Genomic DNA, 144,179 nt, shown 5'->3' with positions numbered 1-144,179 from the left:
GATGATTCAATGATGGAGCTGTTAGGGAAAGTCTGAGTGTTGGAAATTATAATTATCATTTACTGATGGAGTTGATGGAAAAAGGCAGAAGTGAAAAGATTGTAATAAATGGACATTCTGGAATTCTTTCAGTTGGATGGTCTGGCCAGTAAAGTACAAAAATAGGAGAATTAGAGATTTTTTGGAAACGATATACTGTTCTGCAATTGGTGGGGGTCATCCATGAAGGAATTATGAGGATGCACTGCAATCCTTATGTTTCACCTGAAATTTTCTGAAAATAAATAAAACAGATATATCATTGTGTTTTAGTACATTTTAATTAATGCTTAAAAAATACCATCATGTTAATTTCTTAAAATGCATTTTCTAATATCACGAAAATATAACGGTTTTATTTATGAGTACTCAGTAGCGAAACAACATAGCTAAAGCTAGAGTAATTAATAAACAGTGTTAAGCAATTTAAAGACAAATATTTTAACAAAATTAGTTCTGACAAATGGTTACAAAATTACCACTGTGAAATCAACCAAACATTACATGACTGTGTTAGTATTCAAAACGGTCCCAGGTAAAGATTCTGTAGACATTTTTCCAGTTTTACTATGCAACCACTAAAGCCACTTATGTAACCAAAGTTTATTTCCAACATCCATCTATGGCCTTAAAAATATTAATAGATTTTGTCGCTTATATGAAGTTTATTAAACTAACATATCATTTAGCTGAAAAATCCAAATAAAACTATTTCAACAGCAATGCTAATAATTTTAATTTTAAAGAGGGATATAACAGTTTCACGAGTAAATATATAATGGACCTAATCGTCCTGTAGCCGAGAGCATATTTTAATTATATAAGCACATAACCTGATTTTTATTGATTGAGAAATTTTACCTAAGAAAGAAATTAATCGTCAACCGTGCTTATTTTGGTGGAGGTCGAAAAGAAAGAGCATCAAAAAGGTTAAAATTACTAAATGATTTTCCCCCCAGTTATTATGTTTGTTTATATTGATACATCAACTATGAAGTACACAAATTAATGTAAAATTCAGCGTCAACTAATTATATACAGACCCTTAAAGTTACGAATTTCAGTATCTTTATCTAGTTGTCTGACTCACAATGATTATTATTTATTTATTTGTCTAGGAAAAAATATAATGTGAATCATATATTAAAGCCTATCTACAACTTTCCATTTCAACCTCTAACGAAACTAGTGTCACACATAACGTAGCTATGGAAGGAGGAGTTGATTCAATTGAATTCAGTTCACATTCCTTTTATTGCATCGTCTTGTATCTAACACTGTCTCAGACTTGACTCCTGGAATCTGGAGTCATTTTCATCTGAAGATATCAAAAGAAAGTCGAAGAAAAAGAAGCCCAAAACGAAACATTTACATCGTTTCGACATCAGAGACACCTAGAGATAGGTGAAGTTGTAGTCTCATTGTCTCATCAGGTCAACCCTGATTGCACAATGTCAATTATGACATTATGATTATCTCAATTGTGTAATTGAGTGCAGTACGATGTGATAGACACGATCTTTAAGAACGATTTCGACACATAACGTAGCTATGGTAGGAAGCCTTGATTCAATTTATGTCTCTGATGTCGAAACGATGTAAATCGTTTTGAGCTTCTTCGTCGTTGACTTCCTTTGGATCTCCTCAGACGAACATGACTGCAGGAGTCAAGTTTGAGACAGTGTCAGATACAAGACGCTGCAATAAAAGGAAGGTGGACTTGTGCTAAATTCAAAACTAGTTTTGTTATCATTTGTTTTTAAGAGGATCCGATCTCCTTTGAAACCTTACCCTCTCCGTCCTCATAGGCCACTGGCCTGTGCGAGGATCTTATCAAACAGAATAAGAGGGAGAGTCGATACAGTACAAGCTCGATGGTACTGATAAAAAGTGCAAGGGTCACAGACAGGATTTGCACCTGCGCTATCTCTAACTCAGACTCAAAGCCCAACGTCTTAGACCGCTCGGCCATCGGCACTCCCAATCAGTGGCTTCTTAGATTTCTCTATAGATTTCAGGAAAACCCCAGGTCGTGTGCCTATACGATGAAAATTAGCTCTCAACACCTGGACGAGGTATCTGTTTAGAAGGGATATGAGTGTGTTAATGAGTGTCGCATAGCAGATAGGCAACAGACGGTACAGAACCTTGCGGCGGGAGAGAGCGCATTTATTGAAATGAATGGAGCCATAAATTGACAAAAAAGCTAATAAAATTAAAAGGCTGGCCATTTAAACCGTCTGGCGGAGGCGAGTGGTGATGTGGGGGAGTGTACGCCGCACCTGGCCGAGGATGAGTCACGAGAGAGGCCGACAGCTGGGCTCGACCCTGCGGCACTTGGCGACCTCGTGTCTAGTATCGATTGCGACTGATAGCCTACTCACGCATCAGCACCCCGTTTGTGGAGGGCATGAGCTCAACACTACAAACAATTATGTACCACTGAGTTCAGTCATACTGAAGTTTTTACAAAATTATCTTCTACTGTTCAAGTACAGTAGTACGTTTTTACAATACTAGCAGTTACCCGCGGCTTCGCACACAATTTCGCAGGTTTTACACCTGTATGAGTATTTCTGGTTCGAGTGAATTATTTTTCCGACGCCAATTTTGAGTTTGCCTTCTTCTCACGATCAAGTAAATGCGTTTAAAAGTGTATATTTTATGGTCATAGTAATTTATTCCGATCTTGGTATTTTTTGTTTTGTAGCTGATTTGGCCTCTTTCCCAATCTAGAAAAAAAACATATATATATATATATATATATATATATATATATATATATATATATATATATACGAGTATATAAAATATACACATACACAGCTCTGAGAATCCTACTTTCAAAAACAATTCAAGTCAAAAAAAACAATTAATTTAGGTTTCATACAAGTTTTTAAAGGTGTAGTAAAAGTTTGACTACGTTTTCTCTTATATCTGCACTGCTAGCAGTTACTCGCTGCTTTGCACGCAATTTAGTAGGTGTTCTCTATACTTCCTACACCTAAACTATCGTAGATTTGGAAAGCCGCTTTAATTTTTTCGTAAGAATCTCAAATTGTTGTTTGTGTTCAACAATGAACTGCAGTTCACAAAGCATCGCACACAAATACTTATATGGTTATTGTATAGAAGACTAGCAGTTACCCGCGGCTTCGCACACAGTTCCTAGGATTCACACGTGTATGAGTACTTCTGGTTCGAGTGCATTCTATTTCCGACGCCAATGATGAATTTGCTTTGTTGCCACAATCAAAAAATGCGTTTAAAAGTGCATATTTATGGTCATTGTACTTTTTTCCGATCTTAGTATTTTTTTCATAGCTGGTTTCGCCTCTTTCCTTATCTAGAATATATATATATGTACCTCAATTAGTTGGGTTTTTTACAAAAGTAAGATTCTTTCTAAGAAGCCTGGGGCATACTTTTATTTAAAAAAAAAAAAACAACTAATTTTGGTTTCATAAAAGTCATTAAATGTGTTGTAAAAGTGAGACTACGTTGTCTTTTATACTGTATATGAACTCCTAGCGATTACACGCTGCTTTGCACGCAATTTAGTACGCGTAACATGTGTAGTATGGCCATGGCTGGTTCGAGTGAATTATATTTCCGACGCCAATGTTGAGTTTGTTTCTTCCCACGATCTAGAAAATATGTCAAAAAGTTTATATTTATGGTTTATATTTATGACCTTCACTTAATTTACTTCGTCCTTAGTGTTTTGTTCCATACTTGATTTTGCTTTGTTTCGCAACTTTGAAACTTTTATATCTAATTCTTAATATGTTTTGAACATGCACAGTTTACAATGCTATTAACAATGACACTGCGTGTTTGTTTCTATAGAAACAGTCTTAGTAAATTAGAACATTTAGAGTTAGATAGAATTCTTTGTTTGAAGTTTATTTTTGACGATGGAAGGATTGTGAAGGAAACATGAATTTTTCCGGACATTCGCCATCGTTAACAGTGATGTTACTGATTACTTGTTTCACTGAACGATGGCAAATAACCGGAAAAAATCCTGTTTGGTATAATTGGTAATCACAGTCCAGCCAACTTTCATCTAGCATTCTTCTTGCCGACTGCTTCAGGGGGAGTCTTCGGAGTCAAATTCTGACCATCTTATGTTTTTGAAAATGTTATAAGGTAAATAAGTACTAAATCAATCACTGAAATCTAAAAACCTCGTGAAAACTAATGATTACTCCTTAAAGAATTTGCACGCTATAAATATAATCAAATTGGAGATACTGTAGTGGTTAAATTACGAGTAATCAAACGTATGGTTGTGCTGTCATAAAACAATGTTTACACAGAACTGTTGATTACATTTGGCAGACTCTTTCAATTAATATTACACAACTTTAGAGACCAAGATGGATTTTTCGCTACCTTAAAGAACAGTGATGCGTAACCCAGAGGGATTTTCTAAGTAAGAATAGGCCTAAGCTCATACCAGGGACTTTGCAATCTTGTAACTTTATAACCTTTCAATTTTGTATAATTACATTGTATAATTACAATCATCAGTCTACACAAAATTTTGCAGTATGAAAATGATCGTCACAGAAAACTGAGAATTTGCTTTTATGATTAATATTCATTAAATCATTTGTTGGTCTGCACAGATCTTCATTGAGAATTCCGTTAATCTGCAATTAATCTTTAAAGAGGTGCGTCAGTATAAACACTATTCTCCTTCAGATGATTGTACACACAGATTTTACAGAGGCACTTGTTGGTCTGAAAGTGGTTGTCACTGTAAACTCGGATATTTTGCAATAACGAGTAATTACATTGAATCATTTGTTAACGTACACGAATCTTTACTAATAATTCTGGAATAGGATCCTCTCAGAACATTCTGTTTGCCTGCACATGATCCTCTCAAAAGTCTCTGTCAGTCTGCACTCTGTACGGTATCATCTAACAAGACTCAGCCAGACTGCATACGATCATATCAGAAGATGACGCTAGTTCCCAGAGGATTCTCTCAGAAGATTATGTTAGCCTACAAGTGATACTCTAGGAAGACTGCAGAAGTCTACAGATGATAAGAAGACTCTATCGCCTGTAAGTGATCATATCAGAAGACTTTGTCAGTCTCCACGTAATCCTCTCAGAAGACTATCAGTCTACATGTGATCCTCTAGGAAACTGTCAGTCTGCGCGTGATCTCATCAGAAGACTTTTCCAGTCTGCACATGATCCTTTAAGAAAACTCTTTCAGTCTGCACGTGATTCTTACAGACAAATCTGTCTCTCTACAAGTGATCCTCTCAAAAGACTTTCAGTCCAAACATAGAAGATTCTGTTAACCTCCTTACTATCGCTTCAGAAGACTCTGGTTAGTCTGCACATTATCCTCTCAGAAGATTCTGTTAACCTCCTTACTATCCTTTCAGAAGACTCTGTCAGTCTGCACATGATCCTCTCAGAAGATTCTGTTAACCTCCTTACTATCCTTTCAGAAGAATCTTCCAGTTTGCACATGACTGTACAGAGGCGGTATACTGTTAAACAAAACAATATATTGAAAGAGCATTTTTTCATATCTTTACTTTTTGTTGTCACGATAAAGAGTAAAATAATATGTGGAGCATATAACTAACCCAGATATACACATTTTATAAACTTTGGTTTTATGCCCTCTTCGACAGTTTCCCGTGAATTTAAAACGTAATCAACTCTCCTTTGCGAAGCTCACCTTATACCCGTAAACTCGGACTTTTGTGTTCTTTCTGTTTTGAAGTCTGTACCGATGTTATAAAAAACCGAATGTAATGTCAAATTAGTCAGTACTCAAGAGTTCACAAATGGATACTGAGTGTGTAAAATAGTTCTTAACTCTTAAACAACAATTTTTAAATATTAGTGAGGAATTGTTTCTTTAGTGATTCACTGCATCCCAATACAGGCCCCCTTATACGCTCGGGAATTCCACTATGTTGTTAATGACTATTGATTGGGTTGCACCTCAAGCATGTTTCGATCATATCCACCAAGTTCACTATTCGAATTCAGAACCAATACACAACTTTGCAATTGAAACCGGAATAACAAATTGTTGGAATTTGTTATTTAGGAATGCAAAGCACTTAAACATGTAACGTATTTAGTGTTTTACGAATTCCCCTCTTAAAATCGTTAACAATCGTGTTCTCCCACGTGCCCCAGCCCGGACTGTGGGAACACACCTCCTGTTCCACGCCAGCGACCCGGAACCAATCTGCACTCTGCACAAGACACCCACTAAACGCCTCAAGACCTCCGGAAGTGGCGATGATTGCGACAAACGGTCGCTGCTCAACAGCCGATGTCTGCTCTAACGAACTGGAGTAACTGACTGATTGTTCCGGATAGCCTTGGCTCTCACGGTCAGATCTAATAAGTTTGTCGAAAATAAAGAAAGACACTAGAACCGTCTTCCGTTGCAACTTGTAGTTCCAGGTAAAAAAGTGTAATTCCTTTACAAGCATATTCTTCCTACAACTATACAACAACACTATAGGTTGGAGCTCTGAATTCTGAAGAAAATGTCTCAATTCCACGGAAATTGGCGTACATCCAGACTTTGATAAAGGGGTGGCACGAACAGTGCAGGAGATGGGAATCAAGTTTGGAGAACGAAAGGAAATGTATTACTGATTTCCTTGCAGTGTTGCAAAGCACTGAAAACTTCAGAAAACGTTAGAATTTTCGCTACTTATGTATTAACGCCACAGTACGAAAAATTTAGTACCTTATGGCCTCCGGAAACCAAAGTACCATTATTAGTTTTCTACATATAAAAACATAACTGAACTATAACTTAAAATACTTACAACGTTATTCGGTTTGACATTTTGATTTCGTATTATTCGGGAGTTTATATAGTCATTATGTATTAACGCCACAGCTGCCAATGCGCTGATAAAGAGTAATCTTGTTGTTTGTTTATAGCAACCTCTTTGTTTTTACACAGAAAGCTTGTTCATTTGGTTTTCTTGTTACCTTGTTGTTTGCTGATTTTTAACCCCATTTTTAATGCTACCAAAATGCGCGTTTGGGATTTGCCAAAAACAGGACGAGATGCAATTCTATTTTTTCAGGAGCGAAATATCTTACCTAAAACACGAAAATGTACCAATTCTCATGTCATGAAACTTTATTTTCGTAAACAAATAAATACAATTTTATTGATCCTGATACAGGAGTTCATACAAAAACATTTGAGAGAATGTGGGGCAGTGCTAAATGGAAAAATAAGATACATAGGGGGACAGCGAGACATATTTGGACTCTCATTTATCAGAGTTCGTACGGCGACATCATCAGTTAAAAGAAAATAAAGACTAAATTATAATGACTCAATGTAGCGGGTACGGCGGTTATTGCAAGATAGCCGAATCAAGCAACGTCGAGCGTGGCTGCTGCTTGGATGGGTGACCGCTGAACGATCTTGTCCTTGCAAGCAATCCGCCTGACCGGCCATTGGTGGTGGTTCGGAAATCACCTTTAAACCGTTGGTCCCCAGGTTTAGTGTTAGAGAGGACTTCTAGTCCTAACTTCTTGTGTCGGCTGAAAAGACGGTGAAAACTTAATCGCTTCGTCTTGGCGTTTTGCAACATTGTATGATGAAGATCTAATGTGAAAGCAAATTTTAAATTCTGCAAGACCCAGGCAAAATAAATTATTTCATACAAGTAAAATATCACAAGGTGCTTCCTTTTAAAATAGTCGATTGACAGGTACTTGAGAATATGTAACTTTGTAACCAAAGAATTTAAATTCTGTTCTGTTACATTAGTATGGATGTTTGTCTAGAAAGTATCTGCCCCTGGGATATAAGGCTCGTGCAACATTAATAATGTAACTTAGTAGTAACTACCAGTGTTGTTAGGCCGTGATTGATTGCACTTTTAGAAATTTCTTGTTTCTTTACTACTATTTTCGGATTTTAGTTCACCCTTCTAAATTCATAGTCTGGATTAATTCAGGAGGTGTGGATGATTATTTTGAGTACAAATTATACATATTTTTGTTTTTCATATGTTTTACGTTTGGTGAATGCTAAAAACTCGTGCTAAAGATGATGGAAGATGATTTAATATCATGTGTCGAAAATATAGTCAATTTATAACCATAACCACTTACAATAAATGTTAATTAAGTCGTGTACCTAATATTCGCCAGGCTGATGTTGAAAGAAAATGCGTGGGTATTAACTATTGCATATTAAACGAAAAAACAAACAGGTCTAAGATTACACGACTTCACATTCATTTTGATTATGAAAGTGTTGGGTCTTGCAGAAAGTTAACAAGCTGTCATCGAAGGGCCCAAATGATTATTTTCAATGGTCATGGAGAAGAACGGCAATAACGGAAATTTAACTTATTCTGTCACACACGGGGAGGGAAAATTCGAAGATACTATTTAAGGCAAGCATAATTTCTCATCAAGTAAAAGTTGCGACCGATTTCCCTTCTTTAATTACACCTATATGAAGGTTCTTTGTTTGAAGTTTATTTTTTGGCGATGGAAGGATTGTGAAGGAATCAGGATTTTTAGCGGACATTTGCCATCGTTCAGTAAAACAAAAAATCAGTAACACTACGTTTCGAGATCTGCAATCTGATCTCTTCTTCAGGTGGCAACTGCGATATACTCCGCACTAAAGATAATACTACAACAACAGAGACGGATTCAAAAGTTATTGCTGGGTCAGAGGAAAGAAGTCAAGCCAGTGATAATTGGCAATGATGAGATTCATTGGTCTTTTTGATTTTTCATGTTCCAGCCAACTGCCCATCAATGTGAATATTGAGTTTAGCTCCAGTTAATCATCCTCTTAGTGCTTCGTCTGCAATATGACGCTAAGTTACGTGTAGAAAACTTAGTTGCTCCACCGTGTTTAGAGATCGTGTCTAAAACATCGTAGTAGTGCACTAAATTATGCACCTGTTGAAACGATTGAGAATACCTATTCGCCTATATTACACTACTGTATATTGTGTAGTCTAGGTGTTTGTTTTGTCGAAACGATGCAAAGAGTTCACCCGTTGCAGACTTTGTTTGGATCACTTCTGACGAACATACCTCCAAATTCCAGGAGTCAAGTCTGTGACAGCGCCAGATTCCAGACGCTGCACTCAAATCAAATCAGTTTTATTGTCGTATGGCAGTTACATGCAGTGACAAAGTCAAATTTCAGTCAAATGCCTCGTCAAAGAACTATTAATAAGTATTAATAACATATATTAAAATAATTTTAAGAAGTGGCAATCATTAAATAACATAGTAGAAGTGTGATCCTTGTGGTTCTGTAGATTAGTTTGGTTAAAATAGTAACTTTAAAACTTAAAACATAAATATACCTAATATTATAAAATACTCAATATAAAAATAATTAATATAAAACAGTAACGAGAGCAATATTGCTGGCAGTATTTAACAATCAAATTAATTAAAACAACATATAAATAACAACAATAAAAATTAACGAATAAATTAACGTTGAAAGAGGCTAATGAATAAATATGGCTCATAGATAACAATGCTGGCAGGCATGAATCTAGCAAAGTAATAAAAAGATAATGTTTTAATTAAATAACAAAACAATAACAAACTATTAATATTAAAAGGATATATCTTGACATGTAAGGAAGTCATTCAAAGAATAAAATGGGTCCCTCAGGAGCCAGGCAATTCACTTATTTTTAAATGTCTGTATGTTATACTAATTAATTAGTTTACTAAATTGAACTCAACAATCACATTGAATGCACCCTTCTCAATGATATATCACCATAACAGGTAATAGAACAAGAAAAGCTTCATTGCATTGGAGACATTCAACATGGTTTCGAAGAGATAGGCTATCAAAGTTTTGTTAGAGTATGTTGATTAAAAAGGACAACATTTAATTCCTTTCCGAGATTTAGAGAGTCTAAGCCTAAGCTATCAAGGTTACTTATGTACCATCATAGATCAACCCTACACCCAACATTCAAGACGGAAGTAGGCCTACCTCCCTTTATGTCAGTAGCTTCGCGATAATGCTCTTATACAGTGTAACATCGAGTGCAGCAATGGCTAATGTAACAGTGAGACCCACAAGAAATGGGGTAGGAAAATAATTGCTGGATATTTGCGACCAGTAGCATCCGAGAGTCCTTCTGGACAGTCTTCCTTCTTCCTGTCTTGGCTTGAATTTGCAAATACTAGAATATATTGAAAACTATGAGCCAAAGAAGATGTTTAAAAATCTCAGGAATTGGTACTCTCAACATTATAATTATTGCTTATACTTGTGCATTATTATTACAAAACTCTAGAGGACTACATAAAGGAATAATAATTTGTAACTTTTTGATGTTACTGCAAATCTATTTATTTCTTTCTATAGACTATATTGCATGAGCTTTACACTAAAAGGGACTTTTAACCCTTATAATGAAATGTCCTGTCAAGACAGAGTCTGATGACTACCAATATCACCCCCCCCCCCCCCCCCACCACACTATACGAGAACGGAAAAAGGTTGAAATCATTACGAATTACCTCTTATTCCTTTGATAGGTATCAAAGATAATTGAGTAATTTGTTAACCCCAAATTCTGAAAAACAAAAATACGTAGGATAGTTCTGTTTAACATTTAATATTAATAATTTTGTACTTCCAAATGTTTGCACTAGACTTTATTGTTCCCGAGAAAAATGTAAAAGTCTGTAGACCATTTTGCCCTTCGTACTAAGAAATCAAATAGTTTATGTTGTACATTTTCCCTTTTTTCTTTAAGGGCATTACAGGGTAGAGATGTTTTATATTAGGATTAGTCCATAACTTTAATAGATGTATTATTAATTTGTAGTCTATTAAATTTTGTTGACATATTAATAATCACAAGGTAATATTTTAATTTTAACAATATCTAAAAGAAATATATCTAATTTGTGCCAGCGATTCCATATAAAGGTTAATAGGATAAAAGGTTCCATTAGAAATAGTCCTTTTGTTATACTTGTCATACTGTACAATTTAAAGACATGGTTTGTCAAAGTAAAGTTCTGGATAGTTAAAAAAATGAAATATTAATTTCTTTAAGGCTTCTGATATTATATGCAATACAAGGTGAACTGAAACTGAAAACACCAACACTTGATGCAGCGAAAATACGCATTTCCGCTTTATTGAAGCGCCTTGCGTTATAAAATACTACCCGCGCAACTAAAGTTCATGCGGGTTGCATCACTTTTCAACAGGCGCTTATTACTAGTTGAAATGTTTTGTACCTGAACGAATAAAGATGCAGATACAATTCTTTATATAGAGTAACACAGAATTAGCCAGTAATTAAGATTTTGTAAATTAAAATAAAACATCGTTACTGAAAAATAATTAATTGTTTTTAGCCCTATTTTATCCTTACTTCAGTCAGCATTCTTCTTACCAAGAAGTATTTCAGTTGGAAAAATGCATACGAATAAATAAATACCTATTAATGGATTTTCTATGCAAGTAAATGTAAAGACCTTCCAATGAAACATGTACATTCAAAGCATAGTATATGGGTAGGCATCACATGAATATAAGAGCTAATTTTTAAAACGAGGAACGAAAACTCAAACTAATGAGTAAATAGAAATATCTATCACTTACAACTGAAAGGCTTCTCAGAGTGAAGTTCTAATCCTGTTCACATAATGTGATGGAAAGAAATTGATAATGTCCAACTACAGTCAAATCGCTTTTGTGCCAGTTGTTCTAAATTTTATTTAAGGATGAAATTCTGGTTATAATCGTTATGGTTGAACATTAACCAGGGACGGATGGTTTTGAATTCATTTCAGTTGACTTGCAGACGATAGGGTAATTTTTGGTTCCTGAATTTCATGATGGTTTCCAATGTGACTTTTTCTTGGTGCAAACTGAAACACCTGGAGAGAACATACAGCTACATTTCAAAGTCGATACCAAAAAATAACAACTTTTCATTATTGCTGTTGCATTCGAACGTTCTTTCCCGCCGGACAAATTATGAAACACCGGTGGGCGGTGGAGACCTTTCAGATTTCTCGACACGAAATAAAAAGGAACGTCGAGACTTGGGCCTGCATCGTTACTTTGGCGCGGCAGTCGCATCGGCAAACAAATAGAAAAAGCGAAGTTGGTTTATTTTCAATGTTTATTTGGTTCGATTGAAGGTCGGAAGCGAAGGACGCGTTGGAAGTCCGATGCCGGCTTGTGATTGGTCGAGACGAGCTAGGGCTGCTGCCATTGGCTGTGCAGGAGTGGAGGGGGGCAGGGAGGGGAGTATTCAAAAAACTGGGCGCGTAACCGCCTTGTCGCTCTAGTCCTCAGTCGTAGTGAAACCTCCGTTGGAAGAACTTTCAGCGTCGCAGACCACGATGACGAGCGGAGATCTGTGCGTAGCGGCACCGGCCAGGCCGGTCACCTGTGAGGAGAAGGTCTACCCTGGAGTCGTCTGGCGGAGGGCGCAGCCCCGATGCCTCTTCGGCCCACCGGATCCAGTCGAGACCGAGAAACTCCTCCAGGAGCAGACGAGGATCGAGCTGGAGCGGTTTCAAAGACGATGGGACGTGGATCTGGAGCTGCTGGAGGCTGCCATACAGGAGAGACTTCAACCCTCGCCCTCTCAGGACAAACCTGTCGCGAACCCCGGCAGCACCCTCAGGCCCACGGTCGACAGACCCAAGAGGTTACAGCCTGGAGGCCTAAAACGTCAGACTTACCTTACAGGTAAACAATGCTCTTCCATCATTTATGTGCTAGAAAGTCAACTAACCCATAAGGTTTTAGGTTTCTCTGTTTAATGTAAATACTAGATTAGCCTACTGTTTATACCTTACACTATCTCCCCATAGCACAATACGTGAACATACAGTATTTAAAACACAAGTGAACATTTATGTTTTACAGTAACCCCCACTTTGACAGCGCATTCTAGTGGTAAAAATAGCGAAAGAAGGTTCTTTAAGTATGTGTTTCGAAAATGCTCCGTTAAGTAGCCATTTATAGCTAGCGGGACACCTGTATGATTCTTGAGCAAGGAGTGAAGCCAAACTGAACTTAAGGAAAGTTAAATTAACAGGCTTATGTATTTTGACGTGGAAAGACTAATAATCTTTGGCCTATTAATTTTTTATACATTATAAAAAACATGCATACCGTTGATACAACCCAAATAATTCTCTTAAAATATTATTATAAATAAAATAAAGTTATTTTTAATTATTTCAGTTTTACCTTTGACTTCCTTTATATTAGTTTTTACAGAATTAAATTTTCTACGAAGATTTCATGCATCTATTGCCCATTTAACGTAGTTATTGTACACAAAACGTAAAAATCGGGGTTTTGTGCCCCAATCTCTTGCATGTAACCCGAATATCTAAAAAACTACAGAATTTAAAATTCTGAAAACAACTTTTATCAGTTCTTACAAATCAAAATGCATAAGAAACCAAGAAAATTTACAACTTCATTTACCTTTTCAAAAGTTCAGTATGGATTTTATTTCATTCTTTGTTCAGTAATCGTACCAAAATCTGTTGCTTGCTTGGCATTCACTAACGAAGCGTTTTCGGACCTAAGTCTATATTCCTTTTTTCATTATTTTACCACTATAATGTACGTTAGAAGTGGGGGGGAGAATTTCCTGAACCTTCGTATAAACATCGGCGGTAAACAACTGAAAGAACAGAATTGGAGGGTGTAGCCTAAAATTCAATAGTTATTACTTTGAAATCAATGAATCAGTAGAAATTGTTATTTTATTTTATATAGAATTATTTATATGTTGCTTAAAATAATAGACATTTACAGATCATTTGCGTTCAAAATTATTCGCAACCATTCTTTGTACCGTTCTTTCAGCGTACTTCTCTGTATATTGCACTATTCACCTATATTAAAGAAGATTACAAACATAAATGGTATTTGAAAATGTTATAGGCTACACGGTTAACACTTTAATTTCGGATGATAAGTGTATTAAAACATTAATTTTGACGCTAAGTTTAAACCATACCTATTGTATTATAAATTGACTTAAATACAGAAACTTTATTATCAGGCTTTAGTTCTATATTTACATTCTTTTTTTTATAAAATATGAAAAACTGTTTTATGTCGATTTTTACTGCTAATGTGTGTTACTGTTTTTATTATTTTTTTTTTATTTATAATACTAAAACCGCCGCAGTTTTAAACTATGTAGCCTAAAGTTTCTTTTATTTTCTGCAACACGCCAACTGCAACCAATATGAATACGTTATCGTTGTAACCAGATTAGCTTTTACCTTTTGAGATAACGAATTTTGAACAAAGAACGAACGAGAATGAATATATTTGATTCAATTCAACATTTTTTTATTGTAAACTATTTCTTATGAATTAGAAAAATGCCCCCTTTGAAAAATGAAGATGTTAACTACCTTATAGCATAATGTTGTGATAAATTAGGCCACTAAATATTTTTCATTACAACTATTTTAGATTTTTACTCGTGGAGTAAATACTAGATAGTTTCGACAAAATATCTTAGGCTGTAAATTTATATATCTGCGACTTGCTAATTGAAATAACAACAAACATCTATATTTATTTAATTCCGTCAGTGAATCTGTCCCTACGAATTTTCTCGATCTGTAAATAAAATAAAATAGCTTTACGGAATCAATTTTAACGCTTGAGTGCAAAGAACGGCGGGAAAAATATCAGATATGAAAAAAATTATCCGGGCTTCCGCCCTACTGGCTTCTAAAGTTGAAGATATCTCCGAAGAAATACACTGGCGAATAAAAAATCTGAATTTTAGACACACACTGATGGAAACCTTTGCACCAATATTTACAGTGGTTTTATTAATAATATACTTTATATATACCAGCAGGAGTGAACAAAAGGTGTTCGATGTAAACATTGCGTATATTAGTGTTCGGTTTCATACAATGCGAGTTCTTGTTTTATTAGTATACAAACAATATATTTTTAGAAATAAATGTTTGTTTTGTCTATCCTGTGACTTTAGGTTATGTATTTAAATTTACCGTAGGTAAATAGTAAACCTTTAATATATATTTTTAATGTTCATTTCCTGTTTTCAATGAGGAAGCAATATAGAATGTTACTGTGCAAATTTTGAATGAGCGGAAGCCATATTGAAACCGGTGGAAGATCTGAAGATCCTTGAGACGTTTCATTATAGAAAACACCAAATGTCTAAACAGTTCTCTATACTTCCTACACCTGAACTATCGTAGATTTGGAAAGCCGCTTTAATTTTTTCGTAAGAATCTCAAATTGTTGTTTTTGTTCAACAATGAATTACAGTTCACAAAGCATCGCACACAAATACTTATATGGCTATTGTATACAAAACTAGTAGTTACCCGCAGCTTCGCACGCAATTTAGAAGGCTTTACACGTGAATGAGCACTTCTGGTTCGAGTGAGTTATATTTCCGACGCCAATTTTGAGTTCGCCTTGTTGCCGCGATCAAGAAAATACCTTACGTCAAAAAGTGTAGGTACGTCTATGGCCATTGTAATTTACTCTTTCAATTAATAAGATTTTCGCAACTAGAGACCAGTGGGGCGTAGTACGAAGGGATTTTCAGAATAAGAATAGGCCTATAGCCAGGATTAACTAGGGACCCTAAGAACGCCCTTGTCAAATTTCAGTACAATTGGTTCAGTAGGTTTTACGTGATTAACTAATACACATAAAGATACATACAAACACCATTCGATTAGTATACAATACAACTAGTATACAATACGACTAGTATACACTGTGAAGAATAACGCTGTCTAAGACTCATCCACACATAACCTACGTGGTGTAACCTCTAAGTTAAAACCGCCGTACTAAACGTAAATTGTAATGAGGTTATACACATTATAACACTACTGAATTGAACCTTCGAACAATAACATTATAGAACACTTTCAAGTCTATATCTGATGACATGACTACATACTTAGGCCTCTGATTATTGCAGCAAATTACAACTTTAGGCGCAGTACACTTTGGAAACTGACTTATATAAATAGGGTATAAGTTATTTTATTATAGTATTTCATATATTTAAACACAAATTATAAAAATGCTCTTATGGTTTTAAGAACTATATACAAAGGTCAAATGTGTTATATAAAGACCGTTCAAATTTGTAATTAGTTCTGGATTTTGTTTATGTCGCCTGTAAGTTAATACTTGACTAGGTCTAGAAAAACATTATAAAACAAAACTAGTGTGTTATTTCTAATATATTATAATGGCATCTCTGCTAAGCGGTTATAGGTCAGGTTCATATTTTTACTCACGCATCCAATTTTGCAAAGCCTATTTGCAACTAGGCCTACCTATGTGGTATTAAACAAAGAATATTATAGAAATACGATTAAATACATTGGCTTACATCTTAATACCATGTTAATTTCCAATTATTTGCTCGAACCGCTACTGTTGAAAATTATGAATTTATAATAAAGTTATCTATGAAATTTTATATTATCTCCCAATCTTCCCAAAATTCTACCTTACGAACTTCTAGAAATGTACATTTAAAGTCCTAGTGTATGAAAGAAAATTACTTTCCTGTATTAAAAAACCTGTAAGTAGGCTAATTAAAATCTCTAAACATCAAATATCATTAAACAATGGAGCCTAGTAAGGATAAAAACAACCAGTTTGCGGCATTAGGCTTGTTTTATCGTTACGTTTTGTTCGTTACCTTTCCCATTATGTAAAAAGTGGCAAATCATTTTTATTAGCTTCCTCCTCTATTTTGAAAATTTTGAGTTGGCTTCTTCCCCAAATTTGACTATGCTGAAAGGTAAAATCGTATAATATGCGTATTTTCCAAGAGTACTTGTATCGCTTAAAAATCAGTAAGCGAACTTCATGATTACTCTAAACACAGCAAAAACAAGACCTGATTTAAGGAATAATTTCGTGGCTGATTTCTAATCAGGCAAAGCTGGAAATGAAGACGTTCAGAAATAAAAATTCAATTGTTGAAGCAGCTGCGAGCTATTGTACACTCCGAAATGGTGCAATCTAAAGAACCGCATCCTGTTTTCGTAGTAGGTCGCTAGTTCCGCGATACGTAGGTCGTGGTGTGGGTTACTCATAATAGAGGGAACGGGCGGCCACAGAACTACGCACTATTTATCTACACGCGCACACGCACACGCACTTGCACACTTTGGCTTGACCTAATACCAGTTCTCAACCTTGAGAAACCGTGTCAGCTGGCCGCAGTTCGCCATGTGTTCCCGCCATTTCCACCGCGGTGTCTATTGCACAGTCCACAGTTCCGGGTTCCAGTTCCACTGCATCATGTTTGATTTAGGAACGTTTCATTGCATTCCTAACCTCAAAACATTACAATACGTTGTAATCCTCTCGTCGAGACAGAATTTGGATCTTAATTATCCGAGAAATGTTATTTTATTCCAAAATTATAAGTAATTTTTCATGTGTATTGTTTATAGAAATGGTTCACATATTTTCTGTGACCCCATTATAAGATACTATACATAATTTGAATAAAACCGTTTCTTTGAAGTGCCATAAAGTTTCGTGGTGGTTGGTTTATTGGTTAGGGGATATTACTTGATTAATACTAGACATTTAATGGTGTATAGTGGGCAAAACAGGCAGAATTCAAATTTAAAATCAATTCTAGTTCTAAAACTCATATCTTACATTTTTGTCCAAATTATTTTTAGTACAGTACCTTGAATGAAAATGTTCGGCAGTCCAATTGATTAATTTAGGAATGACAGGAATAATTTAGGAATGTTATGGTTAGACAAGATATCAAAATACAATTATGATAAACTTGTATTTTCCTTGTCTTTATAGAAAATAAATTTGATGTAAAAACTATAGCGTATCAAAAAAGCATCGACAAAAGTATTTTATTTTCGAAGTAAGACAACAGAAAATGTAATCTTCACGTAAAGGTTTGTAGGTTGTGGTATTACTATTACATATTGATATTGTAACTCTGAATCAGTATCAATAACAAGCGTAGTCTGTTACACTCCACTATAATAGATTAGGCTATAAAGCAAACGCATAGATAAACCAAAATATTGAATTAATAAAAATGTAACATCTGTTGTATTGATCGAAAGACGAAAAGTACGTTATGAACAGCTGATCACAATTCCCTCCACCTGCTCCTCTCACCCCCCCCCCCCTCCGACTGGTGACAGATAACGGTCGTTCCCAGGCTCGGACTGTAGCCCGGGGGGGGGGGGGTAAGTCTGTCCCTTTAAGCTTTAAACCAGGGGAGGGATGGGAACACCCTCACAATACACCCCCGTTTCGTCATTGTATAAAAGCTAATTATTGTAAACAATGCATCTAATTTACAATGGCTTTTACTTGCTTGGAGATAAATAAGATTAATTGCGGTGCGTTATCTATCTCGATCAACATTTGGAACAAATTCTAATTTCTACTTCTGTTTCATTTGTTTTTACTAAACACCAATCCAAAATTGAGTGCTTTTATTAATATATATTGATTATGGCATCCTCATATGCTCATGCGTGTTGCAGAGAGGACCATACACATTGACAATATTCACGCTAGTAAAATAATATTATTTTATTTATAAATAACATAATTTGTCTTCCTAACTTTTCGCAAATTATAGAATAGACCACTGAATTAGTTTCATTACGGTACCGTATGTTCAAATAGCCTACGTGAAACAGGTTTAAAATGCCAAAATTAACAATGTAATGCAACTTCGTATCTTAAAAAGCACTTAGTGTGCCCTTTGATATACTAAACTTGAAATATTGCCTTTGTAATGACACATAATGTAAGCAAGAATAAAAAAAATATTATTACAGCAGATGTTCAACATTTCTTCTGTTTGTGTCGATGCAAAACTGAACTATTCGTAAAATCGACTGTCTGACATTTTGAAACAGTTGGGGGTTTTCTCCCACTTCTACTGCTTAACAATATTTTTTATATTTTTGTTTGCATTTGGAATTAAGTAAAAAAAAAACACACTAGTTTCAGTAGCTTTGAGGTTTTGAACACTACGTGTTGCCTACAAGGAGGCGTTTCACAAATTCTCAATTTTCTCGGAAACGAAACGTTCGCGACCCCATGTGCATTGGACAAAAATGTTTGTATATCCTCTATTAAGTCTGAAAAAATGCGCAATTTTATCGCAATCACCCAGTTTTTATTGTTGAACTGAAGGAACGGACAAACACTTTCGATAGCAATATATTTTTTTTTATTATAAAATATTACTACGCTACTACAAAGCACTGTTGTCTCATTATAAATTTTATTTCAGTGTAATTATTTTTATACTTTACTATATGTTTTATATAACTTGAGGAGCCCTTCATAACAGTGAATACGACTGACGGAACGGAGGATGTTAACCAATTGAGTCCATCTCAACTGGTCTGTTGACCACGTGACCGGGAGGACAGTATGTAGGCCACGATGGACGCGCGCGGGCGCGGGAACGTAGCACGATGCGTAGTTGTATCTCCCGCCAACTCGACTCGAACTGGTTCTATTTTTGGAAGTAAAAAACAGTTAGACCAGTCAAGAGTGAATGGCGTGGAATGTTGAGCGCCAAATGCTGGCAAGGCTGTGGAAGGGGAGGGGGAATCTCCCGCCAACGCGGGCCTTGGGACCACGTGGTCGACTTCAAGGTTGTAAACAAACTTGTGTCAATTTGCCAACAAGGAAATTTGCATCCGATGTTTTCTCGGAATCGGTAGTGGCATTTCCAAAAAGTCGATTTTAGATTCCATCTGTGATTTACTGTCGGAGGACGTAAATCATAATTTTTCAACCATAATTTTTCAACGTCCTTTTTTTAATATTTATTTTTTATAAGCATTCAGAACATTTTAAATCTGTTATATTTTATTTCAGTACGAAAGTTGACAAGCCATGGTTAGTGTGATAAATGTGTATGATGCATTTAAAAATGTTTCAAAAAAGAATAAAGCTTACAAAATATTGATATAAACTATCAAGAACCTTTAAATCGTCTAGAAAACTAATCGGAAAACTGGTTTCAGTTATGGAATAAATTATAAAAACTAATATAATGTACAAACGTAGTATATTTTGTTGCCACATTTCTGACAGGATGATTTTGTTTAGAAATAGTTCCATATGTGACTGAAATAACGTAATTTAAGTATTTGCCATATTAATATCTGAGGTCCAAGTGACAATCACTGTCAGACCATAAGTGAATATTGCGTAAACACACGCGGTTGTGTGTTATCAATGTCAAGGTCACGTTATCGCCAGTTTGCTTTGTCGCAGCCTCGCTGTTGCCATATCTTATGCTAATTACTTAGTATTTTTGGAGACAATTATACCGTATGCGTCGTTCATTTTCAATCTGGGGACATTGGTATTCAGCGTTGTTTACTTTTTCACATTTTTAAATGTCGTATGATTGTACTTGGTTGGTTACAAATTTCTTTGTTGTATTATTATTTTCGTTGCCATTATGGTTACCTATGTAAAAATGTTCGCTAACGCTCAGCCAAATCCTTGGAGTGGCATGCACCATCATCGAACTCGAATTTTCTTATAAAAATATGAAGCTTCCCGCAAAATGTCAAGCCTGTAGGTCATTTGTTTTCGAGATACCGTGTGAACAGACCGACAGAAATTAAGTGTTCCTTCGCTAACGCTCAGGAAATAACTATTTTATCGATGAATGAGATAAAATTACATATAGTTAAAATAATAGTACCAATGTGTATATTTCCAAAAGCTGTTCAAAATTAATGTAAGGAGAAAGACGGGCGTAGTGTTCAATTTTTTCGTGTATTGAACGTTTATGTGAGCCAATACCGAAGACCATGTACGAAAGATTAACGATAATTGACTTAACGTGTATTTTATATTGTATAAGTGTTTTATCTATGCTCGTTAGTAATAAATGTCCACAATGTATTTTTTTTTTTATTTCTCAGTAATCTTTTAAATATGCTAATATTGCATAGATTTGTCGGCCTTATTTTACAATATTTTAAATTCCTAAAGTTAAATATCGGAAAGACTAATTTTTAGAACGCAAATTTGGCTTATCTCTCTCTGGTATCTTCCGGCTTGAGCTGTGTAGTAGAGCTTATCTCGAACTCGGTTCGATGCATAAATCTAGTAAACAATCATCAGTGACACTGTAAAATGATAACCTCCAAACCTCAATCCAAAAACTTGAAGGACACTGATTTTCAAAGCACTGTATCAGTTTTTTTTCTTATCAGTTAGTTATATTTGAAGCAAGTTTGGCAGGAAGTCGCAAAAAGATTTATCAGTTGTTTTTAAACGCTTTAATTCTCAAGGCTTCGTTGATAAAATGTATTTTTCGTTTCAGAAGAATAAGTAAAGAAATATCACAAATTGAGCCAACACACTGGATAATTTTTTATGTGAACAGTGAACTATCAAGTTTAAAAAAGTTCAAGAAACTAAAACTACACTTTTATTAGCATAATATGAATTTTAACAATAAAAATCCATCAGGGAAAAGAAATCAAGAAGCTTCCGTGTTTGTTTCTTGAGAAAAACACTTCCCGCTCTCACTCCAACGTTTTGGCGCCAATTCGCAGACAAGTGGTCAATATTGACCGAGTATCGATCGATAAACAAAGCAATATACGATGTTGTTTATTATAGTGTACCATATTGTTTGTTTATGTGCCGCTATCTCTTTCGAGTCCCGATAGTACCCAGCCGTGATTTATTGTAAAAGGGCGAATCTTTGATACGTTCTCGATTTACTGTGTCAAAACATTAAGTAGCGAAACATAGAGTATTCCGTGGACCACTGCAGAGTTTGAGGTTATGTTACATTGCTATTGGGTTTTCTACGTGACCTGATGTTCGCGCTAACCACATTTAGTGATATGGGTCTTTCCAAAGATGTTCAGATCATCACATTTTGAGGTTAGGTCGTGTTGGAATCGTGTTATTGTTTCACATAACGTGCATGTTAATATATTCCATAGCATACAAATTGAACTAATTTATTTCGTACTTTTGCTGTTAGGAAATGTTTATCTGTATTTTCACACATTTTGAGTTGACAAATTATTATGTCGAAGTTATTTATTAGTTGACAGAAAGAAACTCAAATTACTGTGATAGGTTATTAAACGTATTAATTGCTAAAGGTTAAAGATCTTTGATTAAAAATTCTATTAATTTACATTGTAGTCTGGGTACTGCAAGAGGCTATGTATCAGTTGTACATATTGAAGTACAGTACATCTGGTACTTGTTCATTAACATTTGCAACTATTGAATCATGGCCGTGTCCAAGGTCTGCATGGCACTACGGGGGTCCCTGTCTGAACAATAGTCAATTAACCAATGTAATATGTTCTCATTGTTGTCTCCTGTCTCCAAGGCCTTGTCCAGCACTAGCTACAGAAGCACGCCGCGCAGCCGCGTCGTAGAAATCTACCTCCAAGCAGATTTATAACTGCATTGATCATCTAACTCAATATTTCAAATTTAGTCATTCATTAGTCATCCAAAAAGAAATGTGTACATTGCGATCTTTTTAAATCTATACAATAGAATTTGAAGACCTTTCTAACTTTTTTCTGGTAATAATAACCATTGGCCCTGACGAAATATCTCTAAATCTCTGTCTTCCTTGATGTTACAGAATTCTGGAGATCCAGGAGATCACTGACCTTAGTCTTCGGGAAGAGCAAGAACAAGATGCGAGCCTCCGTCAGCCTCCAGACTCCAAGCCTGGAGTGACTCCAGCGTTCCAGCCTTCCAGCTTCATCCTCTAGTCCAGCAACTCCGTCATCCTTAGTTGTAGACCCCTTGTTGTCTTTGTGTATATTATCGTAGAATTTTGATTTTGGAGACCACCATTGCATCACGCTTTCGTCTTATGGATCAAAAACATTCAGGACAGTATTAACATTTTTTCCCTATTACAAGTATCGTCTTCTTTGCATCCCAGATTTAATCCTTTACTTTATTACTGTAATCAAACAACACTCTCTTTCCAATGAAAAGTAGAGATGAAAGCTTTTCCAATGGTGGTTTCCTAATTTATATATGTTGTTGAAAGTTGGTTAGAGCAGCACAGTATCCATGTTACACTTACCGCCAGTTTGTACGATACAGAATAAAAATATAGATTTAAAAAATGCCTCGAAACTGAACAGAACTCTTATCAAGTTCTGTTTTGTTTTGATGCTTTACTGTAATACTTAGGCGACACCACGACTGTGGATAATCTCGTGTCGCCTCTGTAATACAATATATTTGTCTCTTAATTACATCGCTGGTTTGTGTATTGTTGATAGTATTACAGTTTAGTTTTGAAGTATGTAAAAATTTCAGTAGTCTCTATGGCAAATATTATTGTAAATAACATTACCGTAAGGAATGCAATGTTCCAATTAACTAAAATTTACTTTCAGGTTAACAACCAGATGGAATAAAAAGATTTATGTGTGGATAAATTATTTTATAGTTTTGTAAAGCTAACTCAGGTTTCAGCTGACTTCACATCAATCCGTGAGTCAGTTCCGGTATGATTCATTGACTCATTCACTCTCCACCAAGCTTTCGTGAGTCAGTTCCTATGACTCACTCGGTCTTTTGTTTCAAAATAAAACATCGAAAACCTGTTTGGTATGAGCAATCCTGTGATGTTTTATATCTAAATAACAGTACACAACAAAGGTAGCCTACCCAAAAATAATAAATTTCCAAAATAACTACTGATCCTGCACTCCACCCAATTATGAAGGTCAATAATATATATTTTATACGGTACGTTACTTTTTTTATCTTAATAAAAATAAGTTGTTTTTTTTTCGGAACATATTATATACATGATTCCCGGTAGAATGTTCCTTTAAACTTGTAAAATAACTATTTTTTAGGTATTTTTATATAAAAATAGATCGCGTTCCGAAGCACTTTAATTCCCCAGTGTTTTATTAACCGTTGCAAGTAAGTTCTAGGATCTACTCTGAGTTTGTGCGAGTGAGTGAGTCAGTGATCACGTACTATACTGAATGTACTGTACTGTTATAGTGTAATGTACCATAGTGTAGTGTAGATGCTCTAGTCCAAGGTCAGATCTCACTGTATAGCCTAACGCTTCCTTTATATAACAACGTTGGATATACGTTATACCCTATATGTAATGTATGTACATTGTAATTAAATGAGATTAATGTAATAAATATTTACTATATTTTCACCAAATGTTGTTTCAACATTATTTCAACCCCGAACTCTATATATGGTTTGTATATATGTAAACCATATACCAATAAAAGAAAAATTGTTTTCTTTGGGTTTTGTTGTAAATTTCACGTTGAGGTGTGTCTACCTCAATTAAGTTTTTTTTATGGTTTATGTTCATAAATCATAATAACAATGCAATTAATTAGAAACTGTTACACCCATTAGATTAGTTAGGAGTCATACACAACAACATTGGTTAATTTTACTAAAAAGCCGTCAAATTTAAAAATATCCCTCCTTAGCTACACTAACATAATTTACCTAACAAAAAGTTTTTTTTATTTTCTTCAATAGAAAAGTTATAGTTTAATCATTAAAACAACATTTACGTCTGTTTATTAATAAAAATATTATATCGTAACAATACAAATTGATTTTATATACTGGATATTGAAAATCCATAAAATATAGCACAACGTTTCGAGAATTGAATTCTACCCTCTTCTTCAGGCGTCCAACACACTTATAATAAGGTTAAGCAACCACAGAAAATGAATCAAAGAAGTAGTGTTCCATGTTTGTTAGAAATAATTATGGAAAATCTCCGCAATCCTGTTATCCTTTTAATAATAATAATATCGTTATTTGCTAAATAAAATACTCATATAATTTTGTCAGAATAGTGAGAGTTTAATTTTATTATTCAAAGACAATCTAGTCAATAATGTTTACACCCTTATCTATTAATGCATCACTCTCATAGTTTAGCATGTATGTGTTTTTACATACTCAGAAGAAATGTATTATTGAAAAAAGAATGACAACATAATATAAGCATATTGCGTGGCGCCTGCATTAAATGTAATACCATTTGCAATTCACAGAGCCCTGGAAATTGAAGTCAGACAGCTGTAGGAGCTAGCAGCAGACGATAAATCAACTAAAACACCTGGTGGAAGGTACCTTTTATCCTACATACGGTAGTAGCAGTGACGTAAATAATATACCTATAACACCAACTCAACTTGTTTTAAGTACAACAGGTAAACGATTTATTTAGAATTAGGCCACTATGATATTTATATTTAGATTCATTAAGATTTATACAATACCCCCCGGAGTTGCGTACTCTTCAATCAACCTCACCCCCCCCTCTCAAAAAAGTCAAGTCTTACGCTACTGGAGAGCAGAATATACTATAAACACTGTAAAAATCTGGTCATTAACCTTACTCTGGCTACTGATCCATGTAGTTTAGTCTAGAAACGAATTTCGTACCATAAACTTTGATGTCTTTACCACCTCATGTTTTTCTCCAATTTGTAAGCGTTTTCGTGACATTTTTTTCCGTTTATATGCATGAAAAAACCATGTAAAGCATTCAGTTCTAATGTACTGTGTGCTACAACAAGGATACGAAAAATCATAAATCATATAATGCATCAAATACCAGAATTTAGTTACAAAACCAAATGTGCAACAGGATTCGATAAAATAGTTAGAAACTGTTTTAAACCCTGCAGAAATTCCATACTATTATCAAAGGGAAATAAGAGAAATAATAAAAAAAGGCAGCGCCAGATTATCAAAAACCTGGCAGCATGTGACGAAGAAGCCATTTTTATCGCTGATTGGTTAAACTTGAGCCAATCACGATAAGGCTCGTCCGCTTTAATCCCCTGCGGATATTTATTACTGGTCCTGTTAGTTTTGGTATAACACTTTTTAGCTTAAGATGGTTATTTACAGCGAGATTGATTGTGTTACCAAGTTTTCAACGTAATGTGAACCAGAACTTACATAGTCATAACCCAGCCGCGTAAAACTAAGCCAATATAGGGTATAGGGGAAGAACGATCAAACTCACAAAAAGTAAATTTTTTTCAGAACATTTTTACATAACTACTGCACTAACTCAAATTTTTCTTCTGAACTATTTTGCACATATTTCCTTTGAAGGATCGCTTATAAATTAAACTAAAAAGACCAACACAAATATTGGGTGTAATAAAAAAAATTATGGCCGGACTTTGATTGTTGTCCCCTCCCCTGCCACCCATGTTTTTTTGGAAACCACAAAATAATACACCGCTGCTTTTTTACTTACATTATCTTTAATTGCAGAATCAACTAAATACCACACGAAATAATTCTCCTATATGGGAAAAAAGGTTAAGGAGTGAAATGTGTAACGTATTAAATATTGAAAAACCTATATGGATGAAATGGTAATAATAGAAGTTCGTTTGTTAAAAAATGGCTTGCCCAAATCCAGTTTTAAGGCCACCGATAAGCATCTCTTTGATGGTTGGGTCCGTCTTGTTTTTAATCATCTGCCTGAAATCATCACTGAATCTTGTTATAAATGTGCCTTTATATTGGGAAAGTGCATGTTAAATGAGTAATAATCTCGTTAAGATAAAAACATAACCTATCTGCATAAATAACGTTAAATGTAAACAGCCAGTAATTATAACGCCACTTTACCTTCATTTGTTATCCTTCGTCAGAAATTGGGTATTCTGTGAAGGAAACAGGATTTTCTGAACAATTGATATCGTTCAGTGATAAAAAAAATCACTAACACTACGTTCGAGATCTGCAATCTGATCTCTTCTTCAGGTAAATACACTGAAATAAATGTACCTGAAGAAGAGATCAGATTGCAAATCGCGAAACGTCATGTTACTGATTTTTTTGTATCACTGAACGATGGAAAAAAATCCTGTTTCCTTCACAATCCTTTCATCGTCAAAAACAAACTTCAAACAAAGAATTGGGAACTCTGTTTCACCATCAGCATGTGAATGACTAGTAGAATTTTTAAGAATCTGAGTTGCAATACCACCTGAGTACTTGCTGATCTTGTTATTTAGCTACAGGAACAGGAATGGACTAAGTGTAGTTTATCTTCAGCTTTATTTATTTTATTTTATTTTATTTTCCAACGGCAGCAGCCAATTTACAAAGACAAGCATAGATAGTAGAATACAGCGGAAAATAAAATTAATATAATCAGATGAAAAATCTACATAAGGTAACAAAATAGGTATCATACAAAATTTGATAATAAATAATAAGTATTCAAAGATATAACAAGTTATAAATATCCAAAACATAACAAAAAATAAAAATAAAGATTAACAAACAACAATAATTATTCAAGTATGGAGGCAACTCAGAAAATTGATTTAGATAAATTGTATTTTACTTAAAAAACAATAAAAAAACAACTAAAGTATAGGTAGACAACAACAAAAGTAGAATAATAAATAATTACGTAAAGGAAAAAATATGTATAAAAACTCTTTGTGCAACAGGAACAAGCAATCAACTAGCTAACGATATTATAAGATTGATAAGAGCGAACATAAATAAATTGTGCTAATAAATTAAAATATAATATATAAAATTTAACAAATAACAGTAGAAATTAAATAAATACAACATATAATACAATGAACATGCACTTAACACAGATTAAAGCTAACTAGGTCTTAATTTCTAGTCCTTCACAAAAAGAAGAGAGAAGGAGAAATCCTTCAGCTCAAGGATTTCTGTTTGTGGTACTAACTTACAAGACTGCTTCTTTTTTTGTTTTACGGGAATTAATAATGTTGTTGTGAAAAGTGAGTTTTTAGGGTGTCAATTTTGCTCTGTGCTATTCTTACTTAGGTCTGATAGCATTTTTGAGTCTTTTGTGTAGTCTCTGGACAGAAAACTTCCTCTTTGTTTAAAGGTGTCTCTCTCAAAGTTCATGGCATTAAAGGGCCTTGGTTTAGCAAGAGTTATAACTCTCTATAATCTTTACGGGTTTCAGTATCTGAGTGTCCCGGTAAAAGGCACAGTTTTTATTGAGAGTGACTCCTTTTTAGAAATGGTATTATAATGGAGGTGTCTAAACATCGTAAAGTTATTTTACCCGCTGTGTGAGTCACAGAAGATCGTTAACTATTTTTACAGAAGTGTAAAGGTTAGTCCTATTAAAATGACCAAGAATGGACATAAGTGTAGAACAGACACATTCCATTAGCCAGTAGGTACATGTATATTAAACCGGTATAAAGATATCCCTCTTTAGATGTGTCTGGAAGGTCAACGTTTATTTCCAAAATCCATTTCAAAGGCCTCTTTTGTTATTGATTTTCTTCTTTTGATCTTGCACTTCTTTTCTTTAGAGAAACCCACTATGTAATTCATTTTGTTTTGAATATCCTTTAGTTTATTATCTAACATTTCAGGATTATTAACCGAAGAATGCCCTAAGGAAATTAAGAAGACGATAAAGAAAAAAGGAAATAAAAACACGAAGAAAAAACACATATTTTGTTGTCTTTTTAAAAAATGAAATGACAGTATCTTCACCCTCCTCAAATTTCACGCGTGTAGGTCCGTGGATAACCAAATCATGTAATAATTTCTTTAAAACGCCTGTAAAATTTTCGTGAGAAATTTTAATGCCTGGATTCTTGAGTAAGAATACTTCCATGAACCTTTTTATATTCCGACGGTTTGGTAAATATATGCTTTCTAGAATTATGTAGGCTATAGTAAACTTTTGGACTTTTCAACGAGCTGAAAAATAATTCATCCAGGCTTGTCCAGTTTCATGAGGTATTGTTTTGTGTCTGCCTATTTTATACATTTGTAACTTTTCTGTTGAGGGAGGAGATATTTTGTAGTTTTTATTCACCGGTTAGTGATAGGAAAAATCACAAACGTGATACGAAAGCTTTGGTACAAACTTTGATTACAACACCTTTTTGATTACGAAACACTCGGACTTTACATTTGTAAGAAAAAACTATGAGTTGAGCTTCTTCTAAACTATTTATGAACGAAGCATTCCTGTTATACAGGTAATAGTACAGTCAATCTGTAACTTTTTTTTGGGGCGACTTACCTAAGAGCTGTTTTTTGCGGAAATGGATAGAAAGGCATCCCAAAGCTTAATTCCAAAAAACTCGGGATGGTTTGTCAAGACGATTTTGAGAAAACTCAAAAGTTTTTGGATTTGAAATATCTCGGAAATGGTTGGTTTTTTCGGAAAATTGTTGAGGACAAAAAAAAATGTTGGTGGCAATATTATCTACAACTTTTCTCATTGGGTCGATATGCTGCGGTGAAAAGTACAATTAATAGATGGCGCTAAAGTACCAAAAAAGCGTTTTTTATATTTTTGACAAGAGAAAAAAAATTTTTAACGCACAACTGTCAATGAGAAAGTTGTTCATCTAAAAAAAAAAACTATAAAATTGATACATACATTTTTATTTTCCGACTTAACCGTTTAGAAGGTTATAGCGTGGACAAACCTGTCACGCCGTAGATTTCCCAGTGCTTCCGACGAGAGCAATGTCAGCGTGTGTAAACCGGTTTTTGTCTCGCCACCTTTGCACACTTGCCTGCAAAGGGGGCCTTTGTGCCTATGCATACCTGGTTAGTCGAAACTCGTACGTCGAATTGAAAACTCCAATGTTTACGATCTAAAAATGTATCTATGTTTCAAGTGCAAAAAAAGTGTTGCGAATAATGTGCCCCCTGTCGGACCGATAGGTCGAAAATCGTTGCTTGAGGCATCGACAATTCGAACGGATGTTGAGATGCAGAATTTTTTTAAAGATAACTCAATCATCAACGCACACCCCCAAATGCTACAAAGCATATAGTGATACACGATCAGCTGAGGCAGCTGCACGACGAAAATCCAAAGAGTTGGAAAGGTAATATTGCATTTCCATTTGCAGTACTTTTTGAAGAGTGTCTTGAGTGTAAATTATTCTTGAAAATTTAATGTTCACTAAATTTTTATTCATAGCAATTTCTTTTTTTACGTGTTATTTCATTAATTTGTTATCAATGAAACACAGAGATAAAGTAATAGTTCTGTAAAATCTCTTGCTGAAAATGGAATTTTTATAAAAAAATTTCTGCTGAAATATAATTAGTAACGATTTATTCGCAATTTTATTATTTTTATTCTTAAATAATGATGTATTATATTTATGAAAGTTTTATTCTAGATCGTCTATTTTCAAAGGTTGCACTTAACATTTTATAGCAGTTTAATTTACATTTAATAAAGCGGAAATTGTGTTTTGTTGCAAGTAACATGTTCTTATTTATTTAATAACAATTTTTTGTTTATATATATGAAATTATGTTATATTGTTTAATAAAGTGTTTAAACCAATTATACCTTTCCAATAAGACAAATTAATTAGACGAAAATTTTTGCATGATATTGAAAGAGTATAATAAAAATTTTTTTTTATAATACATGAAGATTAAAAAGGAATAACAATAATAATAATAAATAAAAATAATAAATAAAAATAATAACAGTAGCAATGTGCAATAAAATTAAATACTGTCTTTTACTGATTCACACAGGATTATATCCGCCCCTATAATTAATATGTATGCATTTCATCTTTGACACCATAACGTGCTTCACGCCTTCAGCGGGTGCGATACCACTTCCGCCCCCTTATTTTCAAGGAAAAATAAAATTGGTGGAATTGTTCAACATAAGCCCTAGTCTGCAAACAACTGCCAAAATTTTCTACGATCCATTTAGCCGTACTGTAGGGAATTTATAGCATGACCGGTGACTTCGAGATGCGCCGTAGGCAAAGACGGAACTAAAGTGGTGGGGGGTGGTAGCGGCTCAGTCTGTTGCCGTATTCAGCCTTGTGAACTTCGGTCACCATCTTCCTATACGTGCCGCCCTAAAAAACATTCGCTTGTGCCAATTCACGAGTTTGTAATACAATTTGTGAATTAATTTCGTTGTGCTCAATACGTTTTAAGTAAAGATTTTATGATGGATCGTAATGTAAAAAGTAAAATTGGAGGTAGAAAGGTTATACACAGCCAAACAAGAGAAGTGATTGCAAATGTTTACCATTTTATGAAACGGGAAGCAGAAACCAACACACTTATAAATTTGAAGAAAAAAGAAAGTTCAACAGCGTGTCGTAGAGGCAACTGGAATTTCAGAAAGCACGCTGAGACGAATTTTGAAGGAGGAAAAAAAATAAGTCCAATTGGCAATTATTTTAGTACTCCCAACAAAGTAAGAAAAACGCAAACATACTAAAAGTGATCTGGACAATTTTGATTTGGGTGTAGTTCGAAGAACAATAAATAATTTTCATCGACAACAAGGCGAACGGCCTACATTTAAATCATTATTAAATGTGTTAAGGGAAAAAATAGATTTTAAGGGAAGTAAGTGGGCGCTTACAAAAATATTGAAGAAGTTGGGATTCCGCTGGAAAAAAGCTACTAACAACAGAAATATTTTAACCGAACGTTTCGACATCCGTGAATTACGTATTAAGTATTTAAAACGTTTAGCCGAGTATAGAAATAAAAAAAAGGCCAATAGTGTACATGGATGAAACATATATTCACTCAACACACACCAAAACCAATGGTTGGACAGATGGTACCCACTTCGGGACTGAAGACATCTCTAAGTAAAAGGACAACGACTTATAATTGTCCACGCAGGCGGGGAAGGTGGATTTTATTAACAATGCTCTATTTACGTTTCAAATCAGGGAAGAAGTCAGGGAACTATCACGATGACATGAACTACGAGAATTATGAAAGATGGGTAAACACTAAATTAATTCCAAATTTGAAAGATAATTCTGTTGTTGTGATAGATAACGCCCCCCTATCACAACAAACAAGACGATCCTGCACCAACAACATCAAGCAGAAAGGCCGAAATGATTAAATGGCTTTCCCGAGCGTAACATTTGTTCACTCAAAGCACTATGTTCAAACCCGAATTGTATAATCTTATACAAGCCTACAAGCCCACATACAAAAAGTACAAAATTGATGAAATATTTTTTCTAAAAGTGGACACACTGTTTTGCGCCTGCCACCCTACCATCCAGATTTAAATCCAATTGAACTAATTTGGAGCCTACTTAAAGAAAGAGTAGCGAAGAAAAATGTGACATTTAATAATAAATACGGTGGAACAATTGGTGAAGGAAACGTGTGATTCGATCACTCAAGAAGATTGGAGGAAAAGGTGTGATTCATACGATATCTGTGGAACAAACTTATATGGAACTCGAACGTCAAATCGACGAAATGACAGAACGGATTGTTTGTGAGACTCGGCGAGGACTCCGATAGTGACGAATGGGATGAAGAAAGTGGCAGTGACGAAGACAGGGAACCTATCGTTGACAATAGTGACAGTGGTGATGATGACTTAACGGGAATTGTGCCCTTTGAGTGTTATTAAGCGCAGCGAAATTCAAGAGTAGTTTCTGTCAACAGTGCATGTACAAGGTAAGAACATAATAACAATTAGTAATATGTTTCATTTATGTTGTAAGGCGATGATTCCAATATTTTAAATTTTTTTTAAATACAGTGATTATCGCAATGGGGTTTTGTTGTGTTAACTATTGCGTGTGGATCGTTGGCGTTATTGTTATTTTAAGTATACATCATTAAATTAACTTGATACAAGTTGGTAGATAAAACTGAGATTTTTCTTATTCTACTGTGTATATTGATAAATTAGTTTAACCAGTTTTATATTAATTTTTAAATTTAACAGCTAGGCTATGTCAGTTGAAAAATTTTGTAGTGTATAATTGTATCTACTATCGTAAATCCTGAAGCTTTACACGGTTAGTATATGATAAATTGAATTTTAATGGCTAACAAAAGCTTAACAATTACAATTCTGAACTGTTGTCGCCGTTGGAAATCAAGAATAATATAAATTCCTACCCTTTTTCCCAATTTATGAGAACCCTTTCTTACCACCAGGTATCTCTACTGCGAGCTCATTAAGAAGGGTGAGCCTATGAACACAATTTCGCAGAACATAGTCATTGTTAAGAATCACGTACATCCGGTCCCAATATTTCCAAGATTTCCTGTATTGAATTCCCCCATCATAAAAGTCCGTCGCCGTAACTTCAAAAGAGTCTAGAAATGTTCAAATATTCTCAAGGTCTCCTATACTAAATTGCTCATCATAAAAGACCACCGTGGTAAGAACATAAGGGTCTAGAAATGTTGGCAAACACTACAATATTCGGCTCCTCCCGCCCCCACTATGAGCCGGGAGCCGAAAACTCTCAGTAGGGTTAGTAGCACCGTATTCCACTCCCCTTACTTTAGATTGTGCCCCCACGCGCTCAACTCCTCCACTCCTCACAGCGCATCCCACCGGTCATGCTATAACTTCCCTAGAGTACTGAACCCATCGATACAGCAGGCCGGGGATACTTTCACAGCTTTGTATGGTGGAGTTAAATGCACCGACTCACTTGCCACCCTTCGATTCAAAAAAATTTACACAATGTGCGGCTAAAACAAAAGTGAATCTTTCTTGCCTACCGCCATCTCCACAAAGCGGCTAATTTTCACAGTCGACGGGTTTACCACCAAGTTCAAGCTTGGCTTGGCAAAGACATGGAGCCTACTGAGTGGGGATTGAAGAATACTGATCGTGGCTTGATACCATTGGAAACAGACCTTGACCCAGCTCCAGAAAACCTTTTGAAGCTCATAACATGCAGTTGTAAGACTAATAATTGGTGGAGCATCTTGCGGGTGCAGGAAGGCAGGCCTCACGTGTTCAGTTGCTTGCAAGCATTGTGGCGGCGAAAATTGCAGCAATGTCCCCATTATCGACCTTGAAACTGATTTACTTGAAGACATTGATCTGGATTTCCCATCTTCAAGTTGTTCACTGGGCCTTCAAATGAAATGGACAATAGCACAGTTGGTGGTTCAACAACTGATTCATCAACGACATCGAGTGAGACGGAAACTCATCCCAATGAACCACAAAAAAGCAGAGTCGGGCCAAAAAAAAGTAAATAATACTATGTGATTTTGGATATTGAAATTTTTGATAGTGGAAAATGTCATTGATATTGTCAAACAATTACTGGGTTTTTGTAATAAAATAAACATGCACACGAAGGAAGCATTTTTTTCTTTTTCCCAGCCACGATTCTATAAACAATTTTCAAGCATTTTTTATGTTGCAACGCTCAACAACAATTATCAGCACATTTTTGGAAGAAAGTAATAGTAATAAATATTAATTTATAATAAAAATTCACTACTTACAAAAATATTATTTGTTCAGTTTAGAGTAATGATTTATTATGTACCCGAACTAACATCGCTCTCGTCGGAAGCAATGGGAAATCTACGACGTGACAGGTTTTGTCACGCTATAACTTCTAAACGGTAAGTCGGAAAATAAAAATGTATGTATCAATTTTATAGGTTTTTTTGAGATGAACAACTTTCTCATTGACAGTTGTGCGTTAAAAAAATTTTTTCTCTGTCAAAAATAAAAAACACGCTTTTTTGTACTTTAGCGCCATCTATTAATTGTAATTTTCATCGCAGCATATCGACCCAATGAGAAAATTTGTAGATAATATTGCCCCTAACATTTTTTGTCCTCAACAATTTTCCGAAAAAACCAACCATTTCCAAGATATTTCAAATCCAAAAACTTTTTGAGTTTTCTCAAAATCGTCTTGACAAACCATCCCGAGTTTTTGGAGTTAAGCTTTTGGGATGCCTTTCTATCCATTTCCGCAAAAAACAGCTCTTAGGTAAGTCGCCCCAAATACAGACCTTTTTTCGTGACAGATTTACTGTACTATAAGGAGTTTGGTTGTTGCAACGTGTTGTTCCCCAGAAGGCGTCAGAGTTTGATCGCTGTTCCTCAGAACGCGTCAGAGTTTGGTCGATCTTCCCCAGAACGTCGGAGATGGTCGTTGTTCCCCAGAATACGTCGTATTTTAGCCGTTGATCTCCAGATCGCGTCGGAATTTGGTCGTTGTTCCCCAGAACGCGTCGGAGTTGGTTGGTGTTCCCCAGAACGCGTCGGAGTTGGTCGTTGTTCCCCAGAACGTCGGAGATGGTCGTTGTTCCCCAGAACACGTCGGAGTTGGTCGTTGTTCCCCAGATCACGTCGGAGTTGGTCGTTGTTCCCCAGATCACGTCGGAGATGGTCGTTGTTCCCCAGAACACATCGGAGTTGGTCGTTGTTCCCCAAATCACGTCGGAGTTGGTCGTTGTTCCCCAGATCACGTCGGAGATTGGTCGTTGTTCCCCCAGAACACATCGGAGTTGATCTATTGTTCCCCAGAACACGTCGGAGTTGGTCGTTGTTCCCCAGAACACGTCGGAGATGGTCGTTGTTCCCCAGAACACATCGGAGTTGATCTTTGTTCCCCAGAACACGTCGGAGTTTGATCGTTGTTCCCCATAACACATCGGAGATGGTCGTTGTTCCCCAGAACACGTCGGAGATGGTCGTTGTTCCCCAGAACACGTCGGAGTTGGTCGTTGTTCCCCAGATCACGTCGGAGATGGTCGTTGTTCCCCAGAACACGTCGGAGTTGATCTTTGTTCCCCAGAACACGTCGGAGTTTGATCGTTGTTCCCCATAACACGTCGGAGATGGTCGTTGTTCCCCAGAACACGTGGGAGTTGGTTGTCGTTCCCCAGAACACATCGGAGTTGATCGTTGTTCCCCAGAACACGTCGGAGTTTGATCGTTGTTCCCCATAACACGTCGTAGTTTGATCGTTGTTCCCCAGAACACGTCGGAGTTTGATTGTTGTTCCCCAGAACGTGTCGGAGTTTGATCGATGTTCCCCAGAACACGTCGGAGTTGATCGTTGTTTCCCAGAACGTGTCCGAGCTTGATCGTTCTCTTGCACCCTTCAATTGGTTTTACTAAATTTTATTTACTAATATTATGAGTTTACATAACTGTAGAAGTGGTCAGAAAATATTATTTTTATAACGGTAGTGCACGAAATCTACATCAACAACGAATATTTTGTGTTTTTCAATGATGTTTCGAAGACAAAGCGAATTTTATGAGGGTCGTGTTTTGTCATTCTCTCAAATTTCCCCTCTCAATTTTCCAGTTGAATTATAAGAAAATCTCGTATATAAAATCATTTCCATTATACGTATAGATCTTTGTTTGAAGTTTGTTATGAACAATGAATGATCTAAAAGGAATTCGGGCATTTGTCACATTCTATATTACAAGCAGAGAACACTACGGTTGGAGGATTGGAAATCGATCCCCATATTTAAGTGTCGATAATAACTTAATACATTAGTTTAGGCATGCACAAAAAAGTAGTTTTATACTTTTAATTTCTTTAAATATCTTTGATAATACATGCCAAAAACTTTCCTGTCATTTTACCAGTCAGCGAACTGATACGAAGCAATTTAGACAGGAAGTTCGGAGATAGATTGTGAGAATTTGGTTTACACGAAGCTTTATTTCTATAATCAATGCTAAAATCGATTACGGCGTATGCCACTGCATGGGGTTTGGCTGAGCGTTAGCAAATATTTTTATATTTTCTTATTAGTAACCATGGAACAACGACAAAATAATGAAATAAATAAATTTATAAAAAACTAAATAAAACTATATGAGATTTCATTTTAGACATTTTTAACCATAGAATTTTGTAGAAAAATAGTAGACTGGAAAGTCAATGTTAAAAGTAGGTGACAAGATTTGATTTCAGGGCAACTTTGCATTGTAGTACCCTCCCTAGCTCATTGGAACTTTTATTATTTGAACATTGCTATAAAGCATAACTTAAAGAATAAAAATATGAATGTATCATGCGTTATAAAATGATTCTATCCATGGTATTTGGCTGAGCGCCATCGAAGCCTGTCACTCAGGAGGCTGACGCAATGTTTCCTTTTTTGTCGGTGAGGGGGAAAGGGAGCAGGTATAAAAGTTTCTTTCCTCTATTAATGTCTGCCTGTCTATATGTTCACAGACAATGAGACAATTCGACAGGAAACTGTGGTATTAGGAGAACATAGGTGGCAGAGCGCGCGGGAGTAATACTGGACCACTAATACACAATTTTGTCCAAGGCCGGATCAAAAGTCCATCAGCCGGCCAAGGCACTGCTTTGTCACCTGTAGGAGGCGGTTCTGCTCGGGTGGGTCTGAATTTCGTACTCAGGTCTGGCGGACAACCATTTAGTTCACATGTATAAGTTGGGAAACACATATAATTAACTAAAATCAAAACTTATGACAGGAATTAGACTTTTTTATCACTTGCGGAACATGCCCAATCCAAACTCTGTGTTGTTTATATTTTGCCTCAGTAAATAGTAGATTTTTTTATTCTCTTAGGACAAGAAGCTTATAGATTGCACTTAGTCCTGTAAGAACCTTTGCACTGCTTCCGGAGTGACAGGATATTCTGGATGTGTAAGGTTAGGAAGTAGGGGCCGCCTCCTATCGAGATCCATGAGGAGAAATTAGGGCACTAATCTCAAAGTCATGTCCCCCTGGAAGAATGGGAGGCCAGCTCTGAACCAGCCTCTCCAGTCAAAGTAGGTAGGGGGTGGCACACCCTTGTTGAAGTCAGCAAGAACCTCAGGGTAAGTTTAAGTTTCATTAATTCTGTTTGGTACGCCATAAAGAGTGTAACAATAAACGAATTTATGGATTAGTAGTTATAAATAGTCATAGTGTCTGCAACCGAAAATGAACTCTTTATCTAAATGATAAACTTATCTGATGGAATCCCTAATCAGGCTTTGCCTTTGGGACCCTATTTTCCGATTAAACCTATATTTGATTTATTATAACAGAATTTATTTTATGTTAGTATAGATTTGTAATACTTATATGATTTTGTCTTGGTACTAATATTTGTGTTTTAGGAAATTAATCATTTATTCAATTCTGTAGATTTGCGAGGAAATACGTAATATTTTACACATCAAGGCTTATCGGATGTCTATGCCATTTCTATTCGTGTAGGTTTATCAAAGGGTTTGTTATGATTTGTTATAGTCGGTTAATTTGAGAATTAATTAATTGTTCCGAAAAGCCAAGGTCTGGCAATGAATTGGTTATTTCGTATAGAGAAATTTTGCCTCAATAATGTTTTTTTACAAGAAGTGAGATTGATAGAAAATGTAAAATTGTATTAAATAGAACTAGTGTTCAAACAAACAGCGTTATGATATTGAGTTCAGGAAATGGCAAGCTTCAACGAACTTGCATGAAGTGGAGTTTTGTATTAACTATTGAAGTACAAAGTGCGACATATGCTTGCCAATATATGCCGTTGATAGACAGTAATATACTGAAGACAGGTATTTGATTAATATTTTTTTTCTTTCACAACACTAAATCTAGGAACACTCTTTAAGTGTATTTATCAAGCCTTCGTCAAAAGGAACCCATGAGTCGGACAGTGAGTCACATGGCCGGGACCGTGGACCCACTGTCCAACCACCTTAAGAAGTAGGTAAGAACATGGTTCCGACAGTTTTACGACGTGGACCTTCAGTCCGTTTACCCTAGTTTTAAGGGGGATAACAAAGCTAGGAAAGCAAAAAGGTTAAAACATTTTTATAAAAATACGATATATAAACAAATTTATTTTTCGTCGTTTATAACCCTTTTGCTACCATTCTATTTCGAACACCACATATACTAGTTCAGATAACGAATGATGCCTTTCTTACAAAAAGTTTCTTTATCGTTTTTACGAAAAAAGTGTTAGTGCTCGTACAGCACGCGAATTGCCCCTAGGCTTGCTGAGCCTTAGTAGGGGTACTTTAACTGTCCTACCCTTAAGAGGCAAATATTCCTGATGCCCGCCTCTTATGATGGGCGAAGCGGAAGTTGTCGGTGACCAATAACCTTCAAAATACTTCAATGTTTGAGATTAAGTAATAGAGAAAAATGTGTTAATCATAATTTTGTCACGTAGTAAATACAGACATGTTTCGTATAGTAGCTTATCATTCAGTACTATTTTATTCCTCTATGTTAACAACATATCGTAGTGTTAACAACATACATAGAACAATGTGAGCATCTGGTGTCAAGGTCACAAAAACGGAACTTTTATGTTTTCCTGTTGTTACAAGTACCAAGCAAAATGTGGCTTCTGCACACAAAGACGGAATTATTATGTCATCCTGTTGTTACAACTATCCAGAGAAATGTGACTTCAGAACTCAAAGACGGAACTATTATGTCATCCAGTTGTTACAACTATCAAGCAAAATGTGACTTCAGAACTCAAAGACGGAACTATTATGTCATCCAGTTGTTACAACTATCATGCAAAATGTGGCTTCTGCACACAAAGACGGAATTATTATGTCATCCTGTTGTTACAACTATCCAGAGAAATGTGACTTCAGAACTCAAAGACGGAACTATTATGTCATCCAGTTGTTACAACTATCAAGCAAAATGTGACTTCAGAACTCAAAGACGGAACTATTATGTCATCCAGTTGTTACAACTATCATGCAAAATGTGGCTTCTGCACACAAAGACGGAATTATTATGTCATCCTGTTGTTACAACTATCCAGAGAAATGTGACTTCAGAACTCAAAGACGGAACTATTATGTCATCCAGTTGTTACAACTATCAAGCAAAATGTGACTTCAGAACTCAAAGACGGAACTATTATGGCATACCGTTGTTACAACTATCCAGAGAAATGTGACTTCAGAACTCAAAGACGGAACTATTATGTCATCCAGTTGTTACAACTATCAAGCAAAATGTGACTTCAGAACTCAAAGACGGAACTATTATGTCATCCAGTTGTTACAACTATCATGCAAAATGTGGCTTCTGCACACAAAGACGGAATTATTATGTCATCCTGTTGTTACAACTATCCAGAGAAATGTGACTTCAGAACTCAAAGACGGAACTATTATGTCATCCAGTTGTTACAACTATCAAGCAAAATGTGACTTCAGAACTCAAAGACGGAACTATTATGTCATCCAGTTGTTACAACTATCAAGCAAAATGTGACTTCAGAACTCAAAGACGGAACTATTATGTCATCCAGTTGTTACAACTATCAAGCAAAATGTGACTTCAGAACTCAAAGACGGAACTATTATGTCATCCAGTTGTTACAACTATCAAGCAAAATGTGACTTCAGAACTCAAAGACGGAACTATTATGGCATACCGTTGTTACAACTACCAAGAGAAATGTCACTTCTGGTTACAAGGACGGAACTATCATGACGTCATCCAGTTGTTACAACTACCAAGCAAAATGTCACTTCTGGTTACAAGGACGGAACTATCATGACGTCATCCAGTTGTTACAACTATCAAGCAAAATGTGACTTCAGAACTCAAAGACGGAACTATCATGACGTCATCCAGTTGTTACAACTACCAAGCAAAATGTCACTTCTGGTTACAAGGACGGAACTATCATGACGTCATCCAGTTGTTACAACTACCAAGCAAAATGTCACTTCTGGTTACAAGGACGGAACTATCATGACGTCATCCAGTTGTTACAACTACCAAGCAAAATGTCACTTCTGGTTACAAGGACGGAACTATCATGACGTCATCCAGTTGTTACAACTACCAAGAGAAATGTCACTTCTGGTTACAAGGACGGAACTATCATGACGTCATCCAGTTTGTTACAACTACCAAGAGAAATGTCACTTCTGGTTACAAGGACGGAACTATCATGACGTCATCCAGTTGTTACAACTACCAAGCAAAATGTCACTTCTGGTTACAAGGACGGAACTATCATGACGTCATCCTGTTGTTACAACTATCAAGCAAAATGTGGCTTCTTCACACAAAGACGGAACTATTATGTCTTCCAGTTGTTACAAGTACCAAACACAATGTGACTTCTGCACACAAAGACGGTCCACGCGTGGGTCCCATCACGGGTCACGGGGAAGGGTGACCCTGGAACGGGAAGTTGATAGTGACAACACTTCCGGGAGGGAAGGGTCCTTACACACGTGTCTGCAGTCTGCACCGTACCGTTCCGTCGTGGCTCTCACGCGGGATAGGAGTCCCTGGAGATGCATCCATCGCCTTCTAAAAACCTGCCTCTACGATCTCATCTTTTGTAAAAAAGAGGGATACCATTTTATAAGCTATTGCAGAATTCTAACCACTTAATGATGCTAAATGTATATTAGAACACTTAATCTTTGAGTCACGCAGAGTTAGTAATCACAGTGAATAATCATTCCGCACCTTATCGTAGAAACATTCCTTATCTTTAACTGATGTTTACTGTTTGCTTATCTTGCCCCAGTCAATTATCATTTCGTAGAAAAAACAAATCCGATATCCAGCTTTAGTAGAGCAAAATTGATAAAATTGAAGAAAAGATTTAGTTACAGAATCGATTTGAATGCTCTTTCTACAAGGTAATTAATCCCTTAACAAACTTTTGAAACATTAAAAATTAACACAATCTATTTTGAGTGGAATATGGATCTAAGGCATCTTTGCGTAAAAATGTTACGCTCGTTCCTTCTTTCCAGTTATTATAATTTTGTGTTTCGTAGTTATATGTAGAAAGCTTAGCTTGTTTTGAACGTAGATTGGCTAAGCTATGGTTGCGGTTTTCATTAGAATAATGTGCCAAAAAGGATTTTCAATGCTACTGTGAATGACGAAGGGCTAGAATCTTCTTTTGGATTTCATCATATCTGGTTTGAGATTTAGTACAGGGTGAAACGTGTGCATACATTATCGTCCCTAATCTTGACAGTTGATTCCCGCTCCAAGGGGATCAAAAAAGGAATTGAAAGGGTTTGGAAAACAACTTACTCGTATACGTAGTGGGCTAAAGGATTTCTTAGTTGTAATTATGGTTTGCCTCAAGGAGATTCCGAGCACTGTATCAACTGAAAGTTGGATGGCTTTTACCTTAGAGCCCCAATTTGGAAACATTCCTCAATCAATCAAATATTTTATTGCTAGAAACATAATGCAATGTATAGTAATCGTCATTATTAACCTAAAATGTCAAAAAGACATACCACATTGAAAGCCCAGTCAAACATACAATTTTATCTATCATACTTCTTTCATTCATGCCAAATTACCCATTTCCGACGCAGGATGTCAGTCTGCTAATTGTGCGGTCACCCAGTCGTATGCCACAAACTCGTCAGCACTGTAGAATGTTTGAGACACTAAAAAGCGTTTCAAACGTGATTTTAACCCCTTGGGCGTTGTGGCATTTTTTATTGAATCAGGCCATTTGTTAATAAAGTGAACCCCTGCCAGTGAAAGCAAGCTTTCGTAAACCCCCGTCCTGTGTATCCCAGTCCGGTAGAAATATCTAAATCGTGTTTCGTACTTATTAATATCTAGACTGCTAGTCATAGCACATTTAAAAATACAGAATAATGCCGTCTCTAAGATTTAGGGACTTGGAAGAGTCAATAGTTGCAACCTTTTGAAGACTTCCTTACATGACTCTCTGAACTTTAATCATGCGATTATCCAAACCGCTTCTTTTTGAATTTTGAAAACTCTGGAGAACTGGCCGTTTGTGCTGCCAATCTGGAAGATGGACGCCAAGAAAAGGACTGCAATGGATGTAGTTTCATGGCATTCAAAGATGTCGGCGAAATTAATTTTGCTTGCTCTCAGGTACTACTGAGTAATTGTGATTTGTAAAACACCGTGGCCTGGGTTTTATCCAATGGAACTTAGATTGTAACACAGGAGCACTTTGAAACCGATGAAAAGATGACAAATCTGAGGAAAATATTCTGAAACTCGTCTGTGGCCTGAGACCCCACACGATCAGAAAAGTCACGACGGAACAAAAAAATCTAAAGAAAACGAATATTTAGAAAACATATCTCAGCCTAGACTCAAATATTCCACCTAAAGCTACCCTGAGAGTCTCGTGCCTTAATTAAATAGAAAAAGAGAATAAAATTATACTCATTTGACTCAACGGTAGTACTGATTTCGAACAAATAAAAAACTGCGGAAATCATGGATATATTATGATGTAATCCAGATTGAGATGAATATATTATATTATTAGATTCAAGAAAGTAGTACAGTGCAGGAATGCATAGTAGATTTTTCGTTACGCAGAAATGTAACTACCATTTTCTCAAATATAAAAACGGAATAATCCATATTGGGCTGAATCTATCAAGGTTAACTCTTTAGAATTAATATAGCTTTCCTAATCTTAACATCAATTATCCTGACAAAATATCCTGAGTGTTTAAAGACTTCAACAAACCAGTCAAGTAAGGGGATAGCTCAAAAATAGTATTGTTTGACTAGTGAGAAAGACAAAACAAACTCAGTTGTAATACTTAAGTTGATGCCAGCAGTAGTTTGTCTAAAACTGTAACCAAAAAGAAAATCTAATGTGACATTAGAGACTTTGTTATGACTAGTAGGATGACATTAATATCGCCATCAAACAAAATAGATTTACTATTCGTTGATTTATATTTGTGTACTTTCACTAATTATTACGATAGTTATTTACCGATCTCCATAACGTGTTTCTGTCACACTTTGTGTATGAAAACCCAAAACTAGACAGTCAAAGTAACGAAATATCGTGTTTTTAAAATAATATTTAACTTGTAGTTCTTAAATTTTTGTCTTATGTGTTTGTTCTTGTCGAGGGTCTTCCACGTGTATTCGCAATGCACGCAGTGGACGTGAACCACTCAGGGGTATGAAACACAATTACCACTTTCATGTCTCAAAATTTGTGTATTTCTATACAAGGTAAATATCCTCTATAAAATACATTTCGATTTATACCATTGAGGATGGCTTGGTGTGAAATTTAGGAACGTTTAAATGTAAAATACATATTATTTAAGTAATACAAACACAAACCCATAGATTCAAGTAAAACAAATATATCCTGGAAGCCCATTTAGAATGGAAAAATTCTAGGTAAAAGGTAGGATGTGCCTTGTAGTTCTTTAGATATAGCTATTTTCCCGAACTCTGTTATTCTCTTTAATACAGCGTAATTTTCTTAAATTTTTTTGTGCTATCGAGCGGTCCCAGAATAAATACATTTTCCCTTATTCTATAGACGTTTTAATAGAGCATACAATAATAATTATTATTATGCTCTCAGTTGGCTGTTAGACACAATTTTTAATATTATTAGCCTTTGACACATACCGGAGGGGGGGATTGTACTTAACCCAGCTTGACTGGGAGGTACGGAAAAAGTTTTAGAAGCAACCCCCCTCCCCCTCCCATTTAGATCGTCATATTAATGACAATAACAACTTACCTTCGTCAAATAGTTCAAACTGTAGTCATACACTCCTATAGTTTTGACTTTTAATGAGTCATCTTCGGTGTCGATGTCAATAAATATTATCCATCTGAAATCATAGTTTAAAATTCACGAACACAGTTTTGGGTACTTTGGGATTATACCGACCACACCAGTATGAAGAACACAAAAATATAAATTTATAGAAACAAACATGATAGAACGAAAAAACAACTCTTTAATTACAAACTTACAAGCATTTCCAGGTATTGTGATCGGTATTGTTGTCGCTGTTATCTTATCTTTCTCGAGAATCCCGATTACGGCAGGCCGCGCGGCATCACATGATTTGCACGGTACATAATTGCCTTTCCATTACAATTCAATTTATATTTCTGATCAGACCCACTAGAATTTGATATTTTACTTATAGGTACTATCTCGAGGGATGTTTTTCTTTCGTTGACATCAGCGCGGGGCAGCCGAAGCCCGCGTTGATGGCCGGAGGCACTCGCATTTTGGGTGGCGGAGTGTGATCAAGAATAAAAACAAGTTTTGAGTGTTTTTTCAATAAAGAGTTTAGTTTTAGTTTGGTAATGTTTGTTTTTATTGAATTTTTGTGTTTGGAGAAATGTAGAGGTAAAACACGGAAGTACAACAAAGGGACGCACCAGCTGAACGGGCGGCGAGACTCTGCAATCACGTTATCTACTAGACCGCTCGACTTTGACCTCTGTCTGAGGATGGGGAGGGGTTTGCGATAAGACAATTCCTGTTTTATATCGACGAAATATTGTTCTACGCTAATCTAGTAATCAGTAGAAGCAAAATGTCAAATAACGATTCATGTCTGGGTGTGGTCGGTATAATCCCAAAGTACCCAGTTTTGTAGAAACACAACGAATAAATAAATAGATAGTACGAGAAACACAACATTTGATTGGCCTATCACACGCGAATATAACATTATAGAACATCACGGCCGACAGAAGACAGGACAACTGACTCTAACTAGGTCATTCCAGTTCCCGGTGAACAGACGTTATCAGCTGATCGGTCGGTTATCGTAACGCTGTTGCGATGTTCGTGGATTTTAAACTATAACAACTCCAATATACTAGAACAAAACTATAGTAGTTTATGACTACGGTTTGTACTATTTGACGAAGGTGCGTATACAATAACTGTTATTGTTAGTAGTCAATCAATCCGCAGTTCAGGGCTATATAATATGGATATTAATAGATCATCATGGATACGCCTATTCCCAAGAAAGATGGAATACAACACCTTGTGGTCGAGTAGTCTTTCCATCTAAACGGTACAACATGTAAGATTCAGGTAAATTGAAAAGGTATCACATTATAAATGTCCTTTACTACCTGTAGTTTCCGTATGTGGTAGTGAAAGTATCAAACCCCAAGTAGTGAATAATCATATATATAGCCTAATAATATATATATGAATAATGTGTATATATATATCACTTCTTATTTAATAACAGAGAACGAACACTCAATGACATTAAATTATATCCAGTATAAAGTAGGTAAAGAGTTACAGGCCATATTTGTTCTTTAAATATTTCTCAGTAGTGCAGATAAATACAGTATAAACGCGCAAGTTCCATTTTTTTTGTACAGCCCTTGGGTTAAAATATTTCATGAAAGTGCATCTACGGTGCACCCATGCCTCACAAAAATATTTAGACATAATTAAAATTACATAAACTATAAATCTAAATAAAATGTGATGAGAAATTTCCATATCAAACTCGGTCATCTATTTAATCACATTAAAACTTGATCGGCTTTGATCAACCATTGGGAGAAATTTAACAATATTTTCAATCATGATCAAAATTAGTTGGCTGAAATGAGAGTTTTTCAGAATTGGACAGAATCTTATCAAATTGTGATACGACCTGACTAAAGATTTTTTATTTAAATGATAGTATTCTATAAATAGGTACAGTACGTAACATCTGAGTTTTGATTTCATGATGAATTCATTAGAACAATGCTAAATATTTTAAATAAAACAATAGTTTATCCTAATATTAAAAATGTGAAAATGCCTTTGTTTGTTTGGTTTTCACGTAACTAATCAACCAATTATTCTGAAACTTTACATGGACATCCTTTTTGCTGTTCCTGGGATGAATATAAGCTTATTCTTATTTCGAAACCCCCCCCCTGACTACGCCCCACTAGTCATTAACGTAGTGAAAAATCCCATCTTGATTTCTAAATTTGTGTATTATTAATTGAGCCTGTCAAATGTAATTAATTGTTCTGTGTAAACATTACTCATCGTTTTCAGTTTGTTTGTATTTATAGTGAGTACATGTTCTAATAAGTAACCTTAGCCTACTTTTTAGCTCAGTTTTAGATTTCAGCGATTAGGTAAGTAATAATCTACCCTAAAAAATATCCTAAATCGTAAGAAGGTTAGAATTTGACTGCGAAACTCTCTCTTTGAAGCAGTATTCAAGAACTATGTTAGATGGAATTTCTGAATGAAAATACTGAGACCGGTATATTTTACAATGACCATAATTTTACACTTTTTAATACATTTTCTTGATCGTGGGAAGAAAACAAGAACTGTTTTGGCGTCGGAAATACAATTCACTCAAGCCAGAAGTGCTCATCGGGTACAAAACCTACGAAATTGCGAGCGAAGCCGCGGGTAACTGCTAGTAGTTTTTATAAAAGTAAATATTAAAAGTATATATAAACATCGCTTTTCTCAATTGTATATTAGAGTAGTCGAAAGGAGAAAGATGGTATGGAGGATCAATTCACCTCGACGAAATTTTGAAATTCAAATATAGAAAATTGATTTCGTCAAGGCTTATATAGAATGTTCAAAAGTAGACGAAAGATAACTTGATAAACTGACAAAATCTCTTCAACATTCGTTGACAAGTACCCAACTTTATCAGTTCGTATGATTAAAGCTGATAAATTTTCATTTCATTCATGATAAGATAACTCGATGAACTAACAAAATCTCTCAACAAGCTCATTTCATTCATGATTGACTAAACATTCGTTGAACAGTCAAACTTTATCAGTTCGTACTGATAATTTTCATTTCATTCATGATAAGATAACTCGATGAACTAACAAAATCTCTTCAACATTCGTTAGTATGTATGATTAAAGCTGATACATTTTCATTTCATTCATGATAAGATAACTCGATGAACTAACAAAATCTCTTCAACATTCGTTGACAAGTACCCAACTTTATCAGTTCGTATGATTAAAGCTGATACATTTTCATTTTCATTCATGATAAGATAACTCGATGAACTAACAAAATCTCTTCAACATTCGTTGAACAGTATCAAACTTTATCAGTTCGTATGATTAAAGCTGATACATTTTCATTTCATTCATGATAAGATAACTCGATGAACTAACAAAATCTCTTCAACATTCGTTGACAAGTACCCAACTTTATCAGTTCGTATGATTAAAAGCTGATACATTTTCATTTCATTCATGATAAGATAACTCGATGAACTAACAAAATCTCTTCAACATTCGTTGAACAGTATCAAACTTTATCAGTTCGTATGATTAAAGCTGATACATTTTCATTTCATTCATGATAAGATAACTCGATGAACTAACAAAATCTCTTCAACATTCGTTGAAACAAGTACCCAACTTTATCAGTTCGTATGATTAAAGCTGATACATTTTCATTTCAATTCATGATAAGATAACTCGATGAACTAACAAAATCTCTTCAACATTCGTTGACAAGTACCCAACTTTATCAGTTCGTATGATTAAAGCTGATACATTTTCATTTCATTCATGATAAGATAACTCGATGAACTAACAAAATCTCTTCAACATTCGTTGACAAGTACCCAACTTTATCAGTTCGTATGATTAAAGCTGATACATTTTCATTTCATTCATGATAAGATAACTCGATGAACTAACAAAATCTCTTCAACATTCGTTGACAAGTACCCAACTTTATCAGTTCGTATGATTAAAGCTGATACATTTATATTTCATTCATGATAAGATAACTCGATGAACTAACAAAATCTCTTCAACATTCGTTGAACAGTATCAAACTTTATCAGTTCGTATGATTAAAGCTGATACATTTTCATTTCATTCATGATAAGATAACTCGATGAACTAACAAAATCTCTTCAACATTCGTTGACAAGTACCCAACTTTATCAGTTCGTATGATTAAAGCTGATACATTTTCATTTCATTCATGATAAGATAACTCGATGAACTAACAAAATCTCTTCAACATTCGTTGACAAGTACCCAACTTTATCAGTTCGTATGATTAAAGCTGATACATTTTCATTTCATTCATGATAAGATAACTCGATGAACTAACAAAATCTCTTCAACATTCGTTGAACAGTATCAAACTTTATCAGTTCGTATGATTAAAGCTGATACATTTTCATTTCATTCATGATAAGATAACTCGAGGAACTAACAAAATCTCTTCAACATTCGTTGACAAGTATCCAACTTTATCAGTTCGTATGATCAAAGCTGATACATTTTCATTTCATACATGATAAGATAACTCGATAAACTAACAAAATCTCTTCAACATTTGTTGAAAATTACAGTACCCAACTTTACCAATGCGTATGATCAAAGCTGATAAATTTTTCATTTCCTGGTGATAGTAATTGATATATGTTCAAAGTCCTGTAGTAGCAAGAGTACTCCATACTTAATTTGATTGTTCAAATAAATGATTGCGTGATTAACTATGTTATAAATATTCAGTGCTTTGGTATTATCTGGAAGCCACTCTGTCCATACCGAAGTTAATGTTGACCTTTACGAGCGCTCACATGATCTGAGTTTAAATTTTGGTACTATCTCGAAGGATGTTTTCTTTTTTTCGCCAGAAGTGCGAGAAGCATTTCCGATTGGAACTTTCCCAACCACAGATCACGTACTAGATCGTCTAATTTTTTTGACGTTAGATCACGTTGGACGATCTAGTATGTGATCTGAGGACGAGGAAGTACCGACAGGAAATACCCTTAACCATCATTATGGTCTACTGCGTCACCCCGTCCTTTGGCGAAAAAAAGGAAAACATCCTTCGAGATAGTACCAAAATTTAAGCTCAGATCACGTGAGCGCTCGGATAATACCAAAGCACCATTTATTTGTTCACGTGTATATCAAAACTGACATACTCCGTAAAACTCCAATTTGGCTAATCCTACTCCTCGAAGAAGAGAACACCGACCAGAGCCATTAGCACTGATGCACCCTGAACAGGGAACACTGACAGTGACACAAGAAGGGGACATAGTCCCAAGTAATCCGAGCCGGAAGTGACGTGCCAGGCCTGGGAGCTTCCGGGACTGATGTGACACCGGGACTCTTCGTGCCGGACCATTGCCACCGCGACTCACACACGCCCCTCCCCCTCCCCCGTTAATTGCGGATATTAAACGTGCCGTAAATCAACAACTTAACATTTGCCCAACACCTTTCTCCCACAGGTATCAATAACACAATAACATTCACACGGTGCAGGCCTAAGTGTGAGCAGATCCTGCCGTCGTCGGCGGGTGGGGGGGAGGGGTAACATGGCGTTTATCAACATTTTAAACTAAGTTTTTATTTTTAATTAAATTTAAAACTGTACTTTTTTAATCATACAAACAAAACTGGACACACAGCCATATTCCTGAAGTTTTTAAAATAATTAAGAAACCCAATCAAAATATTATGACATGAACGTAACATTTTGCACAACGAATAAGATAAATTAATAATCTAAGTGGACATCCAAAAATAAAATTCTAGATGAAAAAGTGGAATTTACAAAATTAACTGTGAAGATTGTGATAGGATTTACATTGGCCAGACTAAAAGAACCATTACAAAAGAGAACGCGAAAGATAGGCTATTATAAATACGGACAAACTGCAAAATCAGCTATTGCCAAACATGCATTAGAAGCAATTCACATTATTAAAACAGGTCCATAAACAAGAAGAACTCGACGCTTAGGAAACATTAAATATAAAAACATAAAGATAAAATATTAAACAATGATTTTGGACCGATTCAAAATTCACCATTCCTGTAAAATATAACTAAATTCTTTTAGACTCAAATTTGTATACATATATTAATATTTATTTCATTTTACTTTTAACTATGCAAATCTTGTATTAAGCTTTACTCAGCTGATAATTGTTACAAATTTTAAAATATTTATATTATTTCGAATTGCTAATCCACACCTGACGATGGCATCTTTGATGTCGAAAGGCCTCGTGTGAAAATATTCAAATTATTGGATAATTATGAGTGTTCTTTTATAAAATAATAGAAAATAGTTTTTCCAATAAGAAGAGCTCATCCTTCAACCAATCAAAACTATTTATAAAAGTTAAAACTAGAGGAAAGAGATGAAGTTTTAGTAAATTTTAATAAAGGAACCGATAGAGATAAACAATATCGAACTCTCTTGTGCCACTATGAAAAAATATCGTGTTCGGTAGAGGGCGTTCTGGCGAGTTTAAGAGAAGACAAAACAATAAACTAGTTTATCAAGTGATGTAACAAAATTGAAGTACGGAATTAAGAAATATCCATTAGGTCAGAAAAGTAATATGTGACTGAAAGAACTAAGTAGTACAATAAAACGTGAATAGGATTGATAAGAAAATAAACTAAAAGGATTATGGAATGTAGTAAACTTACGATAATCAGAATTTTTAAACCTATCTTAAAGATTCCCTATTCTTTGTTTAAAGTTTGTTATTGGCGATGGAAGGTTTGAAAGGATAACAGTATTTCGGACATTTGCCATCGTTATGGATCATAAAAGGTATAATACAACGTTTCGAGGATTTAAATCTGCCCTCTTCATCAGCAGGCATAGGTATGGGGGAGGTATACCTACAAAAATAAAGAACAGAAAGAAGTAAAGAAAGGAAAGAAAAGGGTTCAAACATATCCAAAAGTTGCTTGGAGTCCAGTCCAGGCGTTGTCACTGCACAGGATGCAAGTCCCGAGCACAAATCACAAGTACGAGGATAACAATCACACACCTCACCAGCACAGGCTACAGTGGGATACAGCTTTTGGGTATGTTTGAACCTTTTCTTTCCCTTCTTTACTTCTTTCTTTTCGTTATTTTTTAGTATTAATACCTCCCCCACCTGATGAAGAGAATAGATTCCAATCCTCGAAACGTCGTGTTATACCTTTTTTTAACCTATCACGATGGCAAATATCAGAAATCCTGTTATCCTTTCAATTATCCCAATGTTAGTGAGCACTGACTCTGTAAACATATAGCAAACCGAGTTAAGGAAATTAGATCCAGGAAATAGGTCAAGGAGAAATAAGATAGCCTATAAATTAGAAGGATTGTGTTGTACTAGCGAATAATAGCGTCATTGAGAATATGTTTAAAGCAATGAACGCAAAAGCAATAAAAAAAAAAAAACACTTTAGAAATATCAGTTAATTTAAATTATTTGACCTCGATGGATTTTTTCAGTAGTGAATGTTTTCTGGTCCAATTGTGGGTTTCGTGAAAATCTGTATCAACGTTAGTAAAATGGAAAAATATAATTATCTGTAATACTAACTGTTTATAATTCATTTGCCGAAAATAAACCCTATATTTTAAGCCGATCCAATGTTAAGCCTTATTATGCCCAACTCTAATGGGCCACTGGCCTGTGCGAGGATCTTATCAAACAGAATAAGAGGGAGAGTCGATACAGTACAAGGTCGATGGCACTGATAAAAAGTGCAACAATCACAGACAGGATTTGAACTTGCACTATTTTTAACTCGGATTCAAAGTCCAACATCTTAAACCACACAACGATCGGCGCTTTCTATTAAACTATAAAAATAATTAATTAAAGTAATAAACAATGAATTATTAACAGATAATTGTAATACGTATATACAATTCATTAGCATTGTACTGTAAGTTTACAGTGAAAAGTTTATGAATTTTAGATGAATAACACAGTTTTAAACTTTAACTTCGCTCCATGTTTAAAAGCGGGCGGGCAGTTAAATTGTTGTGACCTTTCTGTCTTTCTTCCAATATCTAGAACTTGTTCAAAGAATCAAAAAGAAAATGTGACAGTGACACTGCGCCTGTTTGTTACTTGTGAAAAATAACCCAATTCCATGGCAACTTGCTGAATAAATTGCAACTGGACGGGGAACAAATTATTGTAATAAATTCCAACATTTTTCACACTAGTCGTCAAGTATTTCTAGTCTTTTTGGCACATTCTAGGCAGTCCACTGTATTGGGTAAAATAATGGTGAATCTTTCAATACGTCAATTGTTGCACGATCTTATAATTGAACAAAACTCTTTGGAAAATACTATTTAAAATATAATTAATTAATAGTATTTATTATGATCAGCACGACTAGCTGGTACGTGCGAAAGGATTGTAGGACTGTAGGTCCACGCCTAGTTTGACGAGGGTGGCTGACGTCACTTTTCTGCAGGGTAGGACAGTTAGTCCACGCCGACACCTGTGGACTAACTGTCCTACTTTTCAAAACTGATCTGGCTGTGCATTAGTTTTTCTACCTGTACTTATTCTTTACTCTGGTCAGTGATGCTTCCACTACATTCGCACAGCGTACTGCTAAAGCAGCAAATATTAACAACAGTTTACTCAAGCTATCACATATGAAGTGGATTACTAATAGGGAATATATCTTAACGAATTCCATATAGCATTATATTACTATCTGATTAATTTGGCATTGTCCTAATGAATCATAAACATCTACAGTAAGTTTGTATTAGTTATTCCTTATATTGGACCATCGTTTGTATAATACTGTCTATACCAGTAGACACTATAATGGTTAGACATTCTTAAGTTAGAAATGGCGTAACTAACCTGACTTTATTTTATGTATATAATTTCGTTTCATTCTTTTTGCAGCTGTCTTATGTAGTGTACTGAAAATTATTTAGCAGATATAGAGTTTAGATTTCGAAACATCCATTCAAGTGCTGCAGTGTGAGTACGACGATCCCTTATCAACCCCTCGTCAAAAGAAACCCGTGAGTCGGACAGTGAGTCCCAGGCCGGTACCGTGGACCTACTGTCCACCCCTTAAGAAGTAGGTATGAAATGCTTCCGGCAGTGTTATGACGTGGACCTACAGTCCGTTTACCGGCCCTTTAACCCTCCAACTGATAATAAGAAACTCCCAGAATGATTCCATGGTTTTTGTCTTTGCGCAGTATATTTTACGGATATTTTTTTTTTAATATCTGCTAAATGCTGAATAATATCATTTTTTTTGTTAGAAACCAGAAAGAAATTTGATAATAATTCAAATATTCATTTACTGTATTGTTTTTTTTTTAATTGTCCATAAATTGAAAAATTGATGAACGTCTGTGCCGACGCGACGGTCAATTGTAACTAAGGCTTTAATGAGTAATCCTCTCGGGTCGAAGAGACCGTAGTATGGCATGTTAGCAGACTCCATACTGGAAGAAGTCAATAATTCAAAATTCGTTGGAATACACCTCGATCGAGGTTTGGCATGGAATCACGTTTGCTTATTTTTAGCCTCTGGCTTTTATGATTTAAAGTCGTTAGCCAAATAGTACAGTTGCTGGACTTTACCAGGCCTTTACATTTTGGGATCAACTTTGCATCAAATGTCTGAACTTCCTAATAGTGGTCGAGATATACATTGGTATACGTCTGGAGGCAGAGAACTTCCTGTGCGGAATAGGAGGTATAGGTGTATGAACACTTGCTCTCACAGGCAGGTGTTCATTTTATCAGGTTACCAAATTGGTAGAAATTCCACAAGTCACTTGACATTCGCCTAAAAAGCTTTTTATCGTCAGTATTTGATAACCTGAACGAGTTTTTGGCATACAACCGGATTGCACGTAGGCTAAATTGTATATTCAACTGTTCACTTTTATGTAATGCAAATGGAAAGGAACATAAATTTAAATTACACTCGATGTGTCTTTTTTAATACATAGTTTGACTGCCTAGCCTGCAAAGGAGACCAAACCATATGTTACGGGATTTAAAGTATTTCGGTTTAAAACAATTTGAAGATTTTTAGGATTCCTAATTAATTGCACTATAGGAAACAAAACAGAGCTGCACAAAATCGAATCGTTAGTGAATTTATATCTACTATTTTAACCGGCTTTCTGAAAATTTCTCAGAAATATTAATTAACAACATGGTTTGATATTTTCTCTCTTTGGCTAGACACATTTAATTTACTTATTTTCTAACTTAAGAAACACATTGGTGTTTTTGTATTTAACATGTGCTGAAATGTCGTCTGTATGCCACTAGCGCGTATTGATTAAAAAGTATTTAGTGCTTTATAACTACCAACAATCATTAATAAACAATATGGCCACAATTTCCAACAGACAGCAGTGTAACCATGGAAATAAATGAATAAAGTATCATAAGTTATAGAAAATTAAACACGTCTTATAAATGTCATAAAATTTATTTAAATATACCTTTCCCAAATCAACTCCGATGTACAAAAATTGGTGAACTGTGACTAAGAAAATACTAGTAAGAACTTTACCAACACCTGCTGAAGAACACTAAGAGAGTGACTAAATTACCACAATACAGAGATCATGAAAATCAACACAACACTCGTGGACTGGAAGACACAGAGGTATGTCACGTAGATTAATGGCCGTTTACACTAAGTTCTACCGAGGGCGCTGGTCACTTGGTACCTAAATTCGTCGAAGGACATCCACACTGTGCTCGTCCCATTTGCAAGTTCTACCGAGGGCGCTGGTCACTTGGTACAAAAATTTGTCGAAGTACATCCACACTGCTTGTCCCATTTCCAAGTTCTACCGAGGGCGCTGGTCACTTGGTACATAAATTCGTCGAAGGACATCCACACTGTGCTCGTCCCATTTGCAAGTTCTACCGAGGGCGCTGGTCACTTGGTACATAAATTCGTCGAAGGACATCCACACTGTGCTCGTTCCATTTGCAAGTTCTACCGAGGGCGCTGGTCACTTGGTACATAAATTCGTCGAAGGACATCCACACTGTGCTCAGAAGGCATCTACACCCGACATCGCCGTCCCATTTGCAAGTTCTACCGAGGGCGCTGGTCACTTGGTAAAAATTCGTCGAAGGACATCCACACTGTGCTCGTCCCATTTGCAAAGTTCTACCGAGGGCGCTGGTCACTTGGTACATAAATTCGTCGAAGGACATCCACACTGTGCTCGTCCCATTTGCAAGTTCTACCGAGGGACGCTGGTCACTTGGTACCAAAATTTGTCGAAGTACATCCACACTCCTCGTCCCATTTGCAAGTTCTACTGAGGGCGCTGGTCACTTGGTACCAAAATTCGTCGAAGGACATCCACACTGTGCTCGTCCCATTTGCAAGTTCTACCGAGGGCGCTGGTCACTTGGTACATAAATTCGTCGAAGGACATCCACACTGTGCTCGTCCCATTTGCAAGTTCTACCGAGGGCGCTGGTCACTTGGTACATAAATTCGTCGAAGGACATCCACACTGTGCTCGTCCCATTTGCAAGTTCTACCGAGGGCGCTGGTCACTTGGTACCAAAATTCGTCGAAGTACATCCACACTGTGCTCGTCCCATTTGCAAGTTCTACCGAGGACGCTGGTCACTTGGTACCAAAATTTGTCGAAGTACATCCACACTCCTCGTCCCATTTGCAAGTTCTACTGAGGGCGCTGGTCACTTGGTACATAAATTCGTCGAAGGACATCCACACTGTGCTCGTCCCATTTGCAAGTTCTACCGAGGACGCTGGTCACTTGGTACCAAAATTTGTCGAAGTACATCCACACTCCTCGTCCCATTTGCAAGTTCTACTGAGGGCGCTGGTCACTTGGTACCAAAATTCGTCGAAGGACATCCACACTGTGCTCGTCCCATTTCCAAGTTCTACCGAGGGCGCTGGTCACTTGGTACAAAAATTTGTCGAAGTACATCCACACTGCTCGTCCCATTTCCAAGTTCTACCGAGGGCGCTGGTCACTTGGTACATAAATTCGTCGAAGGACATCCACACTGTGCTCGTCCCATTTGCAAGTTCTACCGAGGGCGCTGGTCACTTGGTACATAAATTCGTCGAAGGACATCCACACTGTGCTCGTCCCATTTGCAAGTTCTACCGAGGACGCTGGTCACTTCGGTTCCAAAATCCAAGTCGATGTCCACTTATACTGTCCTCGGCCATTTCCAAGCATTTTTAAAAGCATACAATTAGTAATAACTGTGTCTTTCACCCGATGTTTGATCACTGTAATCACTTGTATTTTCGTGCAAAAATAAAGACATCTAAAATCAGGAAATTACTTTTCTAACTTTATAAATAAAATTGAGTTATAGCTAAAATTATGAATAACAAATTTGGAGTGATACATCGAAAACAATTGTTCACAGGCCTAAAGCTCAAGATTACCGTAGTTTTCAAGATTATCATTTCAATTCATAAGTGAATGAAATGTTGGATGAATTATAATTAATTCTTTAATGTGTCACGCTTCATTTGAATTTGAGGCCAATCGCACCATCTATTTGTTTATTCCTTGTCAATCCTGAATGAGTGTAGGTGACCTGTGTAGTCTTAGATACTTTATAAGGTTTACAGAGGATCATTAAATTAATAGCCCTGTAGTCAGAGAATTTAAGGACCATAAATTTGAATTGAACTTCTAACAAGCCAGGGATTGGTAAATTTGGTCTGATTGTGTTGGCCGAGAGACAAACCCGATTGTCAGTTCCTACGCTGACTCTGATTGAAATATCGCAGTCAATCTAGAGTTATTCCCTTATGTATACTGGCTGGAAAGTGGGCGCTTGGATGAATGAGCAAAGTCTGCACAGGGCAGTCTTAATCAAACCTAAAAATCTCATGCGATTCGACTCATACAATACATCAGCCATTCGACAGTGACTCAGTCTATGGACTATAAAACCCACATCTAGACGAGGAAGAGTGCTGCTCTATTAGCATCTCGATGCGAACATTTGCGCATGCCAGCAGCACCAAAAGGTCTTCCGGAAAGGTAAGGATAGCCGCAGGCCCAACGACCCAAACATTACTTTAGTTTAAAATAAGAGGGTCGTTGGCCCAACGATCAGTGGTGTAATCGGACTGATTTGTTTCATAAAGTAAAACATAACTAAAATGGGTCGTTGGCCCAACGAACCGTATTTACAATTTAAACAGTAAATTTACAATCAAGGTTCGTTGGTCCAACGATCCAAAATTTACTTACAAATACTAATAACGTATATGGTTCGTTGGGCCAACGACCCTATTGCAGTAACAAGTTAAATTGTAGAATGCAGGTTCGATTACACCACTGTTCGTTGGGCCAACGACCCGTTTTATAATTTATAGAGGTTCTATTAGTCCACTGGGTCGTTGGCCCAACGACCCGATCAAATAAAACATTGCATTTCAAATGAAAAGGGTCGATTACTCCACTGACCGATTAGTCCACTATGGACAAGGGCAGGCGGTACGGCAGCCGCTCTTCCTGCACTGTTGGAATTTTATCTTCATTATGAGCGTGAATACATTTGATGAAAATATAAATATATATAACTATAAATATTATTATAAATTATATATTAATTAAATGCAGGTATGAGGTAACTTGTACATTATTAATATTTTTGTCGGTAAAGAAAAAATTACATTGGTTAATATAAACGTATATTTTTAGTTATAATTTCTTCTACATCATTGACGTGACTAAACAAATATATGTTTATATAAAATTTGTATAAACGGCAAAATCGTGATTTAATGTTTATTTAAACTACATTAGTATCGATTTTTTATCATATACATATACATGTACAAGTAAAAGAACTGGCCAATTCTCTTAAAAAAGCCAATGTATAATGTTCTGAAGCATTTAAACATTTTCGTGTATCTGGTACATTTCTTCAGATGGATATAAACTACATTTACAGTACATATTAGAGGTAACTATCAATCATTAAAGCTTAATTGAGAATATGTTGCCAACTTTAAAATAGAAGCCTCTGAAGAAGTAATGTTGATTGTTAATGGGATGTGAGAGAAGGCATTACATTATCCTATACCGGGTATTCTATATGAGATAATCTATAAACGTAATGCACCTGTTAGACTCTTAGTTATAAGTAGAATAGTGTAATTTGTGGTAATATATTAGAAATATAATTTTATTAGTGATGTCGCAAAAAGAATTCAAATTTCACATGCAACTGTGAAAGTACAGTACTACTAGAGCTTTAATTTCCCATAAGTTCAACATTATTCTTTTGATGGGGTCTTCTTCAGTTTATTTCCAAGTTGAAACATGCAAACTTGAATTGATGTATCCGTGGACAAACCTTGTTATAATTATTAATAGTTTTAATGTGAAGTAAACGTTTTCTTTGGCGTCTTCATTGTAGCTTTGTACGCTGTGATGGCTGAGGAGAATAGTGATAACTATCGACCGTGACATGAAGTCGCAGTCATTTACATGATTTTATTAAGTTTTCATTGAGCCCTGTGGTTTACTTTTACAGTTAATTTACATAATAAAAGATGGTAAACGGATTAGGTCTTCGGTTTACACGGCCGGTGTCATAACCAACTGTTTTGGTCTAACCGTGGAAAGCTACCCTCCACCACAATATTTTTCCGGTTTAAGATCTGTTGTTTAAGATAGTTCCCCACATAAAAACCGATACATTGTAAGAATTTAAGTATCGTTTCGACGAGGTGTAAACTGCACAACACATCAAATATTATCAAATCATATAGCTCGTGTTTTAGTATTTAAGGTTATTTAACAACTATCGAGAAGTCTTCCATGAAATTTTTAAAACCTTCAAATTTGTGTACATTATTTACATTTACTCTATATCATTGTCCAGTATGACTTGGACAGTGAAGCAGTGGACCTGTACAGAAGGAGAATCAATCGTGGCCATTAGGCAAACTAGGCGGCTACCGAGGACGACAGCTTTAAGGGTGGGCTAAAAGAAAACAATTACAAGAATGTGTATAAATTACTTTACAGAAACCGAGCCAAAAAATACATAAAACAGGCTTGTGTCACTTTAAAATTCAACCTTTATCATATCAAACATTACTTAAAGTGTCAGCGTAAACCTTAGGTAAATTGAATATAGTACAATAAACCTTTGTAGTTACCCTCTAATGTGAAATTGAAGACGGCAACAGTTTTAGTGTTGAGTTCGGAGTTGGGCGTGATGTGGCCTCGAAAAGCATATTGTCGCATCGCTTCTATAACCCCATTACTACTACTTGTCTAAACCTTTACTCAAGTCGGAGGATTGATCAGTCATTAGGCTAGTTTTGAGGGTTTTTTATCGACTCTGTGTAATTTTTATTAGCGGTATCTAATGTTGCTTGATTATGCGAGCATCCCGTACGTAAGAGGACACGCTAGTGGATGCTGCCTGCTCTTCCGAGGCTCTATATTTAACATGGAGCAAAAATTCAATGGAAAATAGGTACTTGACTTGTCTCAAACTTGATTTCTCAATCTTTCATTCCACAAACAGACTTTATAGTTGAACGCCTGGGGGTTTTGACTTCGGATTACAACTACAGTGAATGCATTTATATGGTCGATGTGGTATTTTGTTTTTCAGACTATAAATTGCAATGTTTATCAAATTCTTTATCTAGGTTTTTTCATTTTTTTAAACAAATTACTATAAAAATTCATCTTTGAGCATCTAGTTTTGCTCTAAATGGTATTTTTCAAATTATATGTGAAATTTCACCTAAATAGATGTAGAGAAACATCTATTAAGAACACCACTACTCTTGGTGTGTTTTTGATTATATTTAAGGTTGTCGGGCTCTTGAAATGTAGTAAAACGTGGAGGGAAGAGCGGAGCTGCAGGTGCAAAGTACAATGGAAATATGTAATATAAAAGATAATATACATGTCGCCTTATTTTCAGATTTTAGGACTGTACGTCCACGCCTAGTTTGACGAGGGTGGCTGACGTCACTTTTCTGCAGGATAGGACAGTTAGTCCACGCTGATACCTGTGGACTAACTGTCCTTCTTTTCAAAACTGACCTGGCCGTGCATTAGTTTTTCTACCTGCACTTATTCTTTATTCTGGTCAGTGATGCTTCCACTACATTCGCACAGCGTACTGCTAAAGCAGTAAATATTAACAACAGTTTACTCAAGCTACCACATATCTTAACGGGATTATATCTTAACGAATATCCATATTTCCATTATATTACTCTCTGATTAATTTGGCATTGTCCTAATGAATCATAAACATCTACAGTAAGTTTGTATTAGTTATTCCTTATATTGGACCATCGTTTGTATAATACTGTATATACCAGTAGACACGTTACTCGTAGTACACGTTAATTGAAATGGATGGTTTATTGTTTTATTAACATTGTTAATAGTTTAAAATAACAATTTAGTTCATATCTAATATATCATTTTTTAAATTGTACCAAATTAAGTTAAATAGATACGAAGACAAAATATTTTATTACCTTAAATAGTGGCTCTTGGCATATAATCCAAACAGTAAACAAAACATCTTCCTACACAGACATACTAACTTACATAATAGTGACCTGATGTCGCTAACGATTCGTTGTAAATATCACTCAAACAGGAATTCGATGAACGGCTAAAAAATGTGTCTAGTTTCATTCAAACTTCCAATTGCTATTCATCTCTATATCCCGCTGCGAAAAAATTTAACGTTATTTCAAATAGTGATCCCGGAACGACAGGAGATAACATGTTTAATTACTAGCAGTTATAAGAACTTCGAACGCACCAAATTCTTAAATTTATTCTTAAACCCTATTAGTTTTATTCTCCTTTAAAATAAACCGTTAAGCGTTAAAAGGTTTAAAATTTGGGGTTTAGTTAATAAAAAAAGCCCTAGTTAATGTTGCTTTATTTTCTCGAACAAGGTACAAACAAACTTCTGAGAAGCCTACTTCTGTCAAAAGTCAAATAAACTATGCGTTTTATAACTATATAACAGTTATATAGTACATTCCTTTGATGTCTGCATACAGTACTCAACATGCATACTCAATATTTACTAAAGTGTACAGTTAAAAGTAGATTTGTAATAAACTTTTTAGTTTTCTTATCTAAATATTTGTCTTACTTGTGCTCAACAGTGGGTCGCAAAAAAATGTTTAAATAAGAAGTGTTGTTATTATCAAGCTTACTCTATGCTTTCACGACTAAATGTAAGGTAATTTATGATTGTGCTACTATAAAACAATGTTTACACAGGACAATTGACTAAAGTTAACAGGCTCTTATACTATTATATAAATGTCTTGTTCTCTTTACCTGATTTTTCTGTGCATTCTTACGATATTTTAATCGTTGTTCTCCTAGTCGGAGCGAAAACATATTCAATAAACCAAAGACCACTATAATCGTTACAGACATTCTTAAGTTAGAAATGGCGTAACTAACCTGACTTTATTTTATGTATATCATTTTGTTTCATTCTTTTTGCAGCTGTCTTATGTAGTGTACTGAAAACTATTTAGCAGATATAGAGTTTAAATCTCGAAACATCCATTCAGGTGCTGCAGTGTGAGTACGACGATCTTTTGTCAACCCCTCGTCAAAAGAATCCCGTGAGTCGGACAGTGGGTCCCAGGCCGGGACCGCGGACCCACTGTCCACCCCTTAAGAAGTAGGTAAGAAATGCTTCCGGCAGTTTTTATGATGTGGACCTACAGTCCGTTTACCGTGCGAAAGATTGAAGATGCATCTTAGATAAAAGACATCAGTCCAACTTGAAGAGTTGATTCCTGTTTTGACAGCCTAATGAATCTAAAATTTGACAGAGACAACTAAAACTCCGTTTGTATAAAGCTTCTAAGTTCAGAAACAATTTGAATGTTGAGTTTGGCTCCAGTTCACCTTCCTCTTACGTGCAGCATCTCAGATATGATGCTGTTGCAGACTTGACTCCTGAAATCTGAACTCATGTTTGTCTGAAGGGATCCAAAAACAGTTGGCGACGAAGAACGAAGAGGCTCAAAACGAAACCTCCTGCACCGTTTCGACTCAGAGACACCTAGACTACAAAAGGTAGTGCAATCCAGGTGAAGAGGTATTCTCATGTCTCATCTGGTGCACAATTGAGTGCACTACGATGATGATCCCAAAAACACAGTGGGGCAACCGAGACTTCAGATTTCAAGAGTCAACTCTGCAATAACATCGGATCTCAGATGCTGCACGTAAGAGGAAGGTGAATTGGAGCCAAACTCAAAATTCACAACAAATTTTATTTGCCTCTGCAAAACGACCAGCATTTTCTTATTTGCAACATTTTGTTCCTTATTTTGTAAAGAATTTTCTGGCCTTGAAACAGCTGGTGCTTTGAATGTTCGGATGTCAGCTTTTCTGAATAATTCTATAATTTTCTTAATTGCTTCACTCTTGATTACTTGGATTCCACATTGCTCAAGCTGAACTTTTGCAGAATGTACACTCAGCATCAATTCTGTCCACTTAGCGAAGCCAGGGTGTGAAGGTCAAGGTCGAGCCATTCTCTTGAAAAGCCAGTTATTTGACATTTTAAAGAAATGTTTACAATACACAAAAGGTCAAATTCATTTCAGGGGAAACCAACAAACAATGAATAGTCGAGTAACTATTACGACAGATACATTACCCTTCAATTGTAACTGTGACACAATAAATGAGCATAACAGAGACGCTAAAGTACTAGTAAGAACTTTTTTTAAATTTGTATGATCTAAATTGTGTTAAACCCTATGCCTTTTTAAAATGGGGTGTATAATGAATAATACAGAATGTACTATTTGAATGAAGCATACATTCAATGAAACAATTGATATGTTATTAACTCCACATTACAGGGTTATCTTTATAGTATATAATAATGGATGGTCAACTAAAACCTTTTTTTAAATTTGTTTATTTCCAGACACGTGTCTCGGTACTAAACCATCATCAGTGTGGATCATGGGTTCAAATCCCGGGGAGGTTCAAAAATGTAATAATAACAAAAACCAAGTGCACTTCGAGGCCATGTGTATATTTAGTTGTTTATTATTTATTTAGAGGTAAATGTTCACCATGATGATTGTTTAAAACTGAAAACGTGTCTGGAAATAAAATAATTTTAAAAAGGGTTTTAGTTGACCATGCATTATTCTGAAATAATTGATATTTGTGATACATCAATTCAACCACATCTCCTCGACTCATAAGATTAGCAACAGGTTGATTGTTAATACTTAATACTGTATCACCAATTCTCAGGACGATAAATGGAACCTATCAAGTAAGTCACTTCCTCGATGCGGCAGAACCAAGGCCAGATAGGTAATCTAGCCTGACACGCATCCTGGATTCTCGGAAGGTCCCAGACAGGCATGATGAACATGAACGGTTTACAGCGGCTGGCGAATGTAAGTACTGCGTAGAGATGGGCTAATCAGTGCGAACCTGTAACCGTTACTTCTGATACCGTTACTCGGCGATACTGAGTACAAATACTGGATACTTGAAATCAGTATTTCCGTATTGGTAACGTTTTAAATACCAGATACTGTAAATCAGTGTTTGTAACGCCTTATACTGGATACTTCAAATCAGTATTTCCGTACTTGTAACGCTTAAAACACTGTATGTATTTTTCCCTAAAAAAACACAGCTTTGTAAAATATGTATAAACACAATTTATTATTATTAAAAAGTGTATACTTTTCGAGATGTAATTAACGAATTGTACGATAAATTGAACTTACGCTTCTTTGAATAGAGTCAAATGGGCTGTTGTAATGGGTATTATTTAAGGTTATAAATATAACATTCTATTGTGTATAAGCAATTTAAATTTCTTTGGTGTATTAACACAGTTTTGTATTACCACCATTTGAATTTGAATTAAAATCGTAAAATATCTAATCATAGTTTACATAATTAAACATTTTAATTCAATGTATTGTATAAAATGTTTAGTTTGCTTTGAAAAAATATATTTATTACTCAATAACTAATTCAATAATATCTCACTGACACCGGGGTTGGTGAGTGATTTACATTGTGAAGTAGCAGTATTTTGCAGCTGGAGCGTTATGATCACGGTATTTATTTTGTATTTGTCAGCCTCATATCAGTATTTCAGTATTCGGTATCAGTGAGGATATGAGTACTTCAGGACTAGTAAAGTAATCAGTACGATAAAAAAAAAACATTATGGTTGCCTGTAAAGTCGGTTTTACGGGCGAAGATTTTACGTGACAACGTCTTTTTCTCGGTAGAATATTTATTGATATGAATATTATTAAATTGCACAATAGGAACAAGGAATTGAATGAAAATAAGAATTGCACAAATTTTAACTATAGAAATATATTTTGTTCACTAAAACATTGTACATAATTTGAAATTAATTAAAATTTGTTATTGTAAATGGTAAAGTTGAATAAAACATTTACTAAAATTGGAATTTGAAATTCTTGCTAAACACAGTTAAATTCTAACTCCGCGCGTGGTGATTGGTCGGTTTAGTTCGTTTGTTTGGTCGCACTGTTATGACAGGTTAGAGGTTATAATTTGTTTTAAATGTTTGACTAGCAATACGCGCTGTTTCTTCTCAATCGACTGAATTACGATTGATTGCAGAGTGATTTAAACTAATAATTTACTTAACACTATCAACATTTGTCAATAGTATGACATAACCTATAAACTCAGTTTCTCAACTTTTGTGTCAATCTAACAATTAATCAATCAATCATAGTTTACGATAATGAAATATCAGTGTACAATTATTTACCTTTATTGTTGTAGTTGTTGTAAATGACGAATCTAAGCACTCCACATTTTCACGAATAAACATAGTTATCTGCTTTATCCCGTGCGGCGGACCCACTGGACGGGCATCGTAACGTTACCGGGCGTTACACTTTTTCATGAGTGACTCCGAGCCGCAACCTAATTTAAGACGTTGTCACGTCAATATCTGTATCTTGTAATCATATGGAGTAATAGATACAAAGTTAGTATTTTTGGTTCTCAGTAGGCCTAACCGTTACAGATACTAGAGAAAGTAACCGTTACAAAGTACTGGTTACTGACCGTCTCACCTTTAATAACTAACGCGGTCGCGGTCTAAACACACACAAGATGACGCACGCAGAATGTACTAACGATCGCTTACAAGCAAAGATGCCGTTGTAATGAAGGATGACGCAAAGACGCGCAAGTTTAAGGCAAGTACGTAACTGCCGCGTCACAAGCAAAAGCGTACAGTAAATATTAGATACGGTGCAGACAGACAATCTCGTCACCAATGACGTAATTTAATGCGAAACACGATCGTGGCGTATAAAAAATACGTGGATTCTTATAATTCACACCATTAGACCTTCAAAACTGTAACAGGCCTCTAGAAAAAACGTGTACTTTGTATCTGTGTGACTTTCAATAAAGTAAAAACCATCAAATTTTATACTAGCCTAAACTGTCATGTTAAAAACTCCAGAGTTTAAAAAGCATTTCTTAAATGTGAATAAATATATAATTTTAATTTTAGCGTGCAAATAAAAAAGCTAATTGAATAAAAATTTTACGTAAACTTAAAATCTGAACATAAAGTCAAGTATAAATTAGAAAATTGAGGGATATTTTAAATTTTTATAATTTGCCCAGTTCTCATGTAGAATTTAAATTGGGAGAAATGTTTTTCACTATACAAAATTGATTTTATCAATATAGTTTTATTGAGGCTGTTATTTTATTAATAAGCCTAAAATATTTGTAACAACAGTCTGGAAAGTAAAAAAAGTTGTTTTATTAGTGGGTGAATGGTATGTTACTGGCTCTCTGCAAAACTCAATACTATGAGCATAATTACTTTTCTAGGTTGGCAGCACTCTCTGAAATAGATAAGTTTTACAAAGACTGTTCATACACATCACGCCAATTTCTTTCTTACAACCCATTGAAAGCATTAACTGAGAGAGAGAAAAGGATAATATAATTAAAATAAGTCATTTTTTAAACTAACTTTGAATAGCTACCGAACAGCAAAAAAAATCAAAAACATGCTTGTGTGCTCTCATTTTCTGATCCAGCATTTAGGCTTTCTTGGTGTTTGTTTGCCAATACTAATTATTTATATGTTTGGGTAAAAGGTGGATTTAACAATAGGATTAAAGATCACTGAAGAAACATCCACAAATGACATCACAATACATTTAATGTTTGAAGATAAAAGTAGATTAATTACAAGAGCTGTTGATCAAGAATTGATACTCCAAATTCAAAAATGGACAGATAAGGCAAAACATATTAAAAAAATAGTTCTGGCTGAACACATTTGCATTTTGAGGAGCTCGTAAAATTCTATAAAAAATATAATGTTATGTTATTAACTCCACTTTATAGGGTTATCTATATATATTAATATAATGAATATATTAGTACATTGATGATGATATTATTAACATGATGATGGTTAAAAACCGAAACACGTGTATGTCAATAAAAATATTTTAGTTACTTTTCATTACATTAAAATATAATGTATATTTTCTTGATGTTATTAAATTGTGGATTCCACTCAATAATGGCAGATGTCTCATTTTAAAATACAATTAAACACTTAGTTTTTTTTCAATGTTGTATATGTTATTAAGAACCAAACCTAAACATTTTTATTTTGTCATTCAAGTATTCATTTTACAAGAGAAACTCTTGAAATGTTTGATCCACATATTTTTTCCACACAATTCTATATATAGGCTAATAAACAAAATAGGGGTTTAACAAAAACTTTTTGTAAGAATGCAAAATTTCAGTTTCCAAAATATTGTAAATCTGTTAGCTTCAAATGCGAAGAAAGACAATACATAAAACTTGTATTTCTGTAGTTTTATTTTAAGTATTTGTCACTATTATGGATTGCATTCCAGATCTAGCAGAATACCTACTTCTCTTACCATCTTCTATTTATGTAAGGAGGCTGAAAACAACGGTTGAAGTCATCTCAGAGAAGTTCTTATACGTACTACGGAAGTTGAAGTTGATAAGCGAAGCACTTTCAATATTTCTGAATGATAAATTCGTTTTGTAAGCTAAATTAAAAAATTGTGGAGGCGAAGAGATGACATTGGTTCAATGAAGGTTGTAATTCAAAGAGTGTTTAACCTTGAATTTCAATAGAATAGGTACTTATTAACCTCAATCTTACCCTGTGGTACCAAGGACTAAACTTGCTGGTTATACTTGACAAAATTTCGGCCTCATGAAGAGCAGTTTTCAGACAACAGATGTTACAGCGAAAATGTTGACTAAAGATTGCTTTCCACAATGAGGCCAAAATATTTCAAGATTTCATTTATTTTATTATTTTTCTATACTTGTGATTATAGTGTAGAATACATTGCCACTAGCTGGTATGGTAACAAAAGTCTTTTTATATAGTAAATTACAAATCTTTGTCAAGGTAACATAGACTTCGTAATATATTTGCCTTACATTGCGTTTTCCACAAGTTTCTTTCTCCAACAAAATTTAAAGGTAGGTATCTTGAAATTTATGAATTATAAATATCTGAATTTGCTATGGAGCTTCAAGTGAATATACGCATAATCTATTATATTTGGAGTTGGTACTGTACAAGAGTAAATCAAAATGTAGCCATTTTACAATAATATAAATCACCAAATGTTAATAAAAAGTTAAAATCCAAAATAAATTAAAACAATATTGCTGATTTTTTTAAACTAATATTATTGGTAGTACAATTTTGACTATTTTACATACTTAAGTGTTTATTACGTTTATTTTGTTGTAATAGTTATTTAAACAAATCAGGCATTATGTAGCCTAATTTTGACTACTATTTATTACGTTTTTTTATTTGTACAAATCAGGGATTACGGTTTCCTATACTAAAAATGTATCACCTAGCAGATATGTAGATATATTACATTATATGATATTAACTCGTACATCATATAAGTCTGAAATCCATGAATTCCATTGTATAAATGTGTGAAATATGAACCAAGGATAGTCTGTGAAAAGTGAAAACTTATTTCCTACGGTATCCCATTAATTCTAACTAAACGGGAAAATTAAAATACAAGGGACAAAAATAATGAACTTTATTACCATATACAATAGGTTTGTGATTGTTTACAACCATCTGATATAAAAATAATTTGGTAGGTGAGGCTAGAAGCAGGAGGGGCGGAGGGGCAGGCACAGGTTGTAGAAGTCTCCCTTGGTCCAGAAATCCGGCTTCTTCCAGCCGACCCAGCCCTTGGAGTGAATGGTCTGGAGGTGGTCTGCGCCGGTGTAGTGAGGGTCTAACACGAGATACCGCACTTCCTCGCTCTCTTGGTTGAATGCCACTCCTATGATCGTGTGCGCCAGCACTCCCCCTCCTGTAACAACCAAGACTGTTAGTTCTGCAGGATACTGTGGGGTTGTATTTCCTTTTCTGTCCTATGGTATTACATTATGGGAAAGATGTGGGAATGCAGCTTTTCTGAGACTTTTCAGACTACAGAAAAGAGCGGTCAGAGCGGTTCTGAAATTGAAAATTACGGATTCGCGCAGGAATAAATTTAGGGAACTTGAGTTTTTGTCACTGCCCTGGTTATAAATATTTGAGACAATGACTATACTAAGACCAACATAGACTAAGATCTTACGAGAGCCTACCATCTAAGTTGGTGTAAAATTTTTGAACGAAGTTCCTGATCATATAAAGAACCAGACGAATTTTAAACAGTTACTCAAGCACTATTTAATATTAAACGAGTTTTATAGCGTGAGCGAGTTTATGGAACATAAAATTTGATCGGGCATCTACCACTGGGTGTTGACATGTCTATTCTTATGTCGACATTGTCAATTTTAGATGAAGATTATTTAGTTTTCTTTTACTAGGTGCAACAATTGTTTAAATAAAACAATTTTAAACATTAACATAATTTATTGGTAAGTCAATAGAGTTACACGTATTTATGACGATATAAACAAATTTTGTATTTGTTTTCTGGCAATAAGGAATTGTGATTGTGATTTTTTTGGCTATCACTATCCGTCCATACTGTCTTGTTTTCCGCTTCCTTTGATTGTTTGATGAATCACGGAGTGATTCATTCTGCTATTAAAACTGAGTGACATACGAGTGACATTCATTCCTTGAAATAATTTTTTGCACTGTGTCGGAATACCTGTTATTGGAGTCAACGTCAATTTTCGTCTAGCAGGGTTCTCCCACCCATGCGTGTTATTGTGTAACGTTTTTGTTTCCACGGCTTTCTGTTCTTTAGTTAACATATGAAAGTAGAAAGAGAAGACACTCATATTATAAACTTAATTATAGAACTAGACAACTGATGAGATTTAACTATGAGAGGATTCTGATATTGATGAATATTAAATATACCAGGGAATCCCCACCTGCACATTCAAGGAACCTTTATTTTTTCGATTTGCACAACAGAAAAACTGAAAGTGAACGAATCTTCAATGTGTATGAGTATGATATGTGACTAATACAACCAAAACTCATGGTCAAATAAACAAATTTTAAAGTGGAAATTCAAAAAGTGTATGTACCTCAGCGAGAGGTTAAAAAAAATGATTATGGATTGTTTTATACATTATGAAAGCATTAAAATCACACTACTGACTATGAAATGCTCTATTTGAATATTCTGTTTTGTTAATTATTCTCGGAGATGTTCAAATAGGCTGCACAATATTCTTTAAAGCACAACACTAAGAAGATGAGGTACCATAAAAGCTATTAGCTCCACTTTGAAAATAAAGTTAAAGTGAAATAGGCTAACTTCGAGTCAAAGATAAACACGACCATTGCAAACGTACCTATCATGACAGGTGTGCCATGGACGATGAAGTGGCGAGCCAGCTCGGGAGCCAGGTCTACCAACTCGGAGCCACAACTCAAGTTCAGTATACGACACGACACGCCCAGCATGGTGTCCAGACAGTAGCTGAGCTCTGTTGACCCGATCCACTGCTTGCTGCCGACGAAGCTGGCTTTCTTGTCTTTTATGTCGACCAAACACTGCTGTATCTCTTTGTGCGTGGGGATCGGCCGGTCTGTGTAACCTTGGTGACTGTGACAAAAACAAAATTCACTTACTACTTACGCTTCACACTAGTGTAGGTGTTAAACACATATGTGTCTCAGGTGGATGTCATCTCAGCTCACCGGGCCACACAGAGTGGCCGTCTGTCTTCTGCGTCACCACTTGGCGAACGTCACTTTCATTCAGATTTAAATGGCAGTATTTGACCTTCGGCTCTTAGTTACTAAGATTTTTAAACGAAATTCCCAAATAATTTTAAAGTTTATTAGTTTCAAGGTTGAAACTTTATCAACTGGTTATTTATTATCTGCTTTTAAACGAAACAATTAATATGTCATTTTTTAGTTATAGGTTGATCTGTTTAAAAAATATCTTTATTTGCCGAATGAAAATAAAATCCGTCTCAATTATGTTCCTAATATCAATAGAATATTATCTGCCGAGCTGAGGGACAGGACGTGGCCATAAATCAACCACCTGAGGCAGAGAACAGCCATGATCACCTTTGATGATATGATGATGACCACCTCTGATCAGGTGACATGACAGGCCAATCATATGAATTTAATGCCGATCCCAAAGGGTTAGTACTTACAAAAATGTATACTATTATCTATAATAATAAGAAAATGTTTACATATTTTAATAATAAAGAAGAAACAGAATTTCAACAAAGAAGACAGCATCAGATTACCAAAATGCTGGCAGTCTGTGGTAAACAAGCTATATTGAATGGTTATTGGTTGAGCTTCTGCCAATCAGGATTCAGCTCCACAAGCGTATGTACATTACTGCCTCTGTCAGTTTCAGTTTTACACTTTGACTAGAGATGGATCTAAATATCTCAAGATTTTAAAATCGTAATAGCATATTTTAATATAGTGTGAACCAGAAAACAAATGCGAAAGTCATGACACAAGCCAGATAAATTTAACAATTAAGATGAAAACTGATTGTGCCAAGCTGTTGAAGCCAACATAGTTTTTCTTTTGGTAAGAATAAACACTTACCGGAACCACGAGACGATTGTTTGGAGACTACGATATGCACATCCCCAGCCATCGTCCTGTTGGCCATCCTGCAGGTAATGGTGGTAGCTGTACCGTCCATACACCAAACTCACTTGCCCGTCTTTCACTACAACATAAAACGCAAGTATTACCGGTTTTCATCCATAATAATTCTCGTTTATGAAATATATGGAGTAATATAATGTTTTTTCCCAAAAATTAGTTACAAATTGTGTTGTAACAATGTGACATGGAATAACAATGAGAAGTAATTCTTGTTTTAAGGAATCAAAATAGGATTATGAACACAAATTTATGAGATCCCTATCCAGCTTTGCCGTAGAAACTGACCTGGACACTTCAAGGTCTCATGTGGATTGATGAGTGGAGCGTTTGCTGGAATGTCATCCCTGAACACATGAGCATTGCCTCTCCGAAACATCGGCCTGTCTTGTGGCAGGTTAAGCTCTTTGTGGACACCATCTCGAATTCTCTCTGAAACATTTTAACAATACCATTAATTTTTTAATTGAATATTCGAATGACCATTTACTTAAATTCCTAACTGTTTAAAACATTTTTTTTAACTTTTGAAATATCAATATTGGATACGTTTTCTCAACATTTTAATGTCTGAACATTAATTTTATTGTATTATAGATGACTAAAAATACAGGGTTATCAAAAAGATATCCGTGGTTCCAGCTTCACACAGATACAGTTTATGAAATGTCTACAAATGACATCTATACATATTCTATTAGCAGACAATCGAAATCCTAAGTGACATGCCTGTTGACAAAAAGTTTAATTTCAGAACTTCTTTTAACGCGATGAGCCAAAATAATGCTTAAAAAGTGGTTTCTACTTAAAGGTTTCTAGGGATTGCTTGTTTAAGCGTATCTTACATTTTATTACCAGAAAATCCAAAATCCTAAATTACATGTCTGTTCACAAAATGTTTGACGATCAATAGAAAGATTTTTAACTAAATATTTTACTTTTGAGATGTTTTAATGAATTAATAATAATAATACTAATATTTATTTCTCGTATGAACTCTCATGAGTTATTAACTAAGTCGAGAATACAGTCAGTTATACTAATCAAATAAGTTCTTAAATAAAGTTTCTAAATATATTAGTTCCTAAATTGAATAATTATTAACAAATTCCTATGTTACTGATTTTCTCTTTCACATACGCATCATTTTTGCAACAAAACACCAGATGGGTTGAACCTAAGATGATACTCTTTTCCTTTTTACAACAAAAACATTTTTAGTTCTATGTAAACATTTACAAATATTCTACACACAGCTGATTTGAATCTTGTTGTTTATGGTATTTATTTGTTAAAATTTTATTTTGGTTATGTCTTTTGTTCTTGGTTTGAATTCTGTTTATATGTTTTAATTCAGTGTCGTTCTGATGAAGGGTACGTGACTTCACCGTCACAATAAAAGTAAACTAATGGAAGGAGAGTGACAGTAGAGAGGAAGTACGAATAAACAAATGTAATGAAACAAATTCGTGTAATATAAACAATACTAGATAAATTGAATTAAATGATCACGAGAAACGTTTTAATTATATAATCGCACATTGTAATTCCAAATTATTAGGCCCGAGTGTAATTTTCATATTTAGCTCTTTTAAATTAAAACAAGCTGTTTGTTTACTGGAGATAGGATCAGCTATAACATTATTTTTTTCAAATTTGTTTTGCATTTGCGTTTTGTACGAACTTACCCAAATCTTTGTCAGTGCTATCTGCAGGGTATACGAGAGTGAAGAAGTGGCCGACGGGAGGCAGGAAGTGGAATGCTCGAGGTACGCTGACTTGCTCCCGGCCACTCAGACACCGCTCCAGAATCCTGAGCGAACGGCAGAGCGTGTCCACCAGCACGTTGTACAGTTCTGCCACCTTGCGCTCCACGTGGACCAGGGCCATGTGATCCACCGGCAACGTCAGGCTCACACAGTGTCTGGCACCTGTACATCATAATTCGGTCAGGGCAAGAACGTAGTCGGGAAAAAAATTTTGGGAGGATCAAGACATTACTTCTTTCTGTTTGTTGTTAGTATCTCCCTCACCTGATGAAGAGGATGGATTCCAATCTTCGAAAGGTTGCGTTATACTTTTGTAACCATAACGACGGTAAATGTCTGAAATCCTGTTAAACCTTCCATCGTCAATAACTTTATATGACTTTCTTCCTTTTATATTATAAGAAAGAAACCAAGACTCTTCTCTTCCTTTTTTTTATGTTCACAGGAACAGGCTGAGGTAACCTCTCATTAGAACTAAACGTAAAAGATCTTCTGCGCGGCTTCGGAGCTGACATATTTACAATGAATGGTCTACCTGGTGTATGATTGGTGCAGCTACCGTGAGGGTAGTGGATACTGTTACCCTCATCAAAGCACCTCAATAGAAGAGAAGGCTTTCTTTGTTTCCGCCTCTACCAGTCAGTAGGTTTCTCTTCATGTATGTTCTTGTAATCATCATCTATTTGCGTAGTTGTACAGTGTGTTCCATGTTTAATCTTCCATGACATAGGCCAATCATGTTGAAACTTAACACATTTTTTAATTAGAATATCAAAGATGGTGTGTAAAACTTACAATTCTTTCTTGTTTGCAGAAGCGTTATCGAAAGGAAACTTCCGGGGATAACCCAGATCATTTTTTTAAGAGCATACAAGTCATTTGTTTACCGGTGTTACCAATGTGACGCCGTGGATGGGTTTCAATTGAATAAATTGCTTTTATGATCAACTTTTCATTGGTATTTAGTTACAAAAAAGTCATAAAATTAAATTTGTAGCAATAACAGTTTATTTTGTGAGCGATGTTAATAAAATAGTTTATGCACTTGATCTTAAATATTTTTCTTTCGACCACCATTCCGCTTTGGCAAAAATGAGTGTTATAAATTTTACACACCATTCTTGATATTCTAATTGAAAAGTGTGTAAGTTTCAAAATGACCACCCAGTTAATGAGCGTGTTACGGAAGCTTAAACCACTGTATATAAAAATATCATCGGTAACAATTTACACAGGTTTACAAATCTTTTTTACTATAGGTAACAACATAAAACCTAGAAACCTATTTATAATATTTTAAATAAAGTTGGTGATAAAGAATTTGACTTTCAGTTTTTAACTCTTCGCATCCCACTAATAAATCCATTAACTTTCCCATAACGCCAAAACAAGTAAAAACTTTTGTTTCTTTAAGTTCAAAACTAATTTTCACTATAACTAAATTATAAAAGGTAAAAGCAAAAGAGTATATAACAGGGCATTTTACTTAAAATTAGTGTATTTATTGATAAAAATAAAAAAGGAACTATTTACAAAACTGTTTATTTCAAATAAATTTTAATTTTATTGTAAAATATAACTAAACTTAAAAGTTTAATTACATTTTACTATAAAACAAGATCGATATTTCAAACTAATCACAACAACACTACCACACGATGAAGAATAATAACGAGATACATAGTAGACGTGCACGATCGTGATAACCGAGAAAGCAGTGATACACACAATGGATATGTTTGGTTATGGCTCTGTAGGAGAAGCAGAACTGACGAGCAGGTGGTTGGAGTTAGACTAAGGGCGCTCCCCTCCCCCTGCTGCAGAGTGAAGGTTGTTTATAAATACTTCCTTGGCAACCGCGATAAGCATGGAGCGCGCACCAGGTATTTCGAAGGCCTTTTGTGAACTTAAAAACTCTCCAAGAGACATGATCTATAATATCAGATATAACTTTATTTAGCATTTTGGTAAAGTCTACCATTCTAATATATCCCACTACGGCGTGGGAATGGTTAAAATAATATGGCCAATTCTCTGAACACATGTAATTTACTTTAAGGATTGGTGCCTTAAATAAAAAAAGATACAATAAAAACACATTGGAACCAGCTTACATTTGAGATGATGGATGACAGGAGCTAGTCGGGTTGTGTCTTCACTGAGAGCATCTCTTGTGGCCTTCTCCAGCATTGTTACGTTTATAACGTCCTGCAACAACACGTACATACGTAATTAGTTAACGATAAACACGTCACTTGTAGGATTCCACTGCACTTGAAGACAACTTGAGGTGGGCAACTTAATGACCACATTTTGATTATTAGCAGAGTACACCGTGTCAAAGATTCTACTCACCTTGTTGATAGAGAAGAAATTTTAGAAATATACAGGACGGCTGCGGCTGTCCTAAATGGGTCACCATTGTGATCTAGCGAAATATAAATCTGAGAGCAAACATTAAATGGGAAACCATTCCTTGTTTTTAGAGACATTAAAAATATGTATATAAAACTTCTTAAAACTGCCACCATTTTCCAGTACGGAGGTCAACTTTGTTTTTTCTTATGGAACACACGGTATATTATTATTGTAGACAGAAAAAGTTATTTTAAGAGTTTTTTTCTTAGCACTTTTCTTATTTTCTCCTTGATAACAAAGATATGAGAGTTCAAATGTTAAAAATCCATAAAAAATCTCAACACTTTATTTTAATATACAAGTGTTCCATAAGAAAAACAAAGTTATCTGACACATGAATAATAGCTTTTTCAAGTACATATGTTTTTAATACTACTAAAATATAATATTTCATATTTCGTTGCCCATTTCAAGTTTGGTGTCATATTTATATTTTCCAAGATCACAATGGAGACCTATTTAAATAATGATACCCTGTATAAAATCTTGTTATGGCACTAGAAAGTTTGGAGTACAATATTTTCTGTATAATATAGTTCTATATAGCTCAATATATTTTTTACGATCTTTCCTCACATTCGTAATATAGGGTAAAATACCGTGACAGTTCAATATATCAAATATCAGTGATGAATTTATTTTAATATTCAGTAATGTAAAATTGTTATTATTTTCAAAATTAATTTAATATAAAACTTTTTAAAGATTGTGCAATGTGTTTTTAATTAATGTTTCTGTTATTTAGAGCAAGAACATTTCAGGGAGCCAACAGATTTTTATACTGTATGATATACTCATATATTTAGAGTATTATATAAACATTCATCGGTTATTTAATTTTTCTCCTTTGCTAGAAAACTATTTGAATGTAGATCATCAAATTCAATTCAGTAAGAGATTTCACAATGAAACGACTAAAACGGGCTTGAAACTCGAAAATTCTTGGACCATTTGTAACGATACCCACTGAATTCTCCAGTGATGTGCCAGGAGAAATCTTGAGAGTGTCGAGCAGCTGGCTGACGGCTGGACTGGAGTCCACCATCTCAGTGCCAAACAGGTACATCTTGGTCCTGGTTATATGGAAGGCTACATTCCCCGACGATACCTACACAACAACATAAGAGTACATCAGTCTTCCGAGACATCTTTAAAAAAAGTTAAATGTCATTGCATTCTCAGCAAAAAGCAAATCTTAAATCTCATGATCTTAAACATTTTAATATGATACATATAGACATTATGATCATTTTCTTCTCAGATAAACACTTAAGAATTGCACCAGATATTTTTTTAGTTGAATACAATTAGAGAGTAAAGTCTAGTAAAATTATTGTATTAAAGAGTGAGCTACACTAAACAGAGTCATCAGTTCTGATTTAGTAGAGATGAGTCGTTGTAACCGGAACTGCCTTGTCGCGACGCTCGTAACTGAGCGGTTACAGAACCGCGACAACAAAACAGCTTAAGGTTTTCCACTGGAACTGTCGCAAAAAACGCAACCTTTGTAACAAGTGTCTGCCTATCACGATAGCACAACCGTCGCAACTGAAAGGTTAAAGGTTCCACTGGAACGGTAGGTACAATGCAACCATTACAAAGTATTCTGGGCTGGTACTGGAACGATGATGAGGTACCCACGATGCTACTATCATTACGAGTCTAGAAAGGCCACATTTTTATTCCCTCCTTTTTTGGCCTTGCCAGGAAGGAAAAGCTGTATATCAGTGTTGTTTGAGCTCCATCCACTTATAACACAGCTCCCCTCCCACTCACCTGTATAAGCAGATATGTATTACTGGCTCTGGCTGTTTTTGCTTAAACATCTGCTTATTGAAGGTGGTTCTCCACACCAACATCAAAATATCTTTATATGTCAATCCTGATGGCATTTTTTTTAATGGGAGCTGATAAACTCTTAAATAATAATTATGACACTCGACACATACGCTTAAGAACTAATAATAAATTAGTTGATCAACCACTGTAAAACTGGGGATCCACTAATGTTTGATTTCTAGCACTGAAACGTTAAAATTGATATATTTAATCGGACTAAGTTACAATCCATGTGGGAGCTGCCGACGTTGTTGTTCGTGAGTCAGCTGGCCAGTTATTGGATGTTGCCGGTTTGCCGGTGTTTACGTTGTCTCGGTGTTGATTTTAGTGTTTGTTTTGAAAACCAACCATGTTATTACAATTGTAATTAAATGTGTAATGCGGCGTTTTGAACGTGCGTTGTGAACCAGGTCTATAGTCAGTGTTCAGTCTACACAGACATTCATGATGTGTGTTTGTTTGTTTACTGTTTATATTTATTAGGCTAAATATAATTATTTCACACTGTTCTGCTGTTGGGCTGGAACACATAAAATCAGCGATAGTAAAATTGACAGGATCATAGACGAGAACAATTCTGTTCTGCTGTTGGGCTGGAACACATAAAATCAGCGACAGTAAAATTGACAGGATCATAGACGAGAACAATTCTGTTCTGCTGTTGGGCTGGAACACATAAAATCAGCGACAGTAAAATTGACAGGATCATAGACGAGAACAATTCTGTTCTGCTGTTGGGCTGGAACACATAAAATCAGCGACAGTAAAATTGACAGGATCATAGACGAGAACAATTCTGTTCTGCTGTTGGGCTGGAACACATAAAATCAGCGACAGTAAAATTGACAGGATCATAGACGAGAACAATTCTGTTCTGCTGTTGGGCTGGAACACATAAAATCAGCGACAGTAAAATTGACAGGATCATAGACGAGAACAATTCTGTTCTGCTGTTGGGCTGGAACACATAAAATCAGCGACAGTAAAATTGACAGGATCATAGACGAGAACAATTCTGTTCTGCTGTTGGGCTGGAACACATAAAATCAGCGACAGTAAAATTGACAGGATCATAGACGAGAACAATTCTGTTCTGCTGTTGGGCTGGAACACATAAAATCAGCGACAGTAAAATTGACAGGATCATAGACGAGAACAATTCAGAAGACCCTGACAGTGAATTTGAAATAGACTTCGCTGAAGCGAGTTCCAAAATGTAGTCCTAGACGAAAATGTTGATGAAATTGATGTCACTGTTCATGAATAAGGGAATGCAATGAGGAAAAACTTATAGTTATGGAAATGACAAAAAGTATTTTGTGTGAAGAAATTTTACTTGTAAAAATAGTAAACCTTAAATATCAGAATTAATGCACAACATAAAATAAATAATACAATATACTGCAGCTAGTTAATACACGTAAGAGTGAATCCAGCCAAAATTATCAAATTAAGTTGCACAAAAGGGAGTAAATGAGGTCAAAAAAGTAATACTTCAAAGGGTTAATGAATCCTTACACTTACAGCAGGTGCTGGAAGACTTTCCCCAGGAATATGTAACATTGACGAATTTATTTTTACTTTTTGTTCATGATTTATTACATTGTTAAAAAGATATACAGGGTGCAATAAAACTTGGTACACCATTAGTGCACCAATATGTATTATTTTTGAAGTAACTAGTACCATATTTCTTTCATTTAAGGGGGATGGCCTGCAAGGAGTCAGAAGGAAATTTTATATTAGAGGATAGGTCGAGTAGTACATAAAACTAAAATAAAATTAATAATTATAAAATAATGTACATCTTAAGCTATGCTTACGTTAAATTCCCCCCTCCCCCTCCAACTCCTTGTAGACCATCCTCCACTGGATGTGAAAGAGTCACTAACTACCTTAAAAACTATTTCCTAAGTCCAGTATTCATTTACTAAGTTTAACTTTTACAACTTGTGCCAAGACAAGAATATTAAACCATGTAGTACAGGAGTTACAGTGTAAATGTTTCAAACTTTAAACCAACGTAATGTTTTAAAGAATGAAGCCTTTGAGATCAAATTTTTGGTTTTGTACTCTACTAATTTAGACTTTTAATTTTATGTACGGTACTACTCAAACTATGCTCTCATTTAAGTTTTTCTTCTGACTCGTAAAGAGCCATCCACCTGATATACCAAGTTTTATTGCTTTACCTGTAATCATTAAGAAATTATTAAGCCCGTGCAGGACTTTTTTTACACCAAAACTAACTTTTTTTTATGACTGGGGAAAAGTAACTGGGGAAGACATAAATTATTAATACACTAATTAGTGCCAATAAATTAAGATTACTAATTATTAATCTTTATTTCTAAAAAGTGTTTTGAGATATTAGTCTATCAAGAAAATAATCATACTTGGCTTTAATAAGCTCTGGAATTATTTGATGAAGAGGTGCTTCTCAGATTGAAAATGACAAACTTATTTTAATAAGTTATAAAATAAAGTTATTTTATATTATTCTTAGAATGAAATATATTACCTGTACAGCACATAAATGTTGACAACTTTGAGAATGCTATGTCTGGAGGACAGTTATTTTAATGACCACTAAATTTATAATTCATAAAAAATATTAACTGTACAACTGGCAGTCGCCTGATTATCAGTCGATATTAATGTTTCTGTAGTGGCAGTCGCCTGAAAATCAGTCGATTTGACACGTGCCGGTTTGACATCTGTTATAATCAATACACGAACTAAACTGCAATGATTCATATACCACTGGAATCAGAAATAGTTGCTGATTTGATTGATGTATTTTGTTTTGTTTTGTATGCCATGATTTAAGTATGACATATTGAAAACGAGAGTTGTTTGTAAACAGTCGGCCATTGTTGTTGTATTGTTACCCGGTCGCGCGTTATTCTTGTCCATCTAAAACGTAAGTTTATTACATGAAATAAGTGTTTTTATGTAATAAGTGTGTTTATTTATGCGTATAAATTCTCGTAGATTGTGTTTTATCAGTTTATTTTGTGATGTTATGAAGAAATATATGTGAAAAAATATATTAGTGAGATTTTGTGTTCTAGGCTATGTGCAGTGTTGTGATAGTTTTAGTTAGCTTTAGGATCATTTTCATATGCGATGATCATGATATAAAGCTTCTTTATTTATTTTTATAGGCTTACTTTTAATGTATTTTATGAATTTTTCGAGTAATAATTAAGGTTTTGATGAATTTTTGTAACACAGTCGTATCCATAGCAACGAATTTAGCCGTATTGTACTATCTTCAGATTAGAGTATTTCATAATTGTTTTCATTTAAAAAAAGTGTACTAAACTATACATTTTCTAAAACTATAAAAAATTTACAACATTTTGGGTATTTTGGAAATATTTTTTTTCACACAATATGTCTTTTATAGGTGCACCCCCACCACTTTTACATACCTTTTTTATTTTTTGAAAACAAACTTAGTAAAAAAAGTGATAAATTTCTTATATTTTTGGGTTTTTATTTCCATAAATAAAAAGTAAATTTTCTTGTGAAAACAGTGATATATAATACATATAGGTTTACAATCAAATTATATTTAAAAAAAAAATAAAAACCAATACTACTGCAAAACACCTCAAAATGGCCTGCCACTTGAGGAAATTTCAACTGCCAGCTCGAGGGTTAATCTAAAAAAAGGCACGAGTATAGCGCACCCATCATTTCAGCCTATGCTGTAACAAGTTGGCGTAGTTATTGACTGTTGTAGTGCAAATAATCAAATTTCCACTGTAACACTTCCAAAATAAATCAAATGCATTTTTTAAATAGTTTAAAAATGGTTAATTTTTAGGGTATTTTTTACATTAGTGAGGAAATGGTCGAACCCATTTGTAAAGATCCTTTTCACTACCCAAATCTTAGACAGTTAAGATTTGGGGTGACAGTGGAAATAAAATATTTGTTTCATAATAATTGTACTAATCTAAGTTAATATTGCTTAGATAATATTTTAAATATATAAGTACTCAGATGAATTGCCATAAAATAAGCAATTAAAATATTATAAAAACATTAAGTCAAATAATTTTGTATGAAATTATTCTTACATTAAACAATGTAATTTATACAACATTTTACATTAACTTTTATGTAAGTGTACAAATGTTTTTTTGCCTCTAAAAATAACGTGAATAGGTTTAATTAATCAGGTTATTATAGCTATTATAAATACAGTAATAGTTCCCACAAAGTGATAAACAAATTCTAGAGAGATCTGCACAGTTTTCATATTTTCAAAGTAATGGACTTAGTTTTTCTTGTGATATAAATGTTCCAGTTTTGATTCCTTATAACTGATTATGGTAATAATACGAGTAAATTTTGACAAGTACTTTTTCTACGATTTTGTGTTCCAGAAGAAAATATAATTCTGGAATTATTTCCAACACGAGTTATTCATCACAATAAGAAGTATTTAGCAAGAGAGCTATTTGGGATGAAGATGAGTTCAATGCAAAACACCCACGTCTAGTCATTCATTCAATTCCGTCCACAGGAATTGTTTGACTTCTTCGTTTGGGATGACGTACCTCCTGGCGTTACTGATGGCAGACTTCACTTCCGGGTCATAGGCCAAGAAGCCCTGCTCGAACATGAGCGAGTAAAACAGAGTTGTATACCACAGATGTTCCTTCGCATGAGGATCTATCAGCAGATCCCTCAATATTTTGAGTGCCTCACTGGAGAAAGACCATCTCAGTTCCATGACTACAGGACTACCTTTCAGGAGCAACTCCAGTTTCTGTCGGATATCCGGAATTTTCAGGAGGTGGTTCATGTTGGGGATGTCGCTTCCTCGAGCCCAAACGTGGTCCAACTTCTGTTTCTGAAGATACTGAAGGATTGCCCAAACATTGTGTACCGTGGTGTTGCAGATGCTGACGTAACCGCCGTAGTTGTTCTGGACGTTATCAAAGATATTGTTGTCCACTTCGATCGTGTACCTTCCCAACAGATCGAACACTTCGTCTTCCAAGAGACCATAGAATGGAACGAACTTGTGCTCATTCAGAAATTGGTATCTCTTTATGATTTTATCATTGGAGAAGTGCGATTCTTCAATTTGAGAAATCCCTGTAATGAAGAACGTGTCCACGTAAAAGTCATCCTTCTTTATGTTGAAGAGCATCTGGACTACATTCAGTACATAATTGAACACTGATCCTGGAGAGTCCGAGTCAAAGATACAATTGTAGACTGGGGAATCGTAATGGTCAACCAATATCACAACTCTCGTTCTATCAAAATGCTTGAACAAATATTTTGACAACTTTTCTAAACCAGGCATTAGAGACCCCATATCTTCCTCGACGTACTTAGCAGAACACCACAGTCGGACAAAATCTTTCTCATCGTCAAACAGTTTATTGCTATCCCCCAAGTAGCAATGTTCGGAGTAAGTTTCGTGCATGACTTCCTTGAAAAAGTCCTGGGTTTCGTTGAAGTAGAGGAACCTCACAATACTTCTTAAGTCTACATGGATTACAGGATATTTACCAAAGTGTCGTGTCATCAGGCCTGGAAAATCCTTCACCTTCAACTGACTGAAGAGTTTATAGTTTGGGGTGTCTTTGATCGGCTTGTTCTTATCCGTAATGGAAGTTATCCTGTTGCCATTTTTATCCACTTCCAGCTGCAGAAAAGCCTTTAACATGTGGAGATTTGCTGTTTTCCCGAAACCACGTGGAGCTGTTATCACGATCTTGTTGCCAAACTCCTCAGCGAGTTCCTTGATGAATAACGATTTGTCCACAAAAGTCGATTCCTTAGAGTTGAACCCAAAGTCTGAGTTGCTGATGGATTTCCCAGCTCCGGATGTAAGCGAAATCAAGTGTGAGATGACAGAAGAAAAGAGAACGATGAAATTAAACTCCATCAGAACGGAGCACATACAACTGATATGGAGGCGATATCACTGAGCTATCTCAAACTGAAAGCTTATCAGATGTATTGGTAAACAAATCACAATCTCTTATCATTCAGTAAAGAGGTGTCACTGATCTGCAACTGCTATAAGAGTAAAACATAAACTATATAACTATACGGTTTTATATGTCAGGTCAAGATTTTCTTTATGTTTTCTATAAATATATACAAGTTTTATAATTAATCAAAGAATGTTTTTAGCTCATAAAATAAACTATAGTAGTGGAAAAGTTAGGATAATAAAGTAACTATCCTTTCACTTATAACATCACTATATGGTATGATATTGATATCTTGATAACATAACAGTAGTATATCTTTTCATGCTGGTATTTATTGAAAATGATTTATAGTTTATTTTCTTAAAGTTAAAATTTGGAAAATTGTTCCCTAATGTCAATCTACACTAAGTATAGAATATATTATTTGAATTGGTGACGAATAAATGATTTTATCATTCACACAGCCTTTCTATCTATATAAATAAATTTGTTAATGAGTTAAGAGCGTAAGAGTTAGTTTCTTTATTCTAAAGAGTGGACAGAACCCACGGTAGTCTGTGGGCAGGGAGCTAAGTAGTGAATATTGTGACCTGTATTCTTTAAGCCTATTTCAATAATTAGTGTTTTGGTTTTATTAAGTGCATGTCTCGGAGATAGTGTACATGGAGTTGACACACATGATTTTTTTAATTCCCTAGTTGTGCACATCACAATGCTCTGGTATGATTTGTTTATTTTCACCTAGATTGTAATTATATTTTAGGTTAGTTATTCACCAGTTTGCAGATCTCGAAACTTAGTGTTACTGATTTTTTTTTATCACTGAACGTTGGCCAAGTCCAGAAAAATATTGTTTCCTTCACAATCCTACCATTTTCAAAAACCCACTTTAAACAAAGAATAGTTTAGTTATTCAGTCAAACTCTTTTCATTTATGGTGTAAAAAAATCTCAGGAACTCAAAAATCGAGTTAATGTATTGTAATAAATTACATTATAGTGAATTTCTGAGCTACATCCAATGAATTACATCGCTTGCAAACATTTTCAACATCTCTACACTTTTGTTCAAGAGCTTTAGTTAATTGACCATGAATGTCTATAGGTAAAGTCTCAGAGTAAATTTTGAAACTAACCAGTAACAGAAAACCAAATTTTCATCTGGACAGCTGCTTGGCCAACACTAATCACTATAGCAAGACAAGAGAGACAGGGCAGTGAAATAGGGAGGGGGGAATACTAGATATGCCCGTATTATCAAAGTTTGATTAACCCATCTCACTTTAACACAGTCCTAAAAACTAGCTCAGGGACTGATCAGTCCTGTCATTTTTTATCGTTTCCTCTTAATTTACGGTTTTTGTTGTATAGTCAACATGACTCCAAGATGCTGGCTATCTTTCTTCTTCTTTCTCTTTTCTCTTGAAGAATCATTATTCTTTTTTCCCTTCTTTCTGTTCCAGGCAAACGAAATGTGTGTGGGACACCTGGCAATTTCATGCAGTCAACAAATAATTATCCACAGGTGTAGTAACCTCGAAAAACCAAATGGCGCAGAATCAGATTGAGACTAGTTTGTCTCTCAGTATAGAACTGAAACCACTGTGTTTCCATATACACAATCCAATATTTTTTTAATGTCAAAATATTGTTATTACATATTAAAAAGATTTTAAAACAAAAACACACATCCATCAAAGTGCTTTGTTTACCTAAAGAAGAAATTGAACTGTAGATCCTAAAATGTGGTATACCTCATTTTCATTTTTGTGACTTTTTAGCCCTATAAATGTCCATAGCGATCTTACCAAATCTTCCATCAGCAAAAATAAACTTTAGAGAAAGAAAAGACCAGCATTTGTCAACTCTGACACAGTCTGTGATCAAGAACAAAAAGCAACTCACTGATTTCTGTAGATTGTTGATGGCCTCTTGCACGCTCAGTGGGTCCGGGTCGCAGACCAGAGGAACCCGCGCACGCAGGCGCACATGGGCGAACCTCTGACACAGTTCAGTCTCAGTAAGCACCTGGTATTGTGCCTCGGCCAGCCGGTCGTTGTAGTAGAAGTAGGCTCTGAGAGTCCCGGAGTTGATGGCTCTCTTCATCACCAGTGGGTTATCTGTCACCAGGACCTCCTGGACAGAGCAGAGAAGTGGTGAGGCGCACAGTGAAAGTTTAATATTTGAGGTTAAACCATTTATTTCCTGACGAAAATGAGTTATTAGTTAACTCTTTTACAAGTTATGCTAATTTTCGTGCCGGAACCTCTGAGGTTGTAAAAAGAATTCCCTATACTAGTCATGTAAAATTTCTGGGAATTTAAAATCGAGGAATATTCCCTAGGAATACTGCCAGCAATATTCTCAAAATTCATAAATTCCCGAGAAATTATGATTAATTTGTTCAAAAAGCAGAAAATAATAGTTAAAAGCAGTAACTATACCAAACTCTAGGACTGAAATATATTTTTAAATACAATTATAACTAAATATAACTTTCTGGTAATATAAAAATGTGATTATTACCTTAATAATTATAAATTATAAAGCTGAAAAACACAAAAAGCAGTAAATTTATAAAAATACATAGTTTTTAAAATATTTTAGATCTAGGATGTTTGAACATGAGTTCCAGAATTAAATTACTTCTTTAAAAAATGCTTGAGTTTTTAATAATGGTTTAGAATTAAAAAACCACTTAGTTCTATAAATTCCAAGGATATTGTCTATAAAGAACATTAATGCAAGGAATGATAAATCTTGGATTGAAATGTATGGATTCTTTTAGTTAACCTGGTTTTAAGGTTCTTTAACTGTTAAACATTCAAAATTACACATGTTCATAAATTCCCAATTTTTGGGTATCGGACCAAAGAAATATTCCCGGCAACATTCCCACTTCATAAGTCCCCTCCCCCCCACTGGCAATATTTTTTGCCCACATCACTGCCCTATACTGTTTTGTTCATTATAAGTGTTTCCCCTGAACGTATATTCTATGTAGTAGGGAACAGTAGAAACACTCTCACACAGTTTCTTTCGTTCCCAACAAAGAACACTTGTTTTTCTATTTCTTTTCAATTATAACAACTCACTGATTCACTAGCCACCTGTTTCAGAGCTGTATAATAGATCCATTGATAGACCAGAACAGAAAATTTTTGAAGTAATTAGCTCTAATTTTACATCATGATATTTTTGAATTTCCTGTAACTGTATACTCAAATAATTTGTTTAAACTAAATTTTGAAAGGTGTTATGTTTTTGTATTCTTTTACTTTCTATATTTGATCTGTTTATCCAAACCCAATATGAGATTCAATGTTTTAAGAACTCACCTTTAAGGGCAGTATTACAACAAAAACCCACTTGATCAATGTGTCTAGAGTGATTGTTGCATCAGCTGCTTCAATCCTGTTCTCCTTAAGTCGGGTATGTCAGCTGGTAGCGGAGGCATATAGACACAATCCTTTATATATCCTCAAAGACCATGTGGAACAAGCTCTGTCATTAGGATACTTGCGGACAATCCAGCAGGCGCGTACAGTGACGTTCAACCAATCGCGTTATGCCAGTGAGGCGGTGCACCATCTTGCTGCCAAATGAGGTTTTGTGGTTTATCTTCTTCCAATTGAGGAAATAGCCATAGTTCTAGAGCATCAAGATAAGAAATACCAGTTACAGTTCCTTCTCTAAAAAATGGCCCATAAACTTGCCACCTAAATATGGAACAAAAAATTCAATTTAGGACTGTCTTGCTGCAATTCTATCATCTCGTGAGGGTTTTCTGAGCCTCAGATACGCACATTGTGAGTGTTCACATGTCCACTGAGGTGAAATGTTGATTCATTACTAAAAATGACATATTCTAGAAAATCTTCATTTTCGTGTAACAACATTTTGTTTGCGCAAAATCGGTACATAAACCATAGTCTGCAGGCTTTAGAGCTAGTATTAAGTTCATAGCAATTGCGAACAAGTGTGCTACTCACATAACATCACGCATAGTTACATTGTTCCTGTTTTAGTCCAATGTCTCCCGTAATATTGCGCAAGAAGCATTTCTATAACAACCATGCCTTGCACAAGTAATTTTCTACTAGATGTCAGCAATTCCTCGATTCTCTGTCATGACTTTTGCACCTTGGTGAGTTCGCTGTAGTCGCACGGTGCAGACAACTACCGCTTGTTGTTGCACGACACCCCTCATGGAGTATTTTACGGTTTTATTTCTAGTGTTTACAACACCATGGAATTATCTGATACACAAATAGATAATTAGCTTTGTTAGCATAATCATGACACGGACATGGATAATGAAAATAACTTAGTCAATAATATGTATAAATATACAAAAAATTGAATAAAACACTGAAAATAACTTTCTTTTCATAAAAAAGTACATATCTAAACTCTACAAATTTGTCTCCGTAGAAAATGCAAAAACAAAAATTCAGCAAAAAAATACAATTTTATTTACAAAAATAAAAACGTTAAGAGGTTAATAATATTAGCAGGAAGATACACTGAATGGATTATATCTGGCAGCATTTCCTACACTGGCTACAGAATAAATTGATATGTCATATTTGTGCTATACCATAGATATCTGTAAGAGCAAATGTCGGGATATAAAGGTTTAGTAAATGATTGGTTGATAGGTCTTGTTTCCTGTACAAGCAAGGTGACCATATGTCCGGCTTTACGAGAGCACATCCTCCTTTTTAATATATGCTCTCCTGTCCTCGCGGCAACACTGCAGTTAGATATATCAGCATCCCTTGTCATAGTTTCACATCAAAATGTATCAGAAAAACGTGTTGACATATTTTGCTGATTTTTGACCATCCACAAAGGGTTAAATTTGTAACAAACCAACATGATATGGTAAAACATGATGTGTAATATGCAAAGAACAAAGATTTTTGACATATTTTTGTAGGCCTACCATTTCTTTATATTTTCAACACAAATAGTTTATATTTATGATAAATGTGAAAAATATATGGAACAATAAAAAATATTTTACGTACAACTTAACTAGAAAAACTGATACAATCAAGTACCTTTAAGGTGTCCAGCGTGGCGGGTGAGACGTGATCGTCGTCAGTATCATCGGTGAAGATGACTACTCCACAGAAGTCTACTTCGGTGGGCAGATGGGTCTGTAGTCGGGCGTACTGGTCCGCCCCAGTTCCCGCTGCCCCGACACTGAGCCCGAGGACCAGCAGACTGTTGTCGTACATGGTGCCGTACACAGCACCCTCTTGTTGTTTCCCGACATCTCCCAGCCTCTGTCACATAATCTTGACTCAACAACAACACGAGTCATCACTTAACTAACACAAAGAAAACTGCTTAGATGATTTATTCATGTTTATGATGCCTGTGAAACTTAACTGTTAACCAAATTGAATGAAATTAGATCTTGTTATGTTCTTTCTATAGATATAGCATAGAATCAATTGGGATTCTTCTGCTACTAGGCTTGAATAAAAGTCTCAATTCTTTGTTGTGTGTTTGGTTTTTTTTTACTGTTCAAGACTGAAAACATTAAAGTGCCTTACATACCCAAAAACGTAAACACCAAGGATCTCACAGCCCCATGTCACACATTAACTTTTAAACAGTTAAGAATTTTCAAATATGGTTTGGTAATATATAATAACATCAGCTAAAGATGTTTTCAATAAATTTGAAAGCTATCTTATAATGTTCCTAGATTAGGATTGGAGACAACTCAAAAATTTTAAATAGGAGTCTCATCACGTAATATCTTAATGAAACGTCTTGATTAGACAAAGCCAATGATCCTAAAAAAACCAATTTACAATAACTGCTGTCAAAAATAAGTACCATCAGAACAAAGGTAAAATTCCAACTTCATCGGTCACTACCTTGGATGGGGTCAAACTACATGCCTAATTTTCAACATTAATTTTCTTCTATCACAACCATCAAAACTGTTAAAAGCCATTTGTTTACCTACCTTGTTACATAACCTTTACACTTTTCTGGATGGTTCTTAATCAATATTTACGATTCAATTGTGTTGGTGGCCGTTTATTATACTGCAGCCGTTTTAGATTGTTATAGTTATGTGGCTAATGTAAAAATTACCTTTTTACTATAAAACATATACATCTATAAATATAAATTATATTAAGAGTTTCAATAACAGGTGTTAATATATACGTACACATCAATACTAGATGGGTAGCCTATAGTAACAGGTGTTTCTGCACAGAGATACTGATGCCTCAGTTCTTTTGGAGTAACTGATAGGTTATTGTCAACCAACCCATATGTTCTTCATATGTGACCAACTCTCTTTACTTTCTACTGAATACTGTGACACACAATATGGATGTTGTAGCTTGTATGGACACATGCCACATATTTGTATGTTTACAATTTGTGTGCTGTGTAGGTAAATGTGATGTAATAAAATAACATAAGTTAATAAAAAAAGAAGTAGAAAAAGACCAATACCAATTTCCTACACTGTAATATTTTGTATAAATTGTAAGATATAAATTAGGTTATACGCCTTACACTAACCATAGCATTAACACTTACTGACAACACGCTCTGGGATATTTGCAGTTTTGGTGTCATGGATGAGGAATTTAATTCCACTATCACGACAAGAAATCTATTATATTTGCCTCAATATGCCCACAATATCATTAATAAAAATACTACAGATTCTTTAACCTAATTACTAAACCCAAATCAAGCTGCCAGAACAGAACCAGCTGGTACTGGTACTTGTGTTGTTTTTAGATTTGCCTTTTTTCACATTTTACAACACGACACATAACAGTAAACACGACACAACCACTGACTGATCTCAGTAAGTCAGTCTTGTCGGCTGCCACACCAGTGCTGCCAATAGTGAACATCTAAAAAGATAGAGATTCTTGGAGAAATATTTTCATTTGATACCACAAGTGAGTTATAACACATTTTCGGATACTAATTTATTTAATTTTGCAAGGCCTTTCAGAATCGAGGATTCCATTGTCAGGCAACTTCATTTTGAAAGATGTTACACAATAAGCAGTAATAACCGACGAGATGGCAAGACATATACGTTAATGAAATCACATAATATGAACAAATCGATGTATAATAATGACTGGATAACTAAATCAATGTTGTGAAAGAACGTTTTTCTTACCATTTCTGAGCCGGAGCTAATAATTATGTACAATACAACAAAATATTAAGCAGAATCAATATTATAATACAGAATACTGTTTCCTTAATCTAATACAGACTATGTATGACCACAAACTATGATTTATTAGTAGAGTGTAGTCTTCTACACTGGCTAGGATTGTACTCGAACTCCAATTTCCTCCTTTTCACTCATCAAACGTAATCAATTTCCTTGCCGGTCGAGCTCCAGGAGTCCTCTTGCTCACTAAAAAGGGGGTTCTCCGTAATCTGAGTTGATATACACTCCTCAGTGTTATAATGGATTGTTTCCTACAAAAACGATGTTCCATTTAGTTGGCTGTTAAGGCATAGTAGGTACCACCTACTTCAGCTCCCTTGGGAAACCTCTGTTGAGCAAAGGAGAGGATACTCCGCAGTTTCTAAGTCAAGTTGTTTCGTCTCTTCAGACACAGATAGTCAGCAGATTTAAGCTATCACTGTGTTCAGTATACTCAGTTGAAGATCAGGAGCTTCGCTCTCTCTTCGAGCATCCTCTCAGCCCGTGTATAAGTAAACTCTACTATACTAAAACATTTCTGGCCAAAAAGATATAGGAAACTAACTACATCTTGTCTATCTCCCTATGATTTACCCTGAACGACCAAACTAATAGGCCGGATATTTTGCCCAATGCACTAATTTTGAACATTTATTTGATTTACTTACAATTCCAACAGCTTCTCTACTTTAGATATGTGCATTGAAAATGTTTAAAATCCAACATCGGACGCTGTAACAGACTTAAATAATGGAATCTGGAGTCCACGTCCGTCTGGAAAACGAACTCTTTGCATTGCTTCAGCCTCTAATAATTCAAATTTTAAGTAAAATCCTAAATTGAAAAAAAATATTAGAGCCTTTTGAAACACCCTGTTTAGCACTAATTGTAAAGAGCAAATGATATATTGCAAATTTTGAATTAAAATTTTGACTTTGTGTTGATGAAAACTGCATTGACGAATCAACATAGAATCAAATCACTGAACAGCATAGATCGGAGGTTTTTAAGATAGAATTAATTAATCGTAAATTAATTTTACAATTAATATTACACATTTCTAAAGATTTTGTATAGAATAGTTTACATTTAAAAAACAGATTTCTTTAATATAGCTGAAAAACAAAATACTATTCTAACTTAATTTCTAAAAATATTACCCTCATCTTTCGAAATGATATTTTGATAAATGTATAACAAGTGCCACAACTTGTATGAAGCAATTGCATTATTTAAGTAAATTTTATAATTGTGTACGAGCTTTTTTATATTCTTGACATGTATAATAGAACATGAACACTAAAATAGAACTGCATTTTTATCTAAAAAAAACCTAAATGTACTTTCTTCACTTCTATATCCTCCCTTAAATACAAGATTGCCATGGCTGTGTCTTCAGAAAACTAATTTTTCGTTTACAGTACAAACACTGCCTTGTTCAGTAAAAAGCTATAACATCTGAAACTCTATGTAAAGTGTAAATTAAGACGTTAATGCAAGAACCAAAATCCTGATAAATTAGTTCTTGCTCACAGTATGCTACATATCTAAGACTTTGCCAACTGTTTCAAGGTACTGCCTCATCCATAAATTAACAGTTCATAACACTTTGACGACTATGCCCGTATTAGTAGTAGGCCTAGTAATAATTTTTTCCTGTGGATTGACTTTTTTGCGTATTATCTCTTCCTAGATTATGGAACCCATGGGCATGTTGTTTTCTTCTAAGAACGTTTTTCCATACAGTCTTTATGTGGAGATCATGCCCGAAGGTAAAACGTTTTTAAACATTTACCCAGATATTAAATTAACTGCTTGAAGTATTCAAGCACAGTTTTTACAGGTTAAACCAGGTTTTACAGGTTTGTTCTTTGTGAAGCTAGGGAATTATTTTCTGTGGGGTTGGCAACATGTATGTGGTGCAGTGGCAAGAAGCCACGTTTCATTTGGCGCTTTATTGGAACGACACTACTGTTGGTACCGTTTAGTTGTATCCTTGATAATCTTCTTGGAAGGTTGTAATACGCCTCAAACATTTTATTATCACGCGAAATAAATCTAAAGCAATTGACTTATTTACTTATTTGACAGTTTTGTCTTTTAATCCAATCTATTAACCAGTACAGTTTAAAAAATAACAACGGTTTAACCCATTTTATGTAAAAATAAAATTTCGATTATGAAGTCATTTTTTAAATGTTGGTGTTACAGATTTTTTTTCATAAAAATGTAGTATTTTTCTTTATGACTATGACATGGTCATCAATCAATATTTAAGAATATTGCAATTTATATGTTAAAAAAATTAAACCCTCATTCCACAGCGGCAAGGACGTAGCCAGCAAGGGGTCTGGAACCTCCCCCAAATTTTCAAATATTTTTTAGTGAACAATTATTATTATTTAAATAATTCAGTACTTCTGACATGTAAGTTACTGCTGAAAGATTGTTATCAACATAGGAACGGCTCAAGAACGGAACAAATTATGACCTTATTTTTTGTTCACTATGGGAAAATATCAGTTGTCTTGACTCCCTCCTCAAAATTTTATTCTGGTTACGTTCTTGCACAGCGGTAAATGCATTAGTCTGGAGGGAAATTACATGTTTAAAAGTCCACAGGAGTAAATGTTGGTTACCATAAATTCTATGTAGGCTAGGTAACCAGTAGTCTATAGGGATATGCACATTCCAAAAGCTCATCTTCAAAGTTAACATAGAATTTCGATTTTGCTGATATTCCTGTTCTGAAAGTATGCTGGTTTGAATCAAACATGTTAATTCCAATTCATGTTCAAATACATTGCAATAATCAATTATCCTTACAACAGGGTAATGGATAATATTTTTTCTTGCAATAGATTATCAACTTGATCCCAACCACAGTCTAAGTTGCTACACTATGAAATAATTAAAGTGCAGCATAAAAGTTACCACACAATAGTCCAAAAGCAGAAAGATAATTTGCATTGTATAAACATGTAACCTAGTTTTTCTTGAAATTGATAGAGGAATTTTAGGTAGAGGTCGAAATGGAAGGGTAGCCTATGAAAGGGTAAAAATATGAAACGATAATTTTATGATAAAAAATAAGGATGTAAAAAAAATGTTTAAATTTAACACTGTTCTGATCGGGTAAAATTCAAGCTCATTTCACTACAACTGGCTTTTATTAAAGATTGTATATGTGAAATGCATAGTGTTTTTTTCATACCCTGTTCGTGTCATTCATTCAATACATATTTTCCGTACAGCCAACAATTTTCAAAAATTTTCTAGACGTTTACTTTAATTTTTATGTTTTAAAGAACACAATTTAAAATCATTATAGAACTATGAGAGATTTCTCATTTCAAAGATTTGATTAATAGGCACCCAAAGGTTTTTCTTGTAGAGTGTGTACTTTTTGGGTATCTAAATGATGATGTAGAAAAAAGATTGAGTTTTTTCTGAATAATCTATATTGAAATATTGAACAAACTATGAAGCTTTCGGATGCGTATAAATATTACCTTTAAAACGAGACGCCTCCCATATTTTTAGGAAAAACAGTAAAGGTCATAAATGTATTGAAGGTTAACATTGTTCTTGTGGAACTAAAATCAAGATGGCCACTAGTACAGCTGACTATCAATGCTGTAAAACTTTCACGTTGATTTTTATTTTTACAGCAACGACTCTAATGAAAATTCAGTCCAGGGAGACAATGCATCCTTACTCCCAAGGACGTAGCCAGGAAAAAGTTTTTTTTTGGGGGGGGGGCAAGACAAAGTTGGGGGTGCCTCCCCAAGAAACATTAAAATTTTTGAAACTTTTAAATTTTAGAAGCAAAATAGTGATTATTGCACAAAGTTTTTACATCTCTGAATAGGTTTTATTGACAATTGATATATTCGTAATTGTGGAGGCACTGCTTTAGTAAGCTGCGTAGGATTAATAATTAAAATTAATTAGACTGATGCAGTAATGTAATTGCAAAAAAGAGTGCTTTTATTGTCTGCAAAACTGAGTGCATAGTATACAAATCCACATTGAGAATTGATAATGTGTAAAAGTTTTTACAAACGTAAAATTCTCCTTGACTTCTCAGCCATTGTATCTAGTACTTGCTCTGGAGAAACTGATATTTTCCAGTAGTGGACAGAAAGTAAGGTAAGCACAGTCAACCACTCATTTCCCATTTTGTTCCTTAAAAAGTTCTTGACCCATTTCAATATTGAGAACGATCTTTCAACAGTACATGTCAATAATACTGAATTATTTCAATAATAATAATCTTTTAATAAAAATGATTGAAAAAATTGTAAATTTTTGGGGGTCTGGACCCCTTAGACCCCTTGCTAGCTAGCGTCCTTGCCGACTGATCCTCTCTCTCCAGCGGCAGAGCAGTCAATTTTGAGGTCATAACTTGTCTCTAGCATGAACTAAATATTGAATTGTTACTTTCCAGATACACCTTATACAATCACCTTTGGATTAAGTACATTGGCAGTTCTCAGATCAGTGCCGTAACTAAGACTTGATTTTGGGGGGATGCATCCGACTGAAAAGCGCATTACATCTGACATGTAATAAATCTAAATTTTAATAAATTTAACAGGCCTAATTCAAGTTAGGTGAAAATATTTACCTGATGTATTTCAAACAAGCTGGATTGCTGTTATATGTATATTAGTTTTTATCGCACTTGGGGGGGGGTTTCTATCCCTCTCACTCCCCCTCTAGTTACACCACTGGTTTAGATTGTAAGGCAGGCCCAGTGTCTGTTTAGGAAAACCAGTACAGAAAGTTTGTGACACTAGACGTTTGTATGATAGGGGTTGTTGTTTTGAAATAAAACTCACAATTTGATAAAATACTAACAAATATTTATTTTAAATAAAAAAATTGCAAATTATATTTAAATATAAAATAACAGTATTAGTTCAATCAAAATGCTGACTATATCAGTTTGATCAGTTAAAAAAGTAAATAACTTTTTTTATCTTCACTTGACACTCCAAATATAAATGATATTTCATCATATTTTTTTGTAATAGGATGTTATAAATCTTGTATACAGGGTAATTAAAAAGTCAGGATCTCGCCCCCAATATTTAGACAAAAATTTATGTAAGGAGATATCCTTTGGGTAGTGTGAAAAGGAAGTTTCAATAGATGATTTTGAAAATGTGTTTTTGGGGACAACTCGAACATTTCAAATGTAAACCCCTCATTTAAAACTTTTTTAGTTGCCCACCAAAATCATGCATTTTTGGGGGACACAATTATTTTTTTTTTTTAATTTTTAAATCATCAAACGAAACTTCCTTTCTAAATTACACCACTATTCAAAGGATATCTCCTTACATAAACTTTAGAAAAAAATAGCTCCTGCCTTTTTATTCAGCCTGTATTGTATTTGCATTCAATTCAAAATTGGTGAAAGTGATTAATTATTTTATATTTTTACAGAAAATACAATACAGACAGTATATTCAAGACATAAATCTATACAATAATCCAAACAACAAAATTAAGTGACCGAATTCTGCAGAATGGTGATTTACTAAGTTAAGTAATCGGTTGAAATATTAGTAATGTCCTTAATAATGTGTTATAAAAACAGGAACATGACCTTTTAGTAATTGATATCAGAGGTCTTCTTCAAGTGCTATATCTTAAAACATAAGGTTAATAAACCATGCAAAAGAGTTTCTCCTTGATTTAGAGCTGGATGCAGGTATTATTATGTTTATTGTTTTGATTGTCAATGTTTCTTTTAGCAGCTTTAATTTTTGTGTGTTCATCATTGTGTTTGAATTCTTTATTTTTTGCATGCTTAATTTAACGTTTTATGATTTCAAACATAAAGAAGAAAGCGTATACTGTATAGCCTTTCTGTTGTTGGAATGTCATGTTTCCGATCTTGTAACACATAAGGTAAATGGACATAGTCCTGTTATCGTTTAAAATCATCTATCTTCTCTAATGATCTTTAAACATAGTAAAATGTCCTTTTGATACTAGACAGTAAATCATTTTAAATTATGAAAAATTAATGGGTTATTGTTTTATTATGAAATTATGTGCTTTTTGTACAATTTGCTGAACTTTTGGCAAAGCCTATCACTTGAGAGTCTGGAAAAATTTCGTTTCTGTCTGTCTGTCCGCACAATGTCTTGAAAACAAAATTACCTACAGATTTGAAATTTTGCATGAAGCTCTATTTCTATATGAGCAACACCAGCCAGAAGTGATCCCTGTTGGGTAATGAATTAATCTTATAAATAAAAATTAATTGCTAAATGTGTTACCAAGCGCTAATCTTGAGAATGGCTGGACTAATTCGGCTAACTCTTCCGCTGAAGTCAGAAGAAGGTTTTGGTCTCTTAAGGAAAAAGAAAGAGATGGCACAATCTTTCCCTTATACTGGAAGAACACAAGTGACGAAACTAGATGATTTTTGACCAAAATGGTCTGTTGAAACTTATGTATGGATGTAATTTCTTGATCGGAGTCAAAAATCATTTATAACACCATAAACACCGAAGACCGGAAACAGACACTTTTAATGTAAGTTGGATTCAAAACCCAAAAATGTGTTTATTTTCTTGATCAGTGCAACAACAAAAACTCAACTGTGGAACCATAAGTTAGACCAAAAGTGAATTTAATCGTCAGGAACTGACTTTTTGACCACAGTGACTTTTCAGTCATATGTAAATTACTTTTCATCAGGACAAAAAGTCAAACTATGGTACTTGAAATATCTTAGACAGAAAGTGATTTTAAACACTTAAGGAAGTTGTTTATGTTTCTGAGACCTATATGTAAGCTATAGCTCATTTTATTCAAATGAGAAAAAATAAAATAGAACCAGTCAAAATTTCATTTAACTTTTGAATCTCTCAACCATGGATACTGAAATAATATCTACTTGATATCTCTAATCCACTTTGAAAAATATCACAGGGTTCCATCAAATTAATGCTTTCACTAAGAAGGTTCGGTTTTGAGTATTTTGTGTGATAAAATATGATTTTAACACATATTTCCAAATAAACTCTTTTGTAAATTTGTATGCACACAATATTATAAGCGGATTATGATGTATGTTGAAGAGTGCAACTATAGTAACATCTTCCTATCACAGTAATGTTGGTTGTATCCGGTCTCTAATTATTGGTCTTTGTTGACTTTTCTTGACCCTCTTCTGTCCTCGCCAAGAAAGCTGCATCCAAGTGAAATTGGATGGTTATCAGATTGTGATTCCAAAATCTACAAAAAAGCAGATTTCAAGAAGTCTTTAGATAAAAAAGGTCATGAATTGGCTACTTACAAGAGACCAGAAAAACTCACCTAAATGTAACACAATTAACTTAAAGTTACACACAATAAGTCACAATCACAATTACATTTTTACTTAAACAAATAACTTGTATTGAAGGAGGAGCTCTTCTTATTGGAAAACACTATTTTCTATTTTTGGATAAAAGAAAAGTCACAAATATCCAATAATTTTATTTTTGTCACACAAGACCTTTCGACATCAAAGATGTCATTTTTTTAAAAAAGAAGGGTGAATTTTCAAGCGGTCCAAAATCATTGTTTAGTATTTTATCTTTCTGTTTTTTCATATATACTGTTTCATAAGCGTCAAATTCTTCATGTTTATGGACTTGTTTTATAATGTGAATTTTTTAAAGGTGTGATTTGTTTCTAATGCATGTTTGGCAATAGCTGATTTTTGAGTTTGTCCATATTTATATATCTTTCGTGTTCTGTAAATGATGTTTTAATGGTCCTTTTTGTCTGGCCAGTGTAAATCTTATCACAATTTTCACAGTTAATATTGTACAATCCATTTTTATTTTCATCTAAAATTTTATCTTTTGGATTTCCAATTAGATTATTTATCTTATTCGTTGTGCAAAGTATAAGACGATGGCATCTTTGATGTCGAAAGGCCTTGTGTGACAAAAATAAAATTATTGGATAATTGTAACTTTTCTTTGATCAAATAAGAGAAAATAAATAACTTATAACATATTTTTGTCATGGATACCATAAAATCAGGTACAGTATGAAATTAAATGTGAAAAATGTCAGGTATTTTTCAGAGGATATTACAAAGGAAACAAAATATATTTCTAAAAATAAATATAGTAAATGTGATTCATCTGATTTCGTTACATCTATATTAAGACAAGGTACTTAATCTATACACAATAATTAAGTTATTAACAGTGGCGTAGCTAGTACTAGGACTTGGGGGAGCATAAATGTGATTAAAGAGCACACTGTATCAGTGGATATGGAATAAATTTGAATAGATAGTTAGACATAATTCAAAGTAAAACATTTAACTGCTGCATTTCCAATAATTTGTATTCCAGTTATATGAATATTATTTAATTTTTTGAGCTCTTGAGGGGGAGGTTCTACCCCCCTTGTTCCCCCTTAGTTACGCCACTGCTCCATTATCTTTATCTCTTCAGGCACCATGACTGTAAATATCAGTGGCAGCCTATGACAGTAGGTTATAGATAATTGGAGATAGGTTAGTGAGTTTATGTAAAACCAAATCATATTTTACAAAGAAACCACAATGACAAATTCTTCAAGCAAAACTTACGTCACAGACAAGTCTCCATCTCCACACAGATGGTAGGTTCAGATCTTGTGCTGGGACTAGGATGTGGCCGGTCCATGGTCACCCTTAGCCTAGTCCAGGGCCAGTGGGTCGATTCCGTCTTCACTGTAGTTGTTGCTCGGTTCTCATCTGATATCCTCACCACCACGTTCCTCTTCATCAGTGCCTACAACAGTTCCATCAACAACTGTTGCAGAAAAATATAAAATAATCCTCCCCTTTATGAAGGGGTTCACTTTAAATTTTCAAATTGCAACCCCTATCTTGTGACATGTCATTTGAAAGGTAAATTCAAAAGAAACACAATGATATGAAAAAAAAAAACATCTCTACAACAATCCTAGCAAAAGTTATGGGCAAACAACCCCCCCCCCCTTAATTTACATCTAAGGGTGTAAATTAAGTCCTTGTATACCTGGATATATTCCAAACGGATTGAGATAGCAATGTACAACCTTCACCATAATTATTAATTAAATTACTTATTTGGATTTTTTGAAGCTTTAAAAAAATGTTACCTTCCTTTTCAAAGGGAGGTAGAAGGGGATAAATTTAAATTTTTTAATCGCAACTCCTATCTTGTGACATATCATTTTAAAAGTATATTCAGTAGAAACACATTGACATGAATGTGAGATTTTTTTACCTTCAAAAAATCCAAAAAAAACTTAATTAAATAAGTATGGTGAAGGTTGTACATTGATATCTCAATCTATTGTGAACATATCAAGGCGTATCAGGTCTTAATTTACACCCTGTATAGGTACAGTTTGATTAATAAAACAAAGCTGAATAGACATGAATAAATATTTCTATCAGCAGTGGACTTAGTCCAAATCAGGACTTAGAGTAATCGAAGACAGAAAATTGTTACAAAAATTTGCCACCATTATTTTGATCAAGATAAGATAATAGTTTTAACACACTGTTGTATCTGTCGCTTTTGCCATAATATGCTTTCTTATTTGATACCTTATTGTACTGTAAATTGTATATTGTAGATTTTGTATCCGTTAGGAAAGCAGATAGCAGTTCACAGTTTTCCCTAAAATTATCAGTTGTCAACAGTAAACTGTACAAAAATTTTACGATAGTTAATGTTTTGTAAAGTCCAGCAAGTTATAACAATGTTGGTAGCCTAATTTCAAAGTAAGAAGATAGAAGAGTCAGTACCTGATCACCCCAGCCCGTGTCTGGGTCTGGCGGTCGGGTGGTGAGGCTGCCGGCACACCGAGTCTCTCCACCACTAGACGAAGAGTGGAGGCGGTGTCCTCGGCCACAGAAGGTGCGTTGGAACCCTGCCCGGTACTTTACTGACATTAGGTTGTACAGGATAGGGTTGGCAGTGGATGACAGATAGTAGAAACAACCAGCTACGTAGTACAAGTACTCATTGATCTCGTAGTAGTAAGGACTATCGAGACCATAGAGATAGTGGAGGCGCTGAGCGTGGTACGGTGCCCAGCAGAGAAAGAACGTTACTACCACTGCCGCTGCAAATGTGAACAATAGCATAAGTTTTATTTCTACTATTTTCATTACAACATTTAAAAATACTCATTATAAATAGAATATTTGGATGATAACTTAAAATAGTCATTAGCAAGACATCCACACATCGTTTTAAATAAATTTTTAAAGATGGTCTAAGAAGGGTTTTTAATGACATTTTATTTGGTTCAACTTATAAAACAGAAATATGGGCTTCAATGTATGGCCTACAATAGTGTCTATTTAATATTTGATCCCTAATGTTGTGGTGGAGATGGCTAATGACTTTCCAGTAAAAAGCTCAGACATATTTATGTATTATCTTCACAGAAAATGTTCATATAAAAATAACAATTATATGAAGAGGATAAGTCTTAAAAGAATTACGGTTGATAGAGTTTATAAAAATATTAGACTCAAAACTGTTCTGAGATTAAAACTATGTATACATTGTGGCTTCTGATTGTTATTGATAGTATTTTTCCTGTTTGTGTCAAAAAAAGTGTAAATTAGAAACATCCAATTGCGATATAGCTGTACATTTTCTTCAAATATCTCAAATGTCATGATTTGTAGCATCAAAAATGCATAGAGTCTTGATAGAGTTGTCAGTTTCTTTCAATGACTGTTGAACCGTACCCCTGACAGAATCAACAGGAAACCATTATCATGTCAAACAAAATCCATTCACAATTGAGCTATTCCAGATAGTATAACTTTTTATATTAGCATGATTTTTGTTCTCTTAGGACAAGAAGCTTATGAATTGCACTTCGTCCTATAAGAACCTTAACACTGCTTTCGGAGTGACTAGATGGTTAAGGTTAGGCGGTAGGAGCCGCCTCCTATCGAGATCCATGAGGAAAAATTAGAGCACTAATCTCAAAGTCATGTCCCTCTGAAAGAAGGGGAGGCCAGCTCTGAACCTGCTCTCCATTCAAAGCAGGCAGGGGGTTGGCACACCCTTGTTGAGGCTAGCAAGAACCTCTGAGGTTAGGGAACGAACCCCACCAACCCCAACAGTCATCTCCAGCAGTAGACTACACCTATCGAATTACCTTTGCACCCAAGAATCTCGACATTTGCGGTTAATGATGTGCCGCTCCTGAACATCCATAAGGTTGCCCAGATTTAAGTGTTACATCGGTATTTGCTGTGCCCATAGGTAGGTTCAACTGGAAGGTATAAACCAGCCAGAAGTGATCCCTCCTGGGTAGTATATTAGCATGTTAGAAACAAATGTTCTTATCTCAAAGAATCGAGTTGAACTATATACCGAGCATCCTTATGATTGACTTTCGGGACTGGAACTTCTTGGTCTCCCCATGGACCTTGCCGTCAATGTTCTTGTCGAGGGACTTGGAGCGGATGCGGAGACCGATCTTGGTGTACAGGACAAGCAGGATGCACAGAGGCAAGACGAAGAAGATGAAGAAACTGATCTCGTAGATGGGTAGGTTGTGTGGAATATTCTCCTCCAGGAGGGCACAAAATGCTGATTCTTCCAGTATCTCGTCCGAGCCTGGAGGATACGTTATGTAGTCAACCTGTGAACAAGCTCTTTGAATGAAGTGACCTGGAATTAATAAGTTCCACTATAAAAATATAAAATTCTGTAGTACAGATCTACTAGCAGTTAGTAATGTGAGTAATGTATGCAGTTCAAATTCCCTGTGAATTGGATTTGAGGTGTGTAAGACTCAAGACTAATAGACAATAGACAAACATCTTTATGTGTAATTTCATTAAGAAATACAATGGCGTCACAATAAATAATAAATAAATAATGTAATATGATTCCTAGCAGTATCAAAGAACACAGATAAAAGGCAACGTTTGACTACAGAACATTTTACCTACCACTCAGACCAAACCACTGGTTGGAATGTAAATTTTAGATATTACATTTTAATCTTCTGTCTTTTACTTCTTTAATGCTCTACCACAATAACACAATTTTGGATGGTACAATGAAAATGTTTTGCTCCAACTTGTGCTTTTTTAGTCAAGAAGCAGAGGAAACCTTTATCAGACTTGAACCTAAAAGGTATTCTGTGTGGCTTCCGGAGTGAATAGGTTTTTCCAAAGATGGGAAAGTGTGGAAAGATTGAGACTACTTCCTTCCTTGGTTGATAAGATAAGGTGTACTAGAATTTTTGTTGCATTTGGTATAAGTGAAAAAGTAAAAACGTGCAATTTGCAGAGATCTACAAAAATTCATAACTTGAGTTATAAAAGGTATATATTTATAATTCTATTACTAAAATGTTTCTAATTAAATTGTCTTTTGACATTTGATTTTAAATAGCCCAATATTGTTTTTCTCATTAGGGATTAAATATACAAAACAGTTTTTCTCTGTTTAATTTCTAAGTTTGTTTTTTTATATTATGAAAACAAACATAAACTTTGTGAGACGATGAATATATACTTTTAAAGTACACTTAAAGAACAATAATATACCAAACTATATTTGAATTGTATCAAAATGTTTAAAAAACTATAGATAAATAAGTTATTTTGGATTTTTTTTATCAAACGCAGTGTTACAATGTAACCATGATGATTGTGCTTGTTGGTTTCTATTTCATGGAAGAAAAAAATAAATGATCAGAAAAACTTAAATGATACAAAAGACACTCAAATAAAATTTTCAAGACAGTGAAAAATACAAAAATAGATGATATAGTGTCCAGTGGTGTTTTTCCACAGAAAACGGTTGGATGATGTGTCATCCATAGGTTCTCGAAGAGTAAAATGCCATAATTCAAAAAGTATTTTGAGTTTTATCATTGAACCTATCTACATTGAGCAAGTTATAATGGAAGGAATTCAATTTATGAACATTTTGTAAATATTTTCTTGGAGCTATTAATTTTTGTGTATTTAGTACCAAGAACGTGGCCAGGAAAATGTTTTTGGGGGATCAGAAAGTCCTGTAGTGGACAGAAAGTAAGGCAAGTGCAGTCAACCACTCATTTCCCATTTTGTTCCTTAAAAAGTTCTTGACCTGTTTCAATATTGAGAACAATCTCTCAGCAGTACATGTCAGTAATACTGAATTATTTGAATACTAATAGTCGTTTGGTAAAGATTAATTGAAAATTTGGGGGGGATCCAAACTCCTTACTGGCTACATCCCTGCTTAGTACTTAAGTTTTCTTTAATTCATTGTGTGGTAGTTATCATATATTATTACTCAACACAGTAGCAAGTAAACTAAGTTTCCTCTTCACCCATAATTTCCTCCTGACTCATTCTCACCTTGGTCAAGATGGCGAAAGGGAGAGCGCTGAAGAAGGAGAGTGACCAGAGGACTGTGATGATGCGGACAGCGCGGCTCAGTCCGGACATCGTGTATGACAACAGTGGGTGGCAGATGGCAAGATACCTCTCCATGGAGAACGCAACAATAGTCATCACAGAGGTGTAAGATGTCCTGGACAAATGTTTTTATTTTCATTGGATGATTGCGGATACTTTTTTGAGAATTTTTGAATGAAATAATGAATAATGTGCATATTTTAGTTTGTTTTTTATTACCTTTTTAGTTAATTCCAATTAATCTTTTTTATTGTTAATCCATGACTTGTTTTATAAATTTTGTATGGATTTCTTTTAATATACCGTACTATTTATGTAGAGGTTCACTCCTTTTTCGAGTTTCTTTTACTATGTTAGTTTTATCTTATGTGCATCCTTCATGGGGCTTTTGGCTATTGGATCACCCACGCCTCAAGAGAAAGATTACCAAGGGTTGGTGACGTCAACAGCTACACAACAAGACGGGCAAATGATATATCCCTTCCAGCGCATAGAACAACCCTTTACACCAAGAAGCCTTCCTATAGCGGTGCAAGACTCTTTAACATGCTTCCAGAAAACTTCAAAACATGTGACTCTAAAACTCTGAAGAAAAGACTGCACAGCCTGATGATAAACTCTACAATTTATAGTTTGAATGAGTTTTTTAATTCTGTTAATGCTATTATTTAAGACATGTATGTGTATGTATATGCATTCATATATTTTCTCCTCATATATATTTTATTTTACAGAAATGTTAGTTGATATCAAATTTTAAAGATATTTTCTCTTTGCATTTATAATAGTTTTAAACTAGTTTACCTACTTCTTGATGACATCAACTTTTACTGCATGTGTTGACTCTGTAACCATTCTTGATGAATGTGTGAATAAAGATATTATTGAATTGAATTGGATCTTCCAATTTATTTCACAATTATTGACTTTTGTTTTGTTTGTGTCATAAGTTCTTTTTTATTGTTAAGTTTACATTTAGTTTGTTTGAAGATTATATTATTATTTATTTATTTTTAAGTTTGTAAGTATTTCATGATTTATGTTTTTATGTTGTTTGATGTTTTTGTTTTGTATTAATCTCTTGTAAATTTTGTTAATACTGTGAAATAAAATCTGTTTGAAAAGAAATGAAATGAAAGTGTTAAATGCCACTTTATATCCAAGAATGGTTAACTTCTTACCTAAGATCTTAAGTGTACACAAAAAGTATGTCTATTTAAACTGACTCACATTTCTGACACCAGAGCACGCAGCTTGCATATCGGTTCCCCCAACTGCCAAGGGTATTGTTGCCAAAACACACTCAAGTCATTTGGCAATCCTGAAACATTGTGGCGATCCTTAAGAATAAATAAGGACTTGTAAAGTGAGCAATCGTTTACATATTAATAAAACAAGCCAGATAGATGCTTTTGTCATGAGTAACAAAATTAGTTGGGAAAAGAGAATAAGAAACATTAACTGGAGCAGAGCCTCAGGATTAAGACAATCTAAAATGTTTATCTCTTCTTATGCAAAAGGATGGGCAGCTCTCCTAGATCAGAGCAAGGAGGATATAAGACTGCTATTAGGACTGTTGACAGGACATGCCCCCTAAGGAAACATCTTGTGAAGGTGGGCCTAAGCCAGACTGAAGAATGTAGACTCTGCAGAGAAGAGGAGGAATCAGCATACTTGGTTAAATTGTCCTGCCATATCAACAATTTGGAAAAGATTCCTGGGAGCATATCTCCTCAGCCCCAAGGACATCAGAGAACAGGAGCTCTCAAATCTGATCGGCTTCTGTTAAAGTCTCAGATTCTGACAACACAAATATAAGTAAGGGAGGCGCAAAGGTCCTTTTTAGGACTAAGTCTTTTTCCCTCAGGATAAAAAAAACATAATTAGTTATGCTATTACTGGATAGGCTTTGCAGTTTAAAATGTTGAGTTCAGTGGACAACCTAGTCAACAAATCAACAACTTTAGAGGAGTATTAGTCTCTGTGTGCTTCTTTTCCAACAGTTTTTAGGTATATCCCCTGTACCACGCACTGTATTAACGGTAGAAAAGTGTAATTATAGTACACATACAAGCTCAGATTTCATTCACTTATTGCATCAAAGATTTTACTCCTGCTGATAAGTTATCACATACAAAACTAACTGTTAAGATCAGATAGATAGTAATTATTCTTAATTTTTGTCATTGACTAGAATAACAAACCATTTTAATTAGTTTGAAAACAGCAAAATAATAGTTTTTCATAGGGAAGGATGTGAAGAAACAGTTTTTTACTGGACATTTGCCATAGTTCTCTGCATACAAAAATCAATAACCCTACATTTTTAGATCTGCACTCTGATCTCTTCCTCAGGTGGATAAATACAAAGTGAGTTAAAATAAACAAACATGCCATTGCGTTGTGACAACTCCATGAACATTATATTATCTCTGAAACATTCACTTAATAAAAACAAAACACTAATCATTGAGACCGAACCAAAGAATAACGGTAATAATAGATCTGTACCGACTGACCAACCACTGAAAACTAACCAGAGGCCAACAGTAAATGGTGACTCTCAAGGCAGAAACAAGATGGTGAAAAATCAGGAAACAATACTGGGATTTTCTTTATTTTTATTATTGGTTCATTCTAAACGAACTTCTCAAAACAATACTGTGATTCAGCATTGGTTTATTAGAAATCTTTAATCTGTTTGATAGATTACGTTTCCTTGTTTGTTAATTTTTCAGAATTGGCAACCAAAGCGGCCTAATTTTGACTGATCAGGTATTTTTGAACAACCAAACTTAAGATGATGGCCTACCTAGAAGGAGTAGCGTGATGTCAGAGACGGCGAGGCTGAAGAGATAGTAGTTGGTAGCAGTGTGGAGGCTGGCGTTCGACACTATCACCAGGCAGGTGGCAAGGTTCCCGATCACTCCTGAGATGAAGATGGTGGTATAGACCACAGTGACAGGGATGACCACGGTCAGTGACAGATGCTTGGGGCCTCTCTTGTTGAGCAGGTATTCTTCCACGGTAATGTTGGTAGCATTGGGGGATAACACCTTGTCCACACCCCATACCTCGTCCACAGCCCATACTTCATTCATAGTTCACCTTCATGTCCATCAGTCTTCACTTACAAACGACGCACAACGACAAATCCTTCTTCCACTGCTCGTTGAACAATCATTATCAATTTGGTGGAGCCAAACGATAATATATCAACTACTGTGTAATAATAAAGTGCTTAATTGATTAAAGATAAGCAACCACTTGACCTTGTATCAGTCATCAGCTGATTAGGGACCTAAGACCTGCTGGGCTGATGGAGTAGGCTCAACTCTCACTTATAGATAGTGTTTATTGCTGGAATTAAATGGATAGCTTCTGTTAATTTTTCTTTGGGTAATGTATAGCTATTGTGAGATAATTCAAATTCAGTTCTGATATTAGTTTCACTAATTTCTCTCACTTGGTTTTCGCTTGTTTACTGTCTTGTAGTGTGTTCGACCATAGAGGGCCGTTATTATTTAATATTTTGCATTACTTAGTAACTCCTACTTTTTAATTGTTTATTTAAATCTCTTTATACTAATCACTGCACTATATTATTAGTACTGTGTTATATCGCATGTATTTTGCATTTTATCGTATGTATTTAATTTAATTATTTACATTGTATTTTATTACATTTAATCACTTAATTTTGCATACTATAGCAATTATTTAGTTAGTATGGTTGATCTTACCTTGTAGTTGTATCTAGCTTAGGCTTATTTATTTATACGATCCGGCCTTAAACTGATGTTATTATTGTATTAATGGTGTTTGCTGTATATAAATAAACCATTGTTACACTATGAGTTATACTTATTATTTAATATTATACGTATTTTTGCAATATTTTCATGTAAATGTTTGAATACATTTTTTTAATATTATTATTATTACACTAGAGTGTTGACCAACAAAATTTCCGGGTTACCAAATCGATACCAAGCAAAATATTTTAATTACAATAAATATGGTCATACAATAAAATAAAGCACTAAAGAAAGCTCAATATATTCCCCATGTAGCATCGTGAACATGCTGGCGTACTCCAGCTTTTACAAACATTTATATTATAAAAAGGGGTTTATCAAATGTTTTGACGAGTGATCAGAGCAAGCTGTGTTTGTATGCAGATGACTCTAATTTAATAGTTGCTGGTAAAAACTTGAATGAAATAGAAACTGTAGCTAAAACGGAGCTCATGTATATAAATAATTATTTTTGTAGTAAAGATTTATTACTAAACTTTAACAAAACTAATTTAATTTCTTTCTGCACAAAACAAAATAGGAATAAAACCATACCAAATATAACAATAGATAATGTAAAAATTTCTCAGGAAACAAAAACCAAATTTCTAGGATTACTTTTGGATGGGAACCTGACTTCCAAGTCAGCACAACATGAGCACATTTTGGCTTTGCATAAAAGATATTTTCCAGATTATTTGCTCTTAAATCCATGTCCAAATATTGCTCAATGGAAATTCAAAAAACCATTTACTATGCCCACATACATTCTCATATAACCTTAGGTGTTGCGTTGTATGGGGCCACTAGTAATAAAAATCTGCAAAGTATTCTGCAACTTCAAAATAAGGTAATTAGAATAATACTAAATTTAAAGGACCGGGATTCTGTGAAAGATTATGTTTCTAAATTGGAAATATTAACTGTTTATGGAATTTATATACTTGAAACAGTAATGATAGTCAGATCAAATGTTTACAAATGACCTCGATTAGGGTCAAGTCACGAGTACTTTACTCGAAATCAAGACCAATTGGCAGTACATAAACACTCGGAATTTCATTATAAGAAACCAAGCACCGCAGGAATTAAGTTTATAAATAAAATTCCAAAAGAATTACTCAGTATAGAAAATCATGTAGGTATTGTTAAAAAACACCTTAAAATATTTTTAACCAATAAAGTTATATATTCATTTGAAGAATTTATGAAAATAAAAATATTTTAAATAAAATATAACTGATGCTTTTATTTATTTTTATAATTTTAAATGTAACCGTACAAATTATATGAATAAAGTTGTTTTGAATTTGAAAGGTTTATTTTTTATATTATTCCTTACCATCTGAATTGTTCTTAAACTAAATTTTCTTGGTTCCACCAAATTTGCATAAATGATACTTAAGTGAATTAATAAATTGTTTATGAGTTACAGCCAATAGAGGAAATTAACTGAAGAGTTTTGAGATGCTGGATATTTGGTAAAAGGAACAGATCAGATTGATTGTCTCTGCCTTTTATCTCAGAGAATGTGAGCTTATCAGTCAATTTATCTTTTTATCCTATCTGGAGAAGAGTTTTCCTCCTTTGTTGATAAGATTTTAAACTTACAGATAATAGGACATTCATAAAACTGCTCCAATGAAAAAAATCTTGTTAAGTTTGAATTCTTTTAGTTGTGCCATTCAGTAAAAAAATTGACAACAATTATTTAGCCCTTTAGGAATCATTAGATATTTTTGTGGATAAAATACAATGAACATGTCATCTGTTAGAATCATCAAGGTATCACAAATAATGATCATGTTTGAACTCATCTAAATGCAAAATGACTTTAACTTGTTCCTAAAACTAAATGAAGTTCTGCAGTGAATATACTTCCAAAATGATAAAGTGCTAAAGCAACCAGCAACTTATAAATTCAATAATTGGATGTAGTGAGTGTAACCAATATTGAAAATCTAGTGCCTCATAATTACCTCATAAGTATCTTAGCATCCATGAACACTTATAATTTTTAATCCTTATTTATAATTTATAAATAAGGTTAAACTTAGTATTGCTTTGAAGAAAATTAGGTTTTTATATCATTCATATTAATTTTTAACTATAGCAAAATTATATTTACTTTCTTGATTATTTTTTGAAATATATAAGTGGATTACCTTTATTACGTTAAACTGATGAAAGTAAAAATTTGCATATCAACAAAATTCATTGAAACCATCATTTTGGCACAGAGATTATGAAGAGTAGATAGAAAATCTTAAGTAGTATAAGAAGAGATCAAGCTATAAGATCTAATTCCTTGCTAATTTATTAATAATAGCAGTAAAACAAAAACAACAGGCTATTCCTAATTCAGTAGAATCTATTTTTAAGTGCATTAAAATATTTCAGGGAATATGTATCAAATACTAGATGCGATGCTCCTTCACTCAACAATTTCAAACAATAATTCACACCCCATTGGGGTGTTTGTATTTTACTCGAAGCTTTAATTTTGAGAATAGATTGTTTGTAATGAGAGATCCTTATTTTCTCAGTGAGCTGTACATTTTGCAGAGCATTATTTTAATTTCCAATACTGCCATGTACAGCAGTAAGCGTGTTTATTCTACTTTAGAAAATTCAACAATACTAAATTCATACCTATGCAAAATCCAATAATGTTTATTAAGTTGTTTTCTTAAGTATATTAGTATTTTTTTTTTTTTTTTTTTTTTTTTTTTTTTTAAGGAGAGACCGATCCCCTTTTAAGTCTTATTCTGTCCGTCCTCATGGGCCACTGTCCTGTGCGAGGATCTTATCAAACAGAATAAGGGGAAGAGTCGATACAGTACGAGGTTGATGGTACTGATAAAAAGTGCAACGGTCACAGACAGGATTTGAACCTGCGCTATCTCTAACTCAAACCCAAATTCCAACGACTTAGACCGCTCGGCCATTGGCACTCCCAATTAAATATTTCTTATTCAGTAATTATTATATTATTGTTCAGTATTACTAATTATTTTTAATATCTTGGAGATACTTCCATACAGTAATTCCCACTTCCAACAATTGTAGAATTACAGTAGCATAGAAATTTTATTGTTGATGCTACCTAAATAGAGGATGGAGAATTTCATAAAATAACATTTATTTTATTGAATGGTGAGAACTGGTTAAATCCCATACTTCCTTTTGATGAAAAACTCTAGGCAAAATTGGGGATTCTTTATAAATAAGATACCATTAAAAAAAATCTAAACATAATTATAATTTTGATTATATTACCACAAGTAAGTAGTGTTTTAGAAAATTAAAAAAAAAAAAAACGGTTTACGTTGATAAACATCAATTTTAAAATGATTTAACAAGCAAATTTAATATTTATTTTTGTTTATTAATGTAAAAATAAGTATCTGCTTAGAAATATAATATAAAAAATAATTCATTTATAAGTTTTGAGCCAAGCCTAGAACATTAAGAAACTCCTATTAAAATTTAATATAAAATAAATTACTAAATCAAATAAAGCACTCTTAATAAGTTGAAAGTACAATTAATATGAGAAGTCACTTTTATATGCTTGCAAAACATCAGTATCATAGCTTTACATCGTATTAACACATGTTAACTCCTTAATTTGGTTAGTAAAGTAAGAATTAGTGGTGATATCTTGCTTGAATGGTGACATTGCAGGTCACAACACTGTCACACAATAATATAAACAACACAATTCGGCATAACTCTTGCCGAGCAACTGAAGTGTGCCGAAAATAGCGGGAAAATTTTGGCAACTAAACAACAAGGTAAGCAAATCTCTCTGGCCATTGCCTCTTTATAATGCACCTACCTGTGGTACAACATTGTTTCTGAGATTCCAAGGTCAAATTAAATATTTTTGAAACTATTCAGTTAGGCTATTAATGTATAAAATTATGGATTTGTAAAGTAAGAAATATTTTATTTGCATAGAAGTCTATTAGTGTTCCTTTATTTTTTTCAGTAATTTTGTACTATTGTTCAAAATTATAAAATGTCATAGTAACATAGTGGGGATCATACGTGTGAGTTAAAAGTATGGATACAGTCTGTTTAGTTTTTTGATTGAGGGATGGAACTTAGGACACTTTTCTAGGAAGGAGAGGTGAACTACAACTTTGCCCATTTCCCCAAGTTTCTACAACAGGCTTGGACATTGTCAAACTGTCCTGGGACAACAGTTTGGACATCTGATATAAAAAAAACACAGGTTAGCAAGTTTTCGCCGTTTTATTGCTTAATGTAATAAAAAAGCAGTTTTTTTTTTACTACTGTAACTTTACATTTAAAAATGTTAAACTGCCCCTCAAAAAGTGAATTTTGGGAAAATGGTTAGCTTTTGTTTCCTAGAGGGATGTCCTGAGTTTCATTTTTCTATCTTTGTCCATTGAAGGTTGAACAGGATCCATCAATGTTTTTAACTTAATTAATTTCAATGAGCTGCCATTTTGTACTGGGTTCAGATAGAAAGCTCTAGTTTCCACTGTTCTTCTTCTTTTATAATGACCTTTCAAATGAGGTGTCACTTCATGGGTCTTTACATTTAAAAATGTTGAGCCACCCCCCAAAATCCCATTTCGGAGAAATGGTCAAAGTTGTAAGAGTGACTAAACAGTTCACTCCTATTTCCTAGAAAGATGTCCCAAGTTCCATCCCTCCATCTTTATCCATCAAAAATTAAACAGAGTGTCTCCATACTTTTAATTCACACTGTATATTCATTACTTCGTTTACAATGGGCGACATATACATGGTGAATAAAAAGTCAGGACTCCCCTTATACTTTTTGTAAAGTTTATATAAGGAGATATCCTTTGGGCAGTGGTGCACTGTGGAAAGGAAGTTTCATTTGATGATGCTGAATATTATTTTGTCGTCTAAAATGCGGGATTTTGGGGGCAACTCAAAAATTTTAAATTTTAACTCCCCTCAAGTGACACCTCATTTTGAAGAGCATAAAAACTTAAAGAATGATGAAAACCGAAGACTGCTATCTCTTTCCCATCCAAAGTAATAACCGGTTTTATCAGAAAAATATTTTTAACAACTCAACACGTTGCAAAGTCAAATCAAATGTTCAAACTGAAGCCCTTCTAAACTCGGTCTGGTGCACTAAGTCTCAGAATTCCAATACACAGAACCATAACCTATAAACGATCCTTCACCGTCACTGCCTGTAGATTATGGAACTCCTTAACAGATTCTGTTAAACAAATTGTGAGCCAACAATTTGTGGCGGAACTGAGTCAAAGATACCTGGATGGATGATCGTGGAGGGTGGTGGGGCTACTCTATGACAATTATTCATACTACAAGCACTGTGACTGTGTGAATGGAATAGTAATTCCATAGATTATAGTTGTGTTAGTCAAGTTTTGTTAGATAAGACTTTTTTACTATTAAGATTACTGTTTGTTTCAGAGGTTAAATGTAAAAAAGGACCATGTGGTCCTAATTTCACTTCAATACAGAAGTGTTTTTATTCTACTCTTTTCTATTACTATCTTCTTCTACTATTTGGCAGTGAGCCAAGGGTAAGGTAAGCTCCTCTCTCACGTTTTAGAGTAAACGATGAAGAGGAAAGGAAAGTAATGAAGAGTAAAGACATTAAAATTAAAATTTTAAAGAACATTTCTTTAAAGACATTAAAGAATTCATTAAAATTTTGACGATGTATTATTTTGAATTGGAAAGAAATAGTGATCTCTGGTTTTCAACTTTATTTAAGTTTGTTTATGCTCTTCAAAATGAAGGGTGACTTGAGAGGGGTTAATATTTAAAATTTTTGAGTTGCCTCCAAAATCCCGCATTCGTGGGGGGGCACAAAAATGTTCAAAATTATCAAATGAAACTTCTTTTCCACATAGCACCACTACCCAAAGCATATCACCTTATATAAACTTTAGAAAAAAATAGACAGGTTGTTTTGAAATTTTATTCACCCTGTATATTAATGTTTATTTCTGCCGATGGAAGAATTGTGAAGTATCAGGATTTTTTTGTCATTGTTGAGTGATATAAAAAATCAGAAACACTAAGTTTCAAGATTGTAATTTCATCTCTTCCTCAGGTTCGATGATACTCAATGATACTCATTTATTACTGGTAAAGATTACATAAATTGTCACATTGAAAACACAACATTGTACACTTCGATGTTAAGAGCAATGCAATCCTCTAGTTTTTTTCAGATCTTTAAAACAACCAATACATTAAAAAAATAAAAAATCAATTAAAACAAATCAATTAATTAATTAAAAGATAAAAGAACTTCCTAAGGTCAACTATAATTGTTTAATTCATGATTAATCCCAAAAAACTCATCCACATCATAAAATGTGTGTCCCAAAAGGAAAAAGGTTAATAACAACTGTGTGTAACTGATTATTTGTATCAATGAATAAGTGCAAATATTTAATGAGATCCTGTTGTCTTCATAATGTAATATTCAGTGCTTGTCTACAAAAGCATGTAATACTACAGTTAAACTTTAAACTGAATCCCTTACGTTCTATTCAAAAATTTGCACGGTGAACTTAATTATCTTGATAACAGTTAAGGATGTTGTTCGCTGTGATATATCCAGAAACAATAAAATAAGTAATACACCAGCCATCATCTGTACCAGTGTCAGTCTCAACTTATCTGCACTCAAAATAGACTATAGAGAATATTCTTTACTAAACAATATCTTTGAGTTATATTACAGAGTCAGAAGTATGTTAGAATAGATGGACATCTAGTCCAGTCAAAGATTAGCTCTCTCTGGATCCTATCCCTGCCATTATCTGTAGTGCTTTCTTCTGCATAATTAGGACACAAAGTTTTTTATCCAAAGAACCACCCCAGACAGTTATACCGTAAGGTAAGTGGCTTTCAAAAAGTGCATGGTATGTAATTTTCGTGGTTTCAGGACTACTGGTCTGTTCAGTTCTCTTCAGTGCAAATTAAGCTGAGGTAAACTTAAGGCATATGTTGTGTAGGTGACTTTTCCAGCTCAGGCTCTCATGCCTAGATGTTTAACATCGTCAGCTGCTTGGAGGTATAGCACTTATAAGAGCCTTTTTACTACCAAATATTTGTTTTGTTTTATTATCATTGAGAACACGATCATTTTAAGTGTATATTTTAGGGCCAAACTGAAGACAATGTACAAGTCTGTTACTAGTTGCTTTGTATCCTTATTAGCTGTGAGTAGATAGTGGCATCCATGTACATAAGCATTTTACAATATTCTCCTACATGTCCTGGGAAGTCTTTTATGAATAAGACTTGTCCAAGGACTGAGCCTTTTGGAACCCCTCTCCTGGCTGGCATAAGTTTAGACTGAACTATAATTAATAGCCCGTTGACTGTTCCTTTAGTTCCACTGTCTGACTTTGTCCCTTGAGGTAGCTTGCAAACCACCAGAGTGCTCTTTGTTGGGTCACAATTGTGTCTAGTCAGTATGAGGTCATGACCTAGGCAGTCCAAAACCTTGCTAAGGTCGAGGAGTAGAGAAGTTACAGTGTTGCCAATTTCTATGTTGTCAATTATCAGTTTAATAAGGTTAATAATTGCAGTAGTAGTGGATTTATCAGAGACAAAACTGTGATGCTTGTCAGTTAGTAATTTGTTACTTCTTAAATACTCCGGAATTCTAGTGATAATAATGTTTTTTATGAGTTTTGAGACTGATGAGAGCAAAGAGATTGGTCTATAGTTGCTAATGTTTTGGGGGTCCCCTTGTTTGAGTTTTGGATAGATTTTACCTATTTTTTTAGTTTAGATGGGAAAATGCTTTGTTCATGGACATTTGAAATTTTAACAAGTGGGACCATTAGTTCTTCAAAAATCGTGATATGTACAGGTCACTGAAGAAATTTTAAATATGAATTAATTCTTAAGTTTTAAAATTTTAAATTACCAATCAGTTATATACAAATTTATATAAAATCTTACAAAAATTTTAATTAAATATGTTAATAAATCTTAGAGTTAGATGCGTAAATTTTGTCAGCCACTATGTCGTAGTGTCCAGTCTATTTTGACTTCTTGCTATTTTCTCCATTTGAGTTCATATCAAAATAGCACAAGCTACCATCTGTATCATTGGTGGATTTTAATCACAATATAGTCCAAAAACTGAGAGCAATTTTCATTATGCACTCAACACAGTTTTTTTATTAAATTGATAAAGGCATTTCACGTAAGGAAGAAACTAATTGGCAGCCATGCTGGTTTGGTGGGGGGACGGTATTGAAACAATCCAAGATTAATTTTTTTAATCTGGTACTATCTCGAGGGATGATTTTCGCTCTTCGGACGATGACCGGAGATTAAGCGTCTGTCTGTTTACTTCTAAATCGTGTTCAGTTAATCATAAAGACTTTTTTTTCTAATTGCTTGTTATTTCAGTAATTTAGTGGTTTAGAAAAAGGTTCAAGTTTTTGTAGCAGATAAAAGGAACTTAACCAATTTTTCCATTCCACACTGAGAATTTTAAAAAATTGGCTGCTTGGCTGTGTAACTGGTGAGTTTTAAGAGATTAGTTTAAAAACAGTTAGCTAAGTGTCATTTTCTGAACCTTAGTGATGTAATAACAAAAAGATTATGATGAACACTGATCGTGAGACTCTCACTTGTTATACTTCCATAGCTAAAGTGTTAGTAAAAGTGATTTTTGTAATAAAAATGTTTTAGATTGGGTATAAAACAAATGTAATTTTGGTACTTATATATTTAATGTTAGATTTACAGTTTAGCTAAAACATTTTAATTAAAGTTCGTTCAGTTTTAATTTACATTCCACACACAACTCAATTGCATCATAAGCACTTCAGAAATGTTGATTTTTTTTCGTTGTACGAGAACAGCCAACCTTTTCTTAATTGAAAAGGTTACAGTTGTTATTTATCTATGTTTCTGTTACTACAATACCCTAACAACCGTTTATGAGTTATGATTTTTAATTAAACATTCAGACAGACCAAGGACGTAGCAGCAAGGGGCCCAGGGTCAGTACGCCCCAGACTTTTGTTAGTAAACGATTATTATTATTTAAATAATTCAGTATTACTGACATGTAATGCTGATTGTTCTCAACAAAGAAACGGGTCAAGAACTTTTTAAGCAACAAAATGGGGCCTTACTCTCTGTCCACTACAGGAAAAATATCAGTTATACAAATTTATATAAAATCTTACAAAAATTTTAATTCAATATGTTAATAAATCTTAGAGTTAGATGCGTAAATTTTGTCAGCCACTATGTCGTAGTGTCCAGTCTATTTTGACTTCTTGCTATTTTCTCCATTTGAGTTCATATCAAAATAGCACAAGCTACCATCTGTATCATTGGTGGATTTTAATCACAATATAGTCCAAAAACTGAGAGCAATTTTCATTATGCACTCAACACAGTTTTTTATTAAATTGATAAAGGCATTTCACGTAAGGAAGAAACTAATTGGCAGCCATGCTGGTTTGGTGGGGGGACGGGATTGAAACAATCCAAGATTAATTTTTTTAATCTGGTACTATCTCGAGGGATGATTTTCGCTCTTCGGACGATGACCGGAGATTAAGCGTCTGTCTGTTTACTTCTAAATCGTGTTCAGTTAATCATAAAGACTTTTTTTTCTAATTGCTTGTTATTTCAGTAATTTAGTGGTTTAGAAAAAGGTTCAAGTTTTTGTAGCAGATAAAAGGAACTTAACCAATTTTTCCATTCCACACTGAGAATTTTAAAAAAATTGGCTGCTTGGCTGTGTAACTGGTGAGTTTTAAGAGATTAGTTTAAAAACAGTTAGCTAAGTGTCATTTTCTGAACCTTAGTGATGTAATAACAAAAAGATTATGATGAACACTGATCGTGAGACTCTCACTTATTATACTTCCATAGCTAAAGTGTTAGTAAAAGTGATTTTTTTAATAAAAATGTTTTAGATTGGGTATAAAACAAATGTAATTTTGGTACTTATACATTTAATGTTAGATTTACAGTTTAGCTAAAACATTTTAATTAAACGTTCGTTCAGTTTTAATTTACATTCCACACACAACTCAATTGCATCATAAGCACTTCAGAAATGTTGATTTTTTTTCGTTGTACGAGAACAGCCAACCTTTCTTAATTGAAAAGGTTACAGTTGTTATTTATCTATGTTTCTGTTACTACAATACCCTAACAACCGTTTATGAGTTATGATTTTTAATTAAACATTCAGACAGACCAAGGACGTAGCAGCAAGGGGCCCAGGGTCAGTACGCCCCCAGACTTTTGTTAGTAAACGATTATTATTATTTAAATAATTCAGTATTACTGACATGTAATGCTGATTGTTCTCAACAAAGAAACGGGTCAAGAACTTTTTAAGCAACAAAATGGGGCCTTACTCTCTGTCCACTACAGGAAAAATATCAGTTGTCTGGATCCCTCCCAAAATGTTTTCCTGGCTACGTTCTTGAGACAGATGCTAAATGAAACAAAACCAACCATAGTGTTAGAACAACTGTTTTGTTTATTTTCACCTATTCAACAATATCCATAAATATTTACCCACACAGTTTTAACATGCTGTATAGTGTCCAGACGGAATCAAAGATGGAAAAATAAAATTTTGAACTTAATCAATGTGAAATAACAATTAGAATAAAGATCTCTTAATTAAATAACACGGGAGGCTAACAAATCAGGCTGTGTGCCTAAAGGAAGAGGGAAACATTTTTAACACATATTCACGTTTTTGACAACAATGAATTCAAAGAAAAGTTTCAACGGTTGTATCATGACAAGAGGAAGAAATACATGAGGGAAAGTCAAGTAAGAAACTAATAACTCTGAAGTGGAGTTGTACAATTTAAAAGTGTTGGTTCAAACCAAAAATAAACACTAACCAATGTAAAAGTTTAGAAAATAGGAACTAATTCAATTGACTGTTCATTTTTTCAAATGGTATCGGTATTGCAGTAGTCACTGAGTAAGTTACTAATAAAAATGCAATATAATTATTCACAGTTTTATGTATTTTATGCATATGCTGGTTGTCATTTTGAGTCAGCTGCGATTTAATTATCGTAATTTGTCTATCCCGAACAATAAACCTAAAAAAACAAGCTATTCAAAAGTGTTCAACCAAAGACAATCCTTCCTTGATTTGGGAAATTATTTCCTTAGCTCCTTTCTTGTTGACGAGATCGAAGTCCTTGATGGTGGCGTAACATCGTGATGCCCAAGCCTGGATCTGTGGAAACTTGTCTTCCATTGGTGAAAATTCCTGCAAGTGTGGTAAGGTGATAATCACAACACTTTAAAAATCAACAATAGAACATAATAGAAAGGCCTTTAGTTTGTTTTAAGACCTGTTATAGTATTTTTAAAGTTTTGCTTTAAATCCAACAATGAAGTTCATGAGGATTTATTAAATCAATTGATTACAGAGTTTTTGAAACTCATCACAGCTCAAGTGCCGGAAAGAGAATCAGGGTTTAAATCCAATCAGAAATCCTCTGCATTTAAGTAGCAAATATATTTTCCATTGAAGACAAGCCATCTTTGATTTTTGCAATGATTTCCGCTGCACCTTTTTTGTTAACATAGTCAAAGCTTTTCATGGAAGCTTTGCAACGTGCTTCCCAAGCCTTTATGTGAGGAAATCTGTTTTCCATCGGCTGAAAAACCTGAAAATGTAGACATATAATGATAAAATGTTATTGTTTGTATAATAAATAACTATTTTTGTACACCTTAAATCACAAATATACCTAACATTTAAAACAATAGTATATTACATTTTATTTTCTCTGTGCTTAGGAAAAACTGCACAACCATCCACATTTAGTTTCAGAATGTTTATCAGAGATATTTACTGTAGTCCCCCTTAGTAGAGGAGTCCCTAGAGATGAGTTCCGGCCCTCCATCAGTTTTTCTATTTATCTAAACCTCCTTCCCTATTGGGAAAAAAAACAACACCACTATCATAACCACGTTTACCTTCAGAATGAGAGTAATGTAGCTGTTGTCTACCAAAGTAACAATGTCCCCAGCCATGAACACATGACCCTCCAGAAATTTCTCCATGATGACTTTGATCATCTAGATCTCCCATACTGGAGATGACAAACCCCCCAAAACAGTTCTAGCCATGTTTACCTCTAGAACGTCGACCAGAGTGATGTAACTATAGTCCGCCACAGTAAGGGTGTCCCCAGCCATGAACACATGACCCTCCAGAAATTTCTCCATGATGACTTTGATCATCTAGATCTCCCATACTGGAGATGACAAACCCCCCAAAACAGTTCTAGCCATGTTTACCTCTAGAACGTCGACCAGAGTGATGTAACTATAGTCCGCCACAGTAAGGGTGTCCCCAGCCATGAACTTGTGGCCCTCCAACAATTTCTCCATGTTCATTTGGATCTCTCTCACTCGGTGGATGTAATCTTCAGATAGCACTTTCAGTTGACCCAGTAATATTTTTCTCTGGAATATTTAATTTTTATTTAACTTATAGACACTATCAGTAAAATAAAGGAGATTTGGCATTTTTAATGCTAAAAAAGTGTTTAATAGAATGAGGCATGGTTAGATTTTTTTCTATATTTTCTTTGATGAGTTTGTATACAATCAGCTATGTAAAGTGCTCACTATAATTTTTTGTGTCATATGTGGTTTTTAGTTATGAGTTTTTAGTTGTGTAGTGTTTTGTGTTCTGTGCTGATTTTGTTATGTTAGTTTCTCTGTACAGTTAAACTTGTGTTTCAGGTTTATTTCTCAAGGAAGAGATGTATTGTGTTGGAAAAGTTGTTTTAGTTTAACGTTACCATTGGAAGACAAATATTAACCTTCTCAATCATTCATAAAGAGTTTTCTGTGGAAATTTTATAAAATATAATTGCAAACACCAGACAGTTAATAAAAGTACATTAACCATATTTATTGCTTGGTTTTTATCAGAAGTATTCACTTGTTAATTGCGAAATAAAAAAAAAATCGTAACAGAAATACCTTTGCCTTTAAATAGCTTTTTCTGCTTAGTTTTCCTCACACTCAGCATAGTTATTATTTATTTGCACATACAAATTTGTGTCAGTGTTTTATTATGGAAACATAATTCAAATAAGGTAAAACACCTTGAGAAAATTATTTTTTTAATGATACAATAATTTTTGATACATTTTAAATACAACTTTCATGACAACTGTTACTCAAAAATAACTAATACTCTTATACTCTTTCATACTCTTTGTATTGGATGAATTCAAAGCTGTGTGATACAAATATGTAAATTAAGTGGATTGTAAGAGACTAAAAGAAAATCTACAACTACATCACTCACCGTGATCCTCCTGAGGACATAGAAGACATCGTTGCTATAGTGAAGCCTCTGGTCTACAATAGCACGTTTCTTGAGGTCCTTTGGGTAGAGAGAATCGTCCTTACCGTACTTGGAGACCAGGTAAGTTATGATGGCATGACTGCACAACAGATACATTGTAACGTAGCTATGGAGGGAAGGGTTGTTTCAATGTGAATGTTGAGTTTATCTCAGTTGACTATCCTCTTAAATCTGAAACTATCACAAACTTGACTCCTGGAATCTGGAGTCATGTTCTTCTGAAGAAATCCAAAGTTGGCAACAAAGAAGCTCAAAATGAATCAACCCTTCGCACCATAGCTATATTAAGTGTAGAAATGTCAGTTGCTCTACCGTGCTTAGAGATTATGTATAAAATATCGTAGTGCACTCAACTGTGTACCTGATGAAACAATGAGATACCTCTTCACCTAAATCACACTATATTTTGTAGTCTAGGTGTCTCTGATGTCAAAACGATGTAAATAATTCATTTTGAGCTTCTTCGTCGCCAACTCTTTTAGGATCTCTTCAGGAACATATGACTCCAGATTCCAGGAGTCAAGTCTCTGACAGATTCAGATTCCAGAAATGTGAACTGGATCTAAATTCAACATTCACAGGTACATTCAATAGCAGAGCTGTCAAGTTTTAAAAAGCAAACCTATTTTCTACTGTAACTCTAAATATCTAAACTTTTTGTTTAGTACCATATTGTGAAAATCTAAGGAAGTTATGAGTAGATATTGGAGTATAGTTGCGTTGTCTGGACCCTGTATCAGTTAGCCACTGCGAGACCAGGCCATGCAGAGATTTCTACAGTTGTTGGGTACCAAGCTAGCGGCCACTCATAATCGGAGGCCTCCTTGAGCAACTGGAGGTGCGGTTCAATTCCCCCCTTGACTGACCAGCGTAATATGCATGACATCCTCATTTTGTACCAGAATACTCAAGTTGTGTTAAGTTAAGTGAGTCACGTGGTTGCTGTTATTTTAATTTCTAAACATAGTCTAAAAGCACAGTTCTTTACAAAAAAGTGGTATATAACACTTTATATTTAAGTTAATATTTAGGTTTATTATAAATTTTATAAGGAGCGCCTGCAAAACCTCACAAAACATGTGCGTTTCACAAAATATGATGGACGTTCTGAGGGTTAAACTAATTTCAGAAAACAGAACCGATTTCAAAGAAAATTAATTATAGATGTGCATTGTTTGATCCAACTTAAAAGAAAACTATCTTATCTCTTTAGTTTATCTCGTTTATTTTGAATTTAAGTTTTTTTTTATAGATAAAGGGTTGGATTCACTTCTAGAGCCTGTTAAATGTAAGCAGATGTTCTGTTTAAACATAGTTTTATGACAGTACATTGTTTAATTATTTAACACTAATTTTCAATTTGTTTACGTTTATTGTCTTGAAAGCATAGAGTAAGCTTGATAGTAATCTTTATCGAACTTTTCTGCAAGGGCTGTTTAGCATAGAGTAAGACGATATCGAGATAAAAAAAATTTACATTTTAATGAAAAATATACATTAAATCTACATTTTAAGTATGCAATGCTTGTTTAGTACTGTAATGTTGATATAAAAGACAAAGTTACTATCTAACTTTTAATCTACAATTAAAATCTGTTATAACCAGAAATATAAATTTGCTAAATCTGTTGTTTTGTTAAAGTCTCAATTGAAGTAAAACAGTTTTGATCAATCATATTATATTAAATCCTGCTTGACACAAAATAGAAATAATGATCAAATTATTTATTAGTAGGACATAAAGACGTTATTACCTTTCCCAGAGCACAAATCCATCATCAACAATGACAGGAATGGTATGTAGAGGATTCAACTAAAATAAGAAACAAATTGCAATTTTAAACATCAGCGTGATAGTTTTATCACAAAATCTAGGTAATGGAATAATATCACTGTCATATATGTTATAGCCACAAAGTACAGTTAAATTATTGGTGTGAGTACATTTTAATAAGTTCATTCAACGTGAGAATGGTGAGAGTATCAAAACCTCCATAACTTTGTTGCACATTTCTTCCTGCCGACGTACAGTACGTCTTTCAAGTTTTGCTAATGAAATAAATCTAAGGGGCTTAGTACCAAGGACCTTGGTGGTCAAGCTACATTTCTGTTTCAGACCAATTTTTCGGATAATTCCGTGTTTAACCATCAAAACTGATATTACTGGTTGACAAAAACTCTTTGGTTGTAGAAGAGCGTATCACCAAATTAGGTCGTCATCATTTAAATATAGTAAATAATGTAAGTATCTGAAAACAGCTTTAAAACAGGCAATTAATTTTAAACCTGCCATTGCAGGTCCAAAACCCTCATTATACATCGTCAAATACAGAATGTCCCATAATTCTCTGGACAAAAATATACCCACGTTATTGCTCAGGTCAAGAAAAACATATTTCATCATACGAACATGGCTCTCTGAGGCTTAGTTTCCCATCTGTCTGTCTCTCTGTATTTTTTTATTAGAAAATTGATATCTCAAAAACCAATAAATTGAATTATACAAAATTTGGCTTAAATGTTTACGATAACAAGGCCAGTTACCGAAAAAACTATAATGAAATCAACTTTAGTAATTTCAAAATGGCGGCCATAAAAAACGCTTTAAACTTTGAATATCTTAAAAACCAGCAGTTTTTCTCAAGAACTACATGTATTGCAGTTTTTAGAGGGTATTATCACAAATCTAAAGACACTAAATTATTTCAATCGAATAGTAAATCATTGATTTAGGGCAAATTTACGGTCACAAGACATGGCCTACGTTGATAGCTGCCGTTTATTTAGGTTTTGTATTGTTTACAAAGAATGACAACAAATTAACTCAGTACAGAACTGCTATACTTCGGCAAACTCGCATGGGACCTATTGTGACAACTGATCACGTACTCGAAAAGTCCTCTTTTCGATCCTGGCGGATTATTTTCAGAGCTATAGGAACGTATTGTTTTCTGTCTTGGCGGACGATTTCACTATTCGGCCCTAGCGGATTCGTCCTATCGGACCCACCCAAGTACCCGGTATATCAACAATATAGATACTTTACTTGTTTCCCGCCATTCCTGGTTCAAAGTATTCGGACTCGTCTCGTTTAGCGGTATGTAGCCTAGACCTGTACCATTTTAGAAATACTCTGAAACTTATGATCCTAAATCAGTACGAGGCCATTTTATACTCGGTAACTGAAAGTGCAAGAAATAGCAAGAACTAACCTCACTTTCGTAGATGCTTCTAGGCCGTGAAATTCAAATATTGGGAATTGGTTATTGGTTTTGAACAAAATTGAATTATTATATGTGCAGTGACGTGTGTTTTGTAAATTAACTAGTTATAAAGTTTGGATTATGATTAATTTCAAAGTTCCAACACAAATGAAATTTTTGTATAAAATAGACTACTAGGTGATCGATCATTTTGAAATAAAATGTTCTTAGGGGGGGGGGCAGGTCCCGTTCGTCCCCCGTTGGTACACCCCTGGTTATGTGCAGTTTATATGCTATAAACCTTGAGTTATAACCTTGAATAACTCCTACTATTGGCATATCAGTAATGCAGTTGAGGCGTGGTGTCCTTGACCTTGACCGTGAACTGAACAGCTGATTCCCACCGCCACATCAAACCCACGGCTCACGACCTATATTTACAATGATGGCAATAGTGAAAATGTGACACTGCGGTTAAGAAGTAACAATTCTACGGTATTACATCTTATGTCTAAACCCAAGAAATGTATCAAATGTATAACACAACTGCGGCTAAGTAAAAAATACACTGTAACTATAAAATATATTTATTCTGTCATGTTTTTGTTCATTTTAAAACAAAATATATTGACTGATGAAAAGAAACAGGCAATACATTTTAGTTATACTCACTGTGTAAGTTTCACGTGTATCCAGATTTTTTCAGTTGAGCGCGATCTTAGCTTTTTAATTTTAATTTTTATAATAAAAAGTCCCCAGTAAGGGTAGACTTTAATAAGCTGGCCTTTATTCAATTGCTATTATCGAATGGTTCGATTGTTTTCCGTAGGAATAATTCTATATTACGATTGATTTAACTTTGCATATGATTTGAACTTATTAGTTATAGTAATTTTAATGTAAACAATAAACAGCAAGAAGTAACTAATATATTTTGAGACTGAAAATGGCGATGAATATGAGGAAAATATGTGAGATATTTCTCACAAGTGACTGTTTAAGTGGCTTCAACGTCTGGATTTGGCTCCTGGTAACCGATGATGGGGAGAATTCTTTCCTCCATTTCACAAAAGCTGTTACTCATTGCTATCAAGCTGGGCAAATTGTAATATTGTAAGGTTTCTTTGATATCTAAGTCTAGGCCATAGTTAGTTTGGTAATGTTATTGTTAAATTTATGTTTTTTAAAATTGTAATATACAAGATTCTTCTTGTTACAGTTATTTATAACTCTTATTGTATGTGATTTTTACATATCGAAATGGGATAGTGTGTCGAATTGTTCGTTAACAGCAATCGAATAACGAGTGTTGTCCGCTTACGAGTATTAAACTCTCCCCAGAAGGGAGAAGTAATTTTAGAGACCATGTTGATGTAACAAAAGGAGGTGCCTTTGCACAAAAGTATTGTAAACAGTATTTTTGAGGTTCTTGGTGAATTTGCCATTGAAACAGATGAAATAAGAGTACAAACACAAACCTTGAGGAATTCTGGCTTAAACTGCTCCTTATTGAGTGTATCCACGACCTTGTACTCAGCGGCTAGCCCCAGAGCATGGATCACCAAGTCCACGGTTCGGGCCGGGGGGCTGAGCGAGAGGTAGTGAAGAACCAGTGGCATTCTCCTGCAAAGTAAACCATCCTGCCGACACACTCAAGTTCATATTTTACATAAATATGAGGGGAATATGTGTGCGAGGGTTCAGAATGATGTGTTCTTGGTAAGTTAGGGCATGTCTCGTCTTGCAATCACGAGTAGAGATATGGAGACCATATGAAATTCATTATGTAGAATATGATCACCAGAACTACGATGGTGAAAAGCATCATGTAATGGATAAACTTATCCCACATGTAGAACTTGGGAGAATATACGGGATGATATTTTGGGTAACAATTCCATGAATGTCTTTCTCATAATACATTTCCCCTCCTAGTTGTATCCTTTCCCCTTTACCTCCATTTATGGTGGCCATTAATTTCTAGTGCCCAATGGAAATTGGCGGTTCGATATTTACATTAGACCCACAGTGTTATCTTAGTTCCATGCTCTTGATTTATGCCCACACTACAAACATGCCTACACAAGGCCCCATGTAGAATGCTTCCCTGTCTATTTGACTTTTTCCAGTGATATCAGTGACCTTTAATAAATCACCTTGTTGCTTATTACATAACTGACATGTCTTATAACCTTAATTAAATTTAAAAGGCTTCATTTGCATAGCTAGTGGTTCTAAATTAATCGACCAACATGTGCTATTAGTAACTACAAAATAATACAAAATACAAATACAAAATAATATTGTATCTGGACCGCAGGATGTTAAAGATTTGTAGTAATGAGAAAATTGTTTCTCATACCGACTGAGATTAGCGTTCTCTGTACCCTGTCCAGGAACTCAGACACTACTACCACAGCTGGCCGGACTGCAGACTTCTCAAGGGAATGTATATCCTACAATTCTATCATCATCCTTAATACTCCTTGCAAGATTAGTAGATCTATGTCTGGTTTATTTACATCCCATCTTCTACATTCATAAATGGTCAGTAGTAGATACAATGACGTTTAGGAGAGGCCAATTTCCTTTTAGCCTTATCTGCCCGTCCTCATGGGCCACTGGCCTGTGCGAGGGTCTCATCAAACAGAATAAGGGGGAAAGTCGATACAGTACAAGGTCGATGGTGCTGATAAAAATTGCAACGGTCACAGACAGGATTTTAACTTGTGCTACCACCGTCTTAGACCACTCGGCCATCGTCACTCCCTAGCTAAATAAATTAGATAGGCCTAACTCAAAGTAAAGCATTTAACTGTTGGATTAAAAAAAAGAGTAGGATTGCTGTTATATGAATAATTTTTTAATTTTAGGGCTTTTTTGGGGAGGGGGAGGTTGTATTCCACTCATCCACACCCTTGGTTATGCCACTGGATGAAGACATCTTCACCGTAGCCCTTAGTGTTACTTCTATGATTTTCAGATGCATCTAAAAGCCCCAATGCCCCCCCCCCCCCCAGTTTGCTTCATTTAGTCTCCATATGACCAAAGCGTAATATGAAACAATACATCCAATTTCATGTCCACTCAGCCAACACTGTAATACACACATTATTGAACCTTTTCGATCTACATTTCAACAAACTGTTTCACATTAAAATTCTTTCTTATTTAGCCACCAAATATATGAACTAATCAACTAAGTTTTTTACTTCGTTTTTATAACAAACAGCTGACGTAATAACCAGGTAAATGTTCATTAACAGATTTTTGATTTAGTTTTACAATATTCAAGTCGACTGAATACTTTCTACAGTGAATACATATTTATAACGTCTATGTTGATAAAAGGAATTGTTTTTGAAAAAAGAAGTCACGGTAATTATTTATTTAAAACAACCAAATTACTTACAGGACAGGTATGAACTGTGTTGTAGAATAATACACAACGTTGTCTCAGATACAAAATCCAAAGTAGTCTATTATTCTATAAAGAAATACAATTGACTAAATAACAAACTTTAGTTTTGGTATAGGGATCCAAGTTTGTGTCTATTGAAAGAAAAAATGTTTTTCAACAAGTGAGGATAGTTTGATGGGAGAGATGACTTGAAGAAAAGGGCACATCATAGACTTTTAATCTAATAAAAGAGCAGCAGACTCGATTATTTTCATACATTCTGTGGTAAATGATTATAGATTCTAGAAAAAGATTGCAGTAACAGGATTATGTTCCGATCTTATAATTTATAATGTAACTAGGGCGGGAAGAATTGTCTTAATGAGAATGTTAAGTTTAGCGTCACTTACCTTCCTCTTAGTGCAGCATCTGGTATCTGACGCTGTCACAGACTTGAATCTTGGACTCTCAGTCGTGTTCCCCTGAAGAAATCCAAAAAAAGTTGGCGATGAAGCTCAAATTGAACTTTTTACATAATTTCGACATCAGAGATCTGGAGCTGAGCTTCAACATTGACTTTAAATCAACCTGTTCCATTATACCTACGTTATGTCTAGAAAACTCGGTTGCTCCACCGTGCTTAGGAATCGTGTCTAAAACATCGTAGTGTACTCAATTCTGTACCTGATGAGACAATGAGAAAACATTCTCACATCGATTACAGTGCATTTTTTTGAAACAATATAAACACCGGTAGTTCATTCTGAGCTTTTTCATCACCGACCTTTTTTGGATCTCTTTAGGCGAACATGACTCCAGATTCCAAGAGTCAAGTCTGAGACAGCATCAGATTCCAGATGCTGCACTAAGAGGAAGGTGAACTGGAGCTAAACTCAAGTTTCACATTGATTTTTTTAATATGTATCTCACTCTCACGTATTACAAAATTGTGTGCAGAACACCTTTCCTCACAGTGCAATAAATCCACCCATGATATAAAGCACTAAGATCGTTTTATCTTCTAAGGACCAAGAGGAATAAATCGGGGACCAGATGTTATCTAGTTCAGTCAATTTTCCTCCTAACTGTTAACGTTGTTAATTGTTTCTTACTCATTCAGTGAAACATTTGTGACTTTCAAAATGGCTAACCAAAATATATGCCCCCAGAAAGGACAAAGGCCTTTTTAACTCAATATGAATTTTAAATCCGATTTTTCAGTTTTGTTCATTAATATGTTCATATTAGATTCTGTATGAGCTTCATGTGTCAACATTTACCTTGTTCAAATTTTTGCTTTCCTTGACAATTGTTAGAAAGTAGATATAGAAGTTTCTTGAGGCTTTGAAAAGTTTGTCATAAACTTACACATTCTGCAACATACCTGATTAGGAAGAATTACTCGACGACTGATGACACCCAGTATTTTCAGTTATTATCGAATGAAGATTTATACGGCCAATACAAATTAAGTGTTATCAGTAATAGTTTCTAGTCACTTTCATCAGATAAGTGATGGCCAATTATTATGAGTTACAAGTTGTGTTTTGTCAAGTAATTGTTACTTGTACTTTACATAATACCTACTGTATTTTACTCCAATATAACTTAAAAATTAGTTAAAAAGTATTAATCTGTTATAATATCAACATTTTACTCTGCGTAAGGTGGTTCAATTGATTTTGGGTTTGGAGAATATATTTTGTTAAATTCATAAGTGTTTCAGATAACTCCCCTGAATACACAAAGGTTTTTTTTATCACTCCACATGAAAATACAGGCATTTTGGTTCTCAATTAAGGAAAAGTCTAAATAAACGGCAGCAGATAAAACATTTTAACATTTTAAACATACATTTTACAGCCTGTAATTGTCATGTAACATAAGTTATAGCTTAACACATTCACGCCGATGTGAGGCTCATGACTCACTCTTTTTAAAACCAGCACGAGGCTCTAGCGGCCCATCCCTGAACATTACTTCAGCCCAACATAGGGCTCTAGAGCCCCCCTTGCTGAACATTCCTTCAGCCCAGCATAAGGCTCTAGCGGCCCATTCCTGAACATTACTTCAGCCCAACATAGGGCTCTAGAGCCCCCATTCCTGAACATTACTTCAGCCCCGCATGGTACTCTAGAGCCCATTCCTAAACATTAGGCTACTTCATTCCAGCATGGGGCTTTAGAGACCCACTCCTTACCATTACTTCAACCCAGCATGGAGCTCTACAGACCCACTCTAGTTACCAATACTTCAAACCAACATGGGGCTCTAGAGTCCCATTCCTTACCAATACTTCAACCCAGCATGGAGCTCTACAGACCCACTCTTTACCAATACTTCAAACCATCATGGGGCTCTAGAGTCCCATTCCTTACCAATACTTCAGCCAGCATGGGGCTCTAGAGACCCATTCCTTACCATTACTTCAAACCAACATTCCTTACCATTACTTCAACCCATCATGGGGCTCTAGACCCATTCCTTACCAATACTTCAGCCCAGCACGGGGCTCTACTGATCCACTCCTTACCAATGCTCCAAACCAACATGGGGCTCTAAAATCCCATTCCTTACCAATACTTCAAACCAACATGGGGCTCTAAAATACCATTCCTTACCATTACTTCAAACCAACATGGGGCTCTAGAGACCCATGCTTTGTACGATTTGTATGCTGAGTTTATCTCTGCCATATTGACTTATCAAAGGTACCATACAGCATTTTGTAAAGGCTTTTAAAGTGTTTCATACAAAAAATGTTTGCGGCCTTTTGTCATATATAGTGCTGCAAAATACATACAACATGCAAATGTTGAGTTTAGCTCTAGTTCACCTTTCTCTTACGTGCAGCATCTGAAATCTGATGCTGCTTCAGACTTTACTCCTGAAATCTGAAGTCATGTTCGTCTGAAAGGACCCCAAAATAGTCTGCGAAGAACAACGAAGGAGTTCGACATCGGAGACCGCCTCAAAAAATGGTGCAGTCTTAGTATTATCTTGAAGAGGTATTCTCATTTTCTCATCAGGTGCACAATTGAACAGAATTGCACCCAAGTATTAGAAAAAATATTTTTGTTCATTACACAATTAAGTCAACATACTTTACAATTCAATAAAAAGAAAAGCAAGAAGAACTAGAACTAGATTACTAGCCCCTAAACACATCAAACAAGATGTCATTTTGTATAACATACAACAATATTTCAAACCAGGCGGTATAAAACTTTTAAAAATCATACAAACAAAATCAGTCACAAAACAAAGAATAAATTATCACAAATATTAGGCCATCTCAATGACAAACATTCCTTTAAAAACAAATCAGGAGTTTATAAAATTAAATACAATGACTGTCGTGAATTGTGCATTTTCCAAACAAAAAGGAACATCAAAAAACGATTCAAGGAATATTTTGAAATGAAATTTCCATAAGAAACATGACATTGAAGTAATGAGTCTGCCTGAACACTGGCTAATTTCAGAACAGGTATATAAAAGAAACTGAAGGTTATGTTCCAATTAGTTTTCCTTTTGTACAATATGTTGAAAAAATGGAGGGTCTGAAATTTTAGTCAAGCTGAAGTTGGATACTGAAATTGGAGAAATTAAAATGAATGAGTATTGTTTGGAAATGGATATCGAGTTAAGTTGTGTAAAATTAATCTCACAAAATGTGTTTGTTATTTATATTTTCAGGTCACCTCAAGTTAACATGAATACATTTTTTGAAAAATTTAAATTAGCCACAAAAAATTACATCTAAAGAAACAAAACTGATTGCATGTGGAGATTATATAGAGGTGTTGCAAACTAGTAACCAAAATTTAATTCAATTTTTAAAGTTATTAAGCTCACTCAACATTGACTGTACTTATTTGGCACCAACTAGAAGCAACTCTTGCATTGATCTAAATATGTATATACTTACATGTAGATGTCCACTTTGCACATTATACTCCACTTGTAGTCAGTTTAAAATGCAAAAACCTAGACTTAAATATATTGAGAAAAAAAGTTTATAAAACATTCTTTTGTTCTCAAAGTGTAGACAATATAATGGATTTTTAGGAGTTGAAGAAAAAAAAGTGGAATATGATCACTGATTTTGTTAAGAAAGATAAATGTCTCAACAATGTTTGATAGTTTTTTAGGAACAATACCAATCTGTGGCATTTGCTCATCCTTCATTAAACGAGGTAATAGTAAAATACACTCTAGAAAAAATAAAATAAAATGGTACAATAGTGAACTAGCTCATGAAAGAGATTATATGTGAATTTTATATAATATTTATAAAAACATGTTGAGGAACGGATAAGAGCAGACTGAGTTAGCTTATAATGCCTAACTCGTTTGTAAAAGAAGCTATTGGGCACATCTATTCTCTGCCAAAAAAATAGCCAGTGAAAAAAATAGACCAAACAAAAAATAAGTGCAAAGCAGCTTGGGAGGTTATATCTCAACAACGCTCTCCAAATTCTACTAGAGACATCACACTTGACCCTGAACAATTAAATTATCACTTCAGACATTCTGTTAATGAATTGGCAAATCAAATTCCAGACACTAACACTAAAATTCATGGTTTACTAGGAAGCACTCTGAACAATCCAAATTCTTTTAATTAGAATAATATTAATTCAGAAGACGCATACAATTAGTTTATAAATTGTCAAATTCTAAAAGTTCTGATATTTGTTGGATGTTTAATTATTTATTAGAAAAAAAAAATTGAATAAAATAATAAATGAATTTTATTTCTCTTAATAAAAAACATGGCAATACATACGTATATACGTTTGAGAAATTAAACTGGCCACTTTAACAAGTTGTGTGGCCAGTGTTGTAAAATACATATAAATTACAAAAAGAATTATTACAGTCTAGCATTATTTGAAAGTCTTTTTTAACTGCCTGCTGTAACATCTGATGGTAAATAATTCTCTTTAAAAAGTATAGAAACAAAGTAAAGTACATAATTGTGAAAAAATGTAAAGAATATATGTATATGTATAGTATAAAAATATAAACTGCTATACTAAGAAGCTTGTGAGGTAGCCTATGTCCTGTTGACAATAAAGCCAAGTGATTGCCATCCTGGAAAAATATTTTTCATTTGTTCCATTTTCTATGTGAAGAGGAAGTTGATTAAAAAATTTCGGACCCAAGTATTTAAAGGAATCGGGAATCGATTTATTTACGTTGGGTAGTTTAAAATATTTACTTTCAAAGCCTCTTGTACTGTAAAGATGATTTGGCATAATATTTTCTCTATTTCCGCTCCGAATAAAAACCAATCTCAGGACTTTAAAAATGAAAAGATGCTGAATCGGTAAAATACGCAACTGATGCTACAAAGGAAAAGAGCTTGATAGTTTAGATTTTTTAAGAATTATATGCAAGAAAATGTTTTGAGTAGTTCTTAACTTAGCTATTAATGTTTTGTAAGTATCCCCTCCCCAGCATGGCAAAGCATACTGTAATTTTGGATTGGGTTGTAATTTTGGGGAAACTCTGGCTATTGTGATAAGTTGTTTGTTTTGCAATAAAAATCATTAGGCTTATTTGCAGTTTGCCAGATTTGACTCACTGTAGACCATATTTTATAAAATTAGGCATTCTTTCCTTCCCATCAATGTATGTTTTTGCTACACTAATGTACATTAAAGAAAACCTCTATGGTTTTCAACATATAACTGATATTCATGGCTATGAAACAAGGAATAGGCATAATATTGTTACAAAAAGATATAATTACTCTAGCACTCAAAACAGCTTTATATATCAGGGCATTAAGTTATTCAATGCATTACCTAGTGACGTCAAAGGCATGTCCCTAAACAGGTTTAAAATTGCTATTAAGTTATGGTTGACTGAAAGATGCTTGTATAGTGTAAGAGTACTTTGATGTATAGGGTAACTTTTAACCTGGTTTTGGTCCTTTGGCATCTCTGTATTTTACAAATTTTTAGTTAATTTTAAACCTAGACCGTTAAATTGTAATTTTAAATTAGGCCTAGTTTTATTGAACAGAATATTCACCGTTTTGACAATGTCTTACAAAATGACCAAAGACTTTAATCTTGAATATAGTAAATAATAACATGTATTTAAAGGGTTGATGTATTTTTAAAATGTATTTGTATTTAATAATTATACGTTAGTGTGGATTGTTGTTATCCTTTAACTGTTGACGTTGTTATACACTTTGTGTTCTGACAATAAATGATTGATTGATTTATTAAAGCAAAATAAAGGGTTCTCAAGAGAGATAAATTACAAAAATTTCTTACAAAATAAAATTTTCTGATTTGTGATCTTAATTTTGAGTGTAAGTCTAAGATGTGAGGTTCAAAAGTAAGTTTCTCATCAAGCAAAACTCCCAGATATTTAATAGATTTTACTTTTTCTAAAGGTTAATAGGTACATTGGTTGGTATTACAGGTTAATGAATGAAAAATTATAGGAGAAGGAATGTCAAAGCCAAAGAAATCTAAAATCTAAATTAATAAATTTAGTTTTAGTAACATTTACTTGCATTTTGTTTATTAAACACCATTTTCAAGTAGCAGAAGATCATCGTTAATTGAATTAGCAAGGTTAATGTAGTCTGTTTCAGAATAAAAAAGTGCAATATCGTCTGCAAAAGCATTTATGTTTTCTTTAAACTTTAGTTCCAATAAATCATTTATAAAGATTAAGAAAAGGGTAGCAGAGGTAGTTGACCCCTGTGGAACTCCGGTCTGTACAAAGAGTGGATCACTGAAATTGTTGATTTTTACTTGCTGTCGTCTTCCAGTAATAAAGCTATGGAACCAGTTCCCAGCTATGCCTCTAATTCCGGCAGCCTCTAATTTATTTAAAAAGTGTTATGGTTGACCATGTCAAAAGCTTTCTTAAAGTCGATAAAAAGACCTGTACTTTTTAGTTTTGAATTTAACCCGTTAACAATGAGTTCAGTTACAGTTAGTAATGTATTTTCTGTCGATCCACCTTTGATAACAACAAACTGCTTATTACTAAAAAAGTTAGATTTGTTTAAAAATTTGGTCAATCTTACCAACATTATTTTCTTAAATAATTTGGAAAAAACCAAAAGTAAACTAATTGGTCTGAGATTATCTAATTTGTATAAATTAGGATTTTTTATAGGTATGACTGAACTTAATTTCAAGTTTTCTGGAAAGACACCTGTAATAAAACTGTTATTGATTATGTAAACAAGAACTGTAGCAATGCCATCAATTATATGTTTTAATAAGCCAACATCAATTCTATCCAAACCTGTGGATTTTTTACTTTTTAAATTATAAACAATAATTTTGACTTCATCTACAGTGGTAGGCGCTACAAAGAAAGACATTAAGGGACACGGGTAGGAAGTGTTGATATTGTTCCTTGCTGACCAGACTGTACAGAGATAAGGTGCCTGTTGGTTTTCTGAGAAATGGGGCACAGCTCAGTTATCACTGCTCCTTTATCAAGTTCAAGTCGGTCTATGCATCTATGCTGCCTCCTGTTAAATTATTTATTATTTTCCATTGTTGGGAAATGTCACGTTTACAGTTTTCTAGCTGCTTAACATACTAATAATAATAATAATAATAATAATATTCATTTTTACAAGGTCAATTTCAAGTTTTAGGCTATTGGAAAATTTTGAAAAATAATTGCCAAAACCCGTATCATAGGGTCTTCTTTTGGAAATGTTATAAAGCTCTTTTTCTTTTATCTATTTTTCAGAAGATTAGACGTAATCCAAGAGCTCAATGACTTGGCTTTCCATAGTTTACAATTTAAAAAATTATTTTCTTACTACTATTTATAACATTGTTCAAAATTTCATGAAATTTATGATAACATCTGTGTTTTTATCATTTTCAGCATAAACCTCTTCCCAATCAACGTTTAGTAACTTATTTTTCACTATCTCATAATCAATTGCATATTTACTTGGTGTATGGCCCTTACAATTATCTATAATATTCTTTGAGTGATTATTAAACCTTAATACCAAGATACAATGAATGATCAGTGATACCTAAATCAAACACACCACAAAAAAATTATTAAGGAGCCACTTTCTTTTGTAATAAAAAAAATATTTCGAATTTCATTACCTACTTTTCAAATATGTTAAGGATATAAAAAAATCATACCAATTTACAAAAAAGGAGATAAAAATGTTCCACAAAACTATCAACCAGTTTCAACTGTCCCAGCTTTTTTCCAAAGTCATCGAATTCCATTGTATATAATCAACTCAGTAATTATTTTGAAACAAATAACCTCCTTTCCGAATCCCAATTTGGATTCAGGACAGGCCGTTCAACAGTTGCTGCAGTAACCAAAATTGTTGGTGAGGCATTGCAGGCATTTGATAATAAGGAGTCGGTTTCTCTTTCTCTATTAGATTTGAGTAAAACATTTGATTGTACAAACAAACAAAAAGTAAATAAATAAATAGCACAAACATTTCTTTCGGGGATTCTTATTTCGTGCAGTGTGTTGTTGCGTGTCCATAGCTTCATGTGAGAGAAGTTTCAGTAAATTAAAATTAATAAAAACCTATTTGCGGGCAACAATGACCCAATCGCGGCTTAGCAAGGTATATTAGCCAACGAGGCAATACAAAATATAAATTTCGATGAAGTTATTGCTGAGTTTGCAGCTGTCAAAGCTAGAAAGAAGAAATTTTAATTGTATAACAATTCCTTTTCTGTCTTAGTTATTATTGTTTTGCTATTTCTTCAATATTATAAATAATAAATTATCCATGACCTTTATCATATAAAATTTATTGCTTTTTACTTTCAATGGGGTGACACCACCAACTTCCGCACCGGGTGGCACCCAAGGTAGCTCAGCCACTGCCTCAGGACAGCATATTTTGGACTATTCCAATCACATATTGCTTATGGCTTGATATTATGGGGCTATTCTGCAGCGTTCTCACATCTATTCATCATCCAAATAGGCTTTATAGAAGCATTTGTCAAGCTACAATGCTTGACATTGCAAATGTCTATTTATACAGTTACATACCATAATTAATCTATACATTCACCATATTATATTATACACTAGAGCAAACCTCAATAGCTTTTTCATTAGAAACCAGGCTCATACACACAACAGCAAAAAAAAAACTTGACTTCTTCAACATCGACAGACTAAATTTGGAACATCCCACCTGTGTGACTCAAGGCTCCAGCCAAACGACAACTGACCAACAGATGATAGGGGAGTCTGTCAAACCCCGTCACAAAAACAGAACACCACCTGTATGACTCAAGGCTCCAGCCAAACGACAACTGACCAACAGATGATAGGGGAGTCTGTCAAACCCCGTCACAAAAACAGAACACCACCTGTATGACTCAAGGTTCCAGCCAAAAGACAACCGACCAGCAGATGACTCAAGGCTCCAGCCAAACGACAACTGACCAACAGATGATAGGGGAGTCTGTCAAACCCCGTCACAAAAACAGAAACACCACCTGTATAACAAGACCACTGGATACCCCAATTCTGGAGGGTAACAGAACTGTTGTGGAAGTACAAATACATCACCAGGACAACTACTCACCTCCACAACATACCATTAATAGGACAGTTCAAAAACAGTATTTTTTAGAAACTGTTCCACAGAAGAGAACGCGCTACAAAACTCGGGTATTCATGATTTCAATGTTCCAGACACAGAGAAATACACCCTCTTTTACCAACCAATCAAATGCAAAACACAATTCACGATATTACACCAAAATACAGACAGAATTGCTAACAAAATTAATAGAATGAATTCTCTCCTGGAAATACAAAAACCAATGTTTTGATTGTAACCGAACACGGCCAAAATAAAGAAACACTCCTGAACACTAGGCTTATTGGGTACACACTGATTTCTGACTACGGCAGGAAACAGCATCTAAAGGGGGGAGTAGCTATCTACACGAAAGAACATCTTAAGGAAAACAGTGAGGGCTATCATCACTATCGAAGATCTCTCAATAGAAATGGTGTGTGAAGTGGCTGCCATTAAGCAAAAAGTGGGCAAGTCAATTTTCATTATAGTAGGTATTTACAGACCAGATAACAACCTCGAGTCTGGCCTAGAAGTGCTAGCTGAAAGCCCTAGAAAACTTACAGTCTCAGCAACACCCCATCATTCTAATGGGTGACATAAATATCGACTGCCTGAAAAATCAAAACGACACAACACTACTGATCGAGACCCTGGCAAGCTACAACCTCTATAGAAAGAACCTCCCTGCCACTCGGATAACACCAACATCAAGAACATCCATCGACTGTGTATGCTGCAACATCAGAGAAGAAGAAATCACTGTAAAGGTAATAGAAACCAGCATATCAGATCATACGGGACAACTGTGTGTCATAAAGGGAAGAAAAACTCAAACGCCAACCACTAACTTGTTGGAGGGGTAGAAACATGAGTCACAGAAACATACTGACAATGAAACATCTCCTTAGTCAAGAAATCTGGACAGAAGTATACAACTCCAATGAAGTTAATGAAGCATATGACAATTTCAGCCGAACTCTTCTTGCAGCACTCAATCAAGCATGTCCAGTGAAACATACCAGGTGCAAAAGAAGCGGAAACAAAAATAAACACACTCTCCACAACCCTAATGCTCAAAAATTGAGGCAAAGATTTCTTTTTCGCTCAAAAACGCTTACAACACACTGGTAGCGAGGAACATAAAAGACACGCTGCCCATCTCAAGAAAGAATATGACTTGCAACTCCGCCACCTAAGACAACAAGACACAATAGCTAAGATAACAGATGCGGATAATAAAACAAAAGCCATCTGGGATGTCATAAACTTAGAAAGGCAGCCAAAAGAAAACAAAAATGCCCTCACCCAACTCGAGGTAGTGGCCAGGTTACGTCCCAGCCAGTGGCGGATGGCAGACTATCTCAAACAACTTTTTTTGTCAACATGGCTGAAGAAACCATCATAAACAATGGCTGAACAATAAACAACCATTTACTCCGCCCGAAAATAGTTACATCCCCAACCTGACACTGAAGCCAACTAATTCAGAAGAAGCTGCCAAAATTATTAGTGGATTGAAGTCAAAGCCCTCAGCAGATACGATGACTTATCTACCATAGTCCTGAAAAAGTGCCAAGACGAACTTATAGAACCACTGGTGCACATTACTAATCTATCTTTTTCATCAGGAGTTTTCCCGTCTGCCCTGAAACTTTCAAAAGTGTACCCCAAGTTCAAACAAGGTGAGATGCCACAAAAGCAGGCAACTACAGGCCTATCTCACTAATCCCAACCATATCCAAAGTAATAGAAAAATTAGTGCTGATTAGACTTCTCGAACATCTTTCAAACAACAATCTCTTAACAGAATATCAGCACGGCTTCCTACCTGGTAAATCTACAACCACAGCACTGATTAATCTTGTAGAGTTCCTACTAGATCAGCATGAAGATGGGAACACATCAACCGCCATTTTTCTAGACTATAGTAAAGCCTTTGATAGTCTTGACCATGAACACCTTCTGAAAAAGTTAATGACACTTGGAATTCGTGGAACCTCAAAAGCATGGTTTTACAAGCTACTTAACGGAACGAACACAAATGGTTGAGCTAAGATACAACAGTAATAGAGAAACGGAAAAGGCCAGGTCAAGCACAAAAAAGATCACAAGAGGTGTAACCCCAAGGCTCTGTGTTGGGACCCATTATGTTCATTCTCTTCACAAATGACTTCCCTAAGTATATACAGTAATACAGCAACTGCATCATGTATGCTGATGACTCAGTGCTCTTGCTCGGCAGAAGAACTCCTGGTCAACTAGAAATAGATGCATACACAGCAGTGAATATGGCTATCCAATATTGTCATAACAATGACCTAGTTGTGAACGAGAAGAAGACAAAACAGCTCATTCTAGGGAGGTGTAGAAAAAAAACTCCAAGGCTACCAGAGACCGATGACACCACCTTTACCAAGTACCTTGGGGTAACAGTTGACCAAGACCTTTCTTGGACACCACACATCAACAACCTCTGCAAAAAGCTAAGCACCAGACTGTATGTAATACGACGAATAAAAAATATAAGGAAACACCATGACCACGAGGATTGCATACTTCTCCCTGTTTGAATCCTATATCCGCTATGGGATAGCAGCTTGGGGAGGGACAACTTCTGGCAACCTGCAACGCATACTTTTGAAACAAAAAAAAAGCCATACGAATACTGGGTAATCTCCAACCACGAGAGTCTTGCAGGGATGCTTTCAAGCACCTCAAAATCTTAACAGTCATAGGCCTGTACATCCTGGAAACAGTAACGTATATCCACATCAAGACTCCAGGCATAGCAGAAAGGGGTGAGCAATTCCATCACTACAACACCAGACGGGCCACTGACTACTGCCTTCCTGTGCACCGACTCCGCAGCACTGAACATAAGCCAAGTTACATCAGCGCCAAAATGTGGAACTGTTTGCCAGAGATGCTGAAAAAAGAGGATCAACAACAATTCGCTCGTCCACTTTGAAGACCTGGCTTCTCAAATCGACCCTTCTACAGCATTGAAGAATTCATGAGCTGGCAAACTCAACCAGACTTTTGAAAAATTACTCAGAATTGTACTTGCTCCTCAGTAATATTGTATGACACTATACTTATCTTGACGATAACGTAATAAAGATATTTTTGATTTGATTTGATTTGATTAATGGTAAATTGTATAAAACTTATTTAGCAAGCTTCCAGAAATTAATAAATGTTACCCACATAACTAATTTAGAAAAGAAATTGTATTTGTGGCTTTTAAACAATACATTTTATTGAATTGATTAGTTTTTAACCAGGGATGTCAATATTCAGTTTTAAATCATTACCTTTTAATTTTAAAATATATGTTTATTTCACAACTATTGTAAAGAAAATATTCTGAATCTGTTTAGTGGTCCTATATCAATACATGATTTATGCTAAAAAATGTATTCACAATGCCCATTTTGTTTTATAAATGATCAAAGGCAATAAAGATCTTATGTAACCGTTTTAAAAATGATTTGTTTGGGTGGCTCCAACAAAGGCTATTCTATAGAGGAAATGCTACCAATAGCTTATAATTTTAAAACTCCATCTTGTACCGCAACTAAGTATTAATATACTTAGTTGACAGTCATGAGTTCGGCGCTCAGAGAGTGAAGTCGCAGAGATAACGCTGTGTGCCGGTCGTTCTAAGCCTAACCTGTATATGCCAATTAGTGCAAGCTTTCTATTTATTTTCTACTTTGTATACTTATTTTGGTGTTTACATCGACCAATATTTTATTTCGCTGGTTCGCTATTATTTTTTCAAACATGGCTGTTTGTGACGTGTGTGTGAAACCTGTGAAATCTAACCAAGTTAAGTTGCAGTGCAGTGACTGCAAAAAGGAGTTCCATGCGCAGTGTTACAACTATAGTAGGGCTGACGTAGAATGTCTAAATGCAGAGGTTTGCATGGAGGTGTAAGCCTTGTAGTGCAGTAAGAAGGAAAAGTCTTCGTTTTGATGCTGAAGTTACTGAGGGGTCGCTCACTTTGGAGGTTGTAATGCAGAAAATCATAGAAATCGCTGATAACCAGAAAAAAGCAAGAGGCGGACTTTAATAAGGCCTACGAACACATGAATGAAAAATTGGAAGAAAATACGAGGTCAGTGATTGAGCATAAGGAGTCCATTGATAAATGTTTGAAGATAGTAGATGAAATAATAGCAGAAAACAATAGATTAACACGTAAAGTTTCTGAGCTTGAGCGTAAGATCGAAGACATGGAGCAATACTCGAGGCTGAACGCGGTCGAAATCCATGGAGTTCCTGAGAGCAAGAATGAGGATGTTGTGCAAGTGATCAAGGATGTCGGGAAAGGTTTGGATATGGATATAACAGACTCGATGATAGATGCCTGTCATCGATCTGAACCTGGAAGTCCACCACCTGGTATAATAGTGAAGTTTGTTAGACGTCTATAGACAAGAGGAACTTCTGAAAGAAACGTCGTGTGAAATCCAACTTCTCGACAGACACATGAACTTGACAATGGATCAGCCTGTGTACCTGAACGAGTCCCTTTCACCTACAAGGCGGAGACTGTTTCGCGGAGGCGAGGAAGGCAAAGAAGGACAAAGGATACAGGTTCCTGTGGGTCCGCAACGGGAAGAACCTCATGCGCAAAGAAGAGAAGAGTCCAGTGATTCAGGTGACCTGTCAGGCTGACATAGCTAACCTGTAGGTTGTAACGATAATGGTAATCACCTTCCAAAGATCAATTTTGAGTTACCGGTGTATTACTAAGCTATTATACCTTAGTTTGATTTTTTCTAAGAAAATTTATAAACCAAGTAATTATTTAAAATGCAATTTTTATTTATCTGATTATATATAGTTTGTACTTTAATAGTATTAATTTTCTGAGATATAGCCTTATTATTAATATCTGTTTCATTCTTGATTCAGGTTTTTTTACATTTTATGTAACAATAAATGGAAAATAATGTAGTAATATTTCATCAGAATATTAGAAGCATAAGAGCAAACTTTGATCTATTTTCAGCTGAAATGATAAGTAACAATTTTTTCTCCTGACATAATAATTTTATCTGAAATTTAGATAAATTCTAATGAAGTTAATTTATACAATTTAAATAATTATAATGTATATTTTAAATGTAATGAACAACACAGGGCGGGTGGTATAGCAATTTATTTTAAAAAGTCATTGATAAATGTTAGTAAATTAGATCTATCTTGTCAATCAGCTGATTTGCTCCTGTTGTCGTTTGAAATAATGGGTAAAAAGTTTTCATTAATCGCTATTTATAGATTGCAGTCCTTTACAGCGGATGTTTTTTGTTGATGATATGAAAATGTTGTTCAGCAGAATGAATAATACTTTTAAAAATATTAAAAATTTATTGTGGGTCGGAGATGTAAATATAAATATTTTGGATTGTTATAATTTTTAAAACAGCAACGTATGAATACAGTAGTTTTATGGCAATTAATGGTTTAGAAAACTGTTTGAATGAACCAACTAGAATAACTAATGAGTCAAAAAACTTGTATAGATCATGTGTTTGTTAGGCTTTCTGATAAAGGTGTTTTAAAATGTAGAAGCAAGTGTTAGGCATCTGGACATAACTGACCACTCACTCGTGCAAGTACAAGTGTGCGTGTTGGGAGGGGCGGAGGGGAGCGGAGCTGTGCCTCCCCGTCCCTCCGCTCCTCGCTGCCGCACTGATTACAAACGTTTGGAACAGTTGATAGACAACGCTGACTGGACACCGGTGTATGGTCGGCTTGATGCGTCATCTGCATTCGATGAGTTTTTTTGACGTATTGGAGACGTTCATAATTGAAAGTAAGGTTGAAGTTAAAATCTAATTATTCATCTTTCACTAAAATCAAGCCTTGGATTAATGATTACATTTGCATGAAAATAAAGAAAAGAAATCATCTATTTAAATTAGTAAAAAAGCACCCTCAAAATGTGGAATTAAAAAAAATATTATTCAGCGTTTAGAAATAAGTTAAAAATAGATATTAAGGACCTCAAAAATAAATATTACAAATATCAATTTGAGCAAAGTAAAGGAAACTCGAAATCTACATGGAAATTAGTGAATAAAATCAATAGGTCAAGGAAGAGAAAAATGATTGTCAGATAAAAGTTCAAATTAATGATGATGATGTTGTTGATGAAAACCCTTTGTAGTAGCTAATGAATTTAACTCTTTCTTTTTGTATATAGTAAATCAAATAAATTTAAATTCACAAATCAGTAATAATTTCTTAAATCTGCCTTATATAAAACCAGTTTTTAAATAGAATAGAAAGAAAGTCAATATATTTAGAAACAGTTTTACCACAAGAGATTATACTTACAATTGATTCTCTAAAAAACAACA

At 34.6% G+C, this 144,179-nt stretch overlaps 5 protein-coding genes across 8 annotated transcripts; 1 reads left to right on the top strand and 4 right to left on the bottom strand.

The window, feature by feature from the left end:
- The first annotated feature begins 12,364 nt into the window (after window positions 1-12,364).
- Window positions 12,365-24,325, top strand: LOC124357967. The gene is made up of 2 exons (XM_046810138.1): window positions 12,365-12,790; window positions 22,755-24,325. The coding sequence occupies exons 1-2, from the start codon at window positions 12,439-12,441 to the stop codon at window positions 22,850-22,852; spliced, it is 450 nt and encodes a 149-aa protein (XP_046666094.1). The 5' UTR covers window positions 12,365-12,438; the 3' UTR covers window positions 22,853-24,325.
- A 44,355-nt stretch (window positions 24,326-68,680) lies between these two features.
- LOC124357965 (ufm1-specific protease 2) lies at window positions 68,681-90,576 on the bottom strand. The gene is made up of 10 exons (XM_046810136.1): window positions 90,310-90,576; window positions 88,797-89,024; window positions 85,636-85,866; window positions 76,888-77,028; window positions 75,617-75,710; window positions 73,422-73,664; window positions 72,022-72,165; window positions 71,671-71,797; window positions 70,434-70,687; window positions 68,681-68,977 (listed from the first exon to the last, which is right to left on the bottom strand). Exons 1-10 carry the CDS (start codon window positions 90,346-90,348, stop codon window positions 68,766-68,768), a joined length of 1,713 nt encoding a protein of 570 aa, XP_046666092.1. The 5' UTR covers window positions 90,349-90,576; the 3' UTR covers window positions 68,681-68,765.
- Window positions 81,841-83,796, bottom strand: LOC124357966. Its single transcript, XM_046810137.1, has one exon. It carries the CDS (start codon window positions 83,692-83,694, stop codon window positions 82,276-82,278), a length of 1,419 nt encoding a protein of 472 aa, XP_046666093.1. The 5' UTR covers window positions 83,695-83,796; the 3' UTR covers window positions 81,841-82,275.
- Window positions 90,577-95,798: 5,222 nt separating the features above from the next.
- Window positions 95,799-111,968, bottom strand: LOC124357963 (neuropeptides capa receptor-like). 2 transcript variants are annotated; one of them, XM_046810135.1, is made up of 8 exons: window positions 111,802-111,968; window positions 107,215-107,567; window positions 105,633-105,723; window positions 104,343-104,517; window positions 102,355-102,625; window positions 100,761-101,080; window positions 99,570-99,753; window positions 95,799-98,212 (listed from the first exon to the last, which is right to left on the bottom strand). In XM_046810135.1, exons 2-7 carry the CDS (start codon window positions 107,501-107,503, stop codon window positions 99,571-99,573), a joined length of 1,329 nt encoding a protein of 442 aa, XP_046666091.1. In that variant the 5' UTR covers window positions 107,504-107,567; window positions 111,802-111,968; the 3' UTR covers window positions 95,799-98,212; window position 99,570. The 2 variants fall into 2 exon arrangements, with proteins under 2 accessions (XP_046666091.1, XP_046666090.1); XM_046810134.1 differs by lacking the exon at window positions 111,802-111,968 and having other exon boundaries at window positions 107,215-108,213.
- Window positions 111,969-118,707: 6,739 nt separating this feature from the next.
- On the bottom strand, window positions 118,708-129,747 carry LOC124357962 (glutathione S-transferase D5-like). 3 transcript variants are annotated; one of them, XM_046810133.1, is made up of 6 exons: window positions 129,598-129,747; window positions 126,292-126,436; window positions 123,365-123,423; window positions 121,551-121,689; window positions 120,527-120,694; window positions 118,708-119,486 (listed from the first exon to the last, which is right to left on the bottom strand). In XM_046810133.1, the coding sequence occupies exons 2-6, from the start codon at window positions 126,430-126,432 to the stop codon at window positions 119,331-119,333; spliced, it is 663 nt and encodes a 220-aa protein (XP_046666089.1). In that variant the 5' UTR covers window positions 126,433-126,436; window positions 129,598-129,747; the 3' UTR covers window positions 118,708-119,330. The 3 variants fall into 3 exon arrangements, with proteins under 3 accessions (XP_046666089.1, XP_046666087.1, XP_046666088.1); XM_046810131.1 differs by lacking the exon at window positions 118,708-119,486 and adding an exon at window positions 119,720-119,889; XM_046810132.1 differs by lacking the exon at window positions 118,708-119,486 and adding an exon at window positions 119,720-119,889 and having other exon boundaries at window positions 129,494-129,632.
- Between the last annotated feature and the right edge of the window lie 14,432 nt (window positions 129,748-144,179).

Source organism: Homalodisca vitripennis, chromosome 3 (genome assembly GCF_021130785.1).
Source record: "Homalodisca vitripennis isolate AUS2020 chromosome 3, UT_GWSS_2.1, whole genome shotgun sequence".
NCBI classification, from domain to species: domain Eukaryota; kingdom Metazoa; phylum Arthropoda; class Insecta; order Hemiptera; family Cicadellidae; genus Homalodisca; species Homalodisca vitripennis.
The sequence above is the reverse complement of the archived record's forward strand: the minus strand, read 5'-3'. Positions and strand labels throughout refer to the sequence as shown.

What these genes read in the sequence shown, in the direction of transcription:
- LOC124357967 (XM_046810138.1), top strand. Translation starts at nt 12,439, where the DNA reads ATGACGAGCGGAGATCTGTGCGTAGCGGCACCGGCCAGGCCGGTCACC. An exon ending in ACGTCAGACTTACCTTACAG is followed by an intron (nt 12,791 to 22,754) that starts GTAAACAATGCT and finishes TTGATGTTACAG; the next exon opens with AATTCTGGAGATCCAGGAGA.
- LOC124357966 (XM_046810137.1), bottom strand. Translation starts at nt 83,694, where the DNA reads ATGTGCTCCGTTCTGATGGAGTTTAATTTCATCGTTCTCTTTTCTTCT.
- LOC124357965 (XM_046810136.1), bottom strand. Translation starts at nt 90,348, where the DNA reads ATGACACCAAAACTGCAAATATCCCAGAGCGTGTTGTCA. An exon ending in GCACATCACTGGAGAATTCA is followed by an intron (nt 75,711 to 76,887) that starts GTGGGTATCGTT and finishes GTGTTGTTGCAG; the next exon opens with GACGTTATAAACGTAACAAT. An exon ending in TGAGACCTTGAAGTGTCCAG is followed by an intron (nt 71,798 to 72,021) that starts GTCAGTTTCTAC and finishes TTTATGTTGTAG; the next exon opens with TGAAAGACGGGCAAGTGAGT.
- LOC124357963 (XM_046810135.1), bottom strand. Translation starts at nt 107,503, where the DNA reads ATGAATGAAGTATGGGCTGTGGACGAGGTATGGGGTGTGGACAAGGTG. An exon ending in CATCACGCTACTCCTTCTAG is followed by an intron (nt 105,724 to 107,214) that starts GTAGGCCATCAT and finishes ACAATGTTTCAG; the next exon opens with GATTGCCAAATGACTTGAGT. An exon ending in CGTGCTCTGGTGTCAGAAAT is followed by an intron (nt 104,518 to 105,632) that starts GTGAGTCAGTTT and finishes ACATTTGTCCAG; the next exon opens with GACATCTTACACCTCTGTGA.
- LOC124357962 (XM_046810131.1), bottom strand. Translation starts at nt 126,432, where the DNA reads ATGCCACTGGTTCTTCACTACCTCTCGCTCAGCCCCCCGGCCCGAACC. An exon ending in ATGTCCTCAGGAGGATCACG is followed by an intron (nt 120,695 to 121,550) that starts GTGAGTGATGTA and finishes TAAATATTCCAG; the next exon opens with AGAAAAATATTACTGGGTCA. An exon ending in CTCTGGTCGACGTTCTAGAG is followed by an intron (nt 119,890 to 120,526) that starts GTAAACATGGCT and finishes CTACATTTTCAG; the next exon opens with GTTTTTCAGCCGATGGAAAA.